General features: G+C 31.9%; 13 protein-coding genes across 22 annotated transcripts; 7 read left to right on the top strand and 6 right to left on the bottom strand.

The window, feature by feature from the left end:
- The first annotated feature begins 9,686 nt into the window (after positions 1 to 9,686).
- LOC112775460 ((6-4)DNA photolyase) lies at positions 9,687 to 14,504 on the top strand. Of its 4 annotated transcripts, none has more exons than XM_072227790.1 (15): positions 9,687 to 10,117; positions 10,639 to 10,710; positions 10,796 to 10,876; positions 11,025 to 11,195; positions 11,263 to 11,334; positions 11,519 to 11,605; positions 11,729 to 11,827; positions 11,924 to 12,007; positions 12,313 to 12,399; positions 12,795 to 12,866; positions 12,949 to 13,062; positions 13,443 to 13,530; positions 13,613 to 13,708; positions 13,826 to 13,880; positions 14,012 to 14,504. In XM_072227790.1, the coding sequence occupies exons 1-15, from the start codon at positions 9,812 to 9,814 to the stop codon at positions 14,022 to 14,024; spliced, it is 1,497 nt and encodes a 498-aa protein (XP_072083891.1). In that variant the 5' UTR covers positions 9,687 to 9,811; the 3' UTR covers positions 14,025 to 14,504. The 4 variants fall into 4 exon arrangements, with proteins under 4 accessions (XP_072083891.1, XP_025674865.1, XP_025674866.1 ...); XM_025819081.3 differs by having other exon boundaries at positions 9,705 to 10,117; positions 10,636 to 10,710; XM_025819080.3 differs by lacking the exon at positions 13,826 to 13,880.
- On the top strand, positions 14,439 to 18,996 carry LOC112775461 (putative cytochrome c oxidase subunit 5b-like). Its single transcript, XM_025819082.3, has 6 exons — positions 14,439 to 15,198; positions 15,382 to 15,470; positions 15,871 to 15,921; positions 17,155 to 17,221; positions 17,336 to 17,415; positions 18,578 to 18,996. The coding sequence occupies exons 1-6, from the start codon at positions 15,033 to 15,035 to the stop codon at positions 18,638 to 18,640; spliced, it is 516 nt and encodes a 171-aa protein (XP_025674867.1). The 5' UTR covers positions 14,439 to 15,032; the 3' UTR covers positions 18,641 to 18,996.
- Positions 18,997 to 27,377: 8,381 nt separating this feature from the next.
- Positions 27,378 to 28,578, bottom strand: LOC140181901 (serine/threonine-protein phosphatase 7 long form homolog). The gene is made up of 3 exons (XM_072227576.1): positions 28,034 to 28,578; positions 27,861 to 27,948; positions 27,378 to 27,776 (listed from the first exon to the last, which is right to left on the bottom strand). The coding sequence occupies exons 1-3, from the start codon at positions 28,576 to 28,578 to the stop codon at positions 27,378 to 27,380; spliced, it is 1,032 nt and encodes a 343-aa protein (XP_072083677.1).
- A 4,082-nt stretch (positions 28,579 to 32,660) lies between these two features.
- Positions 32,661 to 38,131, top strand: LOC112780098 (acyl-protein thioesterase 1). Its single transcript, XM_025824437.3, has 7 exons — positions 32,661 to 32,775; positions 33,940 to 34,060; positions 34,605 to 34,641; positions 35,029 to 35,098; positions 35,334 to 35,456; positions 36,391 to 36,736; positions 37,766 to 38,131. The coding sequence occupies exons 1-7, from the start codon at positions 32,739 to 32,741 to the stop codon at positions 37,842 to 37,844; spliced, it is 813 nt and encodes a 270-aa protein (XP_025680222.1). The 5' UTR covers positions 32,661 to 32,738; the 3' UTR covers positions 37,845 to 38,131.
- A 1,252-nt stretch (positions 38,132 to 39,383) lies between these two features.
- Positions 39,384 to 41,574, top strand: LOC112777127 (uncharacterized). Its single transcript, XM_025821417.2, has 7 exons — positions 39,384 to 39,687; positions 39,820 to 39,894; positions 39,982 to 40,223; positions 40,329 to 40,411; positions 40,571 to 40,682; positions 41,009 to 41,083; positions 41,162 to 41,574. Exons 1-7 carry the CDS (start codon positions 39,651 to 39,653, stop codon positions 41,378 to 41,380), a joined length of 843 nt encoding a protein of 280 aa, XP_025677202.1. The 5' UTR covers positions 39,384 to 39,650; the 3' UTR covers positions 41,381 to 41,574.
- Positions 41,575 to 60,262: 18,688 nt separating this feature from the next.
- Positions 60,263 to 61,763, bottom strand: LOC112776482 (uncharacterized). 2 transcript variants are annotated; one of them, XR_011877593.1, is made up of 3 exons: positions 61,623 to 61,763; positions 60,432 to 60,894; positions 60,263 to 60,388 (listed from the first exon to the last, which is right to left on the bottom strand). XR_011877593.1 is itself a non-coding variant. In XM_025820671.3 (2 exons), the coding sequence occupies exons 1-2, from the start codon at positions 61,674 to 61,676 to the stop codon at positions 60,484 to 60,486; spliced, it is 465 nt and encodes a 154-aa protein (XP_025676456.2). In that variant the 5' UTR covers positions 61,677 to 61,763; the 3' UTR covers positions 60,263 to 60,483. The 2 variants fall into 2 exon arrangements, 1 of the variants encoding a protein (XP_025676456.2); XM_025820671.3 differs by having other exon boundaries at positions 60,263 to 60,894.
- Positions 61,764 to 66,764: 5,001 nt separating this feature from the next.
- Positions 66,765 to 67,613, top strand: LOC140181899 (uncharacterized). Its single transcript, XM_072227575.1, has 2 exons — positions 66,765 to 66,891; positions 67,045 to 67,613. Exons 1-2 carry the CDS (start codon positions 66,765 to 66,767, stop codon positions 67,611 to 67,613), a joined length of 696 nt encoding a protein of 231 aa, XP_072083676.1.
- Positions 67,614 to 80,998: 13,385 nt separating this feature from the next.
- Positions 80,999 to 82,552, top strand: LOC112777657 (RNA-binding protein involved in heterochromatin assembly dri1). 2 transcript variants are annotated; one of them, XM_025822036.3, is made up of 3 exons: positions 80,999 to 81,119; positions 81,541 to 81,935; positions 82,163 to 82,552. In XM_025822036.3, the coding sequence occupies exons 2-3, from the start codon at positions 81,556 to 81,558 to the stop codon at positions 82,233 to 82,235; spliced, it is 453 nt and encodes a 150-aa protein (XP_025677821.1). In that variant the 5' UTR covers positions 80,999 to 81,119; positions 81,541 to 81,555; the 3' UTR covers positions 82,236 to 82,552. The 2 variants fall into 2 exon arrangements, with proteins under 2 accessions (XP_025677821.1, XP_025677822.1); XM_025822037.3 differs by having other exon boundaries at positions 81,014 to 81,119; positions 81,537 to 81,935.
- Positions 82,553 to 85,373: 2,821 nt separating this feature from the next.
- LOC112775576 (3-isopropylmalate dehydratase small subunit 1) lies at positions 85,374 to 88,299 on the bottom strand. 4 transcript variants are annotated; one of them, XR_003189587.3, is made up of 3 exons: positions 87,345 to 88,299; positions 87,098 to 87,144; positions 85,374 to 85,705 (listed from the first exon to the last, which is right to left on the bottom strand). XR_003189587.3 is itself a non-coding variant. In XM_025819288.3 (2 exons), the coding sequence occupies exon 1, from the start codon at positions 88,116 to 88,118 to the stop codon at positions 87,348 to 87,350; it is 771 nt and encodes a 256-aa protein (XP_025675073.1). In that variant the 5' UTR covers positions 88,119 to 88,299; the 3' UTR covers positions 85,374 to 85,705; positions 87,345 to 87,347. The 4 variants fall into 4 exon arrangements, 2 of the variants coding, with proteins under 2 accessions (XP_025675073.1, XP_025675074.1); XR_003189588.3 differs by having other exon boundaries at positions 85,374 to 85,702; XM_025819288.3 differs by lacking the exon at positions 87,098 to 87,144.
- Positions 88,300 to 88,939: 640 nt separating this feature from the next.
- Positions 88,940 to 91,200, bottom strand: LOC112775577 (uncharacterized). 2 transcript variants are annotated; one of them, XM_025819290.3, is made up of 3 exons: positions 90,995 to 91,200; positions 89,971 to 90,199; positions 88,940 to 89,444 (listed from the first exon to the last, which is right to left on the bottom strand). In XM_025819290.3, exons 1-3 carry the CDS (start codon positions 91,084 to 91,086, stop codon positions 89,187 to 89,189), a joined length of 579 nt encoding a protein of 192 aa, XP_025675075.1. In that variant the 5' UTR covers positions 91,087 to 91,200; the 3' UTR covers positions 88,940 to 89,186. The 2 variants fall into 2 exon arrangements, with proteins under 2 accessions (XP_025675075.1, XP_025675076.1); XM_025819291.3 differs by having other exon boundaries at positions 89,971 to 90,187; positions 90,995 to 91,164.
- A 2,149-nt stretch (positions 91,201 to 93,349) lies between these two features.
- On the top strand, positions 93,350 to 94,797 carry LOC112779490 (F-box only protein 6). Its single transcript, XM_025823787.3, has one exon. It carries the CDS (start codon positions 93,471 to 93,473, stop codon positions 94,629 to 94,631), a length of 1,161 nt encoding a protein of 386 aa, XP_025679572.1. The 5' UTR covers positions 93,350 to 93,470; the 3' UTR covers positions 94,632 to 94,797.
- Positions 94,798 to 102,696: 7,899 nt separating this feature from the next.
- On the bottom strand, positions 102,697 to 104,133 carry LOC112775965 (uncharacterized). Its single transcript, XM_025819894.1, has 4 exons — positions 103,972 to 104,133; positions 103,632 to 103,881; positions 103,189 to 103,520; positions 102,697 to 102,864 (listed from the first exon to the last, which is right to left on the bottom strand). Exons 1-4 carry the CDS (start codon positions 104,131 to 104,133, stop codon positions 102,697 to 102,699), a joined length of 912 nt encoding a protein of 303 aa, XP_025675679.1.
- Positions 104,134 to 114,247: 10,114 nt separating this feature from the next.
- Positions 114,248 to 117,021, bottom strand: LOC112775961 (uncharacterized). Its single transcript, XM_025819886.1, has 4 exons — positions 115,613 to 117,021; positions 115,217 to 115,528; positions 115,021 to 115,126; positions 114,248 to 114,913 (listed from the first exon to the last, which is right to left on the bottom strand). The coding sequence occupies exons 1-4, from the start codon at positions 117,019 to 117,021 to the stop codon at positions 114,248 to 114,250; spliced, it is 2,493 nt and encodes an 830-aa protein (XP_025675671.1).
- Positions 117,022 to 117,682: the final 661 nt, after the last annotated feature.

Raw genomic sequence — 117,682 nt, 5'->3', positions numbered from 1 at the left:
AATGCAAATTACAGCAGTAACACTCCTTTCCTTCGAACTCCACCTCTAACAAACTGATTCTCTTCTTACCCCCACTCTATTCACCCCACTTCTCCTATATCCCATTCAGTCGTAACTAATTCTCCTCTTACCTTCTTATTATACTCTCACCCTCACTTCCCCATATGGTAGTCTTTAGCCCAAATAGGGGCCTTCCTCTCTCTTCCACTCTTGATTGGGCCTCTCTCTATTGCTCTTTCATTTGAGACAACCTTTACTTGGATTGGGTTATTGAATTGGGTCTAGATCTGGATTAGTGTTTGCAACATTTTTTCTAAGAGATGCTAAAATGACGTTTTCCTCCCATCTATTTGTAAAATGTACATTTTTTTTCCTTGTAATTTTTAAAAAACCTCCTCTTTAATTTATTTTAAATTTTTTGTATTAACTAATGTTAACTTTATCCATTTTTTAAGAAAAAATAAATTATTTTTACAAAAATATTATTTAACAAAAAATTTATTTTTTTTGTCATTAGATTTTGCTTACCAAAATACCCTTTAATAAAATATTTTTTTTATTGATTAAATTATATTTTTACTAAATTATTTTTTTTAAATTGATAATTAAATTATTTTTTTCTAAAATAATCTTTAATAATTTTTTAATTATTAAATTGTAATTTTACCAAAATTTTTATCAACAATTATTTTTATATTTTACTATTAATTTTCTGATATCAATATATATTATTTTAACATTAAATAAAAAAATCTTACCACCGTTAATATGTATAATAATTAATATATATTAATATCTGAAAATAATCTTACGAGATTTTTTTATTTAATATTAAAATAATATATATTGATATCAAAAAATTAATAGTAAAATATAACTTTAATTATTAACGAAAATTTTGGTAAAATCATAATTTAATAATTAAAAAATTATTGAAGGACATTTTAGAAAAAAATTAAATTTTTTAAAAATATTTTAATAAAAATACAATTTAATCAATAAAAAAAATTTATTAAAGTGTATTTTGGTAAGCAAAATTTAGTGACCAAAAAATAAAAGTTTTGCTAAAATGTATTTTTATAAAAAATAATTTCTTTTTTCTTAAAAAATGGATAAAGTTAACATTAGTTAATACAAAAAATTTAAAATGGATTAAAGAATAAGTTTTTTAAAAGTTATTAAAAAATATATATTTTACAAATAAAAGAGGAGAAAGTATTATTTTAAGTTTTAACATGTCTAAGAGAGTGGATTTTTCTCTTATTATTATTATTATTATTATTATTATTATTATTAAACCATTAAGCCTTGTAATTTATTTGGTATATAGGTCCAATTCATAAAAAGAAGGGTAAAAAATACAAATAAACCAATGGAGGATAGTTATTACATGAATAAGCCAAATTGAAGATTGATTCACGAATGAACCAAAACATACTTATATGTAATTTGAACCTATTTGATTCGAATTCCAATTGCATATAAATCGAATCTATTTGGTTCGAACTAGACACACATAATTCGAACCTAATTGGTTCGAATTACATACGAATTGGGCTATCACATAATTCGAACCTAATTGGTTCGAATTACTAAGGAATAAATGTGAATATGTTACGTGCATGAGATTGTAATTGAAATGAAACAAATTTAAAATGTTGTAATTTAAAATGTTGTATAACTGAAAATTAGAATTAAATTAAAAATATACTTTATATATGCAACTTGAGGATTATTTAATTTTATTCTTAAATTTTATTTTATTTAACTTTATTTAATTTTAATTTTATTTTATTAGGATTTAATTTTCTTTAATTAAATTGAAATAAGGATAAAATTAACACAAAATAAAATGTTGAAAATAAATCTAAACGAAATGAAATTTAACATTAAAAAATTAAGACAATTAAAGATATAAAGTATATTTTTCTCTTACAAAATTTGTAAACCAATTATTAAAAAAAAGTTAAAAAGGATTTGATTTTAAAAATATTTTTTAACAACGCATAAAATTAAAACTAAACAGAGACTAATATATTTAAAAAAAAAGCCTAATTTTTTATTACAATAAGTGATAAGTAAAGTACAAGTTATATTAGAAATTAAAAGAGTACATTAATTATAATTTAAAAAAGTTTAGAATTAATTTTAAAGATATTTTTTATAAATTTTATATAATAAATAATTTTTTCGTATATATTACACCATTTTAAATTTGTTCCATTTCAATGAATATATAATTTATTACAAATATTTTTTAATGTCAATAAAAAATTTGATTTTTATCTTTTACGTGTATATTTCTTTAGCTCATCGCTGTTTCTAGAGATTATATAGTTAAATATTGGAATTAAATTAAAAATACACTTTATATATGCAATTTGAAGATTATTTTAATTTTATTCTTAAATTTTATTTTATTTAACTTTATTTAATTTTAATTTTATTTTATTAGGATTTAATGTTCTTTAATTAAATTGAAGTAAGGATAAAATTAACACAAAATAAAATGTAAAAGTAAATTGAAACGAATGAAATTTAAGATTAAAAATCTAAGACAATTAAAGATATAAAGTATATTTTTTTCTTAAAAAATTTGTAATCAAATTATTAAAAAAAATAAAAAAAATTTGATTTTAGAAGCATTTTTTAACGAGGCATATAATTAAACCCAAGCAGATACTAATATATTAAAAAAAAACTTATTTTTTTACAATAAATAATAAATAAAATATAAGTAATCTTAGAAATTAAAAAAGTACATTAATTATAATTTAAAAAAGTTTAGAATTAATTTTAAAGATATTTTTTATAAACTTTATATAATAAATAATTTTTCTGTATATGTTACAACATTTTAAATTTGTTTCATTTCAATTACAATCCCATGCACGTAACATTCACACTTATTCTTCAGTGGTTCGAATTATGTGATAGCTCAATTTGTGTGTAATTCGAATAAATTAGGTTCAAATTATGTGTGTCTAGTTCGAACCAAATAGGTTCGATTTATATGCAATTGGAATTCGAAGCAAATAGATTCGAATTACATTTAAGTATACTTTGGCTCATTTATGAATCAATCTTTAATTTGGCTTATTCATGTAATAACTATTCTCCATTGGTTTATTTGTGTAATAACTATTTTAAAGAAATCAATTGAACCCAAGTAAAAACGGGCGTGGAGTCTGGAGAGCTTTCATTAGTATGCGGGTCGGAAACAGAACCAAAGCTGACAAAATTGAGAGGACTATTTCCGCAGAGTTAACAAACTCCCTCAAACTTAGACAACAGCCAAAGTGCGAATCACTAAAATGTTGTCATCCTCAACCTCAAGGATCACTTTCATTTTTAGGTATTCTCTTCTCCAAATCCCTAATTTTGTTTGCTTCCCTTCCTCTTCATCTTCATTCTCATCCCTTCACTCTCATTCTACTCGCCAAGTTGATGAAGCTGTTGATTCCTTCACTCGCATGCTCTCTATGCGTCGCCCTCCATCCATCATCCAATTCACCAAGATTTTGGGATCTCTTGCCAAGACCAACCATTTCCCCACCGCCATTTCCCTTTTTCAGCAATTGCAAGCCAGGGGAATCGCTCCCAATTTATTTACTTTGAATATCCTAATCAATTGTTGCTGCGAAATGGGTCGTATGACGCTTGCTTTCTCTGTATTGGCCAAGATTTTCAGAATGGATTATCAACCTAATACGGTAACATTGACAACAATCCTGAAAGGTCTCTATCTCTGTGGTAGTGTTGAAAAAGCACTGCACTTTCATGACAGAGTGCTGGCTCATGGATTTCAGCTTAATCAAGTCACATATGGGACCTTGATCAATGGACTCTGTAAGACCGGACACACATCAGCTGCTATTCAAGTGTTGAGAAAGATCCCACGGTATGGCATTGCTCCTGATGTCTTCATGTACAGCGCAATTATAGATAGCCTCTGCAAGGATACACTTGTAAGTCAGGCTTTTCATTTATTTTCTGAAATGCTTGCTAAGGGAGTTTCACCTAATGTTATCACATACAATTCTCTCATTTTTGGATTGTGTCTTGTGGGTCAATTTAAGGAAGTCATTGATTTGCTAAGTGATATGGTGCTTAAAAACATTACTCCTAATGTATGTACCTATAATACTTTGATTGATGGGCTATGCAAGGAAGGAAAGATCAAAGATGCTAAGAGTGTATTGCCTGTAATGGCAAAACATGGTGTGAAACCAAATGTGGTTACTTATAACAGCTTAATGGATGGATATTGTTTGGTTAATCAGGTAAATAAGGCAAAATATATATTCAACACAATGGCCCAAAGTAGAGTGTCACCCAATGTTCGAAGTTACAATATCATGATTAATGGCTTCTGCAAAAGTATAATGGTTGATGAAGCCTTGAATCTCTTTGAAGAAATGCGTCGTAAGTACTTGGTTCCAAACACGGTAACTTACAACACTCTTATTGATGGCTTGAGCAAATCAAATAGACTCTCTTGTGCTTTGGAGCTTCTTGTCAAGATGGACGAAAGAGGTCCACCCGCTGATGTAATCACTTACAATTCCTTGTTGGATGGGATGTTCAATATCAAACAAGTTCACAGGGCACTTATGTTATTCAAGCAAATGAAAGAGAGTGGCATTGATCCAAATATATACACTTACAATATACTTATAGATGGCCTATGCAAAGGTGGAAGACTTATAGATGCAATAGAGATTTTTGAAGATCTTTCCGTTAAAGGCTATCGTCCAAATGTGAGGACATACAGTATTATTATCAATGGGCTCTGCAAAGAGGGCTTGTTTGAAGACGCATTGGCACTCTTGTCACAAATGGAAGGCAATGGTTGCTTACCAGATGCTGTGACTTTTGAAATTGTTATTCGTGCTTTGTTTGAAAAAGGTGAGAATGACATGGCGGAGAAACTTCTTCGGGAAATGGTTGCTAGAGGCTTATTGAATTGATAAAAGAAGGTAAGATACATCAACTCAAATTGAAATTACATCTCATTGTTGCTGAATATGTATCATAGTTTTGTAAATTCTGTGTCTGTTGGATAAGAGGACTTTGGCAATGCCATAACATTAATTAATTTTGCACTTTCGAGTTTTGCAGTTGCTATCATCCTTTTTAATTCCACTACTTTATTGATTCTTTAGATGATATTCCTAGTTATAGCTTACAGATTTAGCGTTTAAGATCTCTTTATAGCAATAGAGTGTTCTTTACTGTTATTCTATGAGATCATGTATTTATCATGCTACAAACTAAGCAAAACTAAGAAGATTGGAAATTTTGTTTTGTTGTTTGTTGTTTGTTCTCTGCTATTCTAAAATGCATGTCCCCTCTTTTCATCAACCTAAGCAACATCGAGTCAAGGTTAATATGGTTTAGTTATCTCAAGATTTTTGGCCATTTTCTTAATTAATGCTACTCAGTTGCATTGCTTAGAAATTGCTTCTGCTGAAAATATGTACATTATGAAATACTTTTTCGGAGAATGTTTTTCTGTTAATTCTTAGATAAATTACTTCATTATTTCTTGTGTAGACATTATTCCATTGTCTCTAAGTCTCTGTTCATTAGCATTTTAAAAAAAGTTACTGGCTTGGAGTTTTGTTATATGGTGTTTGTGATGGGGGTGTTAAAAGTGAAACAATACAGAATTCTGAGTGTTTGCTAATTTTGCCTCCAAATACTAATTTTCCCTGCACATATCCTTCCAATTCCTAATTTTCGATCATCATCATTCAATCATAATTTTTCTCTCCAAATAATTCAACTATTCATATTGTTATAGAATTTATATTCAAGAATACTATCTTCTTCCAATTCTGCAGAATCTATTCTGCTTTCTTTGTTGCAAAAAAATGTTAATACATTGATGAAGATACTGTAATATGGCAAAATGATCAAAGAATTAAAGAATCATTGAATTGCTCTATGATAACTCTAAGTACATGCATTTTAGTTGCAATTGATGACATGAAATCTCATAATATAATCTCATCGAAGCAAGCAAGCCCCCTTCCCAAAAACAATAATAAAAAAAATTTCAGCATCAAATAAACAAAAATTCATATACATGAATTTTGTTGAACTATTAATCTAAAATAGAGCAGCAGCCAACAAAACAAAAAAGCTTGGAACACCAAAACGAATGAGTCCTGTTGCACTTGATGCTTCAGCAGGGAACCAAACATTTTAGGGTCTAGCTTTATATCTGAAACCAGCAAATGTAGTTTGAATTTTTGTTATTACACATGTATCAATGAGTCTCCAATAAATGTAAAATTAACAAACTAATTGATTTGAAATTAGTAATAAATTAATTTATTATTGGATAAATTTATTCATTACTATGCATTATTAAAAAATATAGATATATTTATTGCTTTGTATTTGTATCGGTAAAGTATTAGTAACGTTTGTTTTGACGTACTGAGACTCAGACTCAGTATCATGTTTGTTGGTTCAGAGACTAGTACTAAAATTTCTGTCTCTGTCTCCAAAATTTCAGTATTTCAGTACTTCCAAAAAGTAGGGACACAGGGGACTAAAATTTTTAGAGATCGATACTGAAACTTTAATAACATTTTATACCTAAAATACCCTCATTTCAATTAATTAATTCCAATTTTACCCTTTGTACAAATTAAGTTAGAGTTTCATTCTTGTTTTAATTTCTGTCTCTCATTTTGCACCAAACAGAATACTGAGATTTATTTCAATCTCTGTCTCTTAGTTTCTGTCTCTTAGTCTCAGTCTTTCCGTCTCTCTGTCTCTCCACTAAACGCAAGTTCTAACGTCTAGGTTAACTCCTAGTTCTATTTCCAATGTTTGAAACAACATGTTTTATCTCTAAACATATTTATTTTGTCCTATTTTAATTTTCTAGTCAAAATTATTTTTTTTAAAATACACTTTTTCTATTATGATTTTTTTTAGGTAGCAACAAATATCGTAATTAGAGTGATTATAGTGGTGGTGGTTTTAATATTTTGAAAGTGAAAATAACAGAAGAATAAAAGAAATAAGAAAGCAATAATAGTGAAAAAATAATATTTTTGAAAAAATATTAGTTTCGACCAAAAATTTAAAATAGAATGAAATAAAATATTTGTGGAAAAAAAAATGTTTTAAGCGTTATGAACTAAAATAAAATTTAACTGAAATTTTAAAGTCTAAAATAATACTTTTGCCTTGCATAAATTATCCATGAAAGGATTCTAGTAATTTTTTCTCATCTACTTTGAGAGAATTTAGTTATTTTCAAATCCAAAAGATGTGTTTTTTCTATTTTTTAAGAAATAATTTTAAAAATTAACTTTAGATAAATATATTTTTCATATATAAATTACTTTAAAACTGCTTAAATTTTATTAACCTTGTTCACAAAAATTTCAAAATTCAATGCTTTTTTTAGATATGAAAATTTCAATGCTTCAAACACAATAGTACTGGTTGATCATTTATCTGATACTGGTGGGCTTTGTACTGTAATAAAAACAAAATAACACAAGTTGAATGTTAAAATCAAGTCATCCATCAAATGAACAAAATTTGAAGAATACAAATTATAGACATTATGTTATTAATTCAAAATTTCAACTACATTGTGCGAAAGCTCAACACAAGTACACAACTCAGTGAACATTATATAATGCATATATTGATTGGGTGAAAACGGGGATAATATAATAGGGAACGATTCCACAAACTATAAAATGTTCATCTATTTGTTTTAATTTGTTTAATTAGTAGGTTGTAGCTATAATGGTTTTGTTCTCTTAATTTGATTATGGATCTTTCAATGAAAAATGCAATTTCTCGGTTGTTAAATTTCTAAACCAAGAAAAAAGATATAATAATGAAAATGTTACTATGAATAAAAGAAAAAAAATTATAAAAATAATTAATATTCCTATTCAGTTCAATTAGATATCCTTTAAAAATTGTTCTTTATTCAACTTTTTATTACAATATTTAAAAAAAAAGAAAAATTCACTCCCATTCTCCTGAAAGATGCTAAAAAGACACTCTTTTCCCTTCTATTTATAAAATATATATTTTCCTTTTCTTATAAGTTATAACTTTTAAAAAACCTACTCTTTAATCCATTTTAAATTTTTTGTGTTAACTAATGTTAACTTTATCTATTTTTAAATAAAAAATAAATTATTTTTTACAAAAATATCTTTTAGCAAAAATTTTATTTTTTTGTCATTAAATTTTGCTTACCAAAATATGCTTTAATAAATTATCTTTTATTAATTAAATTGTATTTTTACTAAAATATTTTTTAAAAATTTAATTTTTTTTAAATATCCTTCAACAATTTTTTAATTATTAAATTATGATTTTATCAAAATTTTCGTTAACAATTATAGTTATATTTTATTATTAATTTTTCGATATCAATATATATTATTTTAATATTAAATAAAAAATCTGGTAAAATTATTTTCAGATATCAATATATATTAATTGTTATACATATTAACAGTGATAATATTTTTTTATTTAATGTTAAAATAATATATATTGATATCATAAAATTAATAATAAAATATAAAAATAATTGTTAATAAAAATTTTGATAAAATTATAATTTAATATTTAAAAAATTATTGAAGGATATTTTAAAAAAATTAATTATCAATTTTTTTTAAAAATATTTTGGTAAAAATATAATTTAATCAATAAAAAAATAATTTGTTAAAGGATATTTTGGTAAGTACAATTTAATGGAAAAAAATAAAATTTTTGCTAAATGATATTTTTGTAAAAATAATTTTTTAGATAAAGTTAATATTAATATAATATAAAAAATTTAAAATAAATTAAAGAGGAGATTTTTTAAAAGTTATAAGAAAAGAAAATATATATTTTACAAATAAAAAAATATTATTTTAATATCTTTTAAAAGAGAAGAATAAATTTTTTTTATTTATAAAAATAGTTAAAATTATTCAATGATTTTATATTTTTTATTAAATTATTTAATATAATATATATTAATATTATAATTATTATTAAAAAATATTTTTACGTGAATAACAACCGACTAATAATGCTGTTAATGAATTAACCATGACGTTAAAGAAATGTTTGCATATGAGACCATTAATTTATAGATTTGGATCCTCTAAAGTTTGAATTTTACTCTAGAGAATAAAGTGTGATCTTATACACTTGAATAATTTTTTTTTATATTTATTTTTTGTCCCACCTATAAAATCAATAATAAAAGATCACATTTTATTCTCTAAAATAAAATTTAAACTTTAGAGAATCTATAACTTCTTATTAGTTTTTTTTGGTGACTCAATTTCTTATTAGTTTAAAGATGATCAACTGCTATTTAACTACATGGGTTTTCCTAAATGAATTTATTCAAAGAAAAAATTGATGATAAAGATTCACATCTACTTATTAATTGAAAATTGTTAAATAATTAATATATTTAATTAAATTATTATCTAATAATTAATTAGTTAGAAGACACTCACCAAAAAAAAAAAATTAGTTAGAAGACGAATGTTTACCAATCCTATGTGGCTGAGAAAGAAGCTACGTGGCAGCCCATGGACCCTTAACAATTTCCTCCACAGTATTACGTGGCAAAACCCACATCTCACACTAGCAATAGCATCGAACTTGGTTAGTTATTACAACTTGCAGCGCACGTTAGAAACCAACCACCCTTGTTCACGTAAAAAGGCGCGAACGTAACAATAACCCGTAACACTCAAAATAGATTCAAACATAGTTTCCTTTCTCTTCTATCATCTCCTTCGTTACGATGTTATCCGGGTCGGGTTCATCGGTGATGTGGTTTCGGAAAGGTCTTCGGATCCACGACAACCCGGCGCTACAACTTGCTTCACAAGGCGCGTCTCATCTCTACCCGCTATTCGTGGTGGACCCGCATTATATGGAGCCTGACCCGACCTCATTCTCGCCCGGTTCGTCGCGCGCGGGTCTTAACCGCATCAAGTTCTTGCTGGAGAGTCTTGTGGACTTGGATCTCAGCCTCAAGAACCTTGGCTCGCGTTTATTGGTTCTTAAGGGTGACCCTGCCGAAGTTCTCATTCGCTGCTTGAAGGAGGTGGCTACTGCATTTTCTCCTTCGACATTCTTATGTCATTCAATTGTTCATGTTTATGCTGCATCTGATTATAAATTGTCATATCGCAAGAGGAACTGAATTTCATAATCACTGCTTGAATGTATGATAATTTGATGGTATAGAATTGTTCAGTGTATCAAAATTAAACTGATTTAGGGTTTAATTACTCAATGCAAATAATTTTCACGAAGACATTTAAATCGTTGTTGTTAAGTAGATAAAAGAAATTGGTTGTTTCTTAGATAATGAGCATGAAAGCTTATTGGATGAGTTTTACATTTACAGTTCACGAAAATTAAACTCAAAATAATATTATATAATTATTTTCAAACACAAATTAGTTTGAATAACAAAAATAGGTTTCTTTCCTTATCTTTGTTTTATAAGGGTATTTAGCTTTTTCACTTTCTTTATTTTTTATTTCTCCCTTTTGGAATCATTCTGAGGATAGAGACAAACTTTAAGGTATTTATTTCTGTTTGTTCTTTTGCTTGAAGCAGTGGAACGTCAGAAAGCTATGTTTTGAGTATGACACTGAGCCATATTATCAGGCTCTAGATACTAAAGTAAAGGTAATGTTTGCTTGGATTTTGGCCTCTTGATCAACCAACTCCTTATTGTTTATTCATTTTTCATTTTTAATTTTTCTTTTGTCAGAACTTTGCACTTGGAGCTGGGATTGAGGTTTTCTCTCCTGTGAGTCACACACTCTTCAATCCCACAGAAATTATAGAGAGGGTAAATTTAATACTTGAACAATACTCTGCAATTTAACAATTGATGAATTTTATTTGAATTAGTGAATAGTCCCTCAACAATGTTCGCATTATGGTTCTCTTAACTGATGATTCATTTGTCCATCTTCTTCTGTTACTGCCAAAATTAGAACGGAGGGAAGCCACCACTTACTTATCAATCATTCACCAAAATTGCGGGGCAACCACCGCCACCTCTCACAATCACACACTCTTCTCTTCCTCCCATTGGTATTCTTGGGAGCTGTGATATTTCTGAGGTTCCTACAATTGAAGACCTTGGATATGGAGATGCTAAACAGGTACATATCATTTTTTAGATTAGATTAGCTCTCTTCACGAGCACCAAATGAGATATGTTAAATTCAGGATGAATTCTCTCCTTTCAAAGGCGGTGAATCGGAAGCGTTGAAGAGGCTGGCAGAATGCATGAAAGACAAGGTAATTTCAGCATTCTAGCATTAGAGAATGAAAAGTTGCAAGCTCCATGCTGTGATGTCACTTCATCATTAACATATAAAGTTGCTGTTTGTTGCTGAAAGATCAAATGCATGTAATTTGTAATAACGTACTTCTATAGCTTGTTTTATCTGAACCCTTTTTTTTTGGTTAAATATGATTTTAGGCATGGGTCGCAACGTTTGAGAAACCAAAGGGTAATCCATCTGCATTTCTTAAGCCCGCAACAACTGTTTTATCACCTTACTTAAAAGTAAGTCAAATTATGTAATATTGAATTTTCAACTTGACCTTTTCTGTTCTTTTCAATTGCAAATCATGACATAATCTCGAGATTCTTTCTGTATTTCTTGCTTTTTATTAATTTCCTGGGCAGTTTGGTTGTCTTTCCTCCAGATATTTCTACCGGCAGATTCAAGATGTCTATGAAACCATGCCGAAGCATACATCACCACCTGTGTCTCTTCTAGGACAGGTAAATGGTATTTCCCCAATTTAAGTCTTGCATTGTTTTCCAAGATCTATATATCTTGAAGAAACTGAAGCTGTTACCTGTTGTCAACATTTCCAGTTATTGTGGAGAGACTTCTTTTACACAGTAGCTTTTGGAACTCCAAACTTTGATAGGATGAAAGACAACAAGATATGCAAACAGGTAGAATAAATGTTTGCTAATGTATATTGCATACGAATATTTAACTTTGATTCAATGATAAGGATTGTTTATTTGGATATAAAAACACTTCCACATCTAAAGATAGATTTGGCTAACTGGTTATCTGGCCCTTATGTTTATTCTTCAAGATTTTATTATTTTGTGTTGTACTTGTTATTGTTGATATGTTGAATATTTTTGTCAACAACTATGAGTTTGTCCTCAGATCACTACTTCTTTGTCAAAAGCCAACGTGACACAATTTCTTAATAGATACGAATATTGTTTGAAAAATATTGTTGTAGATTCCTTGGAAGGATGATGATAAACTGTTAGAGGCTTGGAGGGATGGTCGCACAGGATTTCCATGGATTGATGCTATCATGGTCCAGGTTTGAGCTTTGACATCCATTTTAAATGATGCATTGAGAAGCACTAGTTCTATTATTGCAAACTATTCAAATTACTAGTGTGAATGAAAAAAACAAAGCATGATATTCTCAAAAGAGTCAACAATTTGTTATTTTCAGTTGGTAAGAACCAATATATAAAGGATTGTAGCTTTTAGGCGAAAGTTAAATTCGGTTTGGAAGAGATAAAGTGGGACATGTGCGCGTACGCATATGTGTGAAGAGTATGAAGACTAAGCTCAATTTCACAGTCTTGGCTTAATATATGAAATCTCCTTGAGAACCCATCTTAGGAATGCAGTGCTCTAATGGATAATATTGGCCATCTCTATTCTCACTCGGGGATACATATGAATCCATCTTTTCTTCTGTTGTAGCTACGTCAATGGGGTTGGATGCATCATCTGGCACGTCATTGCGTTGCGTGTTTTCTAACTCGAGGTGATCTGGTATACGATTTCAATCCTTTAGACATGCTGAACTTTCTATGCTCCCTTATTCTGTACCAATGTTGTTTGTATTTGCTGACAGTTTGTTCACTGGGAGAGAGGACGTGATGTCTTTGAGAGGCTTCTGATCGATGCAGATTGGGCTATTAATAATGGAAACTGGTTGTGGCTCTCATGTTCTTCCTTCTTTTATCAGGTATGAATTATACATTGCTAGTTGTTAGTTTCAACTTTCAAACTTGTAAATAGAATCTTTAGTGCATCCATTTCTTTCTCTATTTTTTTGTCTTATCTATAATTCTGAGTGTTAATCTTCATCTTAGGTTTCTAAAGTGAATATAGTATAATATTGTAGATGTCTTGGATTTATGTCAGCTTTCTTTTTTTCCCCTGTTAATGCTCACTGGCGCTCCTTCTTGAATTAGTTTTCGTCTAGTTTCCTTTTTGTTTTTCTGACAATGATGCTCGTTGGTGATCCTTCCTATCTGTATTTTGTTATTAGTTATTGAAATTTCAGAGCTTGAATCTTGTATTTTGCACTCACGTCTTTTCTTGTGTATTGCATCATATGACCAGTATAATCGTATTTACTCCCCGACATCCTTTGGTAAGAAGTATGACCCTAATGGTGACTACATTAGGCACTTTCTGCCTGTCTTAAAAGGTATGATTAGCATTGCTTTGTGTTCTATCATGTCAGTTTTCGCCAAATAAGGTGACGTGTTAATAAGAAATTATTTAAGCAGATATGCCGAGGCAGTACATATATGAACCATGGAGTGCTCCTCTAAGCATTCAGACCAAAGCAAATTGTATTATTGGCAAAGACTACCCAAAGCCAGGTCAGTTCTGCTGCTTCGGTTAGTGAATGTTCGATAAGGCTTTATAGTTTACACTGCAAGTCATGCGTATCCTGCTTTGTATGTTTTCTGATTTATCATCGATGTTACTTCCTCTAGGTAGTTTGAAGTTTCTCAAAAGATCACTATCTGGGTGTGATTATATTCTACAAATGTATGGATGTTAATGGCCAGAAAGGATAACTTGAATACTTTTCCTATTCAAATTTAACATCTCTGTTGTTGGACAGAACTGTACGAGGTTCCATATTATCCCTTTCTTATTCTCCAAGGGTTTTGTTTCAGTTGTTTTGCATGATTCCGCGAGTAAAGAGTGCAAAAGGAAAATGGGCGAGGCGTATGCACTGAGCAAAGAACTGGATGGTGTTGTTAATGAAGATGATCTGAAAATCTTGAGAAGGAAACTAGATGAGGGTAAAGAACAAGAGACAAAAGCCAAGAGATCTAGAAACACATCTGGTTTAGCCTAGTGAAATTTCACAACCTAATTTCCCCCCGTCTCTTTCTGATAGCTTGTTGTGGATTTCAAGATTATGCATGTTTAGAATGTTGTTTTGCCTTTTAATCACATCGTTGTGTTGTAGTGAATAGCCGCATATATGCTAATTGTAGTAGTCAGGGGAACGTTGGTAATACCATGAGAGGTTGTATTCTAACTTTACAAACTAGTTAGTATTTAGAGAATGTTATAATATTGTATGAACATTAAACAGGGGGACACCATCTTTGTAATTTTATAGTTGTGTGTACTGTATTCAACTGAATTAACTTGCTTTAATGTGGAGTATCTTTCTTGGATTGATTTGACCTCTAAAAAATGGTAAAGATCTCCATTAGATTATTTCAATTCTTAATTAACAAAAGGCTAATCTTTGAAGGCACCAAAGAAATAAAAGGAAAAAGCCTAATTAATTACTAAATGAGTAACTTGGGAGAGCAAACAACCAAATAACCAGTAAAATTCCAAAGATGGAATGGAATCCTCCATTTCCATAAGAAACTCCAATTAGCAACAACAAAAACAGTGGTTAGTTTTATGTCCCAGCCAATAGCACATTGGAAATTGGCAAATTGCATTTGATTTGCACTTTCCATCCTGTGGCACGTGCCACATAACCCTTCTCACGTGCCAAGTCAATCCCCTAGTAAACTACTCTAGTCCAAGACTCAACCCTCTCTCTCGGTCTGCGAACAACTCAACACAGAACGGCAACAACTCCAGCTTCAGCAATCTGCATCCATTGCTCTTCAAAACGACGCCGTTTCCATCAATAAAAGGGGCGTGACCTGAGATCAACCATCAACCATGTGGCGGAGGCTACTCTCTTCTAACCTCAAATCCCTAATTTCCCATTCTGCCCCTCTTTCATCTACCACTCCCCGATCTGCTTCCGCCGCCGCCAGATTCGCCACTGCCGCCACCGCTTCCCACTCCTCCACCCTCCTCTCCCGCCACTTCTCCACCCAATCTGGTACTCCGTCCTCCACTCTTTGCTCATGATTTTCTTAGAACTGTGTTAGGAATAGTTTATTTTCAACAATCTTTATTATGACCCCAAAAATGTTGCTTAAAAAAGGAATAGAAAAAGAAAAGAAAAAGTGTGTTTATTTATTTAGTTTTGGTGAGGATTAATGGTGTTGTGGGCTTGTGGCAGATGATGGTAAAGCAGTGAAGAAGACTGTTCAGGATGTAATGCCAATTGCTACTGGGCACGAAGCTGAGGAGATTCAGGCTGATCTTGAGGTAACTATTCTTCCTTTTTCTTTTCCTTCATTTAATTTTGAATTTTGTTCTGAATGAAGTGTTCAGTAACTTATCTGGTGGTAATGGGGATACCTTTGTAATTTTTGTTCTGAATTTTGTGATTAGGAAAAAAAAATATATTGTTTAAAGTGTTTTAAAAAATCTACTCTTTTATATGCCCTAATTTTGGGGCTAAGAATTGGAGAATTTATGGTTTTATAATTAGCCGGTTTTGTGATCAGATAAGCATATAGTTTAAGTGTTGACGAAAGAACTATTAACAAAAGAGCTTTTGTCTATGTGTGCGAAACCGATTTGTAAATGTAACAGAGTGATTTGCTGCTAAGTATGTGTTTTCGGCACCTTAAGAGCATATCTAATTTCTTCTCTGTTTTGTCAGGGGAGGGATATCCTTGAAATAGATCATCCTGAAGGTCCTTTCGGTACAAAGGTTGGTGTTATTGCATGCTATTTTCCCCTGGTCTTCTACATGGGTTTCGCTTTCTCAATAACTAGAGTGACATTTCTTGTAATTGTTGAAAATTTCTTGGGAAATTCTTAGGAATGCAGATGGATAAATAATGGTTTTTGTATATGTCAAAGAAAAATGGAGCATATGGAATGTTAGTTTATATAAATTCCAATTTAGGAAGAAAATTAGAAATGGTACCATACATAGGTTACAAGATTATAGTGTCTTGGATCAATTATCCAATATGATGGGAAATAGAGGGAGACATAAACAATGAGGTTCTAGATGGGTGGTTAACGGGGAGAAGTGCTTAAGCTATTTTTTCTGATTAAAATATGTAGTAATAAGGATCAAGCATAAATTTTTGCGCAAAACTATAAAATTGGTAATGTTATCGGACCGAATATTGAATGGTGAGTCAACAAGAAAGTAATTCCTAAGTTTCAGAGATGTGATGCTGTTAGATTAGTTAGTGCCTTAGTGGACACACTAGAAAGTTGATATAGTGCTTACTGGAAAGAAAATGATGCAATCTCACCTTTGGTTATTTGGTAATGTATGGAGAAAACCTATGGAGGTCCCAATAAGGATAGTGGATTAAATAGATCACAGTCGAATAGCTAGATGTAGGGGGAGACGGAGACATAGAAAATAAATACAATAGGTGAAATTAACGAAAGAGATTTAGATGGTAATGCCTTAATTCCTTAAATGTAAATATAATTTATGATAGAACGCTATGGCATTGCTTGACGTGTAATGACCCACCTAGTGGGACAAGGAAAGTGTTGCTTGTTTTGAATTTTGTTGTTGATGTTATGATCCTCTTTATAAGCAATTGCAATCCAACAAGGCATGAGGATGTAAAGATGGTAGACTAAGTAAGAGTAAGCATAAGGCAGAAAATCAATCAAGGGACCTCATCTATTGTGCGATTTGATGTGTTTATGTCTTTTTGTGTTGAATCATTTACGAGATTTTCTACGGTTGGTTTTTTTCTTTTTTTAATAAAAATAAATTCCTGTCTACATTTATTGTTGATGCAAGGACATGTCTGCTATGCATCTAATATTCATGTTTCCTACTTTCTTCCCCAAAGGTTAATAATGATTCTTATGGCCATAATATATTTTTGGCATAGCGATAATATTCACTATAATGGTTTTGAAGAATGTTACATCAATATCTACTTTTTGTCATTGGTTTTGTCAGGAAACACCAGCTGTTGTTAAATCTTACTATGATAGAAGGATAGTTGGATGCCCAGGAGGTGAAGGTGGTGAGTGCTCCTAGTCTTTCTTAATGTGTCCTTGATTGTTAGCTTCTTTACAAATTCATAAAAATATGTTGCATTTTAATTACGACATTGAGAAGGTGAATAACATGATTGCAGAGGATGAGCATGATGTTGTCTGGTTTTGGCTGGAGAAAGGCAAGCCTCATGAATGCCCAGTTTGCTCTCAGTACTTTGTGGTAAGCTGAGAATCACACTTTACCGAGAAAAGGACAAATAAGTCCCTGATCTTTTATCACGAAGACAAATAAATCCCTCGCCAAATTAAATTATAAATAAGTCCCTGACCTTTGTAAATGGGAGACACATGGATCATTCTAGCAATGGTTTGAATATGGTACAGAAGGACCTATGTGTCCCTCGTTTACAAAGGTTAGGACCTATTTGTAATTAAATTTGGTGAGGCATTTATTTGCCTTCGGGATAAAAGATTAAGGTAATATTTGTCATTTTCTCTTAATATTTTGCTGTCACAATCTTCTGTGGCAAGTTGAGAATCACAAAATATATCTTTTACTGTTAACCTAAATATATTTTTGTTTTCCTGGACTTGTATACATTGAATTCTCAACAACCGTTGCTTGTTATTGACTATACAGACTGAAGCTGCTTCTGCATATTATGTTCTAGGGCTTATAGTTCCTTTAACAATTTAACTTCAACTAACATTTCTGCAATCTGAATGCATGGACTAGTGATATGTGAGATTATCTGGTATTGTTGCATGTTTTTGGTGTTTTAAGCCTATTGCAAGAACATTCTAAATTAGTTCGTTTGAAAGTGTGGGCCTTCAATCTTCGGTGTCTATTTTGAACATTCTTCGGTATTGTTATTCATTACCATTTAAAGCTTTAAGTTCGGCTTTACCTGTCCTTTTCCTTGCAAAAACAAATTATTAGTCCAGCAAGGATTTTTATTTTGGGTTAGATCAAAGATTTTAGTGGCTGAAGATCATCTTAAATCTAATAAAAGTATTAACAGCTCAACAATTTCTTGAAGCATTGGTTAACATCCACAAAAGTAGTTTGAAAAGCTGCAGGAATCTGATTTTTGTTCTCATCCACTAGTTTCATAAACGCTTTGATGTATCTGAAAACTGATGGTTTGTCCATAAACACGTATAGCGGCACATAAATCGTTGTTATCGGCATGCCACTTTTTGTTCTTATGGACAATCAGACCTGAAGTATCGCATTGCATAGGTTTTATCTAAACTGTTGTCATGTGTGCATCTTTTGCATGAATGAACTGTTGACAGCCAGAAACCAATTAAGAACATTAGTAGTTGTAATTATCAGTGGAGAATGACACTAATTATTGTATGCTCTTTTGCCATTACAGCTTGAAGTGGTGGGACCTGGCGGAGATCCTTACGGACACGGGGACGACGAACACCACCATTAATTTGCATCCTTCAAATTTCCTTCTGGAATAAATTCGAGAAAGATGGAGAGACATTGTTTAGCATACACTGAGAGGGCTTTCCAAAATCCTGGAGCCTATGTTTGGTTTTGATTTGTCTATACCTTTGTTGTGTTGTTGCAACTTTCCTGCTGAGATAGAAAGTTTCGGTGATTATTCAGATGCTTGAGCTGTCAATTCCCTTTAGATCTTGTGGTGCCTTTGTGAAATAATTGATGGCAACTTTGATGATTCTTTAACTCAGGTTGGATTTATAGAAAGAGATTTAAGCATCCAAAGTCCTAAACCATGAAAATGAATTAAGGCATCATTTTTATAAGGAATTTTTCCATATTAAAGACTTGTGTGTGCTTTTTATAGTTGTTTTCTCACTGGTGATGTTACAAGAATATGATGGGTTTTTAAGTGACATTTCAAATAGTAAGACTTAAAATATGAATGTTTGTTAGCATTGAAAACCACATTCTAAGTTAGAATATAATTTCAATGTCAATGTCAGTGATCATTGTCTATTTTGTTTACACTCAACTAAAAGATTTTCAGTGTCTTAGACTATTTGGATGTGAAATTAATATTAGATGAATAAAAAAATTTGTTGAATCTAATCTTAATATTGGCATAAGATATTTGTCTAAATAATTCATGTGTTAATAATAGAATGTTTTAACTTTATTTTGATAAAAATATTTATTACAACAAATTATTTTGTTTAACAATATGATGTACAAAAGTTATTGAAATTATAATTTTAACAAACTTCATTAAGACTTGATAAGAGTATAATTTTATCCCATCCTGTGATATTTCACTTGGTTGATGGATAAAAATAAATTGCATGTTTTTTTTATGAAGGAATTAATGCGTAAACCATATATAAAATTTACATGTGATAAATTTCGTTTTCAACTAAACATATCCCAAGTAAGACTAGTGACCATTTAAATTGGAGTAAAGAAAATGATGCTTAGTGGTGGATATCAAAAATGAATTTGCTTCATACAAAGCATAGAAATCAGAATATGCACTGTTGCACACAACACATTTCCTTTTCTTCATTCAATAAAAATCAAAAGAGAAATTTGAGTGAAAGGCTACCATTTTCTCCCTCTTTTGCCAAATCAAACAAAACCATTGAAAGATAGAGTAAGTACTGAAATACCGAAATGACAACTAAATATTCTAAATTCTTAGTAAGATTTATCCCAAAATTCCTATTCTCGTTTTTAGCTCCCTTAGAAATGAAATATAAGTGAAGCATATTACGTGCCCACTAAAAATTAACCGTTAAATCAGTTATTATATATTTATATATATTAATTTATATATTTTTAATTAAATAATCAAATTTATTATAGTCGAATAATCAACTTTTTAGTCAATGAGTTATAGTTCAAATGACATAGTCTCTCCATACTCAATTAAGAGGTTGCGGGTTCGAGTCTCCTATCGTTGATAAAAAAAAAATCAAATTTTTTACAGTAAAATAACAAAATATTTTATAAAATATTAACTACGTATATTTATATAATAACTTATTTTGAATTAACTTTTTATACGTATGTAACATTATTAGTGAAACACAATCAAGTAATTGGATTTGGGACAGAATAGATTCTAATTAAGGCTCGTTTCTAGCATCTTATTAATCATGAGTAGTTAGGAAATAGTTACATTATCTTTGAAATTGAAACTATAAGAAGTGACAAATGTACATTGAATTATGGGAAAAAATATTTCGTACATAGCTTTATATCTAATATTATTATTCCCTATAGATGAATCATATTTTCTCATTGAAGATGTTATGCTTTAGCTAGCATATATTTCACAAAAACTTGGACGACTATTAACGGTGCCAGCTTCCAATATTCCTGTCAGAATCAACCAAACTTTACAGCTTAGTTAATGGAAGCAAAGTCACATTATGAGGATATTCAATTCAATTTAAAGCATGTTTTGGAATTCATTGTATTTCTTTAAAATTTGAAGGGTATATATACATATAATCTTAGACAATTCTTGTATAATGTAATATGAGTATATATATGACCCAATAAAAAATAGGTTTAATTACTCTGTTGATCCTTATAGTTTCGCAAAATTTTTAATTAGGTCTCTATATTTTTTTTCCTTTTAATTGAGTTCTTGCACCAAATATTTTCTTTAATTGGGTCCCTACACTTTTTTTTTCCTTTTATTTAGGTCTCTATACCAATTCTTTTTTTTTAGTTGGGTCCCTATAAAATTAAGTCAATTACTACTAAGAGGGACTTAATTGAAAAAAAATTAATGCAGGGACCTAATTAAAAAGAAAAAAGTATAGGGACCTAATTAAAAATTTCATGAAACTATAGAGACCAATAGAGTAATTAAACCTAAAAATTAAGGAGAATACTATGCCAGCAACTTTGACAATTTTAAAAATCAAATTATCGATGGATAAATATTGATTTTAGATAATATTATCGACAGTTCAGTAAGTCCTTGATTTTATTAGCTTTTTAAAAAATCGACACGTTAAAAAGCGACAATTATGACCGTCGATTTTGCCGTCGATTTTTAATATTATCACAATTTTGCCGTTGATTTTGTCGTCGATTTTAATGGTGTTTTTTGTAGTGTTTTTAATATTTTCAGTTATTTTTTTAAATTAATTAATACTTTATGATGTACATATTATTAATTATTTACATATTTGATGATAAATATGATAAAATAGTAACTCTTTATTATGCATTTATATATATTTGTGGAATTTAGCTATATGCAAGATCTAATGCTTAAATATAATTGTTTTCAAAGAAGTTAATTAGTATATGTAGAATAGGAGTTGAATTTTCATGGAAAAAAAAAAAGTTATTCTTATGTATGTATATAATCTTACATGAAAATTATTTTGAAGAAATATATGTCTTTGATATATATAAACTTGCATTCAAGAACAGTCTTTTTGGAGAAAGAGATAATATTTATTAGTCCCAAAATATTCTTGGATTGAAGCTCTCTCCCTAATTTTTAAATGAATCTTCACCTAATCAATTATATTATTATATAGCACAAAACTTGAAGAAAATCAAAATGCTTTTTTCCCTATAAATCATCGATCAAATCCTGAAAAATTCTTCATCAATGAGTCCCCTTTATATAAACGCACAAACGAGGCACACAGTTCAGAAACTTATTGGAAGTATCTGATCCTCAAAGAGACAATTATCCCATTTTTCTAGTGCATTTTACATTATGTTTTTCATTTAATTTGTCTTATTATAAGTATATAAGTTAATTTATTTTATTCTTATTATTTTATGATTAATCTAAGTAATTCATCCAAATTAAGATATTATGTGCATACTAAAAATCAGTTATTAAATCAGTCTTTATTATTATATATTTGTGTATGTATTATTTAACTTATTTTTAACGTCTATATATTTTAAATTTTAATAGAATAGCTAATTTAATTTATGACTAATTTTTTATACACGTATCATAATTGATATTTCGTGTTAAAAAGTAAAATTAGAAATAAAGAGACTTATTAGTTGTAGTTCACAAATGTCTAGTCAATAGATGAATACTAGCTTAATTCTCTGCCTCTGATCTAGCTAGAAGAGAATAATTATTTGAGTAAAATGATAATTAGATTTTTGAAGAAATTGATTTTGAATTAATTAGTTTTTGAAGGAAAAAAAAGTACTAATTAAATCTTTTAAGATAGTAAATAGTGGATATGTATGTCCTTCTGTCAATAAATAGTGCGAAACGAAATTATTTATGTATTTTGTTATTTACACTGGTGCATGCATGTCTCGTTATTATCACATGAGTAGGAAAATGATTTAGTTTTTTATAATTATTCATTTTTTATCTTTTAATTTTTTATATATCGTTTATCATCTACTCTTTATTTATCACAAATTTTATTAAAATAAGTGAAATTTCACTAAAAAAATTGTTATCTACATAACTATCTTTCATAGATAGATACAATATATATAAATATTACAGTTAAGTTTTAGTTAATAAATTGATAAAAGAACATAATATGTCCGTTTGTTATTCCGAAAAACTAAATTAATACTTTTTTTTTAGATTAATTAATCTAAAATCAAAATCTTAAAAGGCATAATTGTCACTTTACTCTAATCCTTTTTATTATTGAAGTAGTTAGATTGAAATTTTCAGCTTAATAATAGTTCACCGATTGTTCTCCTGTCATTTTCTTCAAAAATGGAATATTTTCCCGGTGTGCATGCTAGCTTATTGCAAACACTTTTTAATTTAGATATGGAAGGAAGAATGGTATAAGACACAGTTAGAGTATATAGGTATTTTACGCAATTATGGCGTCAAGAGTAAATCGGACCCTTCGATTTGTGTTTAAAAAATTAAAAAAAAAATTTGTATTACATAAATTGGACTGTCCGATTTGTATTTTAAACAATTAAAAAAATTTAATAATGAAATCAAACCATCCGATTTTTGTTTTCGAAATAAAAAAATTTTAAAAGTACAAATCGGACCCTCTGATTTTTCTTTCCACACAAATTAGACCATCCGATTTGTGTTCATAATTTTTTTAACAAAGAAATCGGATAGTCCGATTTCTCCACTTTATGGTTCAAAAAAAATTATCCCACATTCATGTCTAGCACCACCCACCTCCATACCCATACACAACACACACTAAATTTGCATATCTAAAAAAATGAGCCTCTCACATCTCTAAAATAATATATCTAAATAAAAAAAATAAAATCAAAACCCAAAGAAATAGATAAATAAATAAAATGAAAATAGTCATATATATTAGTGTTGCATGCACTTATTATATATTTTGGAATTTTTAAGTTTGATTATAGTCAACTTTTGTCTACTTAAGTCACCTAATATTGCAAGATTACACCTATACTACCATATAATAATTTCTTTTAATCTTCAACGATATAAGCTAAGTGGCAACAGCATATATTGTCTGCTATAAATAAATACTCCTATGTGCACTAATTTTTTTAGTGTATTATTTTAAGAATTTAATTTTCATATGCTGTTAGTGTAAAATAATTTTATATATATTTAATTATATAACGTCACATTAATAAAAATAATTATTTTTTATATTGACCATATGAATGGTCATACAAAATAACAGATGTAATTGCACGATTATATAAAATATTTTACATTATTAATGTAATAAAATTAAACTCTTATTTTAATTTAAAGCTATTAATTAATTTAGTGTATATTGTATTGCATTAGTTGGCAGAAAATGTTACTTTAGCAGAGTTCTCTCCTAAGATGAGGGAAAACATGATTTAATTATTTTTTAAAACTAACTAGTATATGACCTTATTAATTATTAGGTATTCAACCATTCCTGGCCATCCAATTAGAATTGACAAGTTATTTTATTCAACTTTTGGTTAAGATACCATTTAATTTCAATATGAATATATAGATCTCGCAGCACAAGTTAAAATAGAACTTAAACCTACCCTACCCTGTCCTATGTACCCCTATTTATATGCAATAACCAAACCTAATATATATTAAGAGTAATGCTAAGTATATACCAAAATTAATTACTAAAGTCAATTATTAGTATAAATATATATTGAAATATAAATATACATTAAAAATAAATTAAATTACACGTATATTTATACATAAATATATTAATAACTAATTTTAGTGTATAAATAATATTTTTGATATATTTATTAACATGTACAAAACTATCACTTATTATTACATTAAACTTTAAAATAGATTAATTAACCTGTAATTTTTCTTAAATTTATAATTAGTCATTTCATGCTTTAGACATTATGGATCTACGAAATATTTTTATATCAAATTGCTTTTCTTTTTGCACCTTTCAAAATATTTTATTTTTATCTGATCATCTCAAATCAAAATTTTATTAGAACCTTAATTATATATAATACTTTAGTTAATCCTAACCAATTTTTAAATATAATATATAGGAACAAGTCATGTAGTCATTTATTCAAAAATTACTACAGACATGTACGCTGTTTAACGTAAATTGCAACAGAATATAACAGTTTACGTACAATTTTAATTCCAGAAAGGTGTCGCAATTTCTATAAAATTATAAAAGTTGTATTTACGTCTATATTTTCTAAAAATTATAATCTGATAAATAATTCTCCAAACAATTTAAATATATAAATTGTCCATAAAAAAAACAAATAAAAGAGTTGAAGTTAGCTGAATGCACATCCAAGTTGGAGGCAACTTAACCCATTAATTTCCACCGGACAATAGTAAAGAGATTCAGCAATTTATTAGTGATTTAGAACTAGATTTTTGTACTAGCTAGGTTTGCTTAAGTAGCCAGCATCTGGTAATGCAAATTGCAAAGAATCAATAAAGTCAAAGTCAAATTAAACTATCTCTAGCGTCTACAATACTTTATCATAAGTACTATTAACAAAATGTGTGTGTGGCTTTTTCTCTTTACTTTGTTGCTTATAGCACCAACATACAGTGATAATGGTAATATTTTGTTGAGTGGAAATAAAATTAAATCAGACTATAGTGTTTGATAAATCGTATCCTTTTTTTTTATTAATTATAGCTTCTATCCTAATAACAACAACTAGATTTTTTCTTGGTGGAAACTCAGGTGCAGTCAACTTCACGTAAAGTTGATAGTTAAGAACCGTTAGATAAAAATTTAATCAAATCAATTAAACTATCTAACAGTTCTCAGCTATCAACTTCACGTGAAGTCAACTGCACCTAAGTTTTCACCTTTTTTCTTTTGGCGCTCAGTGTAAATTATTAAATTAATTCATTGTAACATGTTTAGCAAAACCACGTTAAGCTACATTTTTTTTTTCATAATTTTTTTTTCAACAATATATCGGAAACTTTGGACGTGCGGATATATAAACTTATAATTATTAGGGCAATTTACCTATTTAAATAAAATGGCAGAATCCTTTACCTAAATGTGCAAAACGGATTGTTGTTACCTGCATGTGCAAAAATCCTACTCTATGTAATCCGTGGCAACCCACCACGGTTTCCGAAACGTGCATAAACCGTGGCAGGTCCCAGCGGTTTAGGGGAAAACATTCTTGAGTGTAAACCGTGGTAGGTCACCACGGTTTACGAAGGAGGCGTGGCAGGCATAAACCGTGGTAAGTCACCACGGTTTATGAGGAACATGTACTGGTCATAAACCTTTGTGGGTTACAACGGTTTATGTAGGGTAAATAATGGCCAGAAAATTCTGTAGGTTCCCACGGTTTACAATGACGGGAACTCTATATATATGTGGGTGATTCAAGATCCATGAGAGATCATTCTCACAATGGCTAGTGAGGAAGAGAGTTTTCTTGCCTTAGTGCATTGCTCTGGAAAAATAAAAAAAAAGCAAAAGCCATGGTGTGAAGTTTACCGACAGAGAACCACTGAGTATTTTTATCCGTTCGTCGATGAGTTTGTCAGATTTGAAGAACAGCATCTTGGAGAAGCTTGGCGTGTTGGGTAGCAAGTGGGTGAAGAAACTATTCTACAAGATTCCCATGGCGGTTGTCTCGACCGGTGTTCAGTTTGAAACCTTTGCGGTTAAGGCTGATGAAGATATTAGGGTTTTGTTCTACTGCGTAAGGAGTTTTCCGGAGATCAGAATCCATGAGTTGTTCGCGAAGTTGGAGGTTGGTGTCGATAGTTCTGGGGCATCCGCTCCAGTTCCTAGCCCAACTGCCGCGGGTGGTGCATCTAGTTCGATGCCTGCGGTCAGACCATATCTTCCGCCGGTTCAATCACTGTCGTTTGCGGCTGATTTAGACCGAACGGAGGTTGTTGGTTCTGTACCTTTGGAGAATGCAGCAGTCATTGAGCCTCCCCACATTGTGGGCACCGGTGGTGGCCTGGTACCTTATATCGAAGACTTTGGTGGACCTGATCAAGTAGAGAATGCTATGCGTGATGATGAGTCTGACCAGGAGCCTGTTGATATCGTAAGTGACAGCGACGATGACACAGGTCACGATCCACATGCGCAGCATCGGCCTTCAAGTTCTGGTTCTCATCAGTACCCTCCACACTTCTCCACACTAAACTTGGATGCTCTTGGTCAACAGGAAGACGGTGGTAATACAGTGGGGGGATCTTCTACAGAATTTCAGATTGGGCAATCATTCCAGAGTAAAGATGAAGCTGTGCTGAGTGTCAAGGACTATAGCATCCGGCGAGGTGTTGAGTACAGAGTCATCGAATCAGATCATTTGAAGTATCATGGAAAATGCAAGGAATTCGGCAAGGGTTGTAGTTGGTTGATTCGTGTAGCGCTTCGTGCACGAAAGGGCACTTGGGAGGTTAGGAGGTACAACGGGCCACACATATGCCTCGCAACTTCTATTTCAAGTGATCACCGTCAGCTGGATTACCACGTTATCTGTGCGAGGATTCTTCCTATGGTTAGGGCAGATGCTGCGGTAACGGTAAAGGTACTTCAACAAGCGACAGAAGCCGATTACGGTTTCAGGCCTAGTTACAGGAATGTTTGGATGGCTAAGCAGAAGGCAGTGGCACAAATATATGGAGATTGGGAAGAGTCTTACGCGGAGTTGCCACGTTGGATGCTAGGGATCCAGGCGACAATGCCGGGAACAATCACGGTGCTGAAGACGTCTCCTGTTCGGATTGTTGGTGGGGTTGATGAGTCGACGGTGTACTTTCACCGGCTTTTCTGGATATTTCCACCCTGTATCGAGGCATTCCGGCATTGCAAGCCCCTCGTCAGTATTGATGGACCGGGGTCGAGGACTCGATCGACCCATATGACTGACTGAAGCCTGTTCTCCCAATGCTGGTGCCACTCCTGATAATACGTGGGAAACCACCGGTCCCCACCCCTACCATCCTTCGCATGTAGCCAATCTATGTTCAGAGCTGGCTGTGGGAGATGCTGAACACCGCCAAACTGGGGTAGAACCCTATCGACCTGGTGCCACTCGATCGCAGCAAAATAGATCAGGCTAGTGACGGCCGTCCATAGCCGTCGGTGCTCGTCAGCTAGTATATCCGGATGAATAACAGCAGCAACATCAACAGAAGAATAAGGCTCCCACACAAACTGTATCGAAACAGTAAGAGTTTCATGAGACAATGACATTTAAGAAAAACTAGTTCAAGTATCAGCAATAAATAAATGACTCACATTGTAGACACGCAGTCGATCCAGTGCAAGGCGTGCGGAAACTAATCTCTGTGCCCCTGCATCGTTCCTCAGCACAAACTCAGTCCACCTACAATTTTAATTGAAATGATGTCAAAACAAACCATAACACATGCTGTTTTTACAATTTATCAACGGAAAATACTAAACCTTACCTGGAAGCAAGAGGAAACCCGAACCGGTCAAAACCAGTGGGCCTCAGAGTGGAAAACCTCCAGAAAATCCAAGACTGTAGTAGCTGTAGCGGCCCAACCAAGTTAACGACGTTCCTGTTTGTACCACGACAAAGACACCTATACAACCAGGCCAGTGCAGCCGAGCCCCAGCTATATCTGCCCAAGTCGTCCAATGATGCCAAATAAGGCAACCAGCGAAGGTGGACCCGGTTTGCGTTCTTGTCCGCAAACAGCTGAGAAGACAACAGCATCAGGATATAAGCACGTGCGTATACACGCACGGTCTCATCAGTAGCATCTGCAGGGAGAACCCGGAACCTCTCGTGGAACCATGTGTAGCACACTGTCATCTGCTTGACTTTACTCTGTGGAGGTAACTCCCGGAACCACACCCATGCTGGTCTACCGTGTTCCATCAGATTCTCAAACTCAGTCAGGCACCCACTAACGGGCGCACCATCAATCGGCAAACCCAGCTGATACGCGACATCCTGCAAAGTAATGGTGCACTCACCAAACGGCATGTGGAACGTGTGGGTCTCCGGACGCCACCGCTCAATAAATGCGCTAAGGAGAGACTCATCAACCCAGAACCACCGACTGTTTAGCCTAGCCAGATGATACAAGCCCGCAGTCTCCAGATACGGTATAATCCGATCATGTAAGGCATATTCTGCTGCCTCCTAACGGCGCTAATAACCCTACTAGGCTGCAAAACGTGGGTAACAAAATCCCTTAACATACAACCATTACAAACAACACCAAACATAATTTTCGTCAAAATTATTAGAATCGTCACATTAAATTCATTGATTCTCTTATTGTGTAATAAACAATGAAGCTACGAATACTATGCACTCATGATAACATTATAAATAAAGAAAAAAAATTATTTTTCAATAAAATATTAACATTTATAATAAAATATTTTACAAAAATACTATTAACCAGACTAACAAAATAAATAAGCATAATAAAATATTTTTACTAACAATGCCGATAATAATATTAACATTTACGTAGACAATATTAATAAACGCCTCACATTTTGATTTACAGTAACCATAATAATATCAATATTTATGTAGATAACATTAATCAGAATAACAATACAAATAAACATCAGAAAATATTTTTACTAACAATATTCCTAATAATATCATTTGTTATATTAGTATGAATTTTAATAACAATAATAATAACAATAATAATAACTAACTTCTTCGTCGATATATCCTGCCACGTGAGCAACGCCATTTAGTCGGTACAAGCGATCCTCACCCTCCATTGGCTCCACCACCCACTCCTCCTTCACACCTCCAAAGAGTTCCCAAATTCTCTCAACACAAGAAGACCTTCCTTTTTTTTGTGCTGATGCAAATGATCCGTCCCAGCCTTCAGCGGATTACTTATATAGCACCACACACATAAACCGCGGTGGGTTACCGGGTTTTATGTGTAATCCGTCTTCCTCATAAACCGTGGTGACTTACCACGGTTTATGCCTGCCACGTCTCCTTCGTAAACCGTGGTGACCTACCACGGTTTACACTCAAGAATGTTTCCTCCTAAACCGCTGGGACCTGCCACGGTTTATGCACGTTTCGGAAACCGTGGTGGGTTGCCACGGATCACATAGAGTAGGGTTTTTGCACATGCAGGTAACAACAATCCGTTTTGCACATTTAGATAAGGGATTCTGCCATTTTATTTAAATAAGTAATTTGCCCTAATTATTAATAGAGAAAAAAACTCAAATTATATTTTAATAAATTTTAAATGAGTCACTTTGATTTTTAACAAATTTTTACCAATCTAAAAATTTTCGAGAATTATTTTTATTAAATGGATTGGATTGATCTTTCTATCATTTTAAATAAGAACTAATTTATTTGATAATAATAGCTTTTAGAATCCAACTATATTATAATAATTTTTTTTAGAAATCTATTTATGTGACACGTACGTTATTAAAAACTTTATTAAAAATAAGGGAAAGATCAATATATTTTACAGAAATCTTTTTCGGATATTTTTAGAATAATAAAAATTTGTTAAAACTAAAATGTCTAATGTAAAATTTGTTACTCTAATTAATATATTAAAAATTATCTACCGGCTATAATGCAGTTTCATCTCTAGATGATATTTTTAAGCAAAGATTAAAATTTTTCATGGCGTTTTAAAAACTTTTAAAATTTAAGACCCTAGCAACAATTTAGTCGGTGACAATTTAGTGGACTTGGCAACGATTTTGGACAACGGTAGATAAAAAGCGTAGTTTGTCATAATTTTTGAAGCATTAAATCGTCGCTAATTTATACATTTATTGGGGATTTGGGGTGATTCTTTTTATTATATTTATTAGCTTACTAGTTTGTGACAGTTTTTTTTATCATATTTAGCGACAGTTTAAACTCTAGAAATTGGGTGTTATCGGTTCGGTTTGGTTCGATTTTAGACTAAAAATCAACCGAATCGATCTGTTCGGTTTTCACAGAGTATCAACCAATCGGTTTGCTGTCTGTGCAACAAACGAACCAAAAATAGTTTGATTGAGTCGGTTTTTTTGGTTTTTAAATCTTAATTAATAGAAAATTAATCTCAATAAAATGATGTTCAAAACAATCAATAAATTGAAATAATATTATATTACATTCAAATTCAACACAATTTCAACTCATTCCAACAACTAAACATAAAACAAATACATTTGTTAAGTTTAAAATTTTTATTTTAATGCATTAGTAAGCCACTTCTTCGGTTCGGTTCGATTTCTGCTGAGCCAACCGAAAACCAAATCGAACTGATCGGTTTAATTCGAAAAAAACCAAAAAACCAATTTTTCAGTTTCTATTCAGTTGTTGTAAATTTTGGCTCGATTTTGCGATAAATTTCGGTTCAGTTCTGTAACTTATACCCCTACTCTAGAATATTATATGAAAAAAATGATCAACAATATAAAACATATAGTATTTAATTTATTAAAAGAGTGTATCATAATCGGTAAGAATAGTTTATAGGGTTAATTCTAATGTCAAATCGAAATCAACTAGCTACGACGACAACAAACAATAAAAAAGTATGATAGCATATTACTTCCATTGATTTTAGTAGTTAATTAGTACACTTCTTCTTTCATTTCTTTCTAATATCAAGGAATTGAAAATAAAAGTTTAGAAATTAGTATAATTGGTATCCATCAATCAAGCAGGAACTGATGATAAGGGGGAAAAGAAAGGAACAATTAGGACAAAAATAATCATGATTTGATACCATACAAACATGCATGATAGATGGTTATTTTTTTTTCTTCTTGTTTTCAGCAATAATATTCTTGAGTAGGTTTGGTTTTGGTGAGTAGATATAGTCTTAGTGCAATATTTGAAATTGGGTATTTATATAATAACTATATTTTTGTTTTGAATAAATTAACTTTTAACAAAAAATTTAATAAATTGATTTATGATATTTTAGATATTAAAAATATTATTTTTAGTAAAGTATAAGAATAAATTATTTTTTTAATTCATACAATGTAATTTATTAACTTTTTTATTTTTTAATAATTATGAATTAATTTGTTGCTTTTTAAAATATATTAATTTATATTTTTATTTTCTTATGAACTAATTTATCTAATATTTTAAACTAACACATCAAATTTTCTATTGAAACAAATTTCAAATAAAAATTACTAGAACTAATTTAAAATATTGCTCACACTATAGTTCTATATTATTATTATTATTATGGCCATTGCCCACAAAGCATAGATTCTCTCTCTGTATGTGCCTCTGATTCTTTCTGCCCATAAAAGCTCTCTTGCTTTTTATAGTCTCTCTACACACAATGCATTACCCATCTTTTCATGGATTCTATGTGATATTTGAATACTATCTACAAATTTAAATATTTACATAAATACTAATAATTAGGAAATTAAAATGGAAATACATCAAATTTAAGGCTAATTTTTTTTTTGATATAGAAAAAGGTTTTGTGTAATTCATCATTATGAATAATTGGTGTGTTTTTTCTTAATATGAATTAATTTTTTTTTTTAATTTTAAGTAAACAAATCTGACCTCAAATTTGGAGAAGTATTAAAATCTGAGGGTCAGATTTTATAGTGTTACAAATCTGAGGATCAGATTTGTGTATTCAAAAAAATTAAAATAAAAAAACTCAAATCTGACCCTCAAATTTGTATTTTTTTTTAAAAAAAATTTTAAGGTCAGATTTGTGGTATCAAAAGAAAAAAAAATTAAAATCCACAAAACTGTTCCTCAGATTTGTGACCTTCCACAAAAAAAAAAAAAACCAACTCTCTACATTATTTAAAAACACCACCACAATCTCAATAATAAAAATAAAAAGTGCAAATGTAATAATACAAAAAAATTATATAATAATAATATACAAAAAGCATTTATAGACTCTTCTAGGCACATCACTTAATAACCGTGTCGTGTAATGTGCACACAACACGTAACATAACATAGGTGCAAGCTCACTCACTCAAATCACTCACTTCAAAATTTGATTCCATACTACACTTTTTCCATCTTGTATAAATTAGGCACCACCCCCTTATGAATTTTTCATTCATTGCAACACAAGAAACTCTTCCTAAACCCTATACACTCACTTCAATAGTTTGAAATAATAAAACACTAAAAAGATGAGCTATGCACAACACTCTCCTCCTCTGGGGTCTGGTTAGTTCTTTAATTTGCAACCCTTAATTAAATAATTAATTGCGTTTGATTTATTATTCTTGGTTGAATTTTGGATTTCCTAGTTGTATGTTTAGATAAACTCATTATTAATGTTTTCACTTTTGCCATAACCTTTTCTCCTCCTCCTCATATATCACAATATTCATAAAAGAAAATGAGCCGACTTAATAAGTAAAGGATAAATAGGTTCCTAACCTTTTTTCTCGCGAACATTTTCGTCCTTAAAGAACGGAAAATACATTCATGTCCTTGACTCCTGTAAAACGTGGACATATTAATTCTTTCGTTGAATTCAGGCTGTTGGACCCGTCGAAAAACTCTAACTTGGCAAACGTGGAGCGCAAACTCAGGTTAGTTCCACGTTTGTCAGGTCAGAGTTTTCCGACGGGTCCAACGGCCTGAATTCAATGGAAGGGTTAATATGTCCACGTTTTATAGGGGTTAGGAACATGAATGTATTTTCTGTTTCTTGAAGATGAAAATATTCACAAGAAAAAAAGATTAAGGACCTATTTGTCCTTTACTAAAAAAAAAAGAGGATAGTATACATACATTGTAATTCTTCTTTTCATTTCTTTTTGTGGCGCATATCTGTCTCTATATATAATAGCAACTAAAAGAACCTTTTAATTGACAATTGCTTTCTCTTAGGTTTGAACTATAGTATTATATAGTTCATGCAATTTACTCCTTAAAGCTTGGCTGTTGGACCATTTAGAAATATTGTTGCTATTACTGATTTATTTGAAATTTACAAGGTATTACTAAAACAAAAATTATTTTTAGAATACATGAGTGGTTTAATTTATTTTCAATATGTATTTGTATTCTAACATGTATTTTATACAGGTGATTGATTTTGGTGGTTGATTTTAGTGTACATGTAGTATAACTCATTATTATTATAGCAATTGGTTATACGGTTTTTGTGGCCATTAAAAAAAATTATGGACAAATTTTATAATTGTGATTAAAATTTTTTAGCAACAAAAAAACAAAAGATTAATATTTAATTATCGATAAATATATTAGGAATGATTTTTTATTGCTTTTAAAGGCAAAACAAATTGTTTCTAGCAATTTTTCTTTGTAGTTTAATAATATATAGTAGAACTTGTATTTGATTTTTTTTTTTTTTGGCAGGTAGTAAAACACCTACTAGCAGAAGAACTTTTGAGTTTGGAAAGACACATGTAGTGAGGCCAAAAGGGAAACACCAAGCTACTATAGTTTGGCTCCATGGTCTTGGTGACAATGGGTTGAGGTATGAATAACTTAGGGAAAATACATTTTTTCAACATTAAAATGTCCTATTTGGTGTTGATATATAGAATTATTATTCTATTATTTTTAAATTTCAGTTTTAATTATAATATCTGTCTTTTTCTATTATTAATCTTGATAAAGTTGTTCTATAAACTAACATTAACTTTTGGATGTTTAAATAATATTAATTTTCTGAGAAATTTAGTATTCTCTTAATTATAGAATTTATAAAGTTACTCTTATTTGTTTTTGCTTCTTTGGTATATACAAATTAGTGTGTTTTCATGTACTTGATGGTAAAATTTTGAGGGTTCTTATTTTTAATTGATGGAAGATTGATTTGAAAAGAGTATATACAAGATTCTTGCATTTGGAAGGGGGGGGACCATGTTACTACTAAATTATTTATTTTTTTAATTTCTTTACCAAAATAAATGAACAGCTTGATATTTACATATGAATTAATAACAACTTGAACATTATTCTATGTTATTATTCTTAATTAGAACATACACAACATAATTTTTTTTTTTTTGTGGCAGCTCATCTCAGCTCCTGGAATCCCTCCGTCTTCCAAATGTAAGAAGAATTTCTCATTTTGATAAATCTTTGTTAAGTATATAAATTATTAAATAAAGATTACTGCTAGGTTGCCAATGGTCTAAATGTACAATGTGTACAATGGACTAAATCTTTAACTCCAATATGAATAAAATGAACATCACCCATATTATTCAGAATAACCATTTAGGTACCGAGGATAATAAACATCTCATCTAAAATTCTGATACCATGTCATGAAACCACTCATCCCAAAAACTTAAGCTGATAGGAAAAGATAACACTAATGGTTATATCTCTAATACTAAATCGAACATTCTTAAACTTCCATTGTACACATTGTACAAATATTCCATTGACTCCTTATACTTCCTCTTAAATAAAATATGGTGCTTGGTTTCGCAGATAAAATGGATTTGCCCAACTGCTCCAATCCGTCCAGTAAAGACACTTGGCGGTTTTACTTGCACTTCATGTATGTTATTATATCTCTATTTTTCTTTTTTAAATTATGACTAATATTCGAACTTAAAATTTTTAGATAAAAATAAAAAAATTATACCATTTAAATTATAGTTTATTGACATTATTATATCTCTCATTATATTTATATACATATAAAAAGTAATTCATTATAATTAAAATATTATTATTATTATTATTATTATTATTATTATTATTATTATTATTAATGAGTGATTGGGATGCAGGGTTTGACATGAGAGAAGTATCCTCCTCCTCCTCTTCAGAAAATGGTGGAAATGATGATTGGGAGGGTTTAGATGCCTCAGCTTCTCACATTGCCAACTTGTTGTCTACTGAGCCAACTCATGGTGTGCTGCTACTTCTTCTTTTTAATACATATATAATAATTAGATATAATTTTAAAAAGATAATCATTTAAACTTATTTTATTAATTTAACATCTATAATTAAGTACTTATTATATTTAGTATTATCAAACTATTCAAGCGATGATTAAAAAGTATAAAATAAGATCATTTTAAACTGTTTTAAGCTAGTTATTTATTGTCTCTACTACTCAAAATTTTTTTATTTATTTAATAGTTAAAATAAATAATTGTATAATATAATATCAAAATTTTACAACTCAAAAATTTATATAGAGTGAGTTCGATGCTGATATGTTGTTAATTAAACCAATTTTCTAAATAAATAAAAAAGTTTAACATAATACAAAATAGACTTATGCACGTATAATTAATTTGTTAAAAATATAACTATTTATATATATTTTTTATCAATTTAAATTTTACTAGGATAAATAGTGAAATTTTATAACATAGTATCTGAAATTCTATAATATAAAAAGATATAGAATGTGATGATTAATTCTTATTGACAACAAAAAACTTTGACATTAAAAAAATATTTATGCAAAATTTTACGTAAACTCAAAAAGAGACGGAATTTGTTAGTCAAATCTATAACAAAGCTCTTGTGAAAGACCAAGACATATTAGATAATTTGTTTCTAACCAATTGTGGTCAGCTCACTCATCTGCTTAAGTAAGTGTTGGGGTTCGAATCCTATTTTGTGCATGCAGTAATTTATTGGTCAATAGCAGACTCTTAAATGGAGTTCAGATCCGCAACAGATTAATTTTTGACCTATCGGATTAGGAGATACCATTGGCAACAAAAAAAAATATATATATATATATACTCTGTCTATCCACTTAAATTTTTTAAAAAAAGTAATAATTTTGTAACATTATTTTGAATGATGTTATATATTGTATGGCAGTGAAAGTTGGAATAGGAGGGTTCAGCATGGGAGGAGCAGTAGCAGCATATTCAGCAACATGCTATGCAATGGGAAGCTTCTCAAATGGAATGCCTTACCCTCTCTCCAACCTCACTTCTGTTCTTGCTCTTAGTTCATGGCTTCCTGGGGGACCCACTTGTAGGACCCTTTTAAGGAACAACAACAACGTTAACACCATACATGCTAAGACTCGAGCTGCTTCATTACCTATTTTCCTTGCACATGGAATTGCTGACGATGTTGTGCTCTATAAATACGGACACCAATCTGCTCACTCCTTATATTCTGCTGGTTTTCGATGCATCACTTTTAAATCTTATGATGGGTATGTATCTAATCTAACTATCTATGCATCTTTTTTCTGTATACTAATAATAAGATGCTTATTATTAAAATTGTTATAGTAGTTATAAATTAATGAGTTATAGCTCAAATGGCATAATCTTTCCATACTCAATTAAGAGGTTACGGATAAGGGAAAGTATGAGAAGCTAATGGAATATCTGTACAATGTGCACAATGAAGGTCTAGAGAGTATTATAGATATAACCATTAGTGTTACCTTTTTCTATCAACTCAGTTTAAACTTTTAATAATAGTCTATTGTCTCTCTAGCAGGACTCTAACTTTAATAATAGTCATTGTAGCATTTACACACAAACATATATATGGTGTATAGTTATATAACTTTAACAATATTTAAAAGAATATTAATTATTTAAATTAGTCTTTTAAATTTTAAAATTAAATATTTTTAGTTTTTTAAATTTTAAAATATACAAAACAGTTTTTAATGTTTATCTCTGTTAGATAATACAGTCCCTTTTTAATTTAATCCGAAGAGTTAAAAAAAATCTCAAAACAGTCTCTGAAAATTTTTTAAAATTCTAAAACAGTTATTTAGATTAATTAAATTGAAGAGGAGTTGTATCGTCTAATATAAAAAACGTTAAAAATTATTGTGTATTTTGTAATTTGAGAAGACTCCTATTAAAAACTTTAAAGATTGTTTCTGGTAATTATTCTATTTAAAAATATTAATAAAATTAAAAATTATTACATAAATATAAAAAAATATGATACTAATTTTAATAATATTTTTTAAATATTATTGAAGTTGTATAATAACTATAATCAACATAATGATAATTATTAGAAAATAAAGATTTATGTACAGTTGTATTCATATAAAGTTGATAATTTAATATTTTTGACTAAATTAACATCTAATATTTTTTTATTATCAATTTTACACAAAAACATCTGAAGGTAAATTTTCACTTTATTATAGACTTTGCCTGTATGATATCATTACTTATTAATTAATTAATTAATTATCGTGCATGCAATGCAGGATTGGTCATTACACAATTCCTACAGAGATGGATGATGTCGCCAATTGGCTCAAATCAAACCTTGGCCTTGAGGGATAAATTAAATAAAATTGCAAGAAATTAAATACTGATGTTGGTTGTTGCGTTGAAACAATGAGGGAACTAGACACTTGTCTGATTTTCGCCTATGTTATTAACAATACTAATTATTAATTAACGGTTGGTGATAGTTGCACTCTATTATGTATTGTACTATTTAACATTACAAGGGAAACTAGCTTTAATTTGCAAACAAGTATGTATATGTAATATATATAATCCTCTTCTTTTTTTTCCCCTTTTCTTTTTTAAATCTTTATGCACAATTATGGTTATAAAATTGTATGTTTAAGTATACTTCAATTTGCATGATTTACCATGCGCATAATATATAAAATCCACTAAAAATGAATTTTTGTTGAGTTTAAATTTTATATATTTTTAATTGATTTTTTATGTTATTGTATTTTAATAATTTTGAATTTTTTTTCTTCTTATGTTTGAACGTTGGCAGCAAAACACTTTCCCATATATATACCTCTAAAAAATCGTTTAAATTAACTGTAAATCTTACTTATTTTTCATTTATCCACTTCTTCACTTTTAAATTTGAGAAATATCTAAAGTAAATACCAAATTAAATTTACAAATAATTATATCCAATATATAACAAAGATGTCACATAGTAAAACTTTGAAGTCATAAATCATAAATAAACTCAGTTTATTTGTCATTTTATACACTGTAAGAAAAAATTTACTTAATTTCAAACCCATTATGATCCTCAAAATGAATTGAATTCGTCAAACTAACTCATTTATTCACAAAAAATAAGAATAAATTAAAGTATCGTTTTGTCTTCAATATTTGGGATAAGTTCTAAAATTGTTCCTAATATTTAAATCGTCCTATTTAAGCCCTAACGTTTCAAAATTGGCTTAATGTTATCCTGCCGTTAAGGATCCGTTAACAGAATTGACGGCGAGACAAAATTGAGACGATTTTGATGAAAACATTAAGTACAAAAATGATACATACATAGAAATAAATTTTAATTTTATCTTTCAATAATATCAATTTTTTACTGTACATAGTTATTCAAATATTTTTAATCACATCTAAGTAAATTACACTTAATCACATTACTTTCATTCTAAATAAATTTATTTTTTTATAATTTTACTTTTAAAGATTTTTACTCATCATGAAATGTTTATAGAATGACTAGTACATAAACTTGCGAAAAAGAACTTGTATAGTGTTTTATATTATTTTTTTAATTAAAAATATTATTTGTATATTAAAATCAGTTATCATGTATTTGTGTATAAATAAATATGTAGTTTAACTTATTTTTAATGTATATTTTATATTTGGTAAAAACTCAGGTGTAGTCAATTTTATGTGAAATTGATAGGTAAGAACCGTTTGATAAAATTTAGTTAAATTATTTAACTGTACTTAGCTATCAACTTCATTTTAATAGCTGATTTTGGTGCTAATTTTATATACATCTAGCATGATTATTTTTTTTTATTTATAGTTTGTTTGGTCTTGTGTAAAACCTTAAAAACATAAACATAAAGCACAGCCCAACCCAGCCCAACTCAAAACAAATAACAAAACCCTGATTCCCAAAACAAAAACCCTAATTCCCAATCCCCAAAGAGAAGAGAGAGACAGAAGCGAGAAGTGACGAGAGCAGAAGCTACTCACTCAGGCGACAATTCAATCTCCCTTCTAACCCTTCCTCTCGGCGTCGCACCGTCGCCGTCACCATCTCGCAGTTCGCAGGTTCGTTCTTAGTCTCGCAATAATCCATTCTGGAGAATTTGTTCGTCGATTGTTGCGTCTAGATTTCAACAGATGAGTGCCACCGTGATTCATGGCTCTAACACACAAGGTTCGTAATAATCTCTCTGTTTTCACTTCTTTCTGTTAGAGATATAGTTTCTTAAACACACTTATGAACTTCAACTTCGAAGCAAAATGCTCCAATTTGTTATGTGTTAATTTGTTTGTCATTTACAAGTAGAAAGCAAGAAGAGAAAGAAAAGACGAGCAAAATCAGATCCAGATCTTCCGTCTTCTACAGGAAAGGTCGATTGCGGTAAGGTTACTTCATTCCTTTGTAAGGTTTGCTTAATTGTTGAAGCAAATATTTTGCTTAACTGATATTGAATCGAATCGAATACAGATCAAAACGAAGCAGCGGATGGAGTCTTAGTTGATGATGACTTGAATGAGCCAACAATGGGAGAGAAACTTGCTACTCTCACCTTAGTGGATGAGAACAAATCCAAAGAAGATAAAGTTCAAGAATCTTATGATCCTGCAAAACCTCCAAGTGCAGACTCTGTTCATGTTTTGCTTAAGCAAGCATTAAATGCCGACGATCGCACCCTTCTGCTGGATTGCTTGTATACGCAAGATGACAAGGTTCAAATTTTCTTCTATTGCTTACTCTTTTAAGTTTTAATCTTAACATTGAATTGTGCTCATGCTATGATATATCTCTTATGGATGATTGAACTCCTTTTGCAGGTTATTAGAAAGTCAATTGCACAGTTGAACCCATCCAATGTCCTAAAGCTTCTGCATTCTCTCATTTCCATTATTGAAACTAGGTAACACATCCTAAAAGTAAATGGTTTATATTGTCTATGATAAGCATGGCAATGCTCCTTTTGAGTATACAACTTAGCTTCAAATAAGTTTAGAGCTGATATATTTTTTGCACAAATTCCTGATTAACTATATAATGAAGTTTCTCCCTCTTTCTTTAGGGGTGCAATTTTGGTATGTGCTCTTCCATGGCTAAAGTGTCTACTTGTGCAGCATGCCAGTGGAATAATGTCCCAAGAATCTTCATTACGAGCTTTGAATTCTTTATATCAGGTTTGTTTTGTACTTATGTACAATCAATTTGATGATTATATTAGTGAAGAACTTCGGCTTCCTTGACTTCTAAGTAATTATTCTTTTGTATTTCATGTCTTCCTGCTGTGCTTGAGAAAAGAATTTTGTTTTAATGTGAAAAATATAATCAACCCTCTTGAACTTTGTTTCATTTGCATTTTACACCCAAACCTTCTTAAAACATGCAATTTAACGCCTTTTGTTAGCTGCTTCTAAAATTACCCTTTGGTTAAGCCATAAATTCGTCAATAAAACATTGTGTGATTATTATATTTTATTTTTGATTGGATACGTTGATTGTGCAGCTGATTGAATCAAGAGTCTCCACTTTCAAATCGACTATTCAGCTTTTGAGTTGCTTGGACATTCTTTACTCGGGAGTAAGCTGCTTTCTGTTTTCGACATGTAATTAGCAGGTGATCAGCATTGACCTTATCCATGGTTTTTGCTTTGAACAGGTTATCAATGCCGCGGAAGAAGAAGATGAAGCAGCAGTGCCTGTTATCTTTGAAGACAATGACGATAGTGAAGAAGAAGAAGAAGAAGAAGAATCAGATGAAAGGGATGCAATGGAAACTGACCAAGACAACAAACATGGAGGAGACCAATCAGATGAAGAAGCACTTGATGGTGATAGTGACTTTGAAGATATTTATGATACAATGATGGGAGAGTGATCATGATCATGATGTGCATATAATAATTTTAGATATAGCATAAATTGATGTATTTCATTGTTGTATCTTGGAACATACCATCACAATTTTGAAGATTTCAAGAGACTTGTTTATTGGCTCAGTTAATCAAGTATTTGAAATGTTTGATCTTTTCACTAATTGAATGAATACCAATTTTGAGTTTTTGTTTACCATATTTTTGGTTTTCCTTTGCGCTTTTGTGGAACACGCGTTTCATGAGGCAACTCACGAGGAATAAGGAGTTCGATCTCTGTAGTTTGTAATAGGCCTCAGGAAAATTACATATTTTCATGTTGTTTTACTCAAATTTTTGTTAATGTTTAAAATAAAAATGTGGGTATCTCAATATCGCAATTGTAACGTCAAATAAAATTAAAAGGAATAAAAGTAACAAATAAACATATAAATGTAAGGTACCGGTGGCAAAGTAAACTGCAGAAATTGAAACAAATAGGAAATTAAAAAGAAGATGAAGGAAGAAATATGAACGTTGTAAAATGGTATCGAGCTTGTAATTTAAATAACTTGCAAGAGCAAGTTTGAAGAGGAGAAGGCTTGTGATGCAGCCTTGAGTAGAGAAAACAGAAGAGAGAAGAACGAGATTGTGATTGAGAAAGAAAGGAATTTTGGAATAATCCAATTGAATTGAAGAGTCAAAGCTATATGCAGTATATATAGCTGTACAAATAGAAAAAATTAAATAACTAACTAGTGGTGTAGAATTTAAATCTAACAAACTAACCAACCTGTCAACTATACAAAACAAATTCTACAGCTATACAAAACAAACTCTAACAGATTGCTATTTTGCTGCATTTCAATTTTATTGGGCAATACAAAGTATGCAGCTGTATTATGTCACAGCCCCCCGCAAGCTGGTATTACTTGGGTTGTGCAAATCAAGTAAGCCCAACTTGGAAAGCAAGTGAGAAAATGGTTTGGGAGCAAGGGGTTTAGTGAAAAGATCTGCAGATTGATCGCTAGAGACAATGTGCCTGAGATTAGAAATTCCTTCTTTAAACTTGTTTCGAACCACATGACAATCTACCTCAACATGCTTGGTTCTCTCATGGAACACAGGATTTGATGCAATGTAGATAACCGAATTATTGTCACAAAAAATATCAACCGGAAGAGGAGGGTGAATGTCAAATTCCTTTAAAAGCTTGAGTAACCAAATAAGCTCACAAGTGCCATTAGCAAGGGCACGATATTCAGCTTCTGAGGAGGACCTTGAAACTGTGGCTTGCTTTTTACTTTTCCAAGAAATGAGAGTGTTGCCAAGAAAGAAGCAATAGCCACTAATAGATTTTCTAGTGTCTTTGCAAGCACCCCAATCAGAATCTGTGTAACCAGACAGTGTAAAGGAATTGTTGCTTGAGAAAAATAGGCCTGTTGCAGGGGATTGTTTAAGATATCGAAGGATTTGATAGGCTGCCGTCAAGTGAGTATCAGTGGGTGAATCCATGAACTGAGATAAGCACCCAACTAAATAGCTAAGGTCAGGTCTTGTATTTGTAAGATATAGAAGTCTGCCCACCAATCTGCGATACATGGTTGCATCAGGAAGAGGAGAACCTGAATCCTTAGACAGGAAGGTAATGTACTCCATAGGCGTAGAAGCTGGCTTGGCACCAAGTAAGCCACAATCCGTGATTAAGTCTAATGCATACTTCCTTTGATATAGAGCAATACCGGTTTTGTTGCGCGCTACCTCCATACCAATAAAGAACTTGAGGATGCCAAGATCCTTAATCTTGAATTTATCATCTAAGAAAATCTTAACAGCCCGAATTTCATCCAGATCATTCCCTGCCAGTACTAGATCATCCACATAAACAAGGATGGCAGTAAATCTTGTACCGGTGGATTTAGTAAACAATGAATGATCATTTTCAGATTGAGTGAACCCCAAGTCAGCAAGAGTAGTAGAGAGTTTGATGTTCCACTGGCGACTAGCCTGCTTCAAGCCGTACAAAGACTTCGTCAATTTGCAAACTAACTTGGGATTCGAACACTGCAGTCCCTTTGGGAGCTTCATGTAAACATCTTCATGAAGGTCGCCATGAAGAAAAGCCGTATTCACATCAAGCTGATGAAGGTGCCAGTTCTTCGCTGTGGCAATTGCAAGGAGAACCCTCACAGTGCTCATCTTCACAACGGGACTAAAGGTGTCAATGTAGTCAACTCCGGGAATTTGAGTGAAGCCTTGGGCAACAAGCCGCGCTTTGTGTCTCTCAATGGTGCCATCCGGATTGAATTTGGTACGAAAGATCCATTTACAACCAACTGCATTCTTCCCAGGAGGAAGAGGAGTGATGATCCAGGTCTTGTTTTGCTCCAGAGCAGTGAGTTCTGCCTCAATAGCCTTCCGCCAACAATCATGCAAGACAGCCTCAGAATAGTATTTGGGATCCGGGTTATTTATGAGAGAGAAAGTAAAGGCTTGGTGCTTGGGAGAGAATAATGCATATGACAAATGATGAGAAAGAGGATACTTACAAGTTGAAGGTAATTGGAGCGTATTCATTGGATCTCTATGTGATGAAATGTGGAAACAATGGAAATCTTTAAGATAAGACGGTTGTTTTCTTTCTCGTTCAGACCTTCTAAAAATTGGTACAGCAAGTGGAGGTTCAATGTTAGTGGATGTATGGTCTAATGATGCTTGTGCTGATGCTGGTTCCAATGCTAAGGATGATGCAGAAGTAATTATGTCATGAGAAGATGCCACTGGCGATGCAGAACTTATAGATGAATCTGATGCAATGCTCATAGTGGGAGGTGCTGGTGTGTCATGATGAGATGCAGCTGTATTATATGTGAAATTATCATAGTAAAATACAAAAGGGTCAGAATTTGACAAGTCCAATGAATGTTGATGCATGGAAGGGAGATCGCTTGTCACTTGTTTAAAAGGAAAATGGTGCTCATAAAATTCAGTATTCCTTGATATGAAAAGTTCTTTTGTTTTCAAGTCAAACAGAATGGATCCTTTTGTCCCTGATTGATACCCGAGAAAAATATATTTTCGAGCTCTTGGATATAATTTTCTTCTACCAGCACTTAAAGTAGTGGCAAAAACTAGACAACCAAACACCTTGAGAGAAGTTAAATCTGGTTTAGCGTTGAAAAGAGCTTCATAAGGAGTTTTATGTTGTAAGTAAGTGCTTGGCAGTCTATTAATTAAATGTACCGAATGTTGCACTGCATAGTGCCAAAAACATTTTGGAACATGAGAATGAAACAAAAGTGCTCTTGCAACATTCAATATGTGTTGATGCTTCCTCTCAACAATTCCATTTTGTTGAGGAGTCTCAACACAAGATGTTTGATGCAATATTCCTTTTGAGTTGTAGAAAGAATTCATTTTAAACTCCATTCCATTATCTGTTCTAATTTGTTTCACAGTTTTATGAAATTGGGTTTGCACCAGTTGAACAAAATTTGCACCAACCTCGCAGTTTCTGATTTCAATTTCATGCAATAAATCCAAGTGAACCTTGTTTTATTTTCTACAATAGTAAGAAAATATTTATGGCCAGAAGTTGATAGAATTGAGAGTGGCCCCCAAATATCTATGTGTATTAAGTCAAAAGGATTTTCAGAGTGTGTATTACTATTAGAAAATGACAATTTCTTTTGTCTAGCAAAGTGACAAGAATCACAAACATGAGATGATGAGATGCACTCGATGAATGGAAATGTATTTTTCATTATGGACATTCTGCTATATGGTAGATGACCTAGTCTAGCATGCCATAAGGCTCCTAAATTCTGTTGCACTGTCAAATTTATTAAGGGTGTATGAACTGCTGGTGTAGTTAGCTTCCAGGGTTGAGCATTCATCACATAGAGATCACCAATGACTTTAGCTTGCCCAATCATCTTCAATGATGGGAGTACCTATATCTCACAAGAAGAATCAGTGAATTTTAATTCACAATGCAATGACTTTGTGAGTTTAGAAACTGAAATCAAATTGTATTTAAAGTGAGGTATGAATAAGACATTAGTAAGGGTCAAATGGTTCGAAAGTTGTACAGTGCCACAAATGTTTGTAGTAGTGGTGGAGCCATCAGGTAGATTTACTAAGACCGGCTTCATGTAAAAGAAAGTTTTAAAAGACTCTTGAATGTAAGATGCATGATCAGTGGCTCCACTGTCAAGTATCCAAGAGGTTTTATTAAAATTTGATGACATACTCAAGAAATGCCTACCTTTTGGCTGAGTGAGGGTGGCTGAAGAAGTGATGTGGTTAACACTATGGGAAGCTGGCATGAATGGTTGTTGGAGGAGGGCCAGTAAAGTTTCTTTCTGATCTGGAGTTAATACAAGTACTGTATCATTACTCTTTTCATCTGAGCCAGAATCAGTGATCTCAGCACTAGAATTCTCAACTGTCCCTTCAGTGCTGATTTGATTAGCTACTCGTTGTTTTAAGTGAGCAGGAAAACCATTTTTCTTGTAGCAAGTTTCTGCTAAATGACCAATTCGATTACAGTAGCTACAAATCTTAGAAGTGTATCCTCGACCATAGAATTTCTGAGTGCCTCCTCTACCTGTACTTCTCCCACGGCCTCTGCCTCTTGCTGGGAATGAACCACCTCCAGCTGAGGCTTGCGCTTCCAAAGAATTAGTCACAATTTTGCTATCAGACAACTCACAATTCAACTGACGTTCCTGTTGAGTTAGCATAACTAGGACAGTGTTGATTTCAAGCAATGGCGTCATAAGCATAATTTGTGATTTAACAGTGGAATATTGTTCATTCAAACCTCTCAAAAATTTAACAACATATTCTTCAGATGCATGATCTCGAACGATTTTTAATCCAGAAGAACAACCACTCACACAAGCAACACAATTAGGGATGGCATGTAAATTTTCTAATTCTTCCCAAATAGCCTTCAACTTAGTAAAATAAGAGGTGACAGAGAGATCACCTTGTTTGAGCGCATAGAATTCCTCTTTCAACTCACCTACTCGAAAAACATCTCCATGCGAATAACGATGCTTCAAATCGTTCCATAAATCTGGAGCTGAACTAATCCACATCACGCTTTTAGCGATCTCAGGACTGAGAGAGAGGTTAATCCAAGAGAGAAGAAAATTATTGCACCTATCCCATGCTTCGAAAGTAGGATCGCCTTCGGTCGGTTTCGGAATCGATCCATCAAGGAACTTCACCTTAATCTTCGATCTCAGTGCTCTCCACATGTCATGCGACCACTGGTAATAATTTTGAGGCGTTAGCTGGACGGAATCAGAGAAGTTCCAAGACTTTCACCTGGATGAAGAAAATAAGGACTGATCGGATCAGAAATGGCAGAAGATGAGCTGGATCTGCCGATGTGTGTTTGAAACTGAGAGAATTGACGCATGAAACTAGTGAATCTCTCAAAATCTGCAGCAAAATTCGATGAATCGCATTCGAATCTGATGACTGATCTGCCATTTTTGAATTTGGAGGCTCTAATACCATGTAAAATGGTATCGAGCTTGTAATTTAAATAACTTGCAAGAGCAAGCTTGAAGAGGAGAAGGCTTGTGATGCAGCCTTGAGTAGAGAAAACAGAAGAGAGAAGAACGAGATTGTGATTGAGAAAGAAAGGAATTTTGGAATAATCCAATTGAATTGAAGATTCAAAGCTATATGCAGTATATATAGCTGTACAAATAGGAAAAATTAAATAACTAACTAGTGGTGTAGAATTTAAATCTAACAAACTAACCAACCTGCCAACTATACAAAACAAACTCTAACAGATTGCTATTTTGCTGCATTTCAATTTTATTGGGCAATACAAAGTATGCAGCTGTATTATGTTACAAACGTAAAAGAGAATAAGACGTAAAAGTAGAGGAATTTTATTAATAAAAACTAGGAAAAAAGCAAAGTACAAGTGTTTGAGTTCAGAGGAATTACTTAAGATTCCCAATTTTACTCTGTGATGCCAAGGGGTTGAGAACGTTTTTGGGTTTCTAAGTGTTTTCCAAGAAGAACTGAATTGATTACAATGTTTTCCTAAAGCTCTATTTATAGACTAGCCTAATGTCAGCTGACAGTTACTCTTTGTACACCACTTGTGGAAATTTTGAATTGCACTCTTAACTGTTCCCGCACTTGTTTCCTTGACGACTGTCCTGTACCCTATTTTGACGCTCCATGTTGATAACTGCTCCTGCATATAGCACGTCCTATAATTCAGGCTTAATTCAAATTTTTAATAAAAACTGCTTCTTTGCTAGTGAATTAGAAGCTTCCCCTAATATATTGAATCTGGCTTCATAAGTTAATAATAATATTATCTTATATTTATTTACTTAAAACAAATTATTTTTTTTCTAGGTGATAATAATTTTTTGCCTAACAAAATGCCCCCAAGATTTCTCACTTGAAGATATGCAATGATTGAAAGTGAGAAAACTTAGTTGTTTATTGACATTTTTCTTATTTTTGATATTGAGAGTCAATTAACATTTTAGACACATCCGCTTGACAGATTAAATGCCTACTAGTAATAGACTAAACAGAATTTCTAAGTCTATAAAATTTTTACATTAATAGTTGAACTGTCAATGGGGTCTATTCTTTTGTATGAAATTTTTAAGTGTGTCAAATGATATCTGTTCTAATTTCGACACATTCAATGTGTATCATTTGACCTTTGTTTTGACCTTTAATATTTCAATTAAGAGTTTTTTGACACACACTTTCATTGTTTTAATTGACATAATTTTTCTAACTTCAGAAGTAACAGAATCTTAACTTCGTGAAGTTGTTTCTTTCATATATTAAACTCTAGGTGTCAATTAAATTTGATAAAATTTCTAATCCTATAAAATCTCCACACTAACATTCTAATAGTTTTGACTCCAAGCGCTAATAGACTCAACAGAATTTCTAAGTCAATCAGCCTTTTGTATTTATGAAGTACATACCCAAATGTCAATAAGAGATTATTTTTGTCCAAGATTTTAAACTTGATGCATTTTTTTAAATAAAACCATAACAAGGTAAATAAAAGTTAGAACTAAAAGACAAGAAAGAAATAAAAATTTAAAAGATAAAAAAAATGAAAAAAAAAAAAGGAAGTCAAAGACGACTAGGATGAATAAAAAAGAAAAAGAGATAGAGAAACAGAGTAAGAAGAGAGAAAAGAAAAAGTAAAGATCAGAATGAAAGAGAGAAAAAAATGAAAACCAATAATAAACAAAAAAGATGAGATTATTTTTTTTATCATATTTTTTTTGTTTATCAAAATTAAACCCTTATTTGCAGACAAGTCATTTATCTTATACTTTAGAAATTTCTTTTCGATCATTCTCTATATGGCTTATTTAATGAGATGTTTGATGAATATTCAATCTATCTTTTATCATCTCTTTATACTTTGCTTCCTTCTCAGCTTTTAACTGTTCAATTTGTCTAATATATTTAGTAAGTTGAGTCATGTCATGATAGTATTGATTTACAAGTTTCTTTCTAACTCCAAATTCTAATCCATTTATGGCAATTTTGACAATTTCAGAGTCTGAAACTGGAGTACAGCATCTATTTCTCATATTTTTTAATCTAGCCAAATACTTATCAATCGATTCTCCGACATTGTGTTTGATGGAGAATAAATCATTTAAACTAATTCTTAATTCACTACGAAAAAATTGTTTATGAAAATCTTTTTCTAATTGCCTCCAAGAGTGAATTGAATTTGGCTTTAGATCAGAAAACCATATAAAGGCATTTCTTGTTAATGAGGAGGGAAATAATTTCATCTTTAAATACTCATTTGATGCCACTTCATTGATTTCGACAGTATAGCGAGAAATGTGCTCTACTGACGATTATTCATCTTCCCCAGAAAATGTAGTTAATGACTTAGGAAACTTCCATCCCTTAGGTAATTCAGTTTGTTGGATAAATTTAGGAAAAGGAGACATAAACTGAGGTTGATTTGTACATCCAACACTAAATTCCAATCTTTTTAGAATTTATTCAATCACTTGATTGACATCTTGCTCCCCAATATTATTTTGCCCAAGTCTTTCCAACATATTATCAGCATTTTGACCATATCTAGACATATGAACATTATAATTAGGAATTGCTCCATCATTTTAGTTGACATCATTGAATCCTAAACCATAGTTGTCATTTTCTTCTAAATTTACCACAGTAGCAATTCTATTAACTTGCCTATTTAACTGTTCAATTCTAGTATTTGTGTTTTTTAAGAAAAGATTCAAAACAGTCACCATTTGATGAGTTAACATGTTTACTATATCAGGGTAGCTTTCACCCATCAGTTGCCTAATGTTTGCTAAAGATTCGACAGTTTGACTAGATTGATTAACAGGCATTGCTCTTGACATATCAGAAAATACAAGTCTGAAATTTTCTACCCTAGTGACAGTGGATGTAGTAGAATTAGATGCACTGTTATTTCCTGCATTAATAGCATGTAAAAAATTTTGTTGTGACATGTGTGAACCTGATACCCCAGAAACAGGTACATTTGACATGCCATATGGATTTTGATAAATAGGATTTTGAAAAGTTGAGTAGAGAGGCATGGGCAATCCTTATGTCACCATGGGGGGACATACCCCGGTGGCAAGCCTTATGGCGGCCACCCCACAGTATTTATGTGAGTTGCATTTAACCCTATATGGGTATGGCCAACGCCATCATGCCTCACTGGCAGCAAGGTAGGTTCTGTGTTTGGAATTACAGGAGAATTTTCGGATTCATTTCCTCTAATCTCATCATTGGAAGTAGAAGAAGATGCTGCAGAAGTATTTGACATGTCAACTGACGCTGATTTCCTTGGCTCTGGATGCACGAACTTACCATTGCGCAACTACATGCAAATTCAAAACTCTTGGTTTTCCTTTTGACAATTACAATCTATTGACAATGTCCCACTGGGCATGCCAATTTGTTTTACTCAAATTTTTGTTAATGTTTAAAATAAAAATGTGGGTATCTCAATGTCGCAATTGTAACGTCAAATAAAATTAAAAGGAATAAAAGTAACAAATAAACATATAAATGCAAGGTGCCGGTGGCAAAGTAAACTGCAGTAATTGAAACAAATAGGAAATTAAAAAGAAGATGAAGGAAGAAACATGAACATAAAAGAGAAGAAGACGTAAAAGTAGAGGAATTTTATTAATAAAAACTGGGAAAAAAGCAAAGTACAAGTGTTTGAGTTCAGAGGAATTACTTAAGATTCCCAATTTTACTCTGTGATGCCAAGGGGCTGAGAGCGTTTTTGGGTTTCTAAGTGTTTTCCAAGAAGAACTGAACTGATTACAATGTTTTCCTAAAGCTCTATTTATAGACTAGCCTAATGTCAGCTGACAGTTACTCTTTGTACACCATTTGTGGAAATTTTGAATTGCACTCTTAACTGTTCCTGCACTTATTTCCTTGACGACTGTCCTGTACCCTATTTTGACGCTCCATGTTGATAACTGCTCATGCATATAGTACGTCCTATAATTCAGGCTTAATTCAATTTTTGAATAAAAACTACTTCTTTGCTAGTGAATTAGAAGCTTCCCCTAATATATTGAATCTAGCTTTATAAGTTAATAATAATATTATGTTATATTTGTTTACTTAAAAACAAATTATTTTTTTCCTAGATGATAATAATTTTTTGCCTAACACATGTAATCATAAAAGTTGAGCATAGTCAAGGTCAAATCTCATTCCTTTGGTATGTGGTTCATTCTGCCGGAAGTATGACCTTGATCAATCAATAAGGCTTAAGACTATTGACAATGTGCACCCAAAAAAATAAATGGATACACAAATGTCACGGGTCAATAGTCAAATTGGTCTTCGAATAATTTTTTTAATCAAATTAGTTTTTGAAAGATTTAACATCAATCTCGTTTGTCCTTTCATTTTTGGGCTACCAGTTTTCGTCAATGGGAGTATACATGGACTGTTAACGGACAACTCAGTAGTGACCAAAATGACGCCATTTTGCACAAATACCCTATTACTGAAGTAACTCTCCCATTGATTTGCTACTTTCCCCTTTTCACTACCACTTTTTCTCTTTTCACCCAAAACCAATGCAAAATCACCCAAAACAGAGTGAGAAGACGAAGTTGCTCCGACCGGCCGTGGAAGCAACGACTGACGACGCTGTTCGTAGTGCGACCGCTTCTCCTCGTCGCGGTCTGAAGGCCACCACTCTTCTGCGGTAGTAGGCACCATTTCGGGTAAAAGGTAAAAACCCATTGCTCCGCGAGTTCCTTCTCCTTTTTTTTTGTATGAATGTGTGGTATGATATCCATTGATTTTGAATGTTGATTGATTTCGTGTTAGGGTTTTTGTGTTGGGGGTAGTTGTTGCTACGGTTTTGCAATGATTTACACGTTTTGTATATTGAAAATATTGGATGCTCTGTTTTCATATGGCCGAATGCAATGTGTGTGGATAGATAAAATTTTTTGTTTTGTTTAGTTCATATAAAAGTCTGGGTTTGGAGAGATAGTGTTTTTTTTCCGATTAAAGTAGTGATTGGAGTTTTGTTGTTGAAACATAAATAAATTGTATACAAAAATAAAAATAATGAAAAATAGAATGCACTGTGTGATTTACTATTGCTAATTTTAATTTGTAGATGAAAAATCATCCAATGACATTTATTTTTTATTATGGTAAAAAGTTTAAAAATGATGAAAATGGATCAAAAATTTATGAATTAGACAATACAGGATATTTTCAGAAATTGAAGGAGATACTTTAGATGTTTTCTTTGTAAAGGGATATTATAAAGAATTAGGATATTCAAAAATGAATGGTTGTTGCTAAAAAGTACTCGAAATGTCACTTAAGGTTGAGTTGAAGAAATTAGAAATAGATGTTGATTTATTGAAAATGATAAAAGATTGTAGAAGGAATCACTATTCGATCAACATTTAGGCTGGGTTTGGTAAAGTTTTTTCAAGAGGTGCTTGTGCTTTTTAAAAGGACAAGCACTTCATTTTGCGTTTGGTAAATTAAAAAGCCCAAGTGCTTGTGCTTACGGTTTTTAAAAGTTAGGGGTGCTTTTGAAAGCACCTAGGAGGGAGCTTTTCAAAGCTGGCTTATGCTTACCAAATTTTTTTTATTTTCCCGCACATATTTCCCGCTATTATATTGCCATTAAAATTCTCGTATATTTCTAACTTCTCATCCTAACCTTGACAAATTCTAACACAATCTTCATATATTTTTTAGTTTTCAACCTAATCTTCACAAATTTCAATACAAATACATCTCTATCACATATTAGGTATGAACTTCTATCTATTTATGTTATTTTTTTTTTGCGTTAATTTTGTATTTTTTCAGTAGATCTATTATGTTTGTTTTTCTCTGTTCTTTGAAACGGGAAGAGGTTGATCTGGTTTATGAAAATCAATCATAAAGTTTTCTTTGCATGAACATTAGTCAAAATTATAATAACAACATGTATATACATATGTAAATATATATATATATATAATTATAAGAGTAGTTTATTTGAGATAAGTGTCCTATTTTTTATGATCTGTAAAGGTGAGCCAATAATATATATAGGTGGATAATGAACGTACCCAGTACTAACATTGGATTACATACAAATTTTATTATTAACTAATGATAAATCTATTTATATTAGTATAGAGAATAAATCAAGTAATAAGTTAATTATTAGTCTCTAAAATTTGAGTTAGTATCAAAATAAAGTGTTAATTAATTCAATTAGAACTCCAAAATTTGATTCATGAATCATATTATCAGTTTATTGTTTCTTGTGATTTTTTTTCAAGTAATGTTAATTAATTATTCTATGATTCTTTTGTTTTTATAATATATCTGGTTCCTGTGTTATTATTGGCCTGCTAGAATAGAATAATATTGTATGTTTATTAGTCTTATTAATTGATAATAATATTTTATAAAGTTTATTATTGTGTAACACATAACAAGTATTTAGGTATATCTGACTTAAAATTTTATGATTTACTTTGTTTTCAATCTTTTAATTTTTGTATGAACTTATGGAATAATTTTTGTTATCATATGATAAGTTTTGATGGATACAACAATGAATTTGATCACATCTAAAGAAAAAAATGATGGAAAAGAAATTGCACAATGGAACAAAAATCTAGTAGATATCTTTTGTGCTTTGTGTGTGAAAAGTATTGAAACTGGTAGCAAACCGGGCACACATTTTGATATCAAAAGTTGGAAACAATTGATAGCTGAATTCACAAAAGCTACGAGAAAAGAATATAATAGAAAACAATTGAGAAACAAATGGGATCAGTTGAAAGTAGATTAGAAGAATTGGAAGCAATTGAAAGGGAATGAGACTGGACTTGGATGGGATTCTGCTAAAAAGACAATTGATGCAAGTGAAGAGTGGTGGGCTAAAAAATTAGCGGTTAGTATTCTTAAGTTTAGTTTGGTAAGCATAGTAGCATACATATTGATATATATATAATTAGTACTAAGTATCAATATTTTATGTAGGTTATTCCAAAGGCTAAAAAATTTAGAAAAGAAGGGATTCATCCAGATTTTGAAGCAACATTGGATAGGATGTTTCAAAGAACAGCTGCAACAGGAGAAGATGCTTGGACTCCATCTTCCGGAATAGTTCCTTCTTCAATTGAGAAAGATACACAACTTGAAGATAGTGAGGATTCTGATATAGGGCCTGAGTCTAGTGTTATAAACATTAAAAAAAAAAGGGAAAATTTCACTAATGCTAATACTTACAAGAAAGCAAAAAAAAAAGTTGGAGGTGCTCAGAAATTGTCACACCAAATTGATAGACTTTGTGAGGCTGTGGAACGTAGGAGCTCCAATAAAAATGATACTTTGGGACCTAGTATAACTCAAGCAATAGAAGAACTTGATGCTATACCGGATATAGATCCACTTGGACAAATTTATATGTTTGCAACTCGACTCTTCTTGGATAAAGATAAAAGAGAGTTGTTCGTTGCCTTAAAGCATAATGAAGTTAAAGTTGCGTGGTTAATGAACGAAAAGAATGTCCAAGAGGAGAAGGAGAACAGTTTATTTACAAAGCTTTTTTAAGATTTTTTTACATTCATTTTATATAGACTATGAGTTGTGTCTGCTATTTACATTCATTTGCTTGGATTTGTTTATTTTATTTGATCTTTTTTATTGCAAATAAAAATTACAATACTTTCATTTCTTGATATATTATTCTATTTTTTTAATCCTTGTGTTCTTTCTTTTAATATAATTATTATACAGTGCATTGGAATATGGAAATTGATTATGATGAAGAGGAAGAGGAAGAATTTGATCGAGTTTTAACTTCCACAGTATGTTTGGTCTTCCAATATTATAATAAATATATCTGTAAAAGACCATGCATGACTTCTACACAAACAGGAAACAAATGGCTTAAAGAGATATTAGAAGGGAATAATAGTCGTTGTTGCAGCATGTTTAGGATGGAAAAAGATGTTTTCAAAAGACTATGCTATGATTTGGAAACAAACTATGGTTTATGTGCCTCAAGGAGAATAAGTGCTGCAGAAATACTAGTAATGTTCCTATTTGTACTAGGAGGTGGAAACTCAAATAAGTCAACTAAGGAGCGGTTTCAACATTCCGGTGAAACAATAAGTCGAAAATTTGAAGAAGTGCTACAAGCTGTGTGCAAAATGGCCATAGACATTATACAACCAAAGGATCGTGATTTTAAAGAAGTGCCTACAAAATTAAGGAATGATGATAGATATTGGCCTCATTTTAAGGTAATTTATATATTATTTATTTTAAAAAATATTATAAATAATTACAAAAAAATAATTATCTTTCATTGCATGTGTTGGTATTAAATTTGTTTTATAATATTTGTAAAATTGATACTCTAATCATGTTAATCATAGGATGCAATTGGTGCTATAGATGGAACTCATGTGCCAGTGATTGTGTCTACTGAAGACCAAATTCGATTTATTGGTAGAAAAGAAATTCCAACCCAAAATGTTATGGCTGCATGTAATTTTGATATGGAATTTACTTTTGTTTTGGCCGGTTGGGAAGGGACAGCTCATGACACGAGTATTTTTACATGCAATTGGTACATCTGAGTTGAACTTTCCAAAACCTCCACCAGGTAATACTTGATTATCTTTAAGATTAAATTATATACTCCATATATAGATTTAATTTCTTATCATGTTTTTTTTCATTTAATAATATACAGGTAAATACTATTTAGTAGATGCAGGCTATCCAGAAAAGAAAGGTTATCTAGGACCATACAAAGGAGCAACATATCATTTGTCAGAATTTCGTCGTGTTAATGGACCTTCTGGATACTACGAAATATATAACTATGCTCATTCTTCACTTAGAAGCGTGATAGAACGTACATTTGGAGTTTGGAAAAAGAGATGGAAAATTTTACGAGATATGCCTAGTTTTAGTTATAAAAAATAAATTCAAATTGTTATTGCAACAATGGCTCTGCATAACTACATTAGACGTTATTCTACAAGTGATCGTAAGTTTAAAAAATATGATCAGATGGACGTTGAGCTTGAAGAAGAAGATGGATATGGCGATGAAGGTGAAGCTGAAAATGGAGTTGAAAAAGTTGGAGATGAATTTCTTGGAACTATGGAGATGGTTCGAAATAATATAGCATCAAGTTTGATTGGTGGAAAAAATTAGGTTATAGTGATTTAGATAATTTAGTATTTTTAGTAATGATGTTTAGGATAAAATAAATTTTTATGATACTTATATAAAATTTTAAAGTTAAAAAATAAAAAAATTTATTTATTATATTTATGTTTATTATGAATTTTTTATTTTAACATTATTTTATTTTAAAATATTATATAAATTTTTAAAAAATTTGAAAAAAGGAATTATTTTTTGTTATAAACATGTTTATTATAATTTTTTTAACTTTTAAAAGCTGTTTTACCAAACACAATTGTGGTGCTTGTACTTATTAAAAGTCATTTTTAATTTGATTTTACCAAACGCAAGTGCTGCAGCTTTTAAAAAGCTATCTTTTAAAAGACAGCTTTCATAAGTTACTTTTAAAAAGCAAAAGCTTTACCAAATCCAACCTTACTTTGTACATATCCCACATATTAGAGTGTATGAGTGAGGAGGATGATGAATTAGTTATATTAGAGACCCAAGGCCACAAATAAAAGATACTGTTTAAAGCCTAAATCACAGCCCAACAATATACCACCACAGCCAATGTTCCAGCCCAAACCGTAGCTCATGTGTCGGCCCAAATCACAACCTGAAACACAAATAATTTTTTCACAACCAGCTCTTGAATTCCTTATCTCATCCATCAAAGTTTTCTAACCAAAAAAGTTTTCTAACCAACCCTTGAAAGTTTATTCCCAACCACCCAAGACTCGCAGCCAACCCTCAAAATCTTATTCCCAACCCCCCAACCCTCGTAGCAACACTTGAAGACTTCTTTCCAGCAATCCAAAAAGTATGTTGTTGGAGATAAAAATAAAAAACCAGTGAAGAGCACCTGACAAGGGCAGGTAGAATTGTTACTCCAGCTCCATTTCAAGAAAATAATGACTCTCATGATTCATACGAGAATACTGAAGATAGTCTCTATAAGTCTTCAAAGATCTTGAGAGATGGATATGAGGACACCAATTCTGCTACTGCAAAGAAATTAATTAGCTTAATAACTTTTGTGCCACCTCCTGAATTCAAACGCCCAAAAAAAAAAAAAAATGTTTGAGATGGATTGAGTAATAAAGGCTGAATTATGTATTTTATAAAGTGCTAAAAATTAGAAGCTTTGCTAAGTATTTTGTAAAATTTTATTTATCTTTACCTAGTCTAAAATTAACTTAATGCTTGATATTATGAAGACTTGGACTTGGTTAAGGGGAATGGTATTATTTTAAAGATTATGTTAACATACTTATATAGATATGCAAATGCTTCAATTTTAATATATATGATTAGACTTAATTTATCTTATAAGTAATTAAGTGTTTATTTTTATTTACTTATTTCTAGAGTGGTGTAAAAATTAGTTAAAATAATGTCAAAAAATACAAGTTGCATGATTATTAATGGAAAGGAAAAAATTGTCCAACCTCATTTACTAAATTTTACCAATATTTTTAACAAGATCTAACAAAATAACAAAATCACCAATATTTTTATAAATTTTTTACTTTCTCTAAGATGACATTCAAAGTGCCTCAACCACTAACATAAGCACTATCTTGGATAAATATAAAAATAATCAACATCTGACTTTAACTTCTAAACCATCTATTCTTCAACCGAATTTCATTTTTTCAATCTTCATAGTCATTCTAAACTTCAAACTCTAAATTCTGTTTCTGCATCACCATTTATAACTTAAAAAATTTTATATTCATTATCTATCCAACTAAAATAATTACAGTAGTTATCTTTTATTTTGGACAAAGTGTGAAACAAGAACTATTTTGAGAATTAAGATTTATAAAATGGGACTAAGAACTATTTTGGCATAATATAATAAACATATCTTATCAACTTCTATTTGGACACACAGTTGTTAACACAAATACCAGTTAATGATCCACATGTATCGCCATTGACAAAAACTGTTAATCCAAAAACAAAAAGACAAACAAGATTAATGTTAAATCTTTTAGGACTAATTTAATTAAAAGAATTATTTAAAAACAAAAATGTCAATCTTACGATCAGAGACCAATTTGACTTAAAGATCAATTTGACTTTTGACTATTATTTCCAAATGTCACTAAATAAATCATTTTTATTCATACTTGCATATACAAAGACGAAGAATTATGGTACTAGATAATATTACATTCCTCCCCCTCACTACCACTACAAGAGGGAGATCACACACCTTATTGAAAACACCAAATCAAGAAAAAACACAAAATCAAATCACATTTTGATTTTATTAAACTAGAGATCCCTTCTTGGGTGTGTTGGATAATGCTCATGTTCATCTTCGCCCAGACCATTGGAGACCCGACCCGACCCTACCCTGCTACTACAACCCGAACTAGCTCTGCGTACTTTTAACATTGTCCCCAGTAGTCCTCTCTTTTGCAGCTTGGGCTGCCTGCTGGGTCTTGTCCTTTGCTGCTTGGGCTGTTTGGGCCGTCTTGTCCTTTGCAGATTGGGCCTTATCCCCAATGTTTCTCATCATTTGGTTGGTCTTCTCCTGAACCATCAACAATTGGTAGTCACGACCAAAAAAGGAAAACCTATTGTCCTGAACTCTTCACACCAATTATAACAAAAAAAAAAAAAAAAAAACCTCTTCACACCAAAAATAAATAAAGAAAAATCTTAGGGAAAAAAATGTTATGAAACACATTTTCTGATTTTCGTTTGTTTCATTTATAGCAATTAAAACTAAACGTGCTTCTCAAGTTATATACTTAATTTGAACCCTCGTTGAGCAGAAAATCACCATGTTACATAGAAAAATGCACCAGAGAAGAGATCTATGCTACTATACATAATTAAATAATTAATACACAACTAATGACAATTATATAACTTATTTATGCAAATTCAATAACGTGGCTTTTTCCTTTTCAATATTTGGTGATGGAAATATAATGAACATTTGAAATTGCATCATTGCATCGGAAAAAAAAAAGAAATCTGTACTTTTGACTTACCTGAGTTTGGCCTTTGGCCTCACCAGCTTTGAAGCTTTGGTCATGAGATGCCATACTTTCTTGTTCTTGAAAAAGGGTTGTATTTTTCTGATATGTGATTGCAAACACTTTTTGTTGGTGAAGGTGGTTTGAGCTGCAAGCTCCATTTATAGAATCTCTTTGGGGGATGTATGAACATAGGATGAGCACGTGTCCTGCTTGATGACATGTGTCCAGCACGTGCCGCTCTTTGGCTACAGGGCATGAATTGTAGTGGCCTGGAGACTGGAGAGGAATAGGGTCATGTGAATAACTGAATATTTATAAGAATATATAATACATATAAATAAGATGATTGAGTGAAAATTTGAATATAAATGTTTATCATTTGTAAATATTTTTATTATTACTAAATTAATAATTTAATTCACCAATTATAAATAAATAATATTTAATATTATAAAATGTGAAAAGTCTGAATGTTATTTTTGAATAAAAATAAATTTATCTTTTATAGATTAAATAGGATAAGATCACTCGAGTTTGAGAGACTTAGAGCGAAAATAGAAGTATAGACGATAGAACACTAAACGCGCAAGTGGAATTTACGACCCTACCCTTCCATTATGACCCGTAAGAGGATGGATCTGAATGAAGTAAATGAGCGGTGCGTTTCAGGATGAGGCTTAATCGAAAAGGATCATGAGGATCCTCGTCCTTTCTTAGACGGTTTGTAGGTTTTTATTTGCTTTTTGGAACATATCGTCACAATTTTGAAGATGTCCAGACTCTACTTTATTGCTTCGGTTAATCAAGTATTTGGAATTTTGATATTTTCACTAATTTGAATGAATGAATACCAATTTTATACCATATTTTTTGGCTTTCCTTTAGTGTCAAATTTTTTGGCTTTCCTTTAGTGTCAAATTTTTGTTCCACGGTATCCCTCAACCTAATAGGTCAAGGATTAATTCGTCGCAATTTAAACTTCTAGCTGCATGTTTAATGTAATAAAAAAAATTGAACTTAGTCAAGGTCAAAAATTCATTCCTTTGGTACGCTGTTCAGTTTGCTAGAAGCATGACCTTGATCATCAATAAGACTTAGACTAATGATAATTTGCAATGCATTCAATAAATAAATAAATAAACAAAATAGAAACACAAATACCAATAAAACGAAAATCTCAACACTGATGGATTAAGATAATATTACGATATTATAACATGACATTTTTCTTCATACTTGCATATACAAAGTAGAAGAATTGTGGTACTAAGACTAGATAATAGTACATTCCTTCCCTCATTACTACTAATACAAGAGGGAAGAAATCACACACCTTATTGAAAACACCAAATTAAGAAAAACACAAACAATTTTGATTTTTTAAACTAGTGATCCCTTCTTGGGTGTTCATGTTCATCTTCATGTGGCGCCATTCCAAATGTTTGTTTCACAGCATCAGCAGCACCTTGTGCCATGCCTTTAACCTTTTCCCCAGTTTGCTGAAGGAACCCACCAGCATTGTCCTTACCGGCCTGGGCCGATTCCCTAGTGGCCTGGCCCATTTCTGATGCTTTATCTCTTGTTGCGCCAGCAGTGTTTTGGGCCTTCTCCCTTGTGTTTTGGGCCGTGTCACTAGTCCTGTCCCTTGCAGTTTGGGCTGCCTGCTGGGTCTTGTCCTTTGCTGCTTGGGCTGTTTGGGCTGTCTTATCCCATGCAGAATGGGCCTCTTGGGCTGTCTTGTCCTTTACAGCTTGGGCCTTGTCCCCAATGTTACTCATCATCTGGTTGGTCTTTTCCTAAATCATCAACAAATGCTATTGAGTTTATAATCTTCAGACTTAAAAAACAAAGTTGAGGGAAAAAAAAATGTATTCAATGTAATATATTTTTTCAATCGAAAATGTTTGGTAACAAAAAAAATTAGCTAAAAACAGCAATAATTTGTCTTATTCAATATTTATTAATTGTTACGACAATTAATTAATGCTAAATAAAGTAAATTCTGTCTGTTTTTTTATGTCTACCTAGCATAAAGAATGAATATATACATAAAATTACAGAATATTAACGTATTTGATAGTAAAATTATATTTTCTTTTCTAAAAAATTAATAGAACTACATATTTGATAGTAAAATTATATTTTATTTTACAAAAGTAATGAAACCCAAGTAACTAAGATGGTGACTTAGTTACGTGAAATTGATATTTAAAAATAATTTAACAAATTATTAATATCGATTCCTTCCGACTCTTTTTATGTATTTTTTTTATAGAGTTATTATGTACGAAAATAGACACTTTTTTTTTCCTTTTATAACTATTAAAACTACACGTGATTCTCAAGTTATAGACTTGCATTGAACCCTCAATGAGCAGAAAAATTCATAACTTACGAATTATTTATGTGAATATAATAATAATGTGGCTTTTTTATAATCAATATCTGGTGATGGATATATAATGAACATTTGAAATTGCATCATTGCATAAAAAAGACATGAAATATGATACTTTAGACTTACCTGAGTTTGGCCCTTGGCCTCACCAGTTCTGAAGCTTTGATCATGAGATGCCATATTTTCTACTTGAAAAAGGGTTACAGTTTGGAAGAGGATATAATAAGTGTCACTATTTGTGATTATGTGAATGCAAACAGTTTTTGTTGGTGGAGGTGGATTGAGCTGCATGCTCTATTTATAGAATCTGATTGGGGTGTGTATGATGACCACGTGTCCTACTTCATGACACGTGTTCAGCACGTGCCACTCTATGGCTACAGGGCATCAATTGTAGTGCCGAGGGATGGATTTGGATGACGCAATGAACGTGTAGAATTTTGCCACGTGTTCATAGCATTGAATTATCATAATTTAATAATCATTGGGAGACGTTGGATTTCATGAGGCGCACAGATGATGTATCCAACTATCCATAACTCATCATGCCTCATGAAGACATGAACTACACGCAACTGCTTCTTTTTTTTCTTTGTTTTCTTATATTTTTGGTTTGGAGTTGCTTTAAGAAAATTTCAATTTTTTCTTTAATGTTTAGTTTTATTTGATACATTTAAATAAATTATAACTTTAATTATACTATTAATTCTTTTATCGTTTAGATGTGGTCAATTTTTTTTTTCGATAGCATCTTTATGTCATATGGTCACTATTCTAATCCGGTCATCATTTGTTACCCGTATAATAATAATAATAATAATAATAATAATAATAATAATAATAATAATAATAATAACAACGTAAAATCATTAAGCTTTAAGAGTAGTACACAAAAAAATATAATAATTAACCTACTATTATGTCTCAAAAATAAAGTTAAATTAAATGCTATTATCTATAATGAGATTTGTTAGAATTATAACTATTTATGTTATTTTTTTATTAGTTTAAATTTTTAGGATTAGTAATTTTATAACATTGTATTAGAATTTCATGTTTAAAAAAATAATCTAGACTTCAATTTTTAGTGAATTCTAAAAATAAAAAAATATAATTATTCATATATCGTCTCTTCTTATTAGTTTACACTTTTAAAAATACGAGTAATTTTATGACAAATTTTAAAATATATTAACTACATAATTTAGTTTGAAATATTCTAAATCTCAAATTAACCCTAACCCTTTATTAGCTACCACCATTGGAAACCATTTCTAAATTGTGGACAGAAATAGACACATGTCATCGATCATAGAGTATGTATAAATTTCAGTTCTAAAATCATAATAGATTAAAAATGTGACCCCATATAGATACATATATTCCAGTACCTAGAGAGATTAATTAATTGTGCACAACAATGACAAACGAAATCATTGGGCAAACCCAGGTATGAATCCCAAAATCAATCACATTTGAATGTGGTATCATCAACGATCTTGTTTTATGAGAATGTAAATAATACACCAACAATCAACATATATAAAGTTGTTCATTATTGAAAAAAATGATATATATATATATATATATATATATATATATATATATATATATATATATATATATATTGCTGGCATCAAATTCAATAGAAAAAATTATGTCGAACAAAAAACTAAACAGAAATAAATTAACGATAGAATAATTAAATAGCCTGATAGAATGATTAGATTGAGAAAATATTAAAAAATAGAGAAAATTCAACTCCCCACTCCTGCGAGATGCTAAAATGACACTCTCATTTCCTCTATTTTATAAATGTACATTCTCTTCCATTCTAACTTTTAAAAAATTTCCTCTTTATTAATCCATTTTAAACTTTTTGTGTTAACTAATGTTAACTTTATCCATTTTTTAAGAAAAAATAAATTATTTTTTAAAAAAATACCCATTAACAAAAATTTTATTTTTTATCATTAAATTTTGCTTACCAAAATACTCTTTAATAAATTATTCTTTTATTGATTAAGTTGTATTTTTAAAAAAAATTAATAATTATATTATTTTTTTCTAAAATATCCTTCAATAATTTTTTAATTATTAAATTATAATTTTACCAAAATTTTATTTAAAAAATAATATGCTAAAATGACTGATTCTAACAAATTAACTGCATGTCTTGGCTGAATATATTAATAGTGTGTTTGTTTGCATTTGAATTTTATGATGATATATATAGACGGGAGAGCAAGTCAAAAACGTTGCACAAGAAGCAACCAGAACCACGACGGTAAAAGCCACTCTTGGAATGAACGATGAAAGCAGCACCAACAACAAGCCAAATTCTAAGCTTTGAAATTCTCAAATAAGTGTTGCATTTACTTGTTCGGTTATTTAATTTAGAGAAATGTTAGTAAAACCATCGGAATAAAGATGTCTAATCTCGTCTATCAAATAAATTATCATAAATTAACTAAATTTTTGACGCGTAACATAGGTTAAAGGTATTGTTATATTCTTAAAATCGTTAATTTAACTCTGATACTAATTTTTTAATTTATTTAAAGTTTAAATTTTTAACAAAAAATTTATTAAAAGATTATTTTATTTTTTAATTTTTTTATAAAATTTATAGTAATATCTTTCTACATTCATTTTATTATTATTTTGATATTTTTTTATTTTGTGAATTTAATAATTTTTTATAAATTGAGTTTTTATTTTCAATTTTTATAATTTTTTAATAATTTTTTATTTCTCTGATTTTTAAAAATTTATATTTTAATCTACTAATTTTTATTACTAATTGTTCTATTTTTAATCTAATAATTCTTATCTATTTTTAAATTCTTTAAATAAAATTTATTATGAAATTAAAATTAAAAAAATATTTTATATTAATTTAAAAAATCCAAAATCATTTAAATCAATATTAGTTAAAATTATTAATATAATTATTTTTTTTAGATCTTTAATATTATTCATAATTTATATTTTATTATTAATCTATGTTTTTAGAATATATTTTTTAATTATGGTCAAATAAACAACTTTAAAAAATTATTTTTATTATTTTTTGTTGTTATTCACAATATCTTCTAATTTAATAGATCAATGATTAATTCATCATAAATCGAAACTTTATTTAAGATGCTGCCACTACCAATAAATTCTGACATGCAGTGTATATGAGTGGTGTACAATATAATACGGTCAATTGTAATATTAATTAGGGTATTAGTTTTGTTGCCTAACACCAATTGTATGTGGTTTTTTTTTTTTTTTTTTTTGGTCATAAACCAATTGTATGTGGTTAACTAGTCTCTAGGGCTTTGTTGGGTGGTCCTTGACTATAGGGACCTCAGTCTCAAACCAAACAAAAAAAAAATGTCAGTCCAAGAGAAAAAAAAGTGTTTTGTGTAAGAAAAAGTATATAGAACCGTTAACAAAAAAAATAAATAAATAAATAAATAATATAGTCAAGAATGGAACAACTTAATTAATTATAAATATAGTAATTAGTTTTATTTATTTATGATTTAAAATATTGGTTATTAAATATTTTACCACATTCAAATTAGGAAGAGATACGTTCAGTATCATTGCAACGTAAATCACGAAAACTGATTCAATTAGCTTCCGTCTCTGCACCCTCCTTCCCTCTCCAAATGCCTAAAACATGATAAATCAAAAAATAGATTTAGAATCATCCAATTTACAAAGAAAAAAAACATCTTAATACCTAGCATAAGTACCATTCACGTAGATATTTTAGATTCACTCAAAAGTATTTGGCTGATTTTTTGCTGAAATTATCTTGGTTCCTAATATTATTGTGTGTGTAATATTTTCTAACCGCAAAAAACGTCAATGTATATAGTCTTCTAAGCATGGTCGAGCATTTGAATTGTTTATTTTCCTTGAAATCTTTGTATTATTTTTGCATGCATCGTAAGCTATGCTTGATATTCATAACTCTAATTACCCTTACAATGTTATAAGTGTAACAATAATCCGTTACCATGTTATAACAAACCAAGAATAAGGTTTTATTTAAATGGTGTGATTTCAATGACACTAAATAGAAATATTTATAATAGTTCACTTATACGTTTTTAAATAAATAATAAAAATTAATTTAAAATTTCATCTTATATTTTGTGTATATGCTAAATAATGGAAATATTGTTCAGTATTTTTGTATAAGTATCTCAAATTTAATCAATTATAATGTAAAAAATAGATTATAGTAAAAAAATAGTACAAACTATTGTAGTTTATCATTTTTTTAATTTCACATTAAAAATTGTGAAAATTTAAAATTGTTTTATTTTTTTAAGAACTTGTATAAAAATTGTAACAATTTAAAACCTATAAAAAAAAATAGCAGTTGTCGCAAATTAATTACTTATTTAACAGCAATTATACAACAGTTGTTAAAATGGCCTCAAAATTGTTTATCGATGCCTTAAAGAACATCGGTCTATTAAGCATTGTTAAATCATTTAATGAGAAAAAAATACCGCCACTAAAAATTGTGGAATAGTATTATTGTTCTGACGGACTCTTAAATAAAATTTAAAATTTACATCAAATTAATTTTGTTCTATTGAATTGAAAAAAAACTGTAAAATATATACACACATTAATAAAGATACAATTTGGAAACAGAATATTTATGTATTTTTATTATTTTTTAAAAGTAAAAAAAAAATTGTTTTTATCTTTTTATCTCTCCATTTATATCTTAAAAAAAAAATACAAACACAACCTATTATCATTGATCACGACATTTTTCTCCATATATAGAGTCAAACAAGTATTAGCGATAGCATATACTTGTACAATTTGTTATAACTTAACAAGTTAGTTAGGACCTGAATTAGTTATATTAATTAGTTTGACTAGATGCATGCAGAGTTAGTTAAATCATCACCTTGTATACATATATACACAATTGAGTAAGCCAATTCAGTTTTTGGACTCTCTCACAATCACAGTATTCAACATGGTATCAGAAGTAATTTTTTCTTAAACCTTTCACTCTTCTCCCCTTTCTTCTTCTCCTTCTTTCCCTCTTCTCTCTTCCTTTTTCCTTGACTCACACAACTGAGTTCGATGAGAATGTGTGTGTTTAACCTCTGTTCTTGGTAGAAAAAGCGATTCCGATCAACGAGACTTGGAAAGAAGCATCATTTTTTTTCTTCCCTTAATTCCACCAACCATGGCGCAACCAGCTTCATCTCATCTACGGTTTCTTCAGCTTCATCAATGGCTGTGGATCCTTATAATCTCTCTCCCGCTGATCAACCTGGTCTGATCTTGGTCATTCAACAACTCGCTAAGGACAACTATCATTCTTGGAGCCGCACGATACAGAAAGCCCTCAATACCAAACGTAAGCTTGGTTTCATCACTGGATCGATGCCTAAACCAGATCCAATCATTGAACCAAAGAAATTTGAGAACTGGCAGTCGTGAATGACGTAATAAGCACATGGATTTTGAATTTTGTTAAAAAAAGGAATTGCTACCTCTCTCGTATACACAGATTCTGCAGCGGAGTTGTGGAACAATTTGAAGGAGCATTTTCAACATGGAAATGGCCCTCGCGTGTTCGAATTGAAGTGCGACTTGATGAATCTTCGACAAGGTGTCATGTCTGTGTCACAATACTTCACAAGAATCAAGGTTCTTTGGGAAGAATTGAACTCATATCGCCCGGTGCAATGCAATTGTAGTGATGCGCGTGCCATGCAAGAGTTTCTTCAAACTAAGTGTATCCACTGTTTCCTCATGGGATTGGATGAATCCTTTTCACAGATTCGCGGGCAAATCTTGCTCTTGGAACCTTTTCCCACAATTAACAAAGTCCTTTCTCTTGTAACACAAGAAGAAAAACATAGGGCAATAGGAGCTTCACTCAATTCTGCTTCCCAGAATCAAGTAGCCTTTCTGGCAAGAAATCAGCAACAAACACAATCTCAAGGTCACGGCAGAGGCATGGTGAAGAAAGATAGACCCCTCTGCTCGCACTGTGGAATTCTTGGGCACACTATCAACAAATGTTACAAAATTCACGGTTACCCTCCAAATTTTGGCAAAAAGGAAGGAACATGAAGCCTTCGGTTCATCATGTATCCACATCTCAATCCACTTCAGATGCACAAATCAGCCCAAATTTGACTTCAACATAAGTTCAACAGCTCCTAACCTTGCTGAATAATCACAAGATCCAAGATATTTCATCAAATGAATCAACTAAAGTTTCAACTCCAGCAAGTATCGTTCCCAACGCATCCATGTTAAGGTCAAATTTATATCATAATTCTTGAATTTTGGATAGTGGTGCCACCATTCACATTGCTTGTGATTTATCTCTATTCACCTCAATATATACTTCGAAGAATTTTTTTGTCTCCTTGCCTAATGGTAAAATTTTCTCTGCCAATTTCATAGGTTCAGTTACTCTCAATAAGCATATATCTCTCCAAAATGTGCTTTATGTCCCTAAGTTTCGTGTCAATTTACTTTCAGTTTCAACCTTTCTTGCTAACTCCACAATCACTGTCACTCTTGGTTTTAATTAATTCACTATTCAGGACAACAAGTGTTTGAAGACGATTGGGAAGGGTGACTTGCAACAAGAACTTTACATCTTAAGAGCATAAATCCCAACCAATTCGGCACTGCGTGGTTCACAGAATTCCTCAAATTCTTTTCTTTCTAGTCATATTTCTCATACTGATTTTATCTCAATAAATTTGTGTAGTCCAGATTTATGGCACACACGTCTTGGTCATGTACCTTCTAACATTCTACAACAATTAGCTAGTATTTTGCATTTGTCAAATAAATCAGGTTGTCATACTTGTGAAATCTGCCATTTAGCTAAATTCAAGAAGCTTCCCTTTGAGTCACATAATCACATATCTTCTAACGCTTTTGACCTTATTCATTGTGATGTGTGGGGACCTTATCATACTCCCACTTATAATGGAAAACATTTCTTTCTAACCATCGTTGATGATGCAACCAGATTTTGTTGGATTTATATTATATGCTGGATAATAAATCTGAAGCCATAGGTTGCTTGAAGAATTTCTTTGCACTAATTGACACTTAGTTTGGCATTAAGATCAAATGTCTCAAATCTGACAATGCTAAGGAACTTGCACTTAAGGAGTTTCTGCAGAAAAGAGGTGTCCTGCATCAATTCTCATGCCCTTATCGACCCCAACAAAATGTTGTTGTAGAGAGAAAGCACCAGCATCTGTTGAATGTGGGCAGATCCTTATTCTTTCAGTCAAAAATTCCTATTTTCTTTTGGGGGGAGTGCATCATCACTGCAGCTTTCTTAATCAATCGAACCCCAAGCAAATTATTACAATTTAAATCTCCCTTTGAACTACTATTTGAAAAGATACCCAACTACGATGCCTTAAGAAATTTCGGTTGCCTTGCATATGCAGCAAACACCTTTAACTCCAAAACTAAATTTTGTCCTAAAGTTGATCCCTCAGTCTTCATTGGATATCCAATTGGTTACAAAGGTTACAAACTCTACAACCTTAGAACCAAACAATTTTTTATCTCAAGAGACATCATTTTCTATGAACATGTTATGCCTTTCAGTACCTCACCTCATATGCAGTCTAATGAGGACTTGTTCAATGACTTTGTACTTCTTAAACCCATTCTTGACCACATCTCTTCTCTATTCTCAAAGCCGACTCCAACCGTCATGAACCCAGAACCTCAACATCAAGAACCAATACCAAACACCATCACTTCCCCACCTAAACAACTAAGAAAATCAACTAGGCACATTCAACCTCCTCCTTACCTTAATAACTACGTCTGCCACACCTCTACTCCGTATCCCTTAGCTAATCATATTAGTAACCATCGCCTTAACCTCACATACCTTAACTCCATCGCATAATTAGACACCATACCTCAGCCTCAGTTTTACCACCAGGCAGTTCAGTTCAAATAATGGAGACAGGCTATGCAAGAGAAACTTGATGCGCTTGAGGCCAACAACACTTGGGTCCTCGTACCTTTACCACCAGATAAGCGAGCCATTGGTTGTTGTTGGGTGTACAAAGCTAAGCTAAAGGCTGATGGCTCGTTAGAGAGATACAAGGCACGTTTGGTTGCAAAAGGATACACTCAACAAGTTGGTATTGATTTTAGGGACACATTTAGTCCCGTGGCAAAGATCACCACTGTGAGAACCTTACTTACCATTGGTGCGGTCAAGAACTGGAGCCTCCTACAGCTGGATATAAATAATGCATTTTTCAATGGTGAACTTAATGAGGAAGTCTACATGGAATTGCCTTTGGGTCATCCTCAGCGGAAACAAGGGTTAGTTTGTAAACTCACACGGTCCTTGTATGGGTTGCAACAAGCATCAAGGCAATGGTTCACTAAGTTTTACAACACACTAACCACCCATGGCTTTACACAATGCAGACAAGATTACTCTCTTTTCACTCTAGGAGAGGGTGAGGCAACTACCTATCTCATTGTGTACGTGGACGACATAATCATCGCTGCTCCCAAACAAGAAATGGTGGACAATGTTAAACACAAGCTTCAATCCATTTTCAAGCTTAAAATCTTAGGTGACCTTAAGTTTTTCCTTGGTCTTGAGCTTGCCAGATCAAAAGATGGGATTACTCTGAGTCAGCGAAAATATACACTCTCATTGCTAGAAGAGACTGGTTTCTTAGAGTGCAAACCTGCCAATACATCCATGGATGCTAATTTGAAACTTAGGGCTGACGAAGGTGATCCTATCCCTGATGCTTCGAGCTATCGCAAATTAATTGGCCACCTCTTGTATCTCACTATATCTCGACCAAACATCACTTTTGCGGTGGTAAAACTGGCTCAATACATGGCAAATTCTCGAACTCCTCATCTCGAATCTGTGCACCATGTCCTCAGGTATTTGAAGGCAGCACCTGGCTAGGGATTACTCTTCTCATCAAAATCTAAATTTCACCTTTTCATGTACACAGACGCTGACTGGGGCAGCTGCCTCGACACACGGATGTCCACAACCGGCTATTGCACGTCTTGGGAGATTCATTAGTGTCATAAAAGAGCAAGAAGCAAGTTGTAGTTTCGAGAAGCTCATCGGAGGCAGAGTACATAGCTCTAGCCAATGCTGCTTGTGAAGTTCTGTCCATCATTGCCCTTCTCAAGTTCAAGCATGTCGAGATGAATTCAGCAATGATTTTTTGTGACAACATCTCTGTCATTCAAATAGCCACCAATTCGACTCTACATGAAAGGTCCAAGCACATTGAAATAAATTACCACTTTGTTAGAAAAAAAGTGGTAGCAGAAATTATCAAACTCGTCCATGTACCGAGCAAGCATTAACTCACGGATTTACTCACCAAGGTTCTCTCAGCGCCTCAATTCAAATTTTTTATGGCCAAGTTCGGAACATACAACATGTATGCTACAACTTGAGGGAAAATATTAGCCATAGCATATATTTATACAATGTGTTATAACTTAACAAGTTAATTAGGACTTGAATTAATTATATTAATTAGTTAGACTAAATACAAAATTAATTAAACTATCACTTTGTATATATATATACATAATTTTTTTTGATGACTATATATATATATATACACAATTAAATAAGTCAATTCATTTTTTAGACTCTCTTACAATTACAATATTCAACAAGAAGTGGCAATAGAATTAGCGTGCTTAACCATTAAGTTACGTGTACTACCATATGAAGTATATAGATGAAGAAAGTGAATAATAAAGAAACCAAATTAAAGAAAAAGAGAGAAGATGGCGGAACAAAGTTTTTATATCCCTACTAATAATTATCATGTATGTGTTTGACTATAATAATTAAATAACAATTATATTAGGTATATATACATCAAATTCAACTATAAAAATTAATTATTATTAATATAAAATATTAAAATATAAAATATATATTAAAAATAAATTAAATAATATATATATATATATATATATATATATATATATATATACACAAATATTTAATAATTTTTAATATATACATAATATTTTTTATTAAATAAATTTTTTTATATTTTATTTTAAAAAGAAAGTGCTTCACAATGATTATCCTAAACGTCACACTCTCAAAACATTACATGTGGACATAAAAGTTTATATTATATCATTTTAGATTTATACTAAAATTAATTATTAATATAAAATATATATTAAAAATAAATTAAATTATATAAATATTTATACATAAATATAAAATAATTAATTTTTTATGTGTACATAATATTTTTAATTATATATAAAAACTTAATGGTAATTAAAATGTTAATTTATTGGTCTGTAAACACTTTGATAAATGAGATAATTGATCCTATGTTTGAAATTTATTTAGTTCTATGACAAATTAAAGCTCAAAAATTTCCAACGTTTAATTATGAAATAATGAATTCGGTCTTTCATTCAACCACACTTCCGAGATTATCTATGTATTTTGTATAAACACACTGTAATTTTACACTATTCTAAATTAATCACCCTTATGGATAATATATAGTTAACATCATGATGTGATTCCCTCCAAAGAATCGGCTTTGAATTCTAAAATCCTCAATTGTGTGGTATATTTTGAAATAATTCACATAAGATTATATGTCATGAAATTATTTTTTTTTAATTTAAAATAATAAAAAATTACATAAATAATTATATATTTTTAACATATTTTTTAAATAAGAGTATCTTTTTAAATTTATGTAAATTTCACTACAAGAAATTCGTTGGATGCCGATGAATTTATCAAAAATATTGGCGGATAATTTATTTACCGTTGAAATTAGCGGCAAAAAAAATCTGACGATATAAACTTTAATTTGTCGGTAATTATTTAGCGTCAGATTTTTTGTTTGTCGTTAATTACCATAAAAAAAATTCGTTAGTAATTTGTACTGCTGGATTTATTCTCTAATAAATTCGACGGTAACATGCTATTTACTAATATTTAAGTATTAATTACTGGCGAATTTATCTCACGGTAAATCCGCCGGTAAACTTGAATTTTAATTATTTTTTTTTTGAACAATCCGATCAATTCAATCCAATTTCAAATAACAATTTTAAACAAAATCAAACATCTTAAATCATATGGTAGCTACAACATAAAATTTAAAACACATAATAAACATAAAGACATATAATCGAACGCTTAGCGTGCAAAAACATCAAACAACAAGAAATAATACAACCAAATATTCTTTTAACATCAATTCACACAAATTCATCCTATACTACACAAAATCATTATAAACGATAACATTATATATTAAGATAACACAAATAAAATCTAAATTTATTATACAAATACATTATATTAAGATAACACAAAGAAATTAAAGGAGCATGTACTTGAACTTAAAGGCTTATCACAGCATGTAAAATATCTTTGCTGCCACCCAAAGAGATCAAAGGAGCATGTACTTGAACTTACACCTTCAAACATTTTGATTTCTTACAATTACATCGTTTGCAAGATTCACTTTCTCCAGCTGTTTCCATCTTCCGCCTGCAAATTCAGCTTTTGGCCTCAGACTTATGATTCAATGAAACTAAAATACAAAGTAGAAGATTATATAGTAGAAAATTAGGTAATTAGCAACTCCAATATAATACATTCTTCTTATCGTGGATACAACTTCAATATAAACCAAAAACATACAAATAACAATTTTAACTGTAATTATTAACCTATCAAAATGTAAAAATGAATGCAAATAGGATTTAATAACATGAATGCACACACACAAACATGGCAAAATCATAAACAATACCAGATTCGACACAATCGAAGAAATCGATGCAACATACAACAACAAGCTAATAGGGTTTTTTTTTCAAATAAATTGCAAAAAAATAATAGGATTTTTTTTTTGTGCTTTTTCAAAGAAAGCATTCCAAGTATTTAAGTACTCAACTCAATTGACGCATTTTAACAAACAGGTAAGCATTCTTCATTCTTCATAACAATAAACAGAAATCATAATAATAATCACAAAATCATCAAAACAAAATTCAAAATCAGAATTATAAATAAAATTTCAAACACAAAATTATTAAAACAGAATAAAAAAATCCTAAATCAAAATAGAATTAAAAAACTCTAAAACTAAACTAATACATAAACTAAATTTGAAAAAAAAATTAATAAGAAGAAGGAGGAAGACAACATACCTGAAGGGAGGAAGGAGACAGCTTCGGCGACAGCGGTGCAGCTGTGGCGGCGGCAATAGCGTGGCGGGAGTGATGACAACGACGGCGATATAGCGACCAACGCGACGTAAGGAGTCCACACAGTTTTTGAACGTTATTGGTGGTGGCTGAGTTAGTAGAGGGGCTGCCGAAGGTGGTTTGTGGGAGAGAGAGAAGGGAGAGAGAGAGAGAGGAGAAGGTTAGAGAGATAGAGTAGTTCGAAAATTAGAGGGGAGAGGATTCGCGATTCGAATTTAGGACAAGATTATCGTCGAATTTACCGCCACAACAATCTCACAGTAACGTTTTGAAAGTGACAAAAAACGCAACGTTGCACTAATCAAGGATTACCGATTTACCGGCGGACGTAATCTTTGCTCCAATTTTTTTTGTTTTTCCTCCAATTATTACCGACAAATTTACTGTCAGATCAAAAAAATGTCCAATGCTAAATCCGTCGGTATTCAGCGTTTTTCTTATAGTGTTTTTTTGTATAAATTTTTTTTTACTATTAATTTTTTTTTATAATCAACACGAATAAAACTTTAGATGTTTAGATTATAAAAATTTTAATATTATATTATAATTTTTTTTTAATTTAATTTAAGCCGATAAAAAAATATAGAGGATTGATTATCCATCTCCAACAGAGTCGAGATTAAATCGTCTTTGATAACTACTATTAATGAATGTTATTTTAGTATTGTATATTATATATATTATAAGTGGGTGGGAAAAGTAGTACGCACACAATGAGACATAGGGAGAAGGAGATTGGTGGTGGTCGTAGTCTTTGATATTTATTTGCTTTGCATGGAAACGATTCCCAATGCAAAGAAAGGAGGAGTAATAAGGAGAGAAGAGAATCGAATCAGTTTGGCCACTTATGACTATTCCTTCCCCTTTATTCTCTTCTCTTTACAGTTTGCTCCTCTTCCCTCCCCCCTTTACCCTTCCCCAAGAGAATGGAAGCCAGGCCACATCTCTCTCTTCAAACATATGCTATGGATTCTATTTAATCATAAAACATATATATGTGTCAATGCAATTGCTTATGTAACAACATATCAATTTATCTATCTATCATTCACTATTGAGTAAGGTTTGGGTAATTCATCATATACCATTTTTCTTTAATCGGTTTCGCTACGTTACCAACAACATTTCTGTCAACTTCTGCCAACTTTTATTTATAATTGTGTTTAATGGAAGTGTCTTCGTGGATGTGTCTAATAAAAATGTCTTTTTTATGGCTGTGTTTAATAAAAGTATCTTTATAGATATATTTTTTGGATATGTCTCTTTATATATGTGTTTAAAATATAATAATTAATTATTGTTAACAATAAGTTGGCAGATAATATATTGGTACCAGGGACGGTTCTATATACAATGGTGCGGGGGTAAGCGCCCCCATTATGATTTGAAATTTTTTTGAGTAGTATATGATAATAATATTTATTTGCCCCCATTAGATTATTAAATTTAACCCCATAATAATTTTTTACTCAACTTTTGGTATTTAACCGTCAATTTAAAAATTTTATATTAGAAATTCGTTAGAATGCTTAATTCTCAAATTTAAACGAAATTAGTGTGCCTTTTTAAAAATCAACTCAAAAAAATATTATTTATCTTCTTTTTAAATTAGCTTTAATTTTTGCATAGCAACTGTATTAATTGTAAGAACTTTTTTACCTATAAATATCAATAAGAGTCGACCTCTAATTGCGTTGGGAAGTGGATTTCTATATAATTATTTAGTAATATATATAAAAAGAGAGAAATTTTGAGGCTGATTTTTTTGGTTATGGAGAGGGAGTAGGTGCTTTGCAGGATTATGGAAGATGGGGTTCTACACCATTATGTGGGACAGCTTTTTTATCAGAGTTGGTGTGGAGAAATCGGACCCTCCGAATTCTTTGTTTCCAAAAATTTATATGCAAATCGGATGGTCCGTTTTGCTTGGAGGAGATGAAACTCACATAATGAAAATCGGACCCTGCGATTTCCCATTGAATAAATCGGATGGTCCGTTTTGTTCGTTGGAGAAGTAGGTTCTAGTAGTCGCATGGTCCGAGTTGTGCAGGATTTTCGTTTTTTTAATTCACAGTAAATGAAATCGGACCGTCCGTTTTTTCTGACACCACCCCAATGTCAAGCACCCCTCCTCCCTATATCAGCGTCTAGCACCAACCATGTCTCCATATTAAAATTCAAAATGGTACTCTATATTTTTCCTTAATAATAACTATAATTAAAATTTTATCAAACATTTACTCTCATGTATGTTAGGATAAGCTGATTATTTTCTTAATATGAAATACTAAATAATAGGAGCAATAATAAAAAAATGGTAGAAAATTTTAGAATTTATTTATATGCAGGTACAATTAATTTATAATAATAAGTAAATAACCATTTTAAATAAAAAAATTAGGTCTCTTAAAATTTAGGGTTTATTTGTGTTTATTATCTCACTTTTAATACAAATATTCATGTTAATTCAAATTCAATAAATATAATAATTAACTTGACACGTATTATATTAAACTAATTAAATATGTAAAATTATTTAACGATTTTATTATTATTTTTTAACGAAAATATTTTCATATGAATAATTATCAATAAATATACTAGAGAATCCATATCCTAAAAAACATGTTGATAAAGGTGGGATAGTATGTAGTCTTAAAGAGAAAAAGAGAATAAAAAAAAAAAATAGGGTTAGTCATGGTTGTTTATGTGAGCAGCAGCCGCAGTATAGTGGGTTGAAGGAGGCATAAAGAGAGTAACAAAAAAGAATACAAAAGATGGTCAAAATGAAAACCTCGAAGACTTGTTAATAATATTCCATCATCATCATTATTATTCAGCTTCACCTATCTTTATTGAAACTCACCATATTGCCCTACCTTTTTCTTTTCTTTTCTTTTTTTCCATATTTGTTTAATTTTTGTTGTCTGTTTTTGCTTTCGAACTTGTTCTAACTTGCTTCCATTTCTGCCCTCACCATGGATGTGTGTGATTTAATTTGCTTCAAAATAATAATAATAATAATAATAATAATAATAATAATAATAATAATAATAGGATTTTTTCTATAATAAAATAAAAAAATTATTATTTCTTCAAACATGATTTTTAGACTTTAATTTTTTAAATACGATTTTTTTTTTAGAATTTAAGCAAGTTCGTCGGACCAGCGAACTCTATAAATTTTATAGAGTTTGCCCGGATAAAGCGAACTTGCCAATTTTTTATTTTATTATATGGAAAAATGTCATCAACCAAGTAATTAACCTAATATATATTATGGAAATAAAGTTAACACGTACACACCATATTGTTAATCTATAATTCTTAGACAGTAATAAATTAATAATAATAAGACTATAAGAGCTTAGCTTAATAATCAAACAATTAATTAGTATTAGAGTAATAATACGTGTTGAATTTGCGAAAATATTTACTAACAACAAAATATTAGCCAAAAACAATCAAAACAATATCACTAATACTAAAGAAAATTATTATTATTTTTCGTTTAATGGTAGGTTTTCTTTGCTAGATTAATGGTAGGAGTTTGGTCCAACATAAACATTTTACACAAACATGATATTAAAATTAACCATGATACATATGTATTTAAGAGCTCATCCTTTAACGCGTCATAAAAATATTTTTTCTAAAAATTTAAATAAAAAAATACATAAATAATTATATCTTTAACACGTTCATTCAAATAGAATTTTTTTTAGTTTATTTAAATTTTATATTTTTTTTAATTTATTTTATGCTAAATTTTTTTTTAAGATCTAATAAGAATCAAACTTTAAATATTTCGGTCATAGAAATTCTGATATCCTATCATTGAAAGCACTTTTTTCAAAACTTAAAATCATAGAAGAAACCACATGAATGGTTAATTATACCTCATTTGTTATATTTTATACAAATCTTAACTCATTATATATTTTATATTAATAATTTAAATTTAGACTTTAGAAATTAAGATTTAGATATTTTTATTTTTAATAGCAAATTAATTTTCAAAAAAACATAACACTATCATATTTGATAAAATTTTATTAATAATTTTTGTGGTAAAATTAACATGCAGTAAGAATTTTATCATCAGCACTAAGCTTTGGCTCATATCTCCTCCTTAATTCCTACTTTAATTTTTTATTCTTTTTTTTATAATAATAAAAAAGAATATTCAAATGATAAAGCAGCTACTATTTTTCGAAGTATGTTGATTGTTGACTGTCAAAATTCTCTTTGATTGAGATAGTAATATGGACATGAAAGTGACTTGTATCCCCTCGTGGTTGTTATTGGGATAATTTGTGGGCCAAATTATATGATTTTTATGGTACGAATATTCATTGCATGCTACCAAATTATGCTGACTAGGATTCCACATTGTCCAATAGCTAGCTGCCAAATCTCTTTTTTTTTTTTCTCTATTATTTTTCTTTTTGTTATATACATTGATATATATTCTATTTTCTTTGTGGGGTTGCAATTCGAATTTTGGTTTACATAACTAAATGGTGTGGTCAAAGGGCCTTTCTAAGGTTCATGGTTTCTTTGATTGATAAGATCTTGGGACATTCTTTTTTTTTATTTTTAATTTTGTTTTGGAATTACGTTACATACATGCTCTTTTTGTGGGCCTTATTCATAGTTTGTTGACTTAGCAGTATTGTTTAATTTAGAGCCATGCTTTTGTTAAAAATCACATTTTTTTGTTAGCACCAAAGGTCATTGGTATTATGATGAGTAAGGCTAATAAGATTAATCATATAATTATAAAAAATAACTTCAACTGATTATTTTAACTTACTCCATTAAAAATTTTTAGATTGAATATTTAGTTCCTAAAAAATTTTTATTCTACTAAATTTTTTTGAGACGGATTGATTTCTATAAGAAAATTAATTCGAGTGATAGTAATAAAAGAGTATAGTATATTTTTTAGTTGTTTTAGATATATTTTGGAAACCAACTTGGGTTGGTCAAGTGGTCAGCTCACTCGTCCGCTTAAGCAAGTGTCGGGAGTTCGAATTCCGCCTTGTGCATGCAGCAACTCATTGGCCAGCAGCAGACCCTTAAATGGAGCTCCGATCCGCAACGGATTAGTTATTGGCCTATCGGGCTGGAAAATACTGTGAGCAACCAAATATATATATATATATATATATATTGCGAGTTGCGTTTTTTTGAGAAATTTTTATCTGAATGTTAGGTTTAATATTCAAAATTTGTCTGTTTTACTTGTGATTCTAGTTGGGGAATAAGTGTTTCTAGTATCTTGTAAGCACTAATTAGTTGTTTTCTTTCCATTAGAGTCGAGAGTTTGAACCAATTATAAAAAATAAATAAAAATTATTTTGTTTGATAATGATATTTTTTAGATTTAATTATCTTATAATAAAATTTGTTAGAAATTTATTTAACCATTCTAGCGCTCATATTAAATATATAGAAAAAAAAAAAGAAGAAGGAACATGTTATGGAAATAGTGTATTTTGGTCTTTATATATATTGTTTGAAAACCAATTTGGGTTGGTTGAGTGGTCAGCTCACTCGTTCACTTAAACAAGTGTCAAAAGTTCGAATCATGCCTTGTGTATGCAGCAACTCATTGACCAGCGACAGACCGTTAAATGAAGCTCAGATCCGCGATGGATTAATCATTGACCTGTTGAATTAAGAGATACCATAGGCAACCAAAAAAAATATATATTGCTTGAAGGGAAGGGTTTTGGCTTTCACATATCATTGCATTTATTAAAAAATGAGATAGCACACTTTAAACAATATTGATTATTGAAGTGTGACACATAGAATAGAAGTGCCTTTAAGAATCTTGGGTTTGTAGGATTACATATCAATTCAGTAGTTCAGACTTCTCTCTCCAATTCTGAGTTAAAGACAAGCAAAATTGTGTTTCCACATGCATTTTTCTTTACCTTTTCATACACCAATACTTGCTTAGCATAAAAAACAACAAAGAGGGAGAATATGTGTTGCAAATTAAAGTGTGTTTCACTTATTTTGTTGAATTAAATTTATATTATTAAAGTTTTGTACATATATATTCAATTATATTTAGTTTGTTAATCATTTAATAAAATTTTCTGATAATTGTATCATGATATAAATATAAAGATACTAAAAAAACAAAAATGTTTAAGAAATGCAACAAATACAAAATTAATAACATTTTAGGATAAAATTTATAACAATTATTAAAAATTATGATAATTATAAAAAAAAGTAATTATTTTTCATATTCATCACTACTTAGCAGTCATAAAACAAATAACATCAAATTACATTGTATTATAAAAAAATAATTATATATAGTGTCAAGTAAATAAAAAAATTAGTCTCCAAATCGGCTGTTATTAGTGACCAATTTTGTTAGTCGCTAAAATTGATCGTTGAATGAAATTTAGGGACCAAATTTTTTTAATCATAAAAAATTTATATCGATCATCAAATCAATCGCTATTAGTAACCAATTTTATTAGTCGTTAAAATCAGTTGTTATTCTGCTAATTTTCTATAACGACAATTTCGAATAAACAAAAATGTTGTTACTATATATTATGGGAAAATTTTCAAGTATACCGTCATACCGGTGTTTCAGTTATTTTTAACCGTTAATCTTAACTATAAAAAATATATATAATATATATAATTAAGATTAAGGGTTAAAAATCACTGATACATCAATATAACAGTACACTTGAAAATTTTCCTATATTATGTCTCAAAAATGGTGTGTGACAAGAAGTATCATTATCCAAAGGACAAGTACAACTTATCCTAATAAATTTGGATGAGTTTAATAAGAGGACAAATGTTTATCCTATATATGCACTTGAATTCACCACAAACCGTACCAATGAAGAAAAACAAAAATGAAGTTGTTGGCCACTGCCAAAGTTACATGTTCAAAATTCAAAGCACCGGCATCTCTTTGGAATTGTAGCAATAATAATGAATTTTATATATATTTTTTCTTTATCTCTCTTTTTCCTGCTTTATTAGAATGAATTTCATTGATGATTCCATTTATCAAGGTTTGCCACACTCAAACAACAGTAGTACACTAAAAAGTACTACAAAACACGGCCCTCCATTTATTCTCCCTTTAATTTTTTTCTTTTTTTTTTTCTTTATATGATCTCTAATCTCTAACAATATATAAACCCTCCCACCCCTTATCACATTTCCTCATCATCCATCACAAATTCCTCTTCTGCTTCTATATCTTTGTGTTACTTCAATTATTACTGTATTACTGTTATTATTATTATTATTATCTTTGAGGTTGGTCTTTCTGTTTATTTTATTTTCTACTATTATTTTCTACCACATACTATATATTTCCATATTATTATTCTTTAGCATTTAAATAAATACATAAATTGATAAATTATTGTATCTACCTTGAAACTTGTTTTATAGTTTTCAGAGACGCTAATCAATCAATGACGAATATTTTTTAATTATATTATTTTAGTAAACTTTTTTTTGTCCCTGTACTATTTTAAATTTATTATCATAAGCAGAATAATTCTTAGTAGTTATTTTGAGAAAAAAGTTTTTCTTTGATTAGGAGAAAACTATAGTTTCATTCAAAATAAATTAAATAATATTATTTTTTTAAATATTAGACAACTAATATTTTTTTTATTTTATATTTAAACCAATACTAATTAATTCTCTTGCTTATTCTGATGTAAGTCAGAATAAGCGAGTAATTATGAGCAGACCAGGGGACTGGAACTGCAGGTCATGCCAGCATTTGAACTTCCAAAGGCGGGATTCGTGCCAGCGATGCGGCGACTCGAAATACGGCGACAGAGTCGTCGATTTCGGGGGTTTTGGAGGAGGAGGAGGTAGAGGATCTTCATTTGGAATGATGACCGGTTCCGACGTTCGCCCCGGCGACTGGTACTGCGCCGCAGGTAACTGCGGTGCACACAACTTTGCTAGCCGCTCTAGCTGCTTTAAGTGTGGTGCATTCAAGGATGACTTGGCTGGCGCCTTCAACAGCGAATTCTCGCGCTCGAGATACGGCGGTGGCGGTGGCGGCGGCGGCGGTAGACCTGGATGGAAATCCGGTGATTGGATATGTAGCAGGTAATTTGATTTTGTTTCATGCCTATCATGTGTTTGTGTTTATGCTTACTAATATTTAAGCTTTAAGAATGTGTATATATGCTATCATGCATGCACTAAGTTTAACTTTGTGCATGGCTTTTATTCTAAAAAAAGAAAAAATTATATAAAATTTCTTATGCATGGATATGAATTCGGAATTTTGGATTCTGTTTTATTATTATTTATTTATTTTTTTGTTTGAACAGATCAGGATGCAATGAACACAACTTTGCTAGCAGACTTGAATGTTTCAAATGCAGTGCTCCAAGGGACTACTAGCTAATTAAGATGCTGCGAGATTTCTTTATTTAATTTCTTTGGGATGTTTAAGATCAATGATATGTAAAATCTGATGAAGAAAAAATTGTGGTTTCAAAAGGCCATGTTACAAGAGAAGTTATGATTAGCTAGCTAGTTATTACATTACATCCCTTAGGCTCTTTCTTTTTAAGAACTACAAATCAATGTTGTTTTGGTGCTTTTAAACTATTTTGTTTTTTTTTTGTCCTTTTTTTTTTTCCTTTTTTGTGTTAGAGAGTTCATCATTTATTGTATGGTGCTTGGTTTCTTAAATTAAGATGATTCTCCTTTCTCTACTTTTGTCATGAGATTGAACTAGTACTTATCACTGATTCATCATTGATCTAATCCTTAATACTAAGGGGTGGACCACTATATATAGTTTACATGGTATCTCATTATTAGATTCTTACAACTCAAAAGCAAAATGGAACTAGACACAGATATGTATATACCAAGAAATATATTTTTTTTGGGGTTTGACCAGAAGAATAATTGCAATTGCTTTGAATAAGCATCACAAACAATTCAGTTGTTCAAATGTGGAAAGAGAAAAAAAAAAAAAACAGAGGAAAAAAGAAAAAGAAGGAAAAGAGAGATTATTTTCAATATTTGAATTAATAAACCAAAGTTAACTCTCTATGAGTTAAGCACATATCTCTAGCTTAGCCGATTTTTATAAAACTCTATTCTATAGTATTGGTTTATTGAAACTCTATTTTTTAGAAATAAAATACAAGGTGAAAGTCATAGAACCATACATTAATCTTATATATAAATTTCTAACATAATTTATGGTGTTTAGTATGTTTCTAAAATATAACTCAAACTACATACATCTTTCGTTTTCATGACTTCACAAAAAAAATTAGTTAGCATATTTGAGACAAAACTCAACATTGGATTCCCTTGGTTGAATGTAAAGTATACCTTTAAAAAGAATATGAACATTGTGGATTCAAAAGATAACTCAAGACTCTTCAAACTATATATGCTTTTATGTAGGTCTATTGTCTGCCTTTCAGGCAAGCTTTATTTATATTTAGTGAAGTGTCTCCAATTCTTTTCAGGAAAGCTTTATGTTGGTAAAGTAGTGTCTCCACATCTAAGATTATGCACAACTTACATGGCCTTTGCTTTTTTATTACTATTATTAATTAATGCTATTAGTTTGTTTTTGTTTTTGTTTTTGTTATTGGTAATGGTGAAGGTTATAAAATATTTTGAATCTTTTTACTACTATATAATATTAATTATTAAGTGTATATTTTATTTTCTTAGTATAAAAGATGCACTCTTTAAATTGTTTTCATTTCTTTTTATTTATTTTTAATATAATGAAAAAATGTAAGAAATGGCTAAAAAATTATACATATAATATTCTTCTTATTCAAAATTAGATTAACCTATCAATTTTAAGGTTGAATTGGAATGATTTGTGATTAGACTTTCCAATATAGGACATTTTTATTATTAGACAAGCTCCCCCTTTCCTTTTTGGGTTCCCCTGTCTAGCAAGTTGGAATTATTTTAGAAATAATTATAGTAAGTGTACACAAAAAATTAGCTACCAAATTAGTTATTAGTATAAATTATGTGTTAAAATATAAAATATTCATTAAAAATAAATTAAATAATATATATATTTATATACAAATATATGATAATTGATATAGTAATTAATTTTAGTGTACAAATAGTATTATTTTTAGATATCATAAGTACATACAATTATGTTTATTATTTGAGGGGAAAACAAAAGAGATTCTTAATTATAAATGAGGAAATTATTTCTATTGGTTTTTAGAAAAGTTGGCATCAATAGATGAACAACACCAATGAGAATACTAAAAAGAAGTGAAGGATAAAAGATCATTGTTTTTCTATTTTCTATTTCAATCCGTTGAATCAAAGTATCAAACACTTATGACTAGTTTATTCCCCCCCCCCCCCCCAACAAAAAAAACAAAAAAAAAAGGGGAAAAACACACATTACTAAGTAAAAAATGGTAACTGATCATAAGAATATAATTTTAATTACTTTCAAATTTTAGTTATCATGAACTAAAGATATTAACCCCATTGAATATTACAAGTGACATTAACCAAATAAAATCCTTTTTATCTCTAAAGGATTTCCCATTGGATAGTGAGGAAAGAGGTCCAACATATCATCAAAGGCAAGGAAGAGAGTTGATTGCCCTGATTATAAGAACTTGAAATGCAATAGATTGCAAACATCTTCCATGTCCTTTCTGTTCAAAACTTCAATTACAGGTTGCGTGCTCCATAGTGGCTATATCAGGCAGCACAACCTCAAACATCTAAATAGAGATGAACAACTATTTACATCTCTATATATTTGCCACCATCATTCAATGTGTTCTTGTAGATTATATTAGTTTGAAAAACAATTCTCTGCTTACAATAGAAAATAACACAATAACAACGACAATATGACTACGGATATTAAATACCTCTTTCCCGTTAAAATAAAAAATAAAACTAGCCTTTAAAAGACCCAAGGAAATAAAAAAGCCTTAATAATAATAATATTCACCATTCTCAAGTGAGAATAATACACGGGCTTATACACAGAATTGGGCCTTTACTAAGGATACCAACAAAGTATTGGTGTCAAATAATTTCGGATTTTTTTTTTCAATTCATTTGAACAAAAAAGAAAGCCCATTACAATTGTCTTCCCTAGCGACATTTCATGCGAATTTAATTTTTCGACGGACATCAAAATCAACTACTAAAATCAGCCACCAATATATTTGTGTATAAATACATGTGTAATTTAATTTATTTTCAACGTGTATTTATATTCCGACATGTATTTTATACTGGTGGCTGACTTTGATGGCTGATTTTAGTGTACACATAGCATTGTTCTTAATTTTATTTATTAGGTTGGTTGGTTTTTCTCAAAACATGATGATAGCAACAGCCAATAACAGCCTCGGCTTCTATAATATTAGTACAGCTTCATATCTGTTTTCTTCATGTCCTCTCTCTCTCTCTCTCTTCTTTGTTAGGCACATTACACAAACAGCTTAAATCTGCTTCTCTCATTTATAACATTTATCTTTCTATACTTAAACTCTCTGCGTATACATATATAATTCTACACACATTCGTTATTATTATTTTTTTAAATTTATGCATTCAAATACAAAAAGAGGATATACTACAAATCCTGCTTAGGCAACAAGTATGATGCAAACAAAAGTCCCAAGTTCTAAATGGAAGCCTTAAATAAAACTACACATTCCTAGAATGTTAACAATTATAGCGCCGACAATACAACACTCTAAATAGCATTAAACCCAAGACAATACAATAGTCTATCTGTGAAAATGACTCCAATTATCCAACAAAATCCATGTCCATTCTAGCTTCCATGGGTGGGAAGAACAATCATAAATAGCCATCTTGAATATCTACTGCATTCCAATAGATACAAAACATAAGAAGTTAGAACCCCAAAGAAACCCTAGGATTCAAAATATCATCCTATTACAAGACCAAAACATAAATAAATAACACCCATTAGGTAAACTGTTAAACAGTTGAGCATGATGTTGACAACTATAGGTCATGTGAACTTTAAGTCTGACATCTAAAACTATAGCTCATGTGCAAAATCAACGCAATGACGTTTTAAGATTGAGCAAAAAGAACCTCAAATGACGAAATTAGTGAATTACCCTCATTTTCAGGGGTTTATTAAGAAAGAATATATGAAAGAGGAGCTTTTTGTCCAAATCGTGCTTCTCCTAAGAAATAAAAGACTCTATTATGCACTATCAAAATTACAGTTATTGATCAAATTACTCCCTAACAAGTAACAAGACTCAAATTTGTAAATCATAATTTGCAAAGGTCATGTTTGGACAACATTTTTTCCTTTCTTTTTTAAGACCTAATCTGAAAAACTGAAAATCATACAAACTTACTAGTGGCTGAAAATCTAAATTCCAACAATTACAGATTCTTACTCAGATTATTACTTAGCCGTTATTGTCCTTAAGAGCAAGGAAATCAGTTTTTTTTTTTCATAAATCCTCAAAAATCCTTCAGTTGATTTTTCACAATTTCTCTAGAATGGAGAGTCCATAAACCCTAACAGTTCAGTCCTCTTGTATATTGTAAAATCCAAAATAAGGGTAAAGTTAACCACTTCAACCTCCATGCTTTCTTTATCCTCCTTTTCCATCACACCCCTTCCAAAACAAACCACAATAAGACTAATTTAACTCTAAACTCTCTCTGTCTTCCAAATCTGCCCAATTAGCCAATTCTGAATACTATTTGAAACTATCAATTTTATTATAAACCAAAGAATGTGTGGCATGTAATGTAGTCATGCAAATTGAGATCCAAGTGGTGCAAGCCTTGTCCTTGCACCATAAACAGCCTCAGAGCAATTATTCACAAACAGAAATTTGTAATTCTTGATGACACTTCACCCAACACACTTCAATACCTCAACCCTTCCAAACACAACTTTTGTAGTTCTTATGTCTATTCTAACAACAATGCTACAAAAGCCGAAGTATTTTAACCAGAATTTTTCACAGGATCACGATGATGATTAAATGAATATAGTATAGTGGTAGAATCCACTTTCCAATCCAAAGCTAGTAATCATTCTACACCATCATAACAATTAAATTGAATTCAAGCAACCTAGCAATGTCCTTATTCTTTTTGGTGATAAGCAATGTTCTGGATTCAAAATGTATTACCTAACTACGCAATGTTCTTACTCATACCACATTGTTCTTAAACTTAATTAGAGAAAAGATTCTGGCTATCTAGATATAAATTCATACTCAGCTAGTAAAGCTGCAAAAGGTACCAAATCACAACAGCTAACCACCTACAAAAACAACAAAACGGGGTACAGTTCATCACAACTTGCAATTCTACCACTCAGTGCATATAAAGCAATCTCCTCTTATTCCAAAACCTAACTATAATAGTGAACTGTAAGTTATAACTGTCAATAACTAAAATGAACCAATAACTTATATCTCAAACAAGCAACACATGAACATTCTTATTCAAAATTTGCAATACCTCTCAATGAGACGGAATCATGCCGGTCTTCCTCGCATAAGCGAAGATCCCACCGGCCTCGATAACAGGGCCGGCATCTCCAATTGATTTCAGCGCATACTCCTTTCCAGTGGTATGATTGATCAGCTTACTCTCCTTCAACTCAATCGTAACAACATCACCAGTCCTACACTCCTCGCACAACCTCCCCTCCGATTCCAGCGGGTAAACTTCTCCGGTCGCCACTGAGTTCCGGAAGAATATCCTCGCGTATGACTCCGCAACCACGGCCGCTGCACCCGACGCGCCAAGCGCAACTGGCGCGTGTTCACGGGATGATCCGCAGCCGAAGTTGGCGCCGGCGATGACGACTGTGTACTTGGTTTTCGACTCGCCGGGCTCGACGAAACGCGTGGCGTAGGAGGACGGGAGGCCGATGAGCGCGTAGGTTCCCAGCTTCTCGTACTCGTCGGGTTTTGACGGAACGAGAGTGAGGTACTCAGCGGGGATGATTTGGTCGGTGTCGATGTTGTCGCCGACGACGTAGCAGAGGCCGTGGAAGGTTGTTTCTGCGGCGGTGGTGGAGGAAGAAGGGGATGAGGTGGCGCGTGGGGTGAAGAGAGAGTGGATGCGCGTGGAGGTGGAAATGGCGGTGGAGATGGCGCGTGAAGTTAGGGTTTGGTTTGGGTGAGTGGGGAATGTGAGGGAGTGAGAGGGAGAGAATGGAAGTTTGGGTTTGTGTGAGGAGGTGGTGAAGGTGGTGAGGTTTTGAGGTGTGGTTGTTGTGAATGCCATTGTTTCTGTTTTCGTTTTTCTTTGGTGACGGCGAAGGTAAAACACACACTCTGCTTTTGTAATTGATTGGAACGACGTCGTTTGAACTGGGTGGCAAACTTGGGTTATGGAGTCAATGTGGTGACGGCTATAATGTTCTGATTTGAATTTTATTCTTCTAATACAAAACTTTTACCTGCACAACAAAATTAGAATTTCTATTAGAGTCCTTACAATAAACTTGTCTTTTCATTTATTAATTATGAATCTAACTAATTCAGTAATTCATGGGGTTGTATAAAAAACTAACAATTAGAAAATATTTTCAATTAGACAAGAAATTTTTCAAATTTTCTTGTATTTTTTTTATGATCATCAATACTATGATGTCGTATAGATTTTATTCTTTAGAGTGGGAAGTTAGCAATATATAATAGGACTATGCTACGTGTACACTAAAATCACTCATTATAAAATACATGTTGAAACACACATGTATTTATATACAAATACATTAGTGGCTGATTTTAGTAGCTGATTTTAGTATACGAATAATATTTTTGTTGATAGTTAATAATCGTTAAATAATAATTTATAGTCAAATCTATCAAGTCATCTAACGGTTTTCAATTATCAACTTCATGTGAAAACAATTAGATGAGAGTTTTCACCTAATTATATATATTGCCTTTGTAATAATATTATATATTCTTCTCTTTATCCGAAAAAATAAGTTAAATCAGTATCATGTTCAACTTTAATTGATTTTGAAGAAAGAAAAAAAAAAGCTGAAATGAAAAGATGTAACTAACTATGCAGAATAAGCACAGCATCATGCAATGTTTCCAAAAGAATTATGCAAAATCCTCTATTCAGAAGAATCAGTACAGCATAAATCAATGAACTTCACATGTATCTACAATTCAATTCCTGCTGAATATTCTTCACTAACTAGCCTATCATTTTAGAAGTTAGAACTCTATATATCCTAGTGTCTGCAATACTCTTGAACGATACTAGTGCTTTTACCTACTACTACAGCAAAATTGAAGTATCTGTGCATCATAGCTACTACAATCTCCTGATTCATCAGTGCCTCTTTACCTTCACAACTTCCTCTCCAGCAAAACTACGAACAATCTTCCTTACATCTTTTTTAATAGAAAAGAATGCTGATGCTACTGCAATGTACATTGCTGGATATATATGAACACTTTTAGCATGCCCCATAATGACTTCTCTAATTAGAGCCCACATGAGAAGAAGCATTCCAAGGAGACTCATTCTACCTGGTTTTATCAGCCCATTAATTGCTCCTCCCACTGACAAGTAACTTCCGGCTATAACCTGCAAGAGGAACCCGGATCGAAAATGAGTACCAAATATAATCAACATTTGTTTCTTAGCTCAAAGATTTGACAGGCCTGAGGGCCTATGCACTAAGGCATATGGCCTAGACCCAAACGAGGGTCGGCTGTACTAACAAAGAAGGGGAAGCCAGAAGCTGAAAGCCTTTTTTTTTTACCCCCTTCTCTTGTGGAAGTGAGCTGAACAGAGTCAATATTAACAAAGTCAAGGTCATCTCAACGATAACATGCTTAGATTAGATTTGAGCTCATAAGAATATAGTTCACTAGAAACCAATACACAAATTCTACACTTAAGACTTCGTATTACTAAACTAATAGGTGAATCAATTCTCTAACATAAAATTTTTGCATGAGCTGATCATATGTATATTTCCACTATCTATTAAGAAAGTGAAGCTTAGTCTGCAACTTAGAAACGAATTCTAAATAAGAATTAGGAAATATATATAACTGGATCATGTGAAAATTTTTCATAAGAGAAGATCGATTCTTGTATATTCAACCTCTAGGCGTTGAAGATCTGATGCAGCCGAGACTGGCCTTGTATTTAATTTGTGCCGCTCGAGCAAATTTCCAAAGCTCGGAAACGGTTTCCAGTGGATAATAGCCTTTGCAATAGCTCCTGGGTAGAGAAGAGCCTTCACTATGAAAACTGGGAAGACCTCACTTGCAATCAACTGAGAAGATGTCACTTCTAATGGTGTCTTACATATTCCAATTCTGCATGGAACACTGGGAAAACCCAATTGAGAACTTTTCCTTAGCATCATTGCCAATAGTAGTGCAAAAAAAGTTGTTTTGAAATTTGAATCATCATTGAAACACATAATTTAGAGCACTATTTCAGAACTTCATTTCAGGAACAAGAGAAAAAAAGAGCCCACTTTATGACCTTATTGCACTTTTTTTGTTTATACATATCCCGTTCGAGTCATACAATCAATTATCAGATTAGACTGCGTACATTATACATTATATCCTATGGATGCGACCCTTTCTCAGACCTTGTGTTTACACATAATACTTGTGCACCAAACTGCACTTCATAATCAACTGATCTAAAATAAGAACAAAATATGTTCCTAAATGTTAAATATTACACCACCCTTAATTTCTTTTCTTCTTTAGTCTTTGCCCCTTAATCTCTTGCTGAACAAGCCTTTTCCATCCCAAGAACTCAAAACCACTGGCTAACACTAAACCATTGTAATGCTAATCATCACCCCCCTAACTTCTGATTATTTAATTTAAATTCTGATTTTTATATTGCTGAAAAAGAAAATGACAAGAAGCATTCATTTTCTTCTTTAATGGTTTCATTATGAATAGGGTACCCTGAATCAATGACCAATTTTCCCCCTTTCTTCTCACTTACTAGTTACTACTAGTGTGTGGTTCAAATTTCTAGCTTCTTATTTTAATCACACCACTATTTGTAATCTAAACGTGATAAAACAAAAACGGCGAGACAATAAACAATTAAAGAAAAAGAAACTATTGACGGGAGAATAAAATTGATAGGTATACCTGAAAATGGGGACTTGAAAGATGATGATAACGAAATATATTGAGAAAGCAATGGAACAAATTAGGTTAGCCCATCTCTTGGAAGAAGCCATGGAATTGAAAGTCGAAATCTTTTTGAAAAGAACTTCCAAAAGGGTCCCCCAATTTAAGATGTTACAGTTTTTGACAGCTTCAATTTAAAGCTTGTGTTTTTAATTTCCAATTTTTACGATAATGAGAAAATGAGAATTGGTTAATGTTGAATTTTTTTTATTTTTTATATGCTAATTTTATATCTTAAATTCTTATCAACTCTTTCCAAAAAAAAAAAATTTCTTATCAACTGTGTTTTTTTTTTATTAACTTCTTTATAAATATTTACTTATTCATTTATTTTTATGCATTTAACGAGAGTTAAATTTAAAAACAAAATTTCAATCATATTGTCTAGAAATTTTAGATAATTGTTATATATCTTCACTTAATGTTTCTATTTAAATTTGAGAAAGGGTTTGAATTAAGTCTAAATATTTTTATTTTTTACAGCACTAATTAAGATATTTAGGCAGATTGTAGAACAAATATTGACATGCACCAAAATAAGACAAATTTATGCAAAATAAAAAATGCAGTAAAATTTATATGACAAATTTATGCTTCTATTTAAGAGTCTGGTCAATAATTACTATATATACAAGTCATAATTTAAATTATTGATATTTATTTAAATAAATGAATGATTTGATCACTCAAACAATTTAAGTCGAGTAAATTGTAGTAAATTTTATTCATTAATTTAAGAAATTACAATTACCAGGTACCAAACAAGTGTGACCTGGGCCCAGAAACTCAGCTTCATTGTTGATTGTTGGGCTGCACTTCACTTTCTCACTTTATTGACCCCTAATATTTTCCTTCTAAAAAACACTTGTGCAGCTCATTTATGGGCATTTCACAAAATGGGTCTTGTATCAAAATTTTTTAGCAGTTTTTTTTGTTGTTTACGGTCTCATCCCTTAACTCGTTAGGATAAGGACTAATTTGTCGCGAGATTTGAACTCTCGATACTTACTTAAGCAGACGAATGAGTTGACTACTCGACCAACTCAAGTTGGTCTTTTATATTGTTTAAGAAACAAACTTATTTTATTAACCAAATAGAATTAACTTATGTTAAATTAACCATAATTGATAAAAAAGTGTTTCTTTTGGGGTGGAGAAAAAAAAGTAAGTATTTTTCTTTTGAAAAGGCAAATCCAACTATGGTAAATATTCTCTTACCTTTTGGCAATCATGAAGCAACACCATCCTGAGATTTTTAAAAGGCAAGCCCGTCCAAAACCAACCAAACATATTAAATTCAACTTGGAGGGCCTCACATGTGACATCAAAGTTGAGATGACATTACTCCACATCACATGTGGGTCACACATCTCCATGCAATAATTTGTGTGGTACCCCTCTATTCAAGCAACAAAAACATAAATTTAAATTCTATGAATAATTTTTGTGAGAAATTTTTTATTTTAAAAGTTACTTAATATTTTTTAAACTTTCTTATAATAATTAAAATATTTAATCTTTACTTATCTATTATTTTATTACTTGATTATTCTTAAGATAAAAATTGGTTCCCATATATCATCTAACATTTCATAAAGTTGCAACATAGTATTGTATTTATCCAAGAAAAGGATTTGTAATAATTGAACGGCAGCAATCATATGTGAATCGAAGTGATGAGTATAAAGCACAGAATCCAATTCTCTAATTTTACTTTTATTTTTGTTTATGCCATGTCAAATAAATAAACCTCATAAGTGGTTGACATAAGTCTTTGAAAAGCTTTATTAACATAAATTTTTTTTAATTAATTTCTAATCATTCAAGTAATTAGTCTAACCGATTTTTAACTATTTAAATAATTAATCTAAACAGTCTTTGTAAATAATAATTTATATTGATTTGAAACCGATTAAAAAATTTTAAATTGCGAATAATTACTTTATCTTTCGAACAAATGATTAAGAATCGAAAATGGCATTTATTTATTATTTATTGGAGAAAAACTTAAAACAGCCCCTGACAATTACCTCAAAAGATAACAAGACCCTCGACAAAAAAAAAATACCAACCCAACTCCTGAACTTTATTTTTATGGGACTGATTAGCCCCTGTGCCAAAAAAAAAGTTAATGTTATTTTTTTTTGCACAGGAGCTAATCAGTCCAAAAAAAATCAAGAGTCGAGTTGGGTGTTTTTTTTCTTGAAAACCTCGTTGTCCTTTCGAGATATTTGTCAGGATTGGGTAGGGTATTCACTCTTATTTATTTATATACTTAGCACCTATGTTTCTGTTAGTAGCCTCACATGGCAAGTTGAAGAGAGGGGAAAAAAAAAAACAAAAAATAAAAGATAAGATTTGTCACACTCAATATACAAAAGCTAATCATCATTCATCAACTCTGAAACCTTTCTTCCATTTCCAACAACCAACCATGTCTATGATGTGGAACAACCTTCCCTTTGATCTCTTATCCAACATCTTCTCTTTTCTCTCACCAGATTCCTTGGCCATAGCAAGAACAGTTTGCAGAAACTGGCATGCATGTTCAAATTCTTATCCTTTGATTCCAAGAATTACAAACTGTGCAACAAAGTGTAAGGCTCTTCAACCATGGTTCTTGGCTCTTCCAATAAGAAACCATAGACCATGTTGCTATGCACATAATCCAGATACCAACAATTGGCATGAGCTTCCACTTGAGTTCTTACCAATTTCATTGGTTAAACCAATTGCTACAATTGGAAGCCTAATCTTGTTGAGGATCACAAACTCCACAACACTTCAACTTGTTCTATGCAACCCTTTTACAAGGCAATTTAGGTACCTTCCTAATTTGAACATGTCAAGGACTAATCCTGCTGTTGGAGTAACCCTTTCGGAGTATCCGAAAAATGATGTTCTGTTTCAGTTTCCTTGCTTTAGAATCTATGTAGCTGGTGGCATGTCTGAGGCATCATCACAAGGTGGTGCAACATATAATCCAACTTCAGAGATGTATGATTCAACAAAGAACAATGAGAACTGGGAAATTGTTGGGTCAATGCCTGTGGAATTCTCTGTTAGGCTAACAGTTTGGACACCAAATGAGAATGTGAACATCAAGGAGAAATTGTATTGGATCACATCTGCAAGGGCATATAGTGTTATGGGGTTTGATGTTAGCAACAATACATGGTTCCAACTCGGCGTGCCCATGGCGGAGAGGCTCGAATTCGCGACACTTGTTAGGAGGAGCCATGAGAATTTGGGACTTGTTGGTGGAACTTGTGATGGTGGTGGTTGCATTTGGGAGCTGAATGATGATGGGGGAACATGGTGGTTAGTGGATAAGGTTCCAATTGAATTGGGGTTGAGATTGTTGTCAGGGCAGAGGAATTGGGATAGTGTGAAATGTGTTGGTAGTGATGGTGTTATTTGTTTGTATAGGGATCTTGGTTCTGGAATGGTGGTTTCTAGAAGAATTGGTGAAAAGGGTAAGTGGGAATGGAATTGGGTTGAAGGGTGTGGTTTTGTTAAGGGGAAACAAGTGCATAATTGCTCAATTAGAGGAACACTCATACACCCAACTCTTGCTTCCTCTGTTATCTTTTGAATGAGTCTTTTTTTTTTTTTGTTACAAGTTTGTAAGTGATTGGATTTTGTATGAATTTGTGTGAATTCTAGCTAAACACCTGCAAATAGTACTTCGACGTTCAATTTCAGTGATCTTGTAATCAATGAAATAATTAGTTTAAATTGATGAGTATATAATTATGTTATATGCTAGCTTTTTTTTGTTATCCATAGTATTTCCTAACTCAACAGGTTAAGAACTAATTCATTGCCAATTTGAACTTCATTTAAGGGTCTGCTGCTGACCAATGAATTGTAAGGCGGAATTCAAACTCTCGACATTTATTTAAGCGGACGAGTGAGTTGATTATTCGACCAACCCAAGTTGGTTTTCAATAATGGTAGCTAGTAGTTATGTAATTGCTGGACACTACTACATTAGTTTTGAGACACATGATTTTGATGCTTCCCATGTGACAAAGGTTCTCTTCAATTCCTTGTAGAACATGTCCCCTGTTTCTCCATGATTTTGATTATACTTGCATTCAAATTATTTAGGAATGAATTCATTTGACTATATGCGGGGAGCTGAGGATGCAGAGCGTGAGAATTCTGCTTTTGTCTGGGGCTGTAGTGTTATTTTGAATAGAGTTGGGCCACTACTGTAAATTTAGTATTCTCTAGGGGTTAATGTGAAATATGTGGCTGCTCTTGGGGATAATGTACAAAAACAAGACATCAGGGTCAGACCTCTGTCTAATGAAATTATGATCTTCTAAAAAAGAAAAAAAAATGATTGGTTATTAAATTTGTAAAGCTTGAACTTGAGACCTTTAATTTAGAATATTTAGTATTTTTCATCTAAATTAATCTCGTACTTATTATTATATAATGCACATTAAATTTATAAAAAATTAAATGTATGTTTATATCTATTAATATACCAATTATAAGATATATATTCATCATCTTTGTAAATACGGTTACATTTTATTAGATATATAAATATATAACTATTTATATACTTTTCTCTATCAATTATTTAAAATTTCATCATTTTTATTAAAAGAAACTAATATAAAAAACAAAAAATATCTATAAAAGAAACTCATATTTTTAAGATAAAAACAAACTCTTATCTAAAATAAATTACTAAAATATAATTATTCATTAATCTTCTTCTATCGATTTAAATTTTTAAAACATATCATGTATACTCGTATATTTTTATTTTCATAAACCTAAAAAAATTACATAATAGCAAGAGATTCTATCCAAGCAGCATGCAGGTTGCGTGATAACCTAGCTTAGCCACATGTTATCCATCCACGCAGCACGCGTGTTAGCTTCTCTGCGCCACGTGTCTTCATCAAAGCAACAAATTGTCTGCATGTTAATGCTGTTGCGCCACATGTCATGCATGCAGCAGTACGCAACATGCGTATTGTCCCGTGTCTCCTTACAAGCGGCAGACTTTGCTCCGGAAACAACAGTAATTTATGGTGAGAGTTGAGAGTTGGTGTCGCGGGTGTATTAAATGGTGGTGGGGCTGAAGTCGCGAGTGTATTAAATGTTGGTGGGGCTGGGGTTTGCTTTCATTCTATTGTTGAGAGTAGTGGGGTAATGGAGTGCTGAGACTAAGTTGTTTCATTTATTGAGTTGTATATTTTGAATTTGTTTAAGGTTGAGAGTGAAATTAAAACATTTAAAATGATACGTAATTATACGTCTCCTGAAAATCATATTTTCAATTATTTAAAATATCTTAATTATATAAGTTTGTTATTTTTGATTAATTTATTAGTATTTATTTGGTTAACATAAATTTAATAATTTATTATTATTTATTTAGATAATATTATTTTAAATGTACTGTTAAATATTAATGAATATTATTCTTTTTTTTGTTGATTTTTAAATTAATAAATAAGACACATTTTTTTTTTAACTTTCTGGTATAATATTGTGAATATGATTTTGTTAGGTAAATTTTAATGATTAAATTGAAAAATAGTAAAAATATTTATAAATGTTTAATTAATAAATTCGAATTAATATTATTTTTATTTTAAAAAATATTTCTGGTATAATATTTTATTTTATTTTTTGTTTCAACATATTAGGATTATAAATGGTTAATTAATAAATTCGAATTAATATTTTTTTCTATTTTAATTAATAAAATAATGTTATAAATGTAAATAATAAGATATTCGAATTTGTTTAATTATTATTTATTTTCTTTTCTTTTAGAAGAAGTTATTAATTTATTTTTTTTGTTATTTATTAAATGGGCAAAGTACTAAATTGGTCCCCTACGTTTGGACGTAATTCTGTTTTGGTCCTTAAAGTTTAAAGTGTTCTATTTGAATCCAAAAAGGTTTCATTTAACTTCAATTTAGTCCCACCAGAGGTCAAAGATAAATAATTAACAAAATGTCCTACATGACAGCAGTATAAGGACAATGTCGATAATCTAGAGAATAAGTACAAGCTCCATAGGCACAAAATCAACCGTGGATACATCAATACATTTATTTATCATTTTTCTTATAATTAAAATGAAATATTTTCTATAAAACTAAAATCGTTGCCAATTTGAACTTCATTTAAGGTCTGTTGCTGACCAATGGATTGCTGCATATATAAGGTGGAATTCAAACTCTCGACATTTATTTAAGCGGACGAGTGAGTTGATTATTCGACCAACCCAAGTTGGTTTTCAATAATGGTAGCTAATAGTTATGCAATTGCTGGACACTACTACATTAGTTTTGAGACACATGATTTGATGCTTCCCATGTGACAAAGGTTCTCTTCAATTCCTTGTAGAACATGTCCCCTGTTTCTCCATGATTTTGATTATACTTGCATTCAAATTATTTAGGAATGAATTCATTTGACTATATGCGGGAAGCTGAGGATGCAGAGCGTGAGAATTCTGTTTTGTTTGGGGCTGTAGTGTTATTTTGAACAGAGTCGGGCTACTACTGTAAATTAGTATTCTCTAGGGGTTAATGTGAAATATGTGGCTGCTCTTGGGGATAATGTACAAAAACAAGAAATCAGAGGGTCAGACCTCTGTCTACTGAAATTATGATCTTCTAAAAAAAGAAAAAAAAGGATTGGTTATTAAATTTGTAAAGCTTGAACTTGAGACCTTTAATTTAGAATATTTAGTATTTTTCATCTAAATTAATCTCGTACTTATTATTATATAATGCACATTAAATTTATAAAAAATTAAATGTATGTTTATATCTATTAATATACTAATTATAAGATAATATATTCATCATCTTTTGTAAATACGGTTATATTTTATTAGATATATAAATATATAACTATTTATATATTTTTTTCTATTAATTATTTAAAATTTTCATTTTTATTAAAAGAAATTAATATAAAAAATATAAAAAATCTATAAAAAACTCATATTTTTAAGATAAAAAAAAACTCTTATCTAAAATAAATTACTAAAATATAATTATTCATTAATCTTCTTCTATCGATTTAAATTTTTAAAATATATCATGATATACTCGTATATTTTTATTTTCATAGACCTAAAAAAATTACATAATAACAAGAGACTCCATCCAAACAGCATGCAAGTTGCGTGATAACCTAGCTGAGCCACATGTCATCTATTCACGCAGCACGCATATTAGCATCGCTGCGCCACGTGTCTTCATCCAATCAGCAAGTTGTCTGCATGTTAATGCCGCTGCGCCACATGTCATGCATGCAGCAACACGCAACATGCGTATTGTCTCGTGTCTCCTTACAAACGACAGACTTTGCTCCGGGAACAGCAGTCATTTATGGTGAGGATTGAGAGTTAGTGACGCGGGTGTATTAAATGATAGTGGGGATGGAGTCACGAGTGTATTAAATGTTGGTGGGGCTGAGGTTTGCTTTCATTCTATTGTTGAGAGTGGTAGGGTAATGGAGTGTTGAGACTAAGTGGTTTCATTCATTGGGTTGTATATTTTGAATTTGTTTAATAGTAAGAGACTCCATCCAAGCAGCATGCAGGTTGTGTGATAACCTAACTAAGCCACATGTCATCCATCCACGCGTGTTGCGTGTTAGTCTTGCTGCGCTACGTGTCTTCATCCAAGCAGCACGTTATCTATATGTTTATGTCATTGTGCCACGTGTCATGCATGCAGCAGCATGCAATATGCGTATTGCCCCGTGTCTCTTTGCAAGCAGCAGATTCTGTTCCGGAAACAGCAATCATTTATGGTGAGGGATAAGGATTGGTGCCGCGGGTGTATTAAATGGTGGTGGGGCTGGGGCTTGCTTTCATTCTATTATTGAGAGTGGTGGGGTAATAGAGTATTAAGACTGAGTGATTTCATTTATTGTGTTGTATGTTTTGAATTTGTTTAAGGCTGAGAATAAAATTAGAACATTTAAAATGGTACGTAATTATACATCTCTTGAAAATCATGTTTTCAATTATTTAGAATATCTTAATTATGTAAATTTATTGTTTTTGATTAATTTATTAGTATTTATTTGGTTAACATAAATTTAGTAATTTGTTATTATTTATTTGGATAATATTATTTTAAATGTACGGTTAAATATTAATGAATATTATTCTTTTTTTTTGTTAATTTTTAAATTAATAAATAAGACACATATTTTTTTTTAATTTTTTGGTATAATATTGTGATTATGATTATGTTAAGTAAATTTTAATGATTAAATTGAAAAATAATAAAAATATTTATAAATGTTTAATTAATAAATTTAAATTAATATTATTTTATTTTAAAAAAATATTTCTAGTATAATATTTTATTTTATTTTTTGTTTCAAGATATTATGATTATAAATGTTTAATTAATAAATTCGAATTAATATTATTTTTATTTTATTTTCTGTTTTAATTAATAAAATGATGTTATAAATGTGAATAATAAGATATTTAAATTTGTTTAATTATTATTTATTTTATTTTCTGTTAAAAGAAGTTATTAATTTATTATTTTTGTTATTTATTAAATTAATTCTTTTTGTGGTTGAATTTTACCATGCTAATAAAAATCTTCTGCCCCGTAAGCGTGACCAGCCAGAGACGTGGCATCCGGCGGTTGACGATGCCTTATGAACCACCGGATTCTACCAGCCACTCTTATGGAAAGGTGGCAGCCGGAGACACATACGTTTGTCATGCTAGTGGGTGAGGTTACAGTGACACTGGAGGACATGTTACACTTATTTGGCCTACCAATTAATGGAGAGAGTGTGACTGGTTGGACCGATAGCAATCACGACTTCTTGGTCACCCAGAGCCTCGTAATATTGGATACTGAATCCCAAGTGAGCAGTTCCTCCAAAAGCTACATAAATCTTTCATGGGTTCGCCATATTAGAGACACACAGTCTTTGGATACATGGGAGTCTATTATACATTATATTAAGTGTCACATCTTCTGTCTGCTGGGTACCACCCTCTTCGTGGATAAGTCGACGGCATATGCTCATGCGAAGTATTTACCATTGCTCCAGAATTTTGATCAGATTGGCAATTACAGTTGGGGGTCAGCTTGCCTTGCGCACCTTTATAGGTCACTGTGTCGTGCATCACGGTACGATTGTAAGGAGATGGATGGGCCACTTAGTTGTTTGCTTGGGCGTGGGTGCGTATGCTGTGGCTGGCGCCCATTCTCCGACACCAGCTTGTGCCGGTTGAGATACCGGTGACACGCAGGTAACGTCATTATTTTATTGGAATTTGACTTGTATGCTATTTATGGTTTACTGGCAAGATGTAATTCAAACTATGTGAATAATGTTCTCTGTGTAGATGGAATCATCATCCACGGTCTCGAAAATGGATGTTTATGACGCAGGCGAACATTAGGCACGCACTCGACTTTATGGAAGAGATGAGTATGGGTTTTGAGGTTTTTTGTTATAATTTACGGTATTATTAACAATCTAATGCCCCTTGGAATATTTTGCAGTTTGTTTGCAGGCCGTATGTCGGCATCATCACTCCTGCTGAACTACATGGACACCTTGATGTCTGTGACACGGTGGGGCCATTGGTGTTATTCGAGTCAAATGGGTTCCTGCGGACCGAGTGGTTCGCCAGTACGGATATGCACAGTCCCCCCTCGGGCAACATAAGCCATACCAGTTCTCACCACAGACATTTGGGGAATACGATATCATCTATCGATTCCTTGACAGTAGTGGTCCTGTTCTTGATGATGCTTACATCCCAACCATCCCATCACAGTAGTCCTCACAATCCCACCGGGCATTGGGTGCTCAAAGTCCCACATCGAGTAGTATGGGATGCTTGATGTTGTATATAAGGAGAATGTTCTTTCCCCTTAACAGCTAGCTTTTAAGGTGTGGTTCCCCACTTTCCTTAGATACTTAACAATGGTATCAGAGCGTGGTTGTCGGCGCCATGGAAATGGCTACCTACCCAAGTCCCTAACAATACACCGGCCCTGAGAGCTGACAGCTTTTAAGGCGTGGTTTCCCACTTTCCTTAGATACCTAACAATGGTATCAGAGCGTGGTTGTCGGCGCCATGGAAAGGGTTACCTACCCAAGTCCCTAACAATACACCGGCCCTAAGAGCCGATAGCTTTTAAGGTGTGGTTTCCCACTTTCCTTAGATACTTAACAATGGTATCAGAGCATGGTTGTCGGCGCCATGGAAAGGGCTACCTACCCAAGTCCCTAACAATACACCGGCCCTGAGAGCCGATAGCTTTTAAGGCGTGGTTTCCCACTTTTCTTAGATACTTAACAATGGTATCAGAGCGTGGTTGTCGGCGCCATGGAAAGGGCTACCTACCCAAGTCCCTAACAATACACCGGCCCTGAGAGCCGATAGCTTTTAAGGCGTGGTTTCCCACTTTCCTTAGATACTTAACAATGGAATCAGAGCGTGGTTGTCGGCGCCATGGAAAGGGCTACCTACCCAAGTCCCTAACAATACACCGGCCCTGAGATTAAGGTGAATACCGAATACTGATAGACCGTAGCAAAGTGGCTACTGTTGGGTCAGTGTCGATAGAGTGAAGCCGCTGTGGACGTCGGCTCTCGGGGCCGGTGTATTGTTAGGGTCTTGGGTATTATGGATGCTCAAAGTCTCACATTGAGTAGTTTGGGATGCTTGATGTTGTATATAAGGAGAGTGGTTCTTCTCCCTTAACAGCTAGCTTTTAAGGCGTGGTTCGTCTCATCAACACCATCCACTAGCTACACCTGATAGTCGAGCCACTGTATGCATCAAGTTGCATATTCGGATCGATCGGGGTCGTATGAATGCATCACAATAGGCTCTGATCAGTTTGGACCTGAATGAGCCGACATAGGAGCATGTTGGCGAGTATATCCCTAGTCCTTCCACCCCAACAAGTGGGTCAGGTCCAGTAGAGGGACAGGCAGGTGTGTCGAGTCCAGTGGAGGGACACGCAGATGGAGGTTGGTCCAGTCTGTCCATCAACCAGGTTTACACCGTCAAGTGTTAAAAGGATAGCGAACAAGACGATGGGGTTTTCAAGAAGTCGTAAGCTGTTAGTCAAACTTTGTTTATTTCATCATTGTATTTGTTGTATTAGTTTTTAGTTTAATCGAACTTTATTTACTTCATCGTTGTATTTCTTGTTTTAATTTAGGGTTTCCTCGAAGTTTGTTTATTTCATCGTTGTATTTCTTGTTTTAATTTTCAGTTAGTCAAAGTTTGTTTAACTTCCCATTAGTCAAACTTTGTTTAACTTCATCGTTTTATTTGTTGTATTAACTTTCAGTTTGAGTCAAATTTATAATTGAATGCGTTATCTCAAATACATTAACTTAAAATTACATAGATATTGAAATCCATAATTGAACTACATTAACTGAAAATAACTACATTGAAATTTAACATTGAAATACATTGACTCAAATTACATAGATATTAAAAGTACTACATCTATGACCCTACAAACCACCATTGGAAATAAAATCCTATAAACCACCACTGCCACCAACCCCACTTGATCCAGCACGTTGAGGACATCTACTACGACTATGTCCCTGTCTCCCGCAAAGACGACATACCCGGGGACCACGCATTTTCAGCGAGTCAATTTGGGACGACCTTTTGACTTTTTTCTCAAGGCAGGATTCGCGACCATCGTCGGTCCCGGGTAATCAGGCCATGTCTCCGTGTCACCTAACGGAACAAACTCAACTCTATAGACCTTCTGAATCTCTGAAATCTTGTATATATCGCCGACATACACCTGTCAATCCAGTCGCTGGTTAGCACAGCACACAATAACATGGCGACATGGAATTCGCTCTACCTGAAAATTCCCACAATCGCACCTCCGTCGCGCAAGATCAACAACTAACACTTTTCCACTAGGCATTCCGCGCACCTCAAACACCTCGTTTCTTCTATCAAACCAGTGCACAACGATGTTACCTGCACGCTGCGTGTTTGCCTCTATCCGCTGAGTCTCAAACTTTGAGAAAGTAAATCCAGCACGCTTGCGCTAGTAAGCCTCAGTACTCTTACGTGTAAACAACTCGTTCAACCAATAATATGTTGCTCGAACTAGCACCAAGATAGGAAGATTTCGAGCACCCTTCAACACCAAATTAATGCACTCGGCAAGGTTCGTCGTCATGTGACCCCATCGATGTCCCTCGTCAAATGCCAACACCCACTGGGGACGTTCGATGTTGTCGCACCAACAAACATATGCCTCACCTCGTTCTTGCAACCTCCTATAGTTGACGTTGTACTCCTCCATTGTCCTTGAATACCCAATGTTGACCACAAGCTTTTGCAAGTTCAGAACTTCGAATTCCCTTAAGAAGTTGCTACCAATGTACCGAATACAAAACATCCACCATGCTCTCGGAGGTTTCCGATCACCTCCGCTACGATTTACTACGGCTCAAATTGACTCATGATGATTGGAGATTATACCCACGCCGTCTCTTCTTACAGCATGTGTTCGTAAATTACTGAGAAAAAAGTGTCACGCATCAGCAGTCTCACCCTCGACAATGGCAAAAGCAATCAGTACAATGTTTTGATTCCTATCTTGCGCAACTGCAACCAAAAGGCAATCTTTATATTTTCCATATAGGTGGGTCCCGTCAATCTGAACCAGCGGCTTGCAATATTTGAAAGCTCTTCTGCATGGATTAAAACTCAAGAATACCCGATGAAGTATCCTAACACCGTCCACCTCTTGACTCTCGTTATACAAGGGTCGTGTTTCTCTTTGGACTTGTGAACTAGGCATCTTTTGAACCATTGCCAAGAATCACAATGGCAAAACTTCGTAAGATTCTTTCCATCCATCAAAAACCTTGGCTATCGACTTCTGCTTTACCAGCCAAGCCTTCCGGTAACTAATAGTGTAGTTGAATCTTGTCTGGACTTCTGCAATTATAAATTTGATCTTTATGGATGGATCGGATTCAACCAATGGCTTCATAGCCTCAGCAATCGTGTTCGAGTCTAACTTGGAGTGATTTTGTGAGATTGTTCCCATGGAACACGTGTGCCTCCTGTTGTATCTCCGAATCTCCCAACAGGATTTCTTCTGTATCAAGCTTACTTGGATAAGCTAGTCGCGCCCACGTCCATAATCTTGCACTTTGCATAGAATGTCTATCGCTCGGATTCGTAAACAACGTAATCGACTCCCCTGGAGATAGTGTAACTCTGAATTGCCGCAATGACTGATTTTCTTGAACCGTATTCCATTCCGATTATAAACTTCCCATCCTCAGGATCAGCAACACCTATAAGAAAACGAATTTGTCGTTCATCGATCCGCTAAAACAAAATCAAGTAAACATACTATCAACTGCTCACATACCTATGTTTGCATATTCAAAAAACTCCGGTGCATTCATAGCGTCCAGATCCAAGCTACGCATAAAAGGTGGAACTTCTATCGGTTGACTAACTGCGGTTGGAACCACTAAAGTTTTCACCACTGCCTCACCTCCCCCATTGCCGTCCTCGTCCTCATCACCGGCTTCGTACGTAGCTTTGAACTCCTCATTGTTATCATCATTCATTCCCGAGTGCGCCTCAACTCTGTCATCTTGCACATCTGTGTCATGTTGAACCTCATCTGCAACAATATTCTCAAACTTAATGTATAACTCAATCCTAAGGTGTTGCACCTAAGTTTGCTGGTGAATATGAAACATCTGCTGAATACTAGTTTCGTTGACGATTGGCATAACCTCAAACCGTATCAGGCTGCCAAATAGGACAACCGGACTCCTGTAGAGAATGTTGGTCACCCTCTTTAAAATATCAACCTCTATGCTTTGGCAAAACCCGTACTATAGTTCCGCGAACGTTATAATGCACGAAACCACAAACGAAAATATATTTTTACACGCAAAGTTCATACCCTCATACGTATTTCGTACGACCTCACGTGGTAAACCACTATATTTACAGTGCCCTCCATCGTACCAACCCTGGAAGAAAATACTTCTCTCACGTTGCAACGCCATCCAACCAGCGCCTGCCACGTGTGCAACACGTAAGATGTGTGTTGCCTGCCATGCTGCCATGTGTGAATCACATTACTTGCGTGTTTAATGGATGGGCGCCACGTGGCAATACGTTACCTATGTGTTTCGTGAAATTGTGCCACATGTCCAACACGTGAATTGCGTGCTGAGTCAGCACGATAACTACATGTTGTGCCTGCATATCTGCAACATCTATACACTCAAAATCTTTATTTTCAGGTAAAGTTCACCTTTAAAAGCCATATTAAAATTCTTTAGTCTGTAGTAAAAATTTTAAAAAAATATATATATTATATATATTCTTAATTTAATTCCAACAACCCTTTATGTTAGTATGTGCCAATTTCGAAGGAAGTGCCTTGTCTACATAGCCATTAGCCCATATGTTCAGTAACATTTGGCCATGCCACGCCTCAAAACATTTCCAAATGTTATCTAACAAAAATGATGAGATATGTTAGTATTTATACACCTAAAATTAAAGGATTAATAAGAATAGATTTATTTTATTCAATTTCATCTTTTATTTGAGTTCATTTCAATTTAGAGAGTTTAAAATGAAATTTGATTTTATTCAAATAAAATAGTCAAATGATAGTCTACTTACAAAATAGTCAAATAATTTTATTAAAAATTAATGAGCACCTAATATTTTCTTTTTATTAATAAATGATCCATTAGAGTGATAGATATTTCTTATTTTTTATAAGTAGTCTTAAATACAAAGTTATCAGGATTAAGAGAGCCAAATTTCTTGTAAGATCTTCAATGTTCTAATAGATTAACACAAATAAGAACATGTTTAAAGATTAATTTTTTGCATATTATTTGAACAATTCAAATTGGTTAGCTTTACTTTCAATTTTTGAATAACCAAACTCTCTCTAAAGTCCAAGCACTAGCTCCAAAAAAAAAAAAAAACCAAAACGAACCCAGCAGATTATTTAAGTAAGTCAGTTTATGCACGTAAAGTGTTGGTCTAGTGGTCATCATATATAGGGTTGGCAATGGGTAGGGTAGGGTATGGTTTGGACCCTATTCTAATCTTATCCGCGGGTTGAGAATCTCTCAACTCTAACTCTATCCGCACCATAAAGTTCTAAACTCTACCCTATCCTATCCTACCTGCAAAAATATCAAATTTTTTCAAAGTAAATGTAAAATTCAATTATTTCGAATTTTATACATATTAATAACATAAAAAATAAAAAATTAATGCTTTAAATTACTTAATTAACTAATTAGTTTAGTGGTTGTTCACTTATTGTAAGTCATTACATAAGGAATGTTGTAGGTTTTTTTTTTTTTTTGGTGACTAAAGGTTGTGGGTTTAACTTTTACTTCCTTCACTATATATCTAATTTTTATAAAATATGTGTTATATATGAGGTGCAAGTAAAATAGGATAGGGTATATCTTAAACTCGTATTCTACCTTACCTGCAGACATACCCGAATCTTACCCTACCCGAACGGATTGGATATCCGTGGGTAGGGTATAAATTGCCAACCCTAATCATATATGTCTTACAACAAGTATATTTAGATTTGGATTCAAGATTTGATTAGACCAAATAATAGATAAAACTTTTAAATATTGTATGTGTAAGTATAATATGAGTAAATTTGTAATACCTAAAATTAAAGACGGTCTAATTTATGTGATAAAAAATTTAAATTAAATAAAAAGAAAGATAAAAATGAATATTCGAAGGAAAAATAAGATGAATCTGCTATGGAGAAAGCCCACTTGCAAGTAATAATGTTTTAGTCTCAAGTCATAAAAAATATCTATAACTAATTTATACATGTAGATTGTAGTGAAACATTATTGATTAGTTTTTTACAGTGTTACCGTTAGTGATGGATTATACATTTATACTCTTTTCATGGGTGACATTTATCTAAGGATAAAAGCTTTATGTATACTATATTCTACACATATGTATGAAAAAAAATATTTGTATTATTTTTTACAGAATGAAAAAAGAAATATATGATTTATTTATAATTTTTAAAAAATATTTATTTTTATTAATTAATAAAGTATAAATATTCATCGCTTTGACTTAAGAAATTCTAATTAATATTTTTTCTAATTCTAAAACTTTTAATTAGGTTCATATATTAAATAAATCTTTCTTCTAGAAATAACTAATAATCATTTCATAAAATTCTTGGGTAGTTTAAATAAATTTATACATTTAGACATTACAAAATTCAGAAAAGAAACTATTAAATTATTTACAAATGTAAAAGATTTTAGAATATGAAATTGTTCTAAGGACTTGGTCACTTGATGATTAAAAAAATTTACTAAAATGTATGGACTTAAAATGATCTATAAAGATTTGATTCAAATTTGATTTGATCAAAGGCTTTACAAACAATTGACATTATTTTTTACAATTTCATTATGTAGATAATAAATAATGTGAATAACATAAATAATGGGTTGCACTCTTAGGTTCAATAATCATGAAAAAAATATCTCAACCTAATTACTTATCTTTATTTTTAATATCACTTTCACCTTTTATCTTCTCCATTTTATATTTTCACTTCCACTTACACTACACCCTAATTCATGACAACTAACCATTTTACCACCGTCTCCCCTACCTGTCACACTGCTCATCGTCGCCAACAACGAAGCTTCTCAGCACTGTCTTCGTCCGCCATCGTCACAACGAAGCCACTTTCTCCTTTTCTGTTCCGTCGCTGCTTCAATGCTGCACCTCTGCTCCTGCCATCACTTCTCCTCTTCCAACAGGACAACAGGATGCAAGTCCCGTGCCATCGCTGCCCCTCGCGAACTCTGTTCCGCGCGTCCTCCTCAACACCGCCGCCGCCTTGACCCAGTTCCACGCGTCGTTGCTGCCAGCGCCTCGACGTGAATTATGAGCGACGTCCTTCCAAAGCAGCGCCAATCGTCCTTCCTGCTGCGCGTCTTCAACGGTCAAGTCTGACCCAGTCTGTCACTGCGCTGCCACCCTCCCCACCGTGAGTCTCCTGTGCCCTATTTTTATCGCGTTTGTATTTATTTCTCTTTTCAAACCATAATGATTAAAAGAATGTTTTTTTTTTTTTAGTTTAATGGATATCTTTTCTAAGTTATATGGATGTTTCTTTATTTTTAGATGGATGTTTCTTCGAGTTATATGTGTTAGAAACAAGAGACTAAACTGGAGAAATAATTTATATGTTATTGAGTGTATTCAAGTTGTCTGGAATGATACAATATAAAAGGGTATTTATAGGTACTAAGAGAATCGTAATAATAAAGACGTAATCTCCTATAATAAATATTCAGATATACTAAATAATACTAATTGATCTTAATTGATCCTAATTATATTCTAACATCCCTCCTCAAACTCAAGTGACAACTTGAGTTTGAAACTTATTTAAAACAATGAAATAAAAAGAAAAAAATTGCATAAACTGATAAAACGGGTGCAGACGGAACTGTCGGAAGGAAACGCAGATGGAACATCCGCTTGTCTGAATAAAGCGCAGATGGAACTGCCACTAGTCTGAAGGAAGCGCAGACGGAACTGCCGCTTGTCTGAAGGAAGCGCAGACGGAACTGCCGCTATCTGAAGGAAGTGCAGACGGAACTGTCGAAAAGAAATGCAGATGGAACTGCCACAAGAAAACACAGACAAAACGCAGACGGAACTGTCATGAAAAAACACAGACGCAACTGCCACGAGAGAACACAAACGGAATTTTCACGAGAGAACGCAGATGTAACTGCCATGAGAGAACGCAGATGGAACTGTCGAAAACTATATGATTTCTTCATGAGAATAGGTAAGCAGCGGATGACAATGGTGTTTGATCATTCAACTCAAAATAGGCTAGTCGGTGAGGTGAAAAAGCATCAAAGGAGTGACAAAAGGGAAAAAAGTATGGCATAGAAAAAAAATACAAAAACTACGGTGATTTCACCGTAAGGAAAACAACATATTCTCTTTAAGGAGGATACTATGGCTCTCATACCATGTTAGAAATAAGAGACTAAACTGGAGAAATTATGGTATATTATTGAGTATGTATTCAAGTTGTCTGTTCAAGTTGTCTGGAATGATACAATATAAAAAGGTATTTATAGGTACTAAGAGAATCGTAATAATAAAGACGTAATCTCCTATAATAAATATTCAGATATACTAAATAATACTAATTGATCTTAATTGATCCTAATTATATTCTAACAATATGCATGTTTTTTATTTTGGGTGGATGTTTCTTTTAGTTAAATGGATGTTTTTTTTTCATAGGAATCACGGTACAGCATCGGCAACGCCACATAAATCATGGTACAACAGTAACGGTGTCACGGTAATCGACGGCGATGGCGTCACTTCCTTGGCTTGTTCATGCACTTGCGACATGGATGACGAGAAGGAAAGGATGCGTACCTCACGTCAAAACTATCACCGGCGGCGACAGCGCATTGCGGCAACGACGGATATCCGGCAGCATGAGCGGCAGAAGGTTGAGTCGATGATAGAAAATGTAGACATGCTGTGAGAGAATGTAGTGAAGGTTACATTGTGTGTAATCTTAATAATTCAAAAATCCTAATTATTCTTAATTAATGTAAAATTTGACTTTTACATTTAATTTAAAATAAATTTTTTATTCTATTGTTGTTCAATGTGAGTATTGTTCTCGGGTATTTTCTCTATTTCTTATATCTAGTAAAAATTATGTTTTCTATAAGGATTATGTTAGGTAACTAATAATTTTATTGGACAACATAAACAACGGATCTTAAAAATGGTCAAATTCAAGTAAAACACACTACGTTCTAAAATATTCACATAAATCATAATTTTAGAATAACTATTCGCACACCTAATAAATTAAACATCTAATATATCTATTATTCACATTATTTAATATTTTCATTATTTATCTATATTTTTCCTTTTCATAATTCATATACGTGTGAGTCCACGTCACGAAGTTACGTATTGATTTTACCTTTTTCTTTCTACAATTTTATTTCTCTTGTTATAAAATCAAGGGGTTGTTGGTGTCCATTTAAAATTATATGAATTAAAATATTCGACAAATAAAAAAAAAAAGGGATTATACGAAGTGAGTGGTATCACACCAGTGCCACCAATCTACATATATTCTTGAAATACATCAATGGTGATTTTATTTTTTCTTTATGCGGTACAACTTCCATAGCACTAATGATTAAGAATTAACAACTTATTTCCATATTAGGTTCTCTCACGGGCCATATTTGACGGTTTTTTTATTTAAATAAAATAAATTTTTTATTTATCAATTTAAATCAAAATATAAAAATTATTAATTGTGCTTTCGCTGATAAAAACAAAAACAAAAATAAACATTATAATATTTACGCTCACAGTTAGGGTCAGGGATGGTAAAACGAGTTGAATCCGTCGGGCCAACTCGCTAGGATTTGAAATTCGCCAAATTAAAAAAATTCGCCAAACTCGCACCGCCAAAATTGACGGATTTTGACGGAACGGGACGGGTCGGTCCGCCGAGCTGAAGATTTTTATTTTTTTTATTAAATAAAAGAGTGATTACTATTATAAAATTAATAATTATAGAATTTTCAAACACTTTTTTTTGTTTTTGTTTTTATTCTTCTTTTAATTATTAATTTAAAATAAAAATAGTTCTATTAACAAATATTATTTTGAACAATTTTATTGAAGTTAAAAAAAAAAGATAATAAAAAAATTATATTATAATTTAAATATTTTTTATTTGTATTTAATTTTTTCATTATTATTTTTTAGTTAATTTTAATGAATTTTATTTCAAAAAAAAAATCAAGCGGGCTAGCCCGCCAATTCGCTATAAAGGGAGACGGACTAACATTTTAAATCCATTTTAATTGGCGGGACGGGCCAGCCCGCCCCGTTTATGGGGCGGCCCTAGGCAGGGCGGGAGATTAGAGCGAACCGACCCGCTTTACCACCCATACTCACAGTGAAAACAACACTAAATTCATTAATATTTTTTCTATTTGCACGTAAACAATTTTCTTTCTCTTCTCTTTTGTCCATTTTTTGGTGGGAGTGATAGAAAAAATAGAAGAGAAAAATTGTTTCATTTTCGCTAACAATAATAGCAAAAATGTAAAAAAAATTCAGTGTAACGTAAATAATATAATTTTTATTTTTACTTTTTTATTAGCAAAATACAAATAAATTTTTAAAACAATATTTAAATAAATAAATAATTTATTTTATTTAAATAAAAAATCCCCATATTTGAATTTCAATTTTAATGGAATCACTGTAATCCATTAAAAGTTTGATCCATTATTTGAGCAATCTTTTTATGTTCATGATAACGTTGATCATGTGTTGAAGATGATGATTACGACGATGACAACTTTTTTATATCAATTTGTTGAAAATTTTATCTTCACTAGTTTGAAGTTTTAAGAGAGCGCACGCACACACATATATATTCTTTCTTTTCTATAATTTTTTTTTGAAAAAGTATATGTAGATAATGAAAATATTAAATAATGTAAATAATAGATATATTGGATATTTAATTTATTAGGTGTTCAGATATTTAACTTATTAAGTATGCAAATAGTTATTTTAATATTAAAATTTAGATTAATAATTTAAAATGTAATATATTTTACTTGAATTAGATCAATTTTAAAATCTATTATTTATTTATTTAAAAAAGTCATTAGTTACTTAGCATATTTTTTTTTTATCAATTGGTAACTGTCCAAAGCTTAAGAAATTTATGATAGTAATGGTGTAGTTATGCGTGAAGACAAAAGAGTAGATGCTGTTTTCTGCTCTTAATTATTTGTTTGAAAAATAAATTAATTTTTTATAATTTAAAAATTCTTAATTATTATTAATTAATAATTGGTGTTGAGACACTACAACAAACCCGGCAGATGGCGGCGGGTGTTTTGCGGCGGTTGACCTTTAACCGCTCCAAAATTGGAATTAGCGGCGGTTGATGCGGCGGCTGCTCTGGGTGTTGGTAGTCGTTTGTCTTTTAGCGGCGGTTTTTTTGGTAACCGCCGCTAATTGTACACAATCGGCGGAAGATGCTGATCCACTGTTTGCTGTTTAGCGGCGATTACAGTCGAACCGCCGCCATCTTGTAACATTTATATTAACTTCGATATTCGGACGTTATAACTTTTTACAGGCTAACAGAGTACGGACTACTTAATTTCTCGCTAATTTCTTGACCCTCGTAATACAAAAATGTTGTCTTTCATAAAATATAGAGTTTTCCGTTAGTAATTAAATTGAGTTTGCCTGTATTTTAATTTGTGATATATTCTAATAAGTTTATTTTCACAAATACGTTTCATGTTAAGGGAACATCAACCGTATCACTTGTTTTACGTTAGAAAAAGTTTAGTTTAATAATATATTTAATGAGGTGAACAATCTTAAAAATGAGATTTTTCCTTTTAGTATAAGAACTTCTATGTTTGTATTCAGGCATAACTATAAAAGAAATAGTTAAAGTATGTATAAATTAATGCTAATTTCAAATTAGCATGTGTTTATAATAGGCTTCTTCGAACTTAGATCCTACTAATCATAAATCAATTAATTGTAAATGTAGTGAAATAGGTCACACTGCAATCCAACTATTAAATTAAAGGACACAATGTAGTTTGTTTAATTAAAAGGTCAGTTTTTCTCGTCAACATCATATTCACCCGGCCAGAAAAATTCAGTCAGGAATCTACTGGCTTCACGTGACACAGGATGTGATAGGTCATCTCCAAACCATTGTTTTTTGTTCAGATTGAAGCGCTGTTTTGCAACATGTACGCCATCTTCTACTTGTTGGTCATCTGAAGTTTTATTGTCTTCTTCCGACACCTTATTCAGGTCAAACTGCATGGACATGTTAGTGCCAGTGGATGAGATTTTGTCTAAATTGTCTGCTGAATCAATGTCTGCCCCATCTAGAGTGTCGTTAACTACCTCGCCTGAATATTCAGCTAGAACTGATAATATGAATCCGCATACAACATTATTAGTATAATCAGAATATGCCAATAACTTCCAAGTCATTACATAGTACTTTAGGAAAAAAAATGGTTCGTGTAATTTATTAAGACAGGATTCAAAACTAAACAAAAATAAACAACAGTTACCATCTCCTTTGTTGACCGTTTGGGAAGATTCTTTGGAAAAAAGCTATGTAATTTGCAATTCTATAAATTTCATTTCCTTCTGTGATGCAATATCCAACTCAACTGAATGCTTGTTTGTAAAGCGCATCTATATAATAAAATTCATAGTTCATTATCTTTTTCGGTCAACACTGTGTCTGTATTAAGAACTTTGTATATAATATATTTTTTTAACCTTTAGTTCAGTAAGTACATCTTCAGAGCTCTTTCCAGAAGCACATGTCACAAAAACATATCCAAATTTCTTCTCATACATTGATCCCCATTCATAGAGTTCCTACAAATAAAGAAGGTTGACATTGCAAATATTAACGCAGCAATTTTGTTATTATATTTCAACTTTACATATGTATTGATCAAATATAGTTTAAGACAAGTTTAATAGGGTATGCTTGATGAACAAACCTGCATTGTAGATTCGTTAGCCATTTCCAAGTATTCATTGAAACAAGAGCGTCCTGAAATAGCCTCCAACCAACACCAGACATTCAGTTTGCGAAACCATATCTCTCTAGCAACAGAAATTGCATGTTCTAATGAAGAGAATGGCGAGGCCATAGCCATCTCTTTAGCGAATGTTGTGCTTGCACAGCATGATGAAAAGTCCTTCATTTTCCTTTGCCCTGTTATGCTATCATGTTATGTGCAATAATATTCAGTAGTGACAACAACTTTAGCATTTATTATATCTAATAGTTTGCAAATTATGATAAAAACGAACATATCTCTTCATTGTAAGCTAAAAATTTCCAACAAAATCATAAAAAAATTGGAAAGCTACTTTTATTTATTCAAACCCACTATTCTTAGATTTAGTTGAATTTCGAAAATACCACTCGTGCTATAACTACCAATCTACATACGCCATGAACATTAAGCCACACATTGATCATAAAAAGACTGTTGTTAACAATCGTCGATATTCTCATCTGCATTGTCTGCGGGGTCTTCTACATCATCATCCCTGGTCAACTGCAAGTCTCCAATGTCACCTGCCTCTGAAAAGTTCAACCCTGGTTGTGGAGAAAAACCAACTTCAGCTACTTCATTCTCTTCCCCCATGTCATACAAGTCTCGTGGCTTGACATGAACCACTATACTCCATGCTTTATCTACTTCATCATCCACATAGTAGACAAGATGGGCCTCTGATGCCAATATGTACGGCTCATGGTCTTCTTGATCACCGGTGTGTATCGAACGAGAGAAGTTAACACTAGTCAGACCCAAGTGATCTTGTTTTAAACCCCTACTAGTAGTCGTGTCCGCCCAAACACACTTAAACAACACGACTGAGAATCGACAACTGTAATTCAACTCAATTATGTCTACTATTTTGCCATAGTATGGAACACTACCGACAGCCACTTTGTTGTCACGCATGCTTGCATAACTTCGTGTATTAGACGAGACATATACTCCACTATTTTGGGTTTTCATTCCTTCTTCCTTTTCCATAGTTCTAAACTTATAACCGTTGATATTGTATGCCCCGTAACGTGTTGCTTGAAGTATCGGTCCACATGCAAGCCATTTAATCTCGTCTGGATACTGTGTGCTCTCCATCGGAACCTGCTATCATATAACAATCATTCTTAAATTCATGATTTATCGTTTTATTATAGTTAATGTTTGTAGCTATCGAGGCATTTGGCATAATGCATTTTATATTTGCTCACCTGTTGCTTGAACCACCGAACAAATTCCTTGTGGACAATGCTGTCTATTTTCGACTGCGACCTTGTTTGATCTCGTAGCTTTCTCTTTGTTTTAGCTCTAAATGAACTACATAGAATTGCAGAACATTATTCGCAAATAGTGCACAGGTTATATGATAAATATTCGAGGTTTGAATCAGAACGTAAGATTACTTACTCAATAAAGTCAGTAACAACCTCGCAGTTGACTAGCACGTGACGATGTGCTTGCAGTCGTTCCATCTGACTCAGCTTAAAATATGTTGCAGTCCCTATCGCCTTTCCAACTTTTGGAAACATGGTTTCATACGCATTAGGGAGTACTCCGCTAGGTTGATCGTCAACTCGCACCGGTCGATTCATTCTAGTCTCAATGTTATCCAGATATCTAGAACAGAAAGTTAGGATTTCCTCCGATAAGTACCCCTCCGCAATAGAGCCTTCTGCTTGAGCCCTGTTGCGCACATACTGCTTCAAACGGCCCAGATACCTTTCAAATAAAACCAATTCGTATGCTCAGGATCATAATTTGTGCACAAATGCATGTTATAGATATGGTTATATACACACTAACCTCTCTATCGGATACATCCACCGATAATGCACTGGGCCACCAAGTTTTACTTCTTCAACAAGATGAACGATCAGGTGTACCATGACCGTGAAGAACGAAGGGGGAAAAATCATTTCCATACAACACAGGGTATGAACAACATGATTTTGGAGTTCATCAAGCTGTAAAGGGTTTATGGCTTTCCCGCAGAGTGCTCGAAAAAATGATGAAAGATCGGCAATTACGCTGTCCACAGGGGCAGGCAGTGCATTCTTAACCAGAATTGGAAGTAAATGCTCCATCAGAATGTGACAATCATGACTTTTCAACCCAGCCAACTTACGCTGTCGCAAGTCAACACAACGCGTAACGTTGCTAACATAACCATCTGGAAAGACAACTTTCTGGAGAGTCTTCAGGAATGTATCCTTCTGTGATTTTGACATTGTAAATATTGCAGAAGGATATTTCCCACCATCGCGCGGCCACAACTCTGGCCTTATACCCATGCATTGTAAATCCTTTCGAGCTTTCAGATTATCCTTTGACTTGGCACTATCATTTAATACCGTGAACACTACGTTATCGCAGACATTTTTCTCTATGTGCATCACATCGAGGTTGTGACGTAGCATATTATCTTCCCAGTATGGGAGTTCAAAGAAAACACTCTTCTTCTTCCAATTTGAGTCAAACTGGTTGGCATCTTCACCACTACGTCTTTTATGTCCTATCACGTTTGGAACCTTTCCGTATGACACGTGAATATATGATTGTTGCATCAAGATATCTGTTCCAGACAACATCTTCGGAGGATCCCTGTTCTCTACTTGGCCATCAAATCTTACCTGGTCTTGTCTAAATTTATGAGCTTGATTCAGAAATCGACGATGACCCATGAAACACCATTTTTGACTAAATGTGAGTCGCTGTGCCCTAGCATCCAAATTACAGGTAGGACATGCTAAGCCGCTGTGCGTATTCCACCCAGATAAGTTTCCCAATCCTGGAAAATCGCTAATAGTCCAAGTCAATGCCGCATACAGCTTGAAGGTGCATTGGGTATGAGCATCGTATGTTTCAATGCCTTCCCATACTTGCTTCAACTCATCAATCAAGGGCTGCAGGTAAATATCTATATCATTACCTGGCATTTTAGGACCAGGAATAATCATGGATAGAATGAAAGAGGTCTGACTCATACAAAGCCATGGAGGAAAGTTGTACGGGATAAGAATCACCGGCCAAACGGAATACTTTGTGCTCATGTTTCCAAAAGGATTAAATCCATCGCTAGCCAAGGCCAGGCGAACACTACGCGGATCCGATGAAAAAGCAGTATGCTTTGCATCAAACTTTTTCCATGCTTCAGCGTCCTTCGGATGCCTTAACAATCCGTCGTTGTTGTGACCCTCCTTATGCCATAACATGTCTTTAGATGTCTTGCTGCACATGAATAAACCAGAAAAAATGAAAAGAAAGAACAAAATTTACAGTTTGAATAATATTAAATATATTTACTTTATTTTTAATAAATTATTTAATATTTGTTTCAATTGACCCAAGGAGGTTGAAGGTACTCAATTTTACTGGGCTAATAAAGGGGCTTTCTTATGAAAGAAGAATAACTCCCCTTGAGGGAGAACTTATTTCACGGGACTGCCTAAAGAGAGTCCTAATGTAAAAAAAACTAAGTATCTTAATGAAGCAGAAAATCCTTAGGTGCTTTTTATTTAGCCCTATTGGCAGACTATGACCAATTGGATGGTTAGAGAACAGGGCTCCCCATCGAACTTTCTTTCGGCCTTCCTTTTGCCAGCAATGGTGATCTCTCATGACTCTTAACAATTCTCATTGTCTCGAAGTTAGCTGCTTGGAATGAGGGAAAGTTTGGTTTTTGATTTTGATGCATATTAAGCCTTAATCTTCCAACTGTTTGTGTAAAAAAGTTGTGGTGTCTTCTATTATGTAAACAAATTTGGATTTTGATGCATGTTAAGTCTTATTCCACCAACTGTTTGTGATAATGTCAAAGACACCAAATGTGCTGATAGAAAAGTGCTCTGCTTTTAGTTTAGTTTCTATAATCTG

Source organism: Arachis hypogaea, chromosome 19 (assembly GCF_003086295.3).
Source record: "Arachis hypogaea cultivar Tifrunner chromosome 19, arahy.Tifrunner.gnm2.J5K5, whole genome shotgun sequence".
Lineage (NCBI taxonomy): Eukaryota > Viridiplantae > Streptophyta > Magnoliopsida > Fabales > Fabaceae > Arachis > Arachis hypogaea.
This window is presented reverse-complemented; position numbering and strand designations above follow the sequence as displayed.

Excerpts from the sequence above, each read along its gene's own strand:
- LOC112775460 (XM_025819079.2), top strand. The coding sequence starts at position 9,812 with ATGTTATCCGGGTCGGGTTCATCGGTGATGTGGTTTCGGAAAGGTCTT. Across the intron at positions 10,877-11,024 it reads CCACAGAAATTATAGAGAGG|AACGGAGGGAAGCCACCACT; the intron begins GTAAATTTAATA and ends TGCCAAAATTAG. Across the intron at positions 13,063-13,442 it reads GTTCTTCCTTCTTTTATCAG|TATAATCGTATTTACTCCCC; the intron begins GTATGAATTATA and ends TCATATGACCAG.
- LOC112775461 (XM_025819082.3), top strand. The coding sequence starts at position 15,033 with ATGTGGCGGAGGCTACTCTCTTCTAACCTCAAATCCCTAATTTCCCAT. Across the intron at positions 15,922-17,154 it reads AAGGTCCTTTCGGTACAAAG|GAAACACCAGCTGTTGTTAA; the intron begins GTTGGTGTTATT and ends TGGTTTTGTCAG. Across the intron at positions 17,416-18,577 it reads TTTGCTCTCAGTACTTTGTG|CTTGAAGTGGTGGGACCTGG; the intron begins GTAAGCTGAGAA and ends TTGCCATTACAG.
- LOC140181901 (XM_072227576.1), bottom strand. The coding sequence starts at position 28,578 with ATGCCGTTTGGTGAGTGCACCATTACTTTGCAGGATGTCGCGTATCAG. Across the intron at positions 27,949-28,033 it reads GGGTTTCCTCTTGCTTCCAG|GTGGACTGAGTTTGTGCTGA; the intron begins GTAAGGTTTAGT and ends TTAAAATTGTAG. Across the intron at positions 27,777-27,860 it reads ATCGACTGCGTGTCTACAAT|TTTGTGTGGGAGCCTTATTC; the intron begins GTGAGTCATTTA and ends GTTTCGATACAG.
- LOC112780098 (XM_025824437.3), top strand. The coding sequence starts at position 32,739 with ATGAGCTATGCACAACACTCTCCTCCTCTGGGGTCTG. Across the intron at positions 34,061-34,604 it reads CTTGGTGACAATGGGTTGAG|CTCATCTCAGCTCCTGGAAT; the intron begins GTATGAATAACT and ends TTTTTGTGGCAG. Across the intron at positions 35,457-36,390 it reads GTCTACTGAGCCAACTCATG|TGAAAGTTGGAATAGGAGGG; the intron begins GTGTGCTGCTAC and ends ATTGTATGGCAG.
- LOC112777127 (XM_025821417.2), top strand. The coding sequence starts at position 39,651 with ATGAGTGCCACCGTGATTCATGGCTCTAACACACAAG. Across the intron at positions 39,895-39,981 it reads TACAGGAAAGGTCGATTGCG|ATCAAAACGAAGCAGCGGAT; the intron begins GTAAGGTTACTT and ends AATCGAATACAG. Across the intron at positions 40,683-41,008 it reads CTTTGAATTCTTTATATCAG|CTGATTGAATCAAGAGTCTC; the intron begins GTTTGTTTTGTA and ends TTGATTGTGCAG.
- LOC112776482 (XM_025820671.3), bottom strand. The coding sequence starts at position 61,676 with ATGGCATCTCATGATCAAAGCTTCAGAACTGGTGAGGCCAAGGGCCAA. Across the intron at positions 60,895-61,622 it reads AGGCCAAGGGCCAAACTCAG|GAAAAGACCAACCAGATGAT; the intron begins GTAAGTCTAAAG and ends TTGATGATTTAG.
- LOC140181899 (XM_072227575.1), top strand. The coding sequence starts at position 66,765 with ATGGCTGTGGATCCTTATAATCTCTCTCCCGCTGATCAACCTGGTCTG. Across the intron at positions 66,892-67,044 it reads GAAAGCCCTCAATACCAAAC|ATTCTGCAGCGGAGTTGTGG; the intron begins GTAAGCTTGGTT and ends TCGTATACACAG.
- LOC112777657 (XM_025822036.3), top strand. The coding sequence starts at position 81,556 with ATGAGCAGACCAGGGGACTGGAACTGCAGGTCATGCCAGCATTTGAAC. Across the intron at positions 81,936-82,162 it reads GGTGATTGGATATGTAGCAG|ATCAGGATGCAATGAACACA; the intron begins GTAATTTGATTT and ends TTGTTTGAACAG.
- LOC112775576 (XM_025819288.3), bottom strand. The coding sequence starts at position 88,118 with ATGGCATTCACAACAACCACACCTCAAAACCTCACCACCTTCACCACC.
- LOC112775577 (XM_025819290.3), bottom strand. The coding sequence starts at position 91,086 with ATGGCTTCTTCCAAGAGATGGGCTAACCTAATTTGTTCCATTGCTTTC. Across the intron at positions 90,200-90,994 it reads TTTCAAGTCCCCATTTTCAG|TGTTCCATGCAGAATTGGAA; the intron begins GTATACCTATCA and ends GGGTTTTCCCAG. Across the intron at positions 89,445-89,970 it reads CAGATCTTCAACGCCTAGAG|GTTATAGCCGGAAGTTACTT; the intron begins GTTGAATATACA and ends TTCCTCTTGCAG.
- LOC112779490 (XM_025823787.3), top strand. The coding sequence starts at position 93,471 with ATGTCTATGATGTGGAACAACCTTCCCTTTGATCTCTTATCCAACATC.
- LOC112775965 (XM_025819894.1), bottom strand. The coding sequence starts at position 104,133 with ATGGGAACAATCTCACAAAATCACTCCAAGTTAGACTCGAACACGATT. Across the intron at positions 103,521-103,631 it reads TGCTTTTGCCATTGTCGAGG|TAAATCGTAGCGGAGGTGAT; the intron begins GTGAGACTGCTG and ends TTTGAGCCGTAG. Across the intron at positions 102,865-103,188 it reads CTCGAAATCTTCCTATCTTG|GTGTATGTCGGCGATATATA; the intron begins GTGCTAGTTCGA and ends CTGGATTGACAG.
- LOC112775961 (XM_025819886.1), bottom strand. The coding sequence starts at position 117,021 with ATGTTATGGCATAAGGAGGGTCACAACAACGACGGATTGTTAAGGCAT. Across the intron at positions 115,127-115,216 it reads GTTGTTACTGACTTTATTGA|TTCATTTAGAGCTAAAACAA; the intron begins GTAAGTAATCTT and ends AATTCTATGTAG. Across the intron at positions 114,914-115,020 it reads TTCGGTGGTTCAAGCAACAG|GTTCCGATGGAGAGCACACA; the intron begins GTGAGCAAATAT and ends ATATGATAGCAG.